Source organism: Prunus mume, linkage group LG8, assembly GCF_029339155.1.
Source record: "Prunus mume cultivar Tortuosa linkage group LG8, ASM2933915v1, whole genome shotgun sequence".
NCBI classification, from domain to species: domain Eukaryota; kingdom Viridiplantae; phylum Streptophyta; class Magnoliopsida; order Rosales; family Rosaceae; genus Prunus; species Prunus mume.
The window spans coordinates 5366719-5505935 of NC_142705.1; the positions used below are offsets into that span (position 1 = coordinate 5366719).

General features: G+C 38.2%; 17 protein-coding genes, 1 long non-coding RNA gene, 1 other non-coding gene and 2 pseudogenes across 26 annotated transcripts; 10 read left to right on the top strand and 11 right to left on the bottom strand.

Annotated features, from left to right (window-relative positions):
- Positions 1-25286: 25286 nt before the first annotated feature.
- LOC103340673 (uncharacterized) lies at positions 25287-26075 on the bottom strand. Its single transcript, XM_016796080.2, is given in 2 exon segments — positions 25287-25825; positions 25828-26075. Coding segments are annotated over 2 exon segments (657 nt in total). The 5' UTR covers positions 25946-26075.
- An 8613-nt stretch (positions 26076-34688) lies between these two features.
- On the top strand, positions 34689-36693 carry LOC103340637 (uncharacterized). Of its 2 annotated transcripts, XM_008244077.2 has the most exons (4): positions 34689-34771; positions 35466-36083; positions 36161-36240; positions 36367-36693. In XM_008244077.2, the coding sequence occupies exons 2-3, from the start codon at positions 35492-35494 to the stop codon at positions 36217-36219; spliced, it is 651 nt and encodes a 216-aa protein (XP_008242299.2). In that variant the 5' UTR covers positions 34689-34771; positions 35466-35491; the 3' UTR covers positions 36220-36240; positions 36367-36693. The 2 variants fall into 2 exon arrangements, with proteins under 2 accessions (XP_008242299.2, XP_088899566.1); XM_089043440.1 differs by lacking the exon at positions 34689-34771 and having other exon boundaries at positions 34778-36083.
- Positions 36694-38940: 2247 nt separating this feature from the next.
- On the bottom strand, positions 38941-40310 carry LOC103340674 (F-box/kelch-repeat protein At3g06240-like). The gene has a single exon (XM_008244112.2). It carries the CDS (start codon positions 40198-40200, stop codon positions 38941-38943), a length of 1260 nt encoding a protein of 419 aa, XP_008242334.2. The 5' UTR covers positions 40201-40310.
- An 812-nt stretch (positions 40311-41122) lies between these two features.
- LOC103340675 (3-hydroxy-3-methylglutaryl-coenzyme A reductase-like) lies at positions 41123-42811 on the top strand (annotated as a pseudogene). The gene is made up of 3 exons (XR_016122659.1): positions 41123-41955; positions 42247-42428; positions 42713-42811. The product of XR_016122659.1 is annotated as a 3-hydroxy-3-methylglutaryl-coenzyme A reductase-like (transcript).
- A 1192-nt stretch (positions 42812-44003) lies between these two features.
- Positions 44004-44076, bottom strand: TRNAK-UUU (transfer RNA lysine (anticodon UUU)). The gene has a single exon. It is a non-coding gene; the product is annotated as a tRNA-Lys (tRNA).
- Positions 44077-44656: 580 nt separating this feature from the next.
- LOC103340638 (thioredoxin reductase 2-like) lies at positions 44657-47188 on the bottom strand. Its single transcript, XM_089042743.1, is given in 3 exon segments — positions 44657-44984; positions 46186-46588; positions 46590-47188. Coding segments are annotated over 3 exon segments (999 nt in total). The 5' UTR covers positions 47115-47188; the 3' UTR covers positions 44657-44913.
- An 882-nt stretch (positions 47189-48070) lies between these two features.
- LOC103340639 (GDSL esterase/lipase 5-like) lies at positions 48071-50142 on the bottom strand. The gene is made up of 5 exons (XM_008244078.2): positions 49816-50142; positions 49610-49728; positions 49285-49515; positions 48927-49185; positions 48071-48623 (listed from the first exon to the last, which is right to left on the bottom strand). The coding sequence occupies exons 1-5, from the start codon at positions 50096-50098 to the stop codon at positions 48316-48318; spliced, it is 1200 nt and encodes a 399-aa protein (XP_008242300.1). The 5' UTR covers positions 50099-50142; the 3' UTR covers positions 48071-48315.
- Positions 50143-50803: 661 nt separating this feature from the next.
- Positions 50804-54916, top strand: SMU2 (RED family protein). The gene is made up of 11 exons (XM_008244079.3): positions 50804-51039; positions 51319-51459; positions 51542-51591; positions 51794-51908; positions 52149-52197; positions 52283-52372; positions 52672-52740; positions 52824-52947; positions 53408-53787; positions 53908-54288; positions 54514-54916. The coding sequence occupies exons 1-11, from the start codon at positions 50993-50995 to the stop codon at positions 54805-54807; spliced, it is 1740 nt and encodes a 579-aa protein (XP_008242301.1). The 5' UTR covers positions 50804-50992; the 3' UTR covers positions 54808-54916.
- Positions 54917-55210: 294 nt separating this feature from the next.
- Positions 55211-58296, top strand: LOC103340641 (RING/FYVE/PHD-type zinc finger family protein). 2 transcript variants are annotated; one of them, XM_008244080.2, is made up of 5 exons: positions 55211-55387; positions 55617-56594; positions 56853-57053; positions 57377-57572; positions 57902-58296. In XM_008244080.2, exons 2-5 carry the CDS (start codon positions 55719-55721, stop codon positions 58084-58086), a joined length of 1458 nt encoding a protein of 485 aa, XP_008242302.1. In that variant the 5' UTR covers positions 55211-55387; positions 55617-55718; the 3' UTR covers positions 58087-58296. The 2 variants fall into 2 exon arrangements, with proteins under 2 accessions (XP_008242302.1, XP_008242303.1); XM_008244081.3 differs by having other exon boundaries at positions 55681-56594.
- A 1032-nt stretch (positions 58297-59328) lies between these two features.
- LOC107881711 (E3 ubiquitin-protein ligase RSL1-like) lies at positions 59329-60849 on the top strand (annotated as a pseudogene). Its single transcript, XR_016122672.1, has 2 exons — positions 59329-60209; positions 60599-60849. The product of XR_016122672.1 is annotated as an E3 ubiquitin-protein ligase RSL1-like (transcript).
- A 6424-nt stretch (positions 60850-67273) lies between these two features.
- LOC148914562 (uncharacterized) lies at positions 67274-67883 on the top strand (the record flags this gene model as incomplete). The annotated part of the gene is given in 2 exon segments (XM_089042687.1): positions 67274-67782; positions 67784-67883. Coding segments are annotated over 2 exon segments (609 nt in total), but the record flags the coding sequence as incomplete, so codon positions are not given.
- Positions 67884-69672: 1789 nt separating this feature from the next.
- Positions 69673-72476, top strand: LOC103340511 (E3 ubiquitin-protein ligase RSL1-like). The gene is made up of 2 exons (XM_008243930.2): positions 69673-70809; positions 71854-72476. Exons 1-2 carry the CDS (start codon positions 69914-69916, stop codon positions 71936-71938), a joined length of 981 nt encoding a protein of 326 aa, XP_008242152.1. The 5' UTR covers positions 69673-69913; the 3' UTR covers positions 71939-72476.
- An 818-nt stretch (positions 72477-73294) lies between these two features.
- On the top strand, positions 73295-76165 carry LOC103340510 (uncharacterized). Of its 2 annotated transcripts, none has more exons than XM_008243929.3 (8): positions 73295-73419; positions 73674-74395; positions 74593-74685; positions 74798-74899; positions 75053-75118; positions 75210-75275; positions 75482-75553; positions 75661-76165. In XM_008243929.3, exons 2-8 carry the CDS (start codon positions 73724-73726, stop codon positions 76000-76002), a joined length of 1413 nt encoding a protein of 470 aa, XP_008242151.2. In that variant the 5' UTR covers positions 73295-73419; positions 73674-73723; the 3' UTR covers positions 76003-76165. The 2 variants fall into 2 exon arrangements, with proteins under 2 accessions (XP_008242151.2, XP_088899269.1); XM_089043143.1 differs by lacking the exon at positions 73295-73419 and adding an exon at positions 73469-73571.
- A 1021-nt stretch (positions 76166-77186) lies between these two features.
- Positions 77187-86253, top strand: LOC103340508 (1-phosphatidylinositol-3-phosphate 5-kinase FAB1B). 2 transcript variants are annotated; one of them, XM_016796340.2, is made up of 12 exons: positions 77187-77485; positions 77819-78531; positions 78863-79597; positions 80140-80293; positions 80472-80816; positions 81221-82138; positions 82244-82575; positions 82994-83117; positions 83201-83371; positions 83525-85015; positions 85407-85673; positions 85799-86253. In XM_016796340.2, the coding sequence occupies exons 2-12, from the start codon at positions 77909-77911 to the stop codon at positions 86120-86122; spliced, it is 5484 nt and encodes a 1827-aa protein (XP_016651826.2). In that variant the 5' UTR covers positions 77187-77485; positions 77819-77908; the 3' UTR covers positions 86123-86253. The 2 variants fall into 2 exon arrangements, with proteins under 2 accessions (XP_016651826.2, XP_008242150.2); XM_008243928.3 differs by having other exon boundaries at positions 77205-77485; positions 77822-78531.
- A 1631-nt stretch (positions 86254-87884) lies between these two features.
- On the bottom strand, positions 87885-94572 carry LOC103340507 (sec34-like family protein). Its single transcript, XM_089042745.1, has 23 exons — positions 94489-94572; positions 94270-94380; positions 94146-94190; positions 93955-94029; positions 93768-93863; positions 93564-93641; positions 93109-93194; positions 92881-92947; positions 92708-92770; positions 92488-92589; positions 92176-92280; positions 91975-92067; positions 91470-91558; positions 91000-91219; positions 90218-90304; positions 89652-89768; positions 89512-89544; positions 89324-89410; positions 89177-89239; positions 88691-88807; positions 88443-88535; positions 88150-88275; positions 87885-87989 (listed from the first exon to the last, which is right to left on the bottom strand). Exons 7-23 carry the CDS (start codon positions 93165-93167, stop codon positions 87885-87887), a joined length of 1626 nt encoding a protein of 541 aa, XP_088898871.1. The 5' UTR covers positions 93168-93194; positions 93564-93641; positions 93768-93863; positions 93955-94029; positions 94146-94190; positions 94270-94380; positions 94489-94572.
- Positions 94573-95296: 724 nt separating this feature from the next.
- Positions 95297-98024, bottom strand: RAD51 (RAS associated with diabetes protein 51). 2 transcript variants are annotated; one of them, XM_089043224.1, is made up of 10 exons: positions 98006-98024; positions 97738-97879; positions 97096-97240; positions 96867-96977; positions 96609-96700; positions 96402-96496; positions 96210-96323; positions 95911-96040; positions 95696-95817; positions 95297-95604 (listed from the first exon to the last, which is right to left on the bottom strand). In XM_089043224.1, exons 2-10 carry the CDS (start codon positions 97825-97827, stop codon positions 95481-95483), a joined length of 1023 nt encoding a protein of 340 aa, XP_088899350.1. In that variant the 5' UTR covers positions 97828-97879; positions 98006-98024; the 3' UTR covers positions 95297-95480. The 2 variants fall into 2 exon arrangements, with proteins under 2 accessions (XP_088899350.1, XP_016651675.2); XM_016796189.2 differs by lacking the exon at positions 98006-98024 and having other exon boundaries at positions 97738-97979.
- Positions 98025-103725: 5701 nt separating this feature from the next.
- LOC103340505 (Plant invertase/pectin methylesterase inhibitor superfamily) lies at positions 103726-106418 on the bottom strand. The gene is made up of 3 exons (XM_008243925.2): positions 106071-106418; positions 105366-105938; positions 103726-104701 (listed from the first exon to the last, which is right to left on the bottom strand). The coding sequence occupies exons 1-3, from the start codon at positions 106384-106386 to the stop codon at positions 104010-104012; spliced, it is 1581 nt and encodes a 526-aa protein (XP_008242147.2). The 5' UTR covers positions 106387-106418; the 3' UTR covers positions 103726-104009.
- Positions 106419-116955: 10537 nt separating this feature from the next.
- Positions 116956-119410, bottom strand: LOC103340504 (putative pectinesterase/pectinesterase inhibitor 45). The gene is made up of 3 exons (XM_008243924.3): positions 118410-119410; positions 118142-118302; positions 116956-118001 (listed from the first exon to the last, which is right to left on the bottom strand). The coding sequence occupies exons 1-3, from the start codon at positions 119339-119341 to the stop codon at positions 117304-117306; spliced, it is 1791 nt and encodes a 596-aa protein (XP_008242146.2). The 5' UTR covers positions 119342-119410; the 3' UTR covers positions 116956-117303.
- Positions 117464-119759, top strand: LOC148914563 (uncharacterized). The gene is made up of 3 exons (XR_016122657.1): positions 117464-117603; positions 117741-118230; positions 118387-119759. It is a non-coding gene; the product is annotated as an uncharacterized LOC148914563 (long non-coding RNA).
- A 445-nt stretch (positions 119760-120204) lies between these two features.
- Positions 120205-122302, bottom strand: LOC103340503 (Plant invertase/pectin methylesterase inhibitor superfamily). The gene is made up of 2 exons (XM_008243923.2): positions 121131-122302; positions 120205-120979 (listed from the first exon to the last, which is right to left on the bottom strand). The coding sequence occupies exons 1-2, from the start codon at positions 122086-122088 to the stop codon at positions 120297-120299; spliced, it is 1641 nt and encodes a 546-aa protein (XP_008242145.2). The 5' UTR covers positions 122089-122302; the 3' UTR covers positions 120205-120296.
- A 1164-nt stretch (positions 122303-123466) lies between these two features.
- Positions 123467-126253, bottom strand: LOC103340502 (pectinesterase/pectinesterase inhibitor PPE8B). The gene is made up of 3 exons (XM_008243922.2): positions 125797-126253; positions 124903-125424; positions 123467-124246 (listed from the first exon to the last, which is right to left on the bottom strand). Exons 1-3 carry the CDS (start codon positions 126125-126127, stop codon positions 123546-123548), a joined length of 1554 nt encoding a protein of 517 aa, XP_008242144.2. The 5' UTR covers positions 126128-126253; the 3' UTR covers positions 123467-123545.
- Between the last annotated feature and the right edge of the window lie 12964 nt (positions 126254-139217).

Here is a 139217-nt window from a genome sequence, read left to right on the forward strand (position 1 = left end):
TTTGTCCAAATTTTGTATGCTCTACCTCCATTTGGGGTGTATTCTCATTGTAAATCTATTGTACTTGCTCATATTTCAACGAAATTCTGCTTGTTCTTAAAAAAACTTAGTAACAAGTTAACAACTTCATGTGGGTTGACCCGAATCCGACTCGAATTTGTTTCCTTGACAGTGTGAACACTACAAACTCGTAACAACCAAACAATCTGATAAAAAAAAAATAAAAAAAAAAGTAACAAGCAAACAAGTTTAACAACCCAAATATTTGTGATTGTGTCGCTCATATGACTTGGCATTGACTTGAATTGCCGTACCAGAAACAAGATTGTGAAATATATCAATTTTTTATAATTATTTAATTTTCTTAATAGTAGCATGCATTTAGACTTTGCTAAAACAAAAAAAATAAAAAATGCCGATAGCTGATATCGGTCGGTTGATATGATTTGATGTGCAGCGCAGTCATGAAATCAACGGCCCAGATTTCGTCCTTGACTCAGTTGTACCCACGATTGCCTGCCACTCCTCTCCCCAATAATTGATCCTTACCGTTCACATTACATTACATTGCCAAAGCCACATATAAAGTCAAATTTAAAAACCAAATAAAAATAAAATAAAAACGTGTTTCATAATTCATTATGTTGCTCAATTATTAGTGCACCACTGTCCAATTGCCACGTGTACCATATGCAGCATCATTAACCAAACCGTATACTTTTCTTCTATGAACTACCTACCAAAACCCTAATAATTAATACATACAAGCACAAAAGAGGTTCTTTATTTTCATCACGTGCGTAATTATTGTTAATTTTAATTAATGGGGAAATTTTTGTTAATTGTTTTGAGCTCTATTTTGCGTTTCTTAATGAAACTTGTTTCTGACGAAATTTTTTGTGTGTAAGGCCATCGTATGGAGGATTTTATAAAGAAGTATGTAAAATTCGAAGCCTACTTGTCGAATACTTAAGTGAAAAATAAACAAAATTTATGAAACATCCTATGATAATCAAACGTTGTAGAAAATGTACTCAACCCGTACAATAGGAACAATAGTGACGTTGGTTTTTAGGCAAGCTTAAACTCTGGCCACATCTGTAGCAAAAAGTAGCTCTACACCTGCAAATAAACAGAAATTAATCCCATCATATAGATAGGGCAGTAATGGATCGATTCATATGTATATATTGAACAAAACAAGTTGAGTTTGGTCCAGTGAGGAGGCTTCTCTAGTCTCTACTTTTGTTGTTGTTGTTGTTGTTGAGAATATGTTATTTAAATTGTTAATTATTAAATCAACGATTCTCGATTATGACATGTATATGGTGGAAGACGGGATTCACAAATATATTTATGATCATAGAAACTGACCTGCACTTCATGAAATTGCAACCGGTCTTCTTTTCCACATAAAACTTACAGTTGGGACATCTCTTCCAATCCTCCATGTTTGCAAGGTTCCTTAACTGGATGTCTTCCCTTCCCCTCTCATCGTCATTCAACTCCTGAAACTCCCAGCACTCCATCTCCGCGTGCCAAGCAACCTTACACTGTGCGCAGAAGAGCCTTTGACAATGCGGGCACTGAGACTGCCGCACAACCTCACTCCCATCATCATCAATAATCAACATCGCAGAGCAATCACTAAAGGGACAGTAAAACTTTTGAGAGCTGGGGATCGCAGCCTCACAAAGCGAGCTTTCCCACCTCTCAAACACTTCTTGGGGAAGTATCCAGTCACAATCCTCGGGCTCTATCGATCCTGATGCGCAATCAGGATCAGGGCACCGAATGGTTGTGACGTTCTCTTGAAGATTGGAGACCACGTAATTGACCATGCACTCCGTACAATAACCATGGCTGCAATTTTTGATGTCAAACCACTGGTGTGCAGCCTTGGGTTCAAAGCAGATATTACAACCAAAATTATTATTAACAGCTCGGACGTACTCAATATTCTTCGAATCGGAAGGCTTCCCAACCTCATGAGAAACCCTAGAAGAAGCCATGAAGTTATTCTCATGAGCAACAATGTCGTCAACTTCTTCAGGAGTGTTGGGGGGATCGATATTTGATCTTGGAAATTCAACTTCTTCATCAAAATAATTTGGATCTCGTCTATTTTTGAAGGGCTCCCAAGAAAGCATAAATTCATTCAAGAGATCATCATCAGAAGTAACTTTTTTCTGGGGATTGATTGATCTTGGAAATTCATGAGTTTCTTCTTCATAATTATGATCAACGTAGACCCGACCTCCTCCGCTAGTTTCAAAGGGCATCAAATAAAGCATAAATCTTTCAAAAGCATCATCAGTGGAGAAATTATGTTCATCACTATTAGTTCTTACACCGTATGCTGGAGGGAGGAAACTCGATTTCTTCGTCTTTGTCTTCATGTTCATCTTCTCCTTCGTCTTCTTGGCCGCATCACTTGAGGTATTTCTTCGCATTTTGAATGGAAGAAGAGCCTTGATGTGCTGCAAGATTGCGCTGCACCACTTTTTGGAGGACTTCCTTTTTGGGGACAACCTTGTTGGGGATGACAAGGGTGTGAAGAACAATTCATGATCATCTCCATCTGCATCATCATGTTTAACCTCCCCAAAGTTAACGTTCAAAAACGCCATATGAAACTGAGATTGAGACTGAGACTGCGACACTTTTTTTTTTTCTCACCTTTGAGCTCTTAGTTTCTTGATCTTCTTAATTTATTTAATTCTTCTATATATATGTTTATTACTCTCAATATTGTATATGTCACTCACTCACATATAACTTCCTCTTCTTAAGCTATATATATATATATATATATATAAATATTAATGTGTTACTTGTAAGCTATCCCGAGTCCTAATTAGGTTACATACAATAAGTTGCCTTGATGTGCCTTTCTCTCTTCTACTTTCCTGTTTTTGCTACCTCTCTCTTCTTCTCTTTTCTTGCATGATGTGCAAGCTACGACTTTTGCATATTTAGCAGGTTAATTTCGGTACGTTGTGTTAAATTCATGAAATTATAAGAAACAACTATCAATATAATAAGGAAAAAGATTGGCTTCTTAAAATTGAGGAGGAGCTCATTCTTACAATCAATGTGATTTTGACACATGTTAATTTAAAAAAAAAAAATTCTTTCTTCTTTTTTGTTGAAACTTTATTAATGTTGCTGGAATTTGATAAGCGTCAAAACTTCATTGGTTTTAAGGAGTTTAAGTTATCATTCAAAAATTAAAAATAAATATCAACGGCCGATCTTTCTACATTGAAATATCAATTGAAAAAATCATAGGCAACTTCCTACCCGCGGCACTTTGAGTTAGCCACATTTGAGCACTGAAAGTTTCTCTTTTGATTGCTTCAATCTGACCGGCAATCATGAGCTAGCAAGATTGGCTATGGATTGGCCATATTTATGTTCGGAAAATATTATCGTGTATTCTAATCAATTATAATAAGAAAAATCAAGATAATAACTTCAAGAATAACGTCAATTAAAACTTGATCACATCAGTGCATGCCTAGGGTGGGCACTGGCTCGTATCAAATGTTGTTGTACATAAAATTCTATGTTAGTGATCTTGTAAAAATATTATAAAATTCCTCAAAAATTCTTAAATGCCCCTATTCTCTTTGTTTCATGTGTAAATTTTATGTCACTTATCAAATTTCAAAATGACAAAATATAAGAAAATATTATATTGGTGAGCTCCACCTCAACTCAACTAAAGAGATTTTACACAAGTTAGTGTCCATAGGTTGCAATGGCATGACCCAATGAGAAAAGTAAGACTCTAAAAAAAATGTGAAAAATTATGGTGCTTTTTGGTCAGTGCCAAATTGCTAATCAGAAAGAGTTGGTACGCTAATGCAGTGCAGCCCAATACTTGCCTCCTTCTCTCACATAATTAATAGCTTCGTCTCCAAGCGAAACGATGCTATCCTTAAAGGAAAGTAGAATCTCAAATCCAGTCGCTTTTCCTCTTCTCGCTCATTAGGGTCTTAGGTCTAGGGAGGAAAGACACATTTTTCCGTTTCTAGACCAACCAATGGTATTATAGAAAATAGTACATTTTGTGCCACTACTTCATTTTTGTTTCCCTATTTTCGGCCGGGACGGCCGACGGAAGGAACTTTTGGTCCTTCTTCTTTTTTGAGTGCGGTGCATGCCACCACCAAGCCCCGAATTTGAACTTGAATGGAATGTGAGTAGATGGATGTGATGCGTCCGAGATCTGACTTTAATCAAACGATTGTTCGGCCGAGCAAGGAATCTCCTCACGGCCTAGGTTCTTTCACTACCTCGAGGTCAAGGCTTTATTTGAGCAACCAAATGATGTGGAATGGGTGGAGATGAAGATTGAAGGTGAAACGTAATGAAACGAAGAATAAGTGCGTAAAGTAAAGGTGCTTAAACTTAAATGTAATTTAAAGACAAATGCGTAAAGTAAAGTACGAAAGATAAATAACGTAAAGACGAGAATTAAAGTGCGATAAAATGAATCAAAGCGATAAATAAAACAAGAACGAAATGAAAGCAATAAGAACAATAAAGTAAAATGAACTTGAAATTAAACTTAATTGAAGTGCGATAACAATGAAAAGTAAAGCAATTGAAATAAACTTGAATTTAAATGACAAGAAAATATAAATTGAACGAGAATTTAAACTTATACTAAGAAAATGAAGAACTCACTACACTAGGTGCATGAAAAGTAAAATCCTAAGTCTAGGAAAAGAAAAGTGCGAGACAAAAAACAGGTTTGTCTGTCTGATGTTGTGACTCTTCTGTCTTTGTTTGGTGAGGTTTATATAGGGCATTTGTTAGCCCATGGGCTGGCCATTGAATGGCCAAATGTCAACTTTTTTAAAACTCTTTCCTTTTGAAGCCCCTTGAATTCGTGGGATCATATTGGTGGAAATATTCTAATTACTTGATTCTCTCATGTTTTGGAATATGTTGAGCTATCATCAATCTCCTTGATTTGTTTCCTTGTGAGGCCTTCGTTACATGCACATTGACCTCCGGAAATCTTGGGCGTGAATCCGTGGCTTGGACCTTGACCTCCGAGATTTCATCTTGACATCTAGTAGAACCTCATGCCCCTTGAGTTTTTAGAATTCTAAAGTTGGCTAACCATCCACCAAGGTGGGTGGTATGGGAATTCCAAATATTTGGATATTGGGCTTGGCCCTATATTGGACTATATTTGAGTTCTCAAATATTCGAATAGTAGGAAATCGGTGGACATACCTCTCGCCGAACTTCAACTCCCTTGACCCAACTTTGCTTATCCAAGTGTTGAGAGGAGGGTGCTAAGGTACGCAAGGAGAAAATTCGCCCTGGCCTAGCTTTTTGTAAGAGAAGTGGCTGACCAAGGTATATAAGGATTGTCCAGCCCAAATTTTTGAGAAAGAAGCATTCGGCCACTTTTGCAAGGATACGCCCGACTACTTTTGTAAGGATACACCCGACCATATTTTTGAGACGGCACCATGACTTTTGAAGAAAACACCTCGGCCACATTTTTAAAAAGGCATCATGACCTTTGAAGAAAAGACCTCAGCCACCTTTTCAGAAAGCACTTCGACCGCTAGGAATTCTGCCGTTATGAATTCTTTGGCGTTAGGAATTCTCAAGGCTAGTAATTCTTCGCCGCTAGAAATTCTCGTGGCTAGTAATTCTCGGCCGTTAGGAAATCTCGCCCACTAGGAATTCTTCACCGCTAGGAATCCTCGCAAACTAGGAATTCTTCACCGCTAGAAATCTCGTCAACTAGGAATTCTCCGGCCGCTAGGAAATCTCGGCCGCTAGGAATTTTTCGCCACTAGGAATCCTCGACACTAGGAATCCTCGCCCGCTAGGAATTCTCCGGCCGCTAGGAAATCTCGCCCGCTAGGAATTCTTTCCCCGCTAGGAATTCTTCCTTGGCAAATTGGGTTAATTTTGACCACCCCAAACAGTTTTTTCTTCTCTCTCTCTCTCTCTCTCTCTTTCTCTCTATTATTATTATTATTATTATTATTATTATTATTATTATTATTATAGCAAAGCAACACACAGCAACACCCAACCCAACGGCACGTCTCTTTCACTTTTAGCTTATCCCACAATAAAAACATGTTGCTTTATAGTATTGTAGCAAGAAACTCTTTTAACTCCTCAAAATACAAACAAGTAGAGAGGAAACACAAGTCTTGAAATATACTTCCTTTCAGGCCACATACAAATACAAACAAAACATCAATAAACCAACCAACATGACATAGGCACATTTATGCTATATTCAGAAAAACGTGATGAGATAAAGTGAAGCGAAAACTAATTTGCAATAAAAGATGATACACAAATATTCTAGGTAATCAAGCTCGATGTGGCAGGTGCGAGCATGAAAAACTGGGTTGGCAGCCAAGTAAGTTTCGGTGAAGAAAGACGAGAAAGGTAAGTTGAACACCAAGTTCGACCAAAAGGTAGGATAGCCAAGTAGTTTCGGCACAAGCATGAGCTAAGGAGTGATATTCTAATTCCATGCTTGGGTGAGAGACAGTAGGTTTTGGAACACCAAAAGATCAAGTTGGTGCCCAAGTAGATCAGATAGCCAGTGGTGGAGCGACGAGAGGTCGGGCACCGAGCCCAATCTGCATCGGAGTATGCACAAATACGTGTGGGTTGTGACTGTTGGCGAAGAGTTAAGCCAAAATCAAGGGTCTTTTTGATGTAGCGCAGGATTCGCTTTACGACAATCATATGAGAAGAACGAGAGGCGTTCATGTATTGTGCAACAGAGTTGACTACGAAGGCCAAGTCGGGTCTAGTGATGGTGAGGTATTGGAGACAGCCCACGACCTCTCTGTATGAAGTAGGTGAAGATAACAAGTCACCCTCAGTTGCTAAAAGAGAAGATTTGGCAGTAAGATGCGTAAAGGTCGGTTTGCATCAAGCATGTGATGACGTTGAAGAAGGTCATGAGCATACTTAACTTGAGATAGGTGAAGACTGCCATTGGAGTGAGTGACCTGGAGGCCCAAAAAATAACTGAGGGGCCCAAGATCTTTGATGTCAAATTCATTGCCTCAGTAGAGACGAATTCTTGGAGTACCTTAGGATGGCTGCCAGCTTGCCAGTAAATACTATATCATCAACGTATAGCAACATGAATATTTGATGATGGCCATGGTGATAAACAAATAAAGAAGCATTCGCTTAACTTTGGGTGAACCCAGAAGATAAGAGGAAAGTGCTAATGCGATGAAACCAAGCACGAGGAGCTTGTTTGAGACCGTAGAGTGCTTTGTGGAGCTTGCAAAGGTAGGTAGGCCGGGCAGGATCCACAAACCCTGGTGCTTGGACCATATAGACATCTTCATTGAGAAAACTATGGAGAAATGCATTTTTAATGTCAAGTTGACGAAGAGTCCACCCTCGAGAGATGGCAAAGCTGAGAATCGTGAGGATGGTAGCGGGCTTGACAACCGGACTAAAGGTTTCTGTGTAGTCAATGTCCGATTGTTGGTGAAAACCCTTGGCGACCAAACGTGCCTTGTAGCGCTCAATATGGCCATCAAAGTGTCGCTTAATCCGAAAACCCCATTTGCAACCAACTTGAGTGTGCAAGGGAAAAGGAGGAACAAGAGGCCACGTGTGATTTTTGAGAAGGGCATTGATTTCTTCTGTCATCGCGGTATGGCATTCCACATGTTTTTGGGCCTGAGAAAAACAAGTGGGTTTAGTAGTGTCAATAACAGTAAAGTAATCCATGGGTAATGAGGTACTGTATGGTTCCATCGGTGTGTTTTGGGTTGATGATCCCAACACGATGCCGTGTAGTCATGAGGTGAGTTGGCGCGCCATAGCAGGAAGAGGAAGGCAAGGATCAGGCATATGCGGAGAAAGCTGGAAAGATAAGGATAGGTCTGTGGGCTGCATGAATGTGGAAGAAGCATGTTGCGCAGAGAGTTGGGGTAAAGGCTGGGTTGAGTAAAGGCATGGGCCTGGAGCGGAATTAGGGCATGGAGTGTGAGATGTGTTAGGTGTGAAAGTTGGGCCTGCGGTAGCAAATGTGCCGGTATAGGCATGAGGGCCTGTATGGGAAGTCAAAGTTAGAGAGAGAGCTGGGTGGTAGGATGAATTGGGCCTGGAGAGGATGAGGGCCCAGTGATCGGCAGGGGCCAAAGGGAGGCTCGGGCCTCAAGCACGGGTATGAGCCATAATTGGAAAGAGAAGTAAGGGGAGCTAACGGAGAAGGTGCGGCCGGCAGAGCATGCTGGGGAAAAATATCAAGTTCAACTGTTCTTGCCGAAGAGGCAACCTGCAAATTCTTAAGAGGAAAACTTAATTCATTAAATAAAATATTGGGTGAGACATAGACACGACCAATGTTTGGATGAAGACATCGATAACCCTTGTGATAAGGACTATGGCCTAGGAAAACACATTCTAAGGAACGACTCTGGAGTTTGTTAGGAATATATAGACTAAGATGAGGAAAACAAGAACACCCAAAGACACGAAGGTGCGAGTAGGTAAGGGGACGCTGAAAGAGTATAGAATAGGAGTGGCCCAATTTTGGACGGGGTGGGAAGTAAATTAATTAAGTGAACTGCAGTAAGAGCAGCTTCGGCCCAATAACAATGTGGAACTTGGGATGTGACTAAGAGAGTGCGAATGATGGTAACAATGTGGTGATGTTTGCATTCAGCAAGCCCAATTTGTTGGGGCGTGTGAGGGCAAGAGAAGCGTTGTTGGATGCCATAGGTTTTGCAAAACTCAGAAAAGACATGATTAACATATTTAGTTCCATTCACTTTGGAGAAATTGGATGGAAGTGTTAAAAAGATTTTTGATCATAGCCGTAAATGTTTTGAAGTGAGTGAAAACCTCAGATTTGTGTTTTATAGGGTAAATCCATGAATAGCGAGAAAAATCATCAGTAAATAAGACGTAATAACGGAAGTCACACACAGAAGGAATATATGACATCTAAACGTTAGAGTGCACTAAATAAAATAAAGAGGGAGCATGATTTTGATTTGGAAAATATGGTAGTTGAGTTGACTTGCTAAGAGCACAACTCATACTAAATTCCTTATTTAAATGAAATTGAGAACCTAATTGAGGACGAAGATGAGAGAGCACTAAAGATGATGGATGACCAAGACGGTTGTGCCATGTGGAGAAGGAGATGGTGGCAAAAGCTCAAGGGACAGGAGAATCAAGAAGAGAAGACAATGACAAGGGATATAAGCCATCCTTACAGGGGCCCTGAAAGAGAAAAACACTAGTTTGTAAGTCGTAGATGCAATAAAAATTAAGAGCAAAGACAAAAAAGATAAGATTATCACAAGTGAAACGAGCAACATAAAGAAGATTTTTGGTGAGACTAGGAACACCAAAGACATTGCGAAGAGAAAATTGAGATTGACCAAGAGATAGTGGAAAGTTACCAGTGTGAGATATGGGAAGATAATCACCATTGCCCATAAAAACTGAATTATTACCAGTATAGGATTGTGGCTGTTGAAGAAATGGAAGATTGCCGGTCATGTGGTGAGTGGCTCCGGTATCGGGGTACCAATTTGGATCATGAGGTTGGAGAGTATGCGCACCTGCAAATGAAGGAAAGGAGTCAGGTCTGAAAAATTTATGGAGGACATTGGGCGGTAATGTGTTGATTGGTTGAACATGTGGAACACCAAGCTTGAGGTGGAATCCCAGGTTGGTGCCACTGAGCACGGGGAGCAGATCCATGAGGGAAAAAAGGACCGGTCCATTGTTGTTGCCAAGGGGGTGTGGTACTAAGAGGAGCATGGTGTTGCCAGCGTTTGTAACCGCTGCGAGGCCCACCACGATAAAAACTGCAATAGCCACCATGATGGCCGCCACGAGAACCACCTCGCAACTGGTTGGAGGATCCGTGCTGCTGCTCGTTGGAGACATGTTTAGCAGAAGAAGCAGAGGATGAGTGAGTGGTAATAAGGGCAGTGGTGTGGCCAGTGGAGTCTAATGAGCAAGATGATTGGTTTTCAAAGGCAAGCAGGTGGGAGCGAAGGTCTGTGAAACTTGGAAGAGTGAGCTGATTTAGGATGGTGGTAACCAACATAGAGAACTCAGCGCAGAGACCACGGAGAACGGCATTAACAAGATCTTCATCAGAGACAGGTTTGTTAATGAAAAAAAGAGCATCATCTAGTGATTTTGCATGGTTGAGATAATCATCAATGGTTTTGGATCCTTTGGACATGTCATGAAGTTGAAAACGAAGACTGGAGGCACTAGCAAGGTTACGTTGAGCATAATGATTTTGTAAACACTCCCAAATGGATTTGGCAGAGTCATGACCAATGGTTAAAAATAGAACAGTAGGGGAAAGTGTTGTGGTGATGTAACTGACCACTAATTAGTCTTGTTGGTACCAAGATAGAAAATCTGGATTGAGATTGGTGACAGAGGTGGTGGTGGGACGTGTAGAAGTTGTAGTGTCTGTGGTGGTGATAAATTCAAAGGGTTGTGGATAAGAGCCATCAACATATTTCCAAAGGTCATGGCTAATGATGAACGGTTTGATTTGGAGGAGCCAGAGAAGGTAGTTTGAGGCATCGAGTTTGATAAAGTGAATGGTGTTTGGACCGGGAAGGGAGATGGTGGAAGTGGTGGAAGTGGAAGAAGTAGAGGCCATGAGGATCGTGAGAAAAAGGCTTCAGAGGACGACAAAAGGAGTCTGATACCATGTGAAGAAAAAAACCTCAGTGTATTTTTAATTATCATGGGTACAGATTATATACAATCCGACAGACATACAAATGGTAAGAGAACTAGGAATTATATCCAATTATAAGTAATTAGGGATTACAATAAATTACAGATATTTATCTTAATCAAGGCAATGAAGATGAAGATTGGCTGGATCGAATTATGGAGAGTTGACCTGACTGAATTGATTCACTATATAAATATATATAAGGAATACTTCACAAGAAAGGTATAAGGAGAAAAGACAAACTTTTTTTGCTTTCACTCACTCTTTGGGCGGTTGGTTAGGGACATGACCACTTTTACTGAGTCTTCATTTAGGGTTTAGGGAAAAATATAGAAGAAACTAATTTCTCAGTGTTTTTTCCCCACGCAGCAACACTTTCACTTTGAAAAGGCAGTACAAAAAGCATGAAAAGCATCCAAGTGGAAAATGGTTTATTCTCATGCAGATTTAAGTTACTTAGTGTCGTACATTTTGGGTCTTTGGGAGCACTTGTCTTTTGAGCTTTCATTCCATTTACGGAAAAGTACCATTTATCTATGTTTTCTCTCTCGCTACCTCATCCTCATCATGGCATCTCCTAAACCTTATACAATATTCAATATAAACACCCCTCTCCCTCCCTTCCCTCCCCACAAGAAGGGCTCGTCAATGGGCCAGGCTAGACTAGCCCGACCCAAATTTAATGGGCTTGGCCGAGTCGGGCTAGGCTTTAAAGAGGAGAGAAAAAATACCGGGTCGGGCCGGATTTTTTCGAAAATTCAAAGCCCAAGCCCAACCCATGGGCCGGGCTTGAGAAAGCCTATCGAGCCGGGCTGGGCCTAAACGGGCCTACTTCATTAAACAAAATCATAAACTTAATCATCAGGGCATTTTAGTCCAAATTTGAGATTAAACTCAACTAATTCCAATATTTTCACATCAAACAAAATTCATAAAACACCCAATAAAGTCACACAACTTAATAAGATTTTCCACAAAAATAATAAAACCCAGTATATATATATATATATATATATATATATATAAGGAATACTTCACAATAAAGGTATAAGGAGAAAATACAAACTTTTTTTGCTTTCACTCACTCTTTGGGCGGTTGGTTAGGGACATGATCACTTTTACTGAGGTTTCATTTAGGGTTCAGGGAAAAATATAGAAGAAACTAATTTCTCAGTGTTTTTTTCCCTACACAGCATCACTTGCACTTTGAAAAGGTAGTACAAAAAGCATGAAAAGCGTCCAAGTGGAAAATGGTTTATTCTCATGCAGATTTAAGTTACTTAGTCTCGTTTTTGGGTCTTTGGGACCACTTGCCTTTTGAGCTTTCATTCCATTTATGGAAAAGTACCATTTCTTTGTGTTTTCTCTCTAGCTACCTCATCCTTATCATGGCATCTCCTAAACCTTATACAATATTAAATATAAACACCCCCTCCCTTCCTTCCCTCCCCACAAGTAGGGCTCGTCAATGGGCCGGGCTGAACTACCCAGACAAATTTAATGGGCTAGGTGGTGGGCTTTAAAGAGGAGAGAGAGAAAATACCAGGCCGGGCCGGATTTTTGCAAAATTCAAAGAACAAGCCCAACCCGTAGGGGGCTTGAGAAAGCCCATCGAGGCCTGGCCAAAACGGGCCTACTTCATTAAAAAAAATTATAAACTTAATCATAAGGGCATTTTAGTCAAAATTTGAGATTAAACTCACTTAATTCTAATCTTTTCACATCAAACAAAATTCATAAAACACCCAATAAAGTCACACAACTGAATAAGATTTTTCACAAAAATAATAAAACCAAGTATATATATATATATAAGGAATATTTCACAAGAAAGGTATAAGGAGAAAAGACAAACTTTTTTTTGCTTTCACTCACTCTTTGGGCGGTTGGTTAGGGACATGACCACTTTTACTGAGGTTTCATTTAGGGTTTAGGGAAAAATATAGAAGAAACTAATTTCTCAGTGTTTTTTTCCCCACGCAGCATCACTTTCACTTTGAAAAGGCAGTACAAAAAGCATGAAAATCGTCCAAGTGGAAAACGGTTTATTCTCATGCAGATTTAAGTTACTTAGCGTCGTTTTTGGGTCTTTGGGACCACTTGTCTTTTGAGCTTTCATTCCATTTACGGAAAAGTACCATTTCTCTGTGTTTTCTCTCCCGCTACCTCATCCTCATCATGGCATCTCCTAAACCTTGTACAATATGCAATATAAACACCCCTCCTCCCTTCCTTCGCTCCCCACAAGTAGGGCTCGTCGATGGGCCGGGCTAATGGGCTTGGGTCGAGTCGGGCTGAGCTTTAAAGAGGAGAGAGAAAATACCGGGCCGGGCTGGATTTTTTTGGAAAATTGAAAGCCAAGCCCCACCCATGGGCCGAACTTGAGAAAGCCCATCGAGCCGGGCCGAGCCTAAACGGGCCTACTTCATTAAAAAAAAAAACTTAATCATAAGGGCATTTTATTCCAAATTTGAGATTAAACTCACTTAATTCCAATATTTTCACATTAAACCAACTTCATAAAACACCCAATAAAGTCACACAACTTAATAAGATTTTCCACAAAAATAATTAAACCAAGTATATATATATATATATATAAGGAATACTTCACAAAAAAGGTATAAGGAGAAAAGACAAACTTTTCTTGCTTTCACTCACTCTTTAGGCGGTTGGTTAGGGACATGACCATTTTTACTGAGGTTTCATTTAGGGTTTAGGGAAAAAAAAATAGAAGAAACTAATTTCTTAGCGTTTTTTTTTCCCCACGCAACATCACTTTCACTTTGAAAAGACAGTACAAAAAGCATGAAAAGCGTCCAAGTGGAAAATGGTTTATTCTCATGCAGATTTAAGTTACGTAGTGTCGTTTTTGGGTCTTTGGGACCACTTGTCTTTGGATCTTTCATTCCATTTATGGACAAGTACCGTTTCTTTGTGTTTTCTCTCTCGCTACCTCATCCTCATCATGGCATCTCCTAAACCTTGTACAATACTCAATATAAACACCCCTCCTCCCTCCCTTCCCTCCTCACAAGTAGGGCTCGTCAATGGGCCGGGCTAATGGGCTGGGCCGAGTCGGGCTGGGCTTTAAAGAGGAGAAAGAAAATACCGGGCCGGGCCGGATTTTTTGTGAAAAATTGAAAGACCAAGCCCAACCCATGAGCCGGGCATGAGGAAGCCCATCGAGCCGGGCCGGGCCTAAACGGGCCTACTTCATTAAAAAAAAAAGATAAACTTAATCCAAAGGGCATTTTAGTCCAAATTTGAGATTAAACTCACTTAATTCCAATATTTTCACACCATACAAAATTCGTAAAACACCCAATAAAGTCACACAACTTAATAACATTTTTCACAAAAATAATAAAACCATGTATATATATATAAGGAATACTTCACAAGAAAGGTATAAGGAGAAAAGACAAACTTTTCTTGCTTTCACTCACTCTTTGGGCGGTTGGTTAGGGATATAACCATTTTTACTGAGGTTTCATTTAGGGTTTAGGGAAAAATATAGAAGAAACTATTTTCTCAGTGTTTTTTTCCCCACGCAGCATCACTTTCACTTTGAAAAGGCAGTACAAAAAGCATGAAAAGCGTCCAAGTGGAAAATGGTTTATTCCCATGCAGATTTAAGTTACTTAGTGTCGTTTTTGGGTCTTTGGGACCACTTGTCTTTTGAGCTTTCATTCCATTTATGGAAAAGTACCATTTCTCAGTGTTTTCTCTCTCGCTACCTCATCCTCATCATGGCATCTCCTAAACCTTGTACAATACTCAACATAAACACCCCCTCCCTCCCTTCCCTCCCCACAAGTAGGGCTCGTCAATGGGCCAGGCTAATGGGTTTGGGCCGAGCCTGGGGTTTTTTGGAAAATTGAAAATCCAAGCCCAACCAAAGGGCGGGGCTTGAGAAAGCCCATCTAGCCGGGTCGGGCCTAAACGGGCCTACTTCATTAAAAAAAAAAAACTTAATCATAAGGGCATTTTAGTCGAAATATGAGATTAAACTCACTTAATTCTAATATTTTCACATCAAACAAAATTCATAAAACACCCAATAAAGTCACACAACTTAATAAGATTTTGCACAAAAATAACAAAACCAAGTATATATATAAGGAATACTTCACAAGAAAGGTATAAGGAGAAAAGATAAACTTTTCTTGTTTTCACTCACTCTTTGTGCGGTTGGTTAGGGATAGGACCACTTTTACTGAGGTTTCATTTAGGGTATAGGGAAAAATATAGAAGAAACTATTTTTTCAGTGTTTTTTTTCCCCACACAGCATCACTTTTACTTTGAAAAGGCTGTACAAAAAGCATGAAAAGCGTCCAAGTTGAAAGTGGTGTATTCTCGTGCAGATTTAAGTTACTTAGTGTCGTTTTTGGGTCTTTGGGACCACTTGTCTTTTGAGCTTTCTTTCCATTTATGAAAAAGTACCATTTCTCTGTGTTTTCTCTCTCGCTACCTCATCCTCATCATGGCATCTCCTACACCTTGTACAGTACTCAATATAGACACCCCTCCTCCCTCCCTTCCCTCCCCACAAGTAGGGCTCGTCAATTGGCCGGGCTAATGGGCAGTCGGGATGGGCTTTGAGAGAGAAAATACCGGGCCGGGCTGAATTTTTTGGAAAATTGAAAGCCCAAGCCCAACCTATGGGCTAGGCTTGAGAAAGCCCATCGGGAGCCGGGCCGGGCCTAAACAGCCTACTTCATTAAAAAAAAATCATAAACTTAATCATAAGGGCATTTTAATCCAAATTTGAGATTAAACTCACTTAATTACAATATTTTCACATCAAACAAAAGTCATAAAACACCCAATAAAGTCACACAACTTAATAAGAGTTTCCACAAAAATAATAAAACCAAGTATATATGTATAAGGAATACTTCACAAGAAAGGTACAAGGAGAAAAGACAAACTTTTCTTGCTTTCACTCACTCTTTGGGCAGTTGGTTAGGGACATGACCAATTTTACTGAGGTTTCATTTAAGGTTTAGGGAAAAATATATAAGAAACTATTTTCTCAGTGTTTTTTTTCCCCACGATCATCACTTTCACTTTGAAAAGGCAGTACAAAAAGCATGAAAAGCGTCCAAGTCGAAAATGGTTTATTCTCATGCAGATTTAAGTTACTTAGTGTCGTTTTTGGGTCTTTGACCACTTGTTTTGAGCTTTCATTCCATTTATGGAAAAGTACCGTTTCTCTGTGTTTTGTCTCTCGCTACCTCATCCTCATCATGGCATCTCCTAAACCTTATACAATATTCAATATAAACACCCCCTCCCTTCCTTCCCTCCCACAAGTAGGGCTCCAATGGGCGGCTAATGGGCTTGGGCCGAGTCGGGCTAGGCTTTAAAGAGAGAGAGAAAATATCGGGCCGGGCTGGATTTTTGAAAAATTCAAAGCCCAAGCCCAGAGAAAGCCCAACGAGCTGGGCCGGGCCTAAACGGGCCTACTTCATTAAAAAAAATCTTAAACTTAATCATAAGGGCATTTTAGTCCAAATTTGAGATTAAACTCACTTAATTCTAATATTTTCTCATCAAACCAAATTCATAAAACACCCAATAAAGTCACACAACTTAATAAGATTTTCCACAAAAATAATAAAACCAAGTATATATATATATATATATATGTAAGGAATACTTCACTATATGTATATAAGGAATACTTGACAAGAAAGGTATAAGGAGAAAAGACAAACTTTTTTTGCTTTCACTCACTCTTTGGGCGGTTGGTTAGGGACATGACCATTTTTACTGAGGTTTCATTTAGGGTTTAGGGAAAAATATAGAAGAAACTATTTTCTGAGTGTTTTTTTTTGCCGCGCAAACATCACTTTCACTTTGAAAAGGAAGTACAAAAAGCATGAAAAGCGTCCAAGTGGAAAATGGTTTATTCTCATGCAAATTTAAGTTACTTAGTGTTGTTTTTGGGTCTTTGGGGCCACTTGTCTTTTGGGCTTTCATTCTATTTATGGAAAAACACCATTTCTCTGTGTTTTCTCTCTCGCTACCTCATCCTCATCATGGCATCTCCTAAACCTTAAACAATATTCAATATAAACACCCTATCCCTTCCTTCCCTCCCCACAAGTAGGGCTCGTCAATAGGCCGGGCTGGACTAGCCCGACCCAAATTTAATGATCTTGGGCCGAGTCGGGCTGGGCTTTAAAGAGGAGAGAGAAAATACCGTTCCGGGCTGGATTTTTTTGTACAATTCAAAGCCCAAGCCCATGGGCTGGGCTTGAAAAAGCCCAACGAGCCGGGCCGGGCCTAAACGTGCCTAGTTCATTAAAAAAAAATCATAAACTTAATCGTAAGGGCATTTGAGTCCAAATTTGATATTAAACTCACTTAATTCTAATATTTTCACATCAAACCAAATTCATAAAACACCCAATAAAGTCACACAACTTAATAAGATTTTCCACAAAAATAATAAAACCAAGTATATATAAGGAATACTTCACAAGAAAGGTATTAGGAGAAAAGACAAACTTTTTTTGCTTTCACTCACTCTTTGTGCGGTTCGTTAGGGACATGACCACTTTTACTGAGGTTTCATTTAGGGTTTAGGGAAAAATATAGAAGAAACTAATTTCTTCGTGTTTTTTTTTCCCACGTAGCATCACTTTCACTTTGAAAAGGAAGTACAAAAAGCATGAAAAGCGTCCAAGTGGAAAATGGTTTATTCTCATTCAGATTTTAAGTTACTTAGTGTCGTTTTTTGGTCTTTGGGAGCACTTGTCTTTTGAGCTTTCATTCCATTTATGGAAAAGTACCATTTCTCTGTGTTTTCTCTCTCGCTACCTCATCCTCGTCATGGCATCTCCTAAACCTTATACAATATTCAATATAAATATCCCCTCCCTCCCTTCCCTCCCCACAAGTAGGGCTCGTCAATGGGCCCGGTTGGACTAGCCCGACCCAAATTTAATGGGCATGGGCCGTGTCGGGTTGGGCTTTAAAGAGGAGAGAGAAAATACAGGGCCGGGCTGTTTTTTTGGAAAATTCAAAGCCCAAGCCCATGGGCCGGGCTTGAGAAAGTCCATCGAGCTGAGCCAGGCCTAAACGGGCCTACTTCATTAAAAAAATCATAAACTTAATCATACGGGCATTTTAGTCCAAATTTGAGATTAAACTCATTTAATTCCAATATTTTCACATCAAACCAAATTCATAAAACACCCAATAAAGTCACACAACTTAATAAGATTTTCCACAAAAATAATAAAACCAAGTATTATTTTTGAGGTTATTATATAATTAGACCGTAATACGTTTAAAAAAATAATAAGTATCAATAAAATATTTTTTTAAAAGGATGGTATGAATAAATATCCGAATATTTGGTGATGTGTTCAAGAAAAACATGATTATATTTGGTGGTACGATTATGTTTCGTGATATGATTATATTTGGTCATGTAATATGTTGTTTATCTTGTATATATATATACATAATTGTTGAATTAATAATTGATTCAAATTTATGTGCTAATCATCCAATTATAAATTAGGAATGAATAAAGAAAAGTAAATGAAATAAGACAAATTATATGTGATTTAAGTGATATAATCCTAAACCTAAACTCTTATTTCTACATAATTATATATGTATGCGGGCCTAACGGGCCGGGCTTTCTTGGGCTTAATCGGGTCGGGTTTGGCTTCAGACACCAAGCCCAAGCCTAGGCAGGCCAGCCATCTCAAAGCCCATAACGGGTTAGGTGAGCTTTTTCGATAGGCGGGGCGGGCCCCAATCGACCCATGAGCCCGCGGGCCAAATGATGAGGCCTACCCACAAGTTCCAGCCAGAGAGAGAGAGTGTGTGTGTGTGTGTATTGCTCCTTTTTTCCAAGAAAGAGAGAGAGCTCCCCCCTTCTCAAGTTTCACATAGCGAAGGTAACCATTTTGTTTTTAAATCTCTGTCTTTTAGGTTTTTTTTTTTTTTTTCATTCTTCGACCACCTTATCCGTGGGCTCTCTTCTTCTCGTGACACTGTCAAGGCAAGCTCCCTCCTTCTCAAGTTCCACAAAGCGAAGGTAACCATTTTGTTTTTAAATCTGTCTTTTAGTTTTTTAGTTTTTCATTCTTGACCACCTTCTCTGTGGGCTCTCTTCTTCTCGCACACAGCTCTCAAGCGAAGGCAAGCTCCCCTTCTCATGTTCCACAGAGCGAAGGTATCCATTTTGTTATTAAATCTGTTTTTGTTTTTGTTTTTGTTTTTTTTGGTCAAATTTGTTTTTAAATCTCTGTCTTTTAGTTTTTTTTCAGTTTTTTTTTGGGTCTGACTAAAATTTGTCATTCGGAAAGTGGAATAAAAAGTTTAAAAACTAGCGCATGGATATATATAGGGCCGCCAGAAAGCATAATATATATATATCTGATTCATGAAAAGAAGAGACCAAGTCCAGCAAATCATAAGCATTAAGCCAGAATTTAAGATCTTAAAGGGAATTTTCAAATACATACAATCATTTAAAAATTACATAAATAGATAAAACCTTGTAGAATTATTATATGGCATCATTACACTTCACCCTATGCTTACGTTTATACCGCAGTCTTCTACAACTAGGGCTCGTCAATGGGCCAAGGCGGGCTAGCCCGACCCAAATTTAATGGGCTTAGGCCAAGCCGGGCCGGGCTTTAAAGAGGAGAGAGAAAAACCGGGCCGGGCCGGGTTTTTTGGAAAAATCAAAGCCCAAGCCCAACCCATGGGCCGGGCTTGCGAAAGCCCATTGAGCCGGGCTGGGCCTAAACGGGCCTACTTCATGAAAAAAAATCATAAACTTAATCATAAGGGCATTTTAGTCCAAATTTGATATTAAACTCACTTAATTCTAATATTTTCACATCAAACCAATAATAAAACACCCAATAAAGTCACACAACTTAATAGGATTTTCCACAAAAATAATAAAACCAAGTATTATTTTTGAGGTTATTACATAATTAGACCGTAACATGTTTTAAAAAATAATAAGTATCAATAAAATATTTTTTTTGAAGGATGGTATGAATAAATATCCAAATATTTGGTGATGTGTTCAAGAAAAATATGATTATATTTGGTGGTACAATTATATTTCGTGATATGATTATATTTGGTGATGTGATATGTTGTTCATCTTATATATATATATATATATACAGAGAGCTTCCATTGAGGGATCCCTCAAATAAACTTATTTGAGGGACACCCCTTGTAGGGCCCACTCCGGATTGTATTTCACTAATCCAAACCGTCTATTTTGTAGATACACATTCAAAGATCATCTCTACAAAAAATCATTTGAATCCGATATCATTTGACCATTCAATTGAGTTATTGAAAATTTTAGTACTTTCTTGAAGCACCGTGTTCATTGATTTTGTAGGACCCAATTAGATGTCGAAACGGTTTCCGATTTGTCTAATTTTTTGTAAGGATGATCTATGAATGAAGACCTAAGAAATAGATGGTTTGGATCATTGGAAAAAAAATTGTAGGGTATCCTAAAGGGCGTCCCTCAAATAAAATTATTTGAGGGATCCCTCAATAGAAGGGGACTGTATATCTATATACATAATTGTTGAATTAATAATTGATACAAATTAATGTGCTAATCATCCAATTATAAATTAGGAATGAGTAAAGAAAAGTAAATGAAATGAAACAAATTATATGTGATTTAAGTAATATAATCCTAAACCTAAACTCTCATTTATACATAATTATATATATATGCGGACCTAATGGGCTGGGCTTTTGTGGGCGGGCCGGGTTTTCTTGGGCTTAATTGGGTCAGTCGGGCTTTAGACACCTAAGCCCAAACCTAGCCCAGCCCAAAGGTGGGCCGGGGGGCTTTTTTTCGATGAGGCTGGCCCCCATCGCCCATTAGCCCGGGGGCCAAATGATGAGGCCTATCTACAACTTTTTGTTTAACTCTTCGCAAGATTGATTTCATGGATATCCAAGAAAATAAATTAGTAAAGAAAAGAGCCAGGTCTTCTCACTTCTATAAGTAAAGATTTTATAACATTACCCCAACAAAAACACTAAAAAGCAATGTTAAAAAGGAAAAATAAAAGGCCAAACCGCGCCAATAAAGGAAAAATATAAACAAACCAACTACCCGGAGCAACTACTTTTAACATGATCGAACGACTCAAATGACATTGGACGATTGGACGGATAGAGAGCCATGCTTGTATGGATTTATTCTTTTAATTCTAAAACACTAAAAAAACCCAAGCACTATTTAAATATATAAACACACCCAAAACCCATCATTACACACACTCAAAACTCATTTATAAACACACCCAAAAAGTTGACATTTGTTTATTTAGGTTTTTTTATAAATACATGTCAATTTTTTTTATGAGTAATGCTATTTGAACACACTTAATTGACCACATCAGCTGACCACCTTATGTGGCAGCTGATGTGGTCATGCCACATCAATTAATGAAATTAACTTACATGGAATTTATTTATTTATATTTTCTTTTTCCAATGCTCTAAAAAAATAAAATACAAAACCTTTTGGTCTTCGAGTACAAACTTTGTCCACCGCCGCTCAACCATTGAGTCCATCAGTCTATCATCAGACCATCGCTCACCGCCATAGGGACAACGTTGTCGTCAAATCATCACCATCACCAATGTGATGTGAATTCTCTTATATATGAGATAATCTTTCTCCACTGCCGTTTAAATATGAAGTTCTGTGTCCAAATGAGATATGGGTTTCTCAAAGTGAAATAGTTGTAGACTTCTTAGAGAAATGGGAATTGATTAGATTTGTTCTTTGATTGGGTCATAGCTTTTCTTCTCTAGGTTTATTAATGGGGAAATTTTTGTTAATTGTTTTGACTCTATTTTGCGTTTCTTAATGAAACTTGTTTCTGACGAAATTTTTTGTGTGTAAGGTCATCGTATGGAGGATTTTATAAAGAAGTATGTAAAATTTGAAGCCTACTTGTCAAATACTTAAGTGAAAAATAAACAAAATTTATGAAACATCCTATGATAATCAAACGTTGTAGAAAATGTACTCAACCCGTACAATAGGAACAATAGTGACGTTGGTTTTTAGGCAAGCTTAAACTCTGGCCACATCTATAGCAAAAAGTAGCTCTACACCTGCAAATAAACAGAAATTAATCCCATCATATAGGTAGGGCAGTAATGGATCGATTCATATATATATATATTTTTTTTTTGGAACAAAACAAGTTGAGTTTGGTCCAGTGAGGAGGCTTCGCTAGTCTCTACTCTTTTTTATAGAATATGTTCTTTAAATTGTTAATTATTAAATGAACGATTCTCGATTATGACATGTATATGGTGGAAGACGGGATTCACAAATATATTTATGATCATAGAAACTGACCTGCACTTCATGACATTGCAACCGGTCTTCTTTTCCACATAAAACTTACAGTTGGGACATCTCTTCCAACCCTCCATGTTTGCGAGGTTCCTTAACTGGATGTCTTCCCTTCCGCTCTCATCATTCAACTCCTTCCAATCTCCGCGTGCCAAGCAACCTTACACTGCGCGCAGAAGAGCCTTCGACAATGCGGGCACTGAGAGGCTCACTCCCATTATCATCAATAATCAACATCTAACTGGGGATCGATCAGAAAGCGCACTTTCCCACCTCTCATACACTTCTTGGGGAAGTATCCAGTCACAATCTCGGGCTCTATCCTCCTGATGCGCAGTCAGGATCAGGGCACCGAATGGTTGTGATTCTTGAAGATTGGAGACCACGTAATTGACCATGCACTCCGTACAATAACCATGGCTGCAAAGCCATCAAAGCAGATATTACAATCAAAATTATTATTAACCGCTGGGACGTACTCAATATTCTTCCAATCGGAAGGCTTCCCAACCTCATGAGAAACCCTAGAAGAAGCCATGAAGTAATTGCCATGAGCAACAATGTCGTCAACTTCTTCAGAAGTGTTGGGGGGATCGATATTTGATCTTCGAAATTCAACTTCTTCTTCATCAAATTAATTTGGATCTCGTCTATTTTTGAAGGGCTCCCAAGAAAGCATAAATTCATTCAAGAGATCATCATCAGAAGTAACTTTTTTCTGGGGATTCATTGATCTGGGAAATTCATGAGTTTCTTCTTCATGATTATGATCAACGTAGACCCGACCTCCTCCGCTAGTTTCAAAGGGCATCAAATAAAGCATAAATCTGTCAAAAGCATAATCAGTGGAGAAATTATATTCATCACTATTAGTTCTTACACGGTATGCTGGAGGGAGGAAACTCGATTTCTTCATCTTCGTCTTCATGTTAATCTTCTTCTTCGTCTTCTTGGCCTCATCACTTGAGGGATTTCTTCGCATTTTGAATGGAAGAAGAGCCTTGATGTGCTGCAAGATTGCGCTGCACCACTTTTTGGAGGACCCCCGTTTTGGGGACAACCTTGTTGGGGATGACAAGGGTGTGAAGAACAAGTCATGATCATCTCCATCAGCATCCTCATTTTTAACCTCCCCAAAGTTAACATTCAAAAACGCCATATGAAACTAAGATTGAGACTGAGACTGCGACTGCGACACTTTTTTTTCTTCGCCTTTGAGCTCAGTTTCTTGATCTTCTTAATTTATTAATTCTTCTATATATATATGTATATTACTCTCAATATTGTACATGCCACTCACTCGCATATAACTTCCTCTTCTTAAGCGCTATATATATATATATATATATATATGTAAATATTAATGTGTTATTGTACGCTATCCCGAGTCCTAATTAGGGTAGATACAATAAGTTGCCTTAATGTGCCTTTCTCTCTTCTACTTTCCTGTTTTCGCTACCTCTCTCTTCTTCTCTTTTCTTGCATGATGTGCAAGCTACGACTTTTGCATAACTATGGATAGCAGGTTAAACATAAGTTTCCGTACGTTATGTTAAATTCCTGAAATTATAAGAAACAAATATCAATATAAAAAAATTAAAAAAATTGGCTTCTTAAAATTGAGGAGGAGCTCCTTGTTGCAATTAATGTGATTTTGACACATGTCAATTTTTTTTAAAATAAATTCTTTTTTCTCTTTTGTTGAAACTTTATTAATGTTGCTGGAATTTGATAATTTCATTAATTTTAAAGAGTTATGGTGCGTTTGGATGAGGGAAATAAACTTGGGAATTGACAAAACTCAGAATTTCTAAATTGACATGAATCAATTCCAGTGTTTGGATTAAAAAAACATATAAATTTAGAAATTTCGCGTGGAAAAAAACATGAAATTTGGAGATCATAAATTCCAAGTTTAAATTCTATCTAAAAGTCATTATTTCTAAAATTCCAAGAGAGATTGAGTTTTAAAAAACAATAACTTAACAAATAAAAGTTAAATTCCGTGTTTTAAATCAATTATCCAAACAAGTAGAATATTAATTTCCGTCATTTATGAAACCATTTGTATTTTTAAATTTCCTCATCCAAACGCACTGTTAAGGTTATCATTCAATATCAACGGCTGATCTTTCTATATCGAAATATCAATTGAAAAAAATCATAGGCAAATTCCTGCCGGGGCACCTTGAGTTGGCCACATTTGAGCCCTGAAAGTTGTTCTTTTGATTGCTTCAATTCGACCGGCAATCACGAGCTAGCAAGATTGGCTATGGATTGGCCATATTTATGTTTGGAAAATATTATCGTGTATTCTAATCAATTATAATAAGAAAAATCAAGATAATAACTTCAAGAATAACGTCAATTAAAACTTGATCACATCAGTGCATGCCTAGGGTGGGCTGGCCCGTCTCAGATGTTATTGTACATAAAATTTTATGTTAGTGATCTTGTACAAATATTATAAAATTCCTCAAAAATTCTTAAATGCCCCTCTTCTCTTTGTTTCATGTGTAAATTTATTTTGAGTTGCATGGATTTTGTTACATGAAAGAGTGTTAATTAGGTTATTCATACAAAAAGTAGAGAGGAAAAAAAAAAACAAAGAAAAGTGAGAAAAAGGAATTTCTTAAAAAGTAGGTTGATTTGTCATATAAGAAAGAGTCTGAATTCTAAAGGGTGCCTCTCTTACTTAAATTTATGGCTTCGCAACTGCCTGCCAGAGTTTAACAATAACAACAAAAAAACTAACAACAACAATAAGTCCGCAGCACCCCAACAAACAAAAAAAACAATCAATTTTGCACTTGCAATTGATGTAAAGTTCACCACATTCGTAGCAGAACTTAGTTTTGCACCTGCAATCAACTCAAAAGAGACATAAATTAATAGGGCATTAATTCAAGAATTCATTGAATTGAACGAAACAAAGTTGAAACAGTATTCAGCAATTTTAGTCCACCTTTGTTTTATTTATTTATAATTATTAGGGAGGTTGAAATCACATGGGAGTCTGGGACCTCCTCCTTCAACATTAGAAATAGAAATACTTAAGATCAACATTTAACGTCACTGATCAGATTCATCAGTAATTTTTCAATTGTCATAGTTTTTTTTTAAACTTTTTAAGGGGAGAAAGAAGGTAAAAGATAAACGGACCTGCATTGGATGAGGTTGCAACCCCACGATCTTTCCACATAGAACCTGCAATTGGGACATCTCCTCCATTGTTCCTTCTTCGCAAGGTTTCTCAACATATTCTCCCTTTCCCTCTCAACCTTGTTCAACTTCTGAAACTTGGCACACTCAAACCCTACGTGCCAAGGAACCTTACACTGCGCGCAGAACAATGTCCTACAATGGGGGCAGTCCGATTGCCTTACGATCATCCCTTTCTTCCCATCATTATCAATGATTAGCATTGCAGAGCAATCCTTGTAGGGACAGTAAAACTTTTGACAGGCAGGAACCACAGCCTCACACAAGGCAACTCCCCACCTCTCAAACACCTCCCGGGGGAGGATCGAACGACAATGCTCGGGATCTAGGAGCCCTGATGTGCAATCTGGGTCGGGGCACCGGATGCTTGTTATGTTCTCTTCAAGCTTGGAGGCCACGTAACTGACCATGCAGTCCCTACAATAAGCATGGCTGCAATTTTTATGCCAAACCACTCGGATGCTGCTGCCTTGGGTTCAACACAGATTTCACAGACAAAAGGCTGCTGTCTCTTTGTATTCTCCGAGTTGAAGGACTCCCCAACTTCAGTTATGGATAAATCCATAGGGGGTTTATAGGGGGTTCTTGATCGTGGGTTGCCTATCGTTTTTTGGAGGGAGGGTTTGGGGGGCTTGAAGATTTTAGGGAACCTGGCTTCAACATATCACTCAAGAGATTTCTGTGGGTTTCTTGTTTAGTTTGTTGATCTTTTATCGCTTTCATTGTTCTCTTTATTCTTACTTAATATTATTCCCAATTAAGTTTATGGGGGCTGAAGCCCAAACATACAAATTGCCAGCGAATTGTCAAAATCACCAAGACCATCCGCTACATGGTTTTTGTTTTTTGGTTTTTTGTTTGTTTTTGTTTTTGTTTTTGTTTTTTTAAATTTCCTAGTTTTCCCATTCTTATTTTTTTATTAATAATAATAGACTCCAATACTAATTAGTTCTCCTCATCAACTGAGAAGAGCTCTTCTAGGTTGTATGGCCCTACAGAGGAAGGGGTCCCATTCCAGAGAGTCTTTGCAAGGTTCTCATGGATCCTCTCAGTGGAATGAAAAGAATCCCACCATACATAATTATCAGCATTTTCACACATAATTGGTAGTCTTTAACTTCCTTTGTGCCTCCACAGGTGAAGATGCCCCCATAGGGCCCAGTCCCACAACAAGCATTCACTCCAACCTACACAGTAAATGTTAGATTAAAATGACCATAGTCTGTAAAATTGAAATTACCAAACTATTTTACTGAGATTGGAGGGATTATTAAGATCCTCACTAAAGATCATTTTTGTGTCTGAACTGAAGATCCATCACCCAAAATTGAACAATTCGATCAATTTTATGTACACAAAATAAGATCTCTAATGATTCAGAGCCATAATGACTAAAATTTTGCCATACCAATCCTTGATTGGTTTCAGAAAGAACGCCAGCCCCAGCAGATGCAAAGTTAACACCATTTGTGTAATCAGCAGAAGGTTGTAAAAATATGGAGGGATTAGTGGCAGCTTTGCATATTCCGCTGCATCATGAGCATTAAGTAAAATTGATGAACAATATACATACATAAATAAACTAAGGTTACAAAACATATTACAATACAATACATCGTCTGTACTTCTTATTTTGATTTTGTAAATATAAATACTAATTATTACCTATGTAATCTACAATGATACGGCCGTCAGAGAAGCGTCCTGTGGGGTGTTGGAAGAAGCCATTCTGCCCATATGGCTTGTAATGTGCTTGGTTAATTTCTCAGGAATGGTGTTGATGTAATTGTTGTTTCCAGGATGTTCTGCTCAATATGTGATCACTAGCACATGACCCAAACCCAATTGACAACACTAAGGTGCTCACACGGATATGAAGATTAATTAAGTGATCCAAGAGAGAAATCTGCAGCTTGGCCATTTGAGATATTGAAATTATTGACTTCTGTCCTCTAGGAACCTAAAAATCCTTTGTGTAAGAGTTTAAGATAATCTTGGCTAGTAGATGCCAAACTCTCGAGAGTTGATAATCTTTGGCTAGTAGATGCCAAACTTCCAAGAGAGTTTTTAATAACCAAAAGCTACCTTGTAATTATCAGCCTAAAATTAATATGTCTATTAGCACCAATAATTCACAATTGACTGAGCATTATTCTAGATATCTTTGGTTCTAGTAATTATTAATGTTGTATTCTAGTAAGGATTAGGGGTGGACTAAGATCAATTGCATATGTTGTCAAATCACATTGCTTTCTAGAGGTTTTTTTTTTTTCAGTCTAAACTACAAGGGAGCGGGATTCCTCAGACAAACATAGCTATACTATTTTTTTTATAATAAAAAACAGTAGTATAGCCGCGCGGCTCTACTGTTTTTATGAATAAAAAACCCCGAGTACAGCCGACCGACTATACTATTTTTTTTAAACAAAAAGTTATATAGCCGCGCGGCTATACTCTTTAAGTATGCAGTATAGCCGTGCGGCTATTCTATTTATTAAATAAATAAGAAATCAAATGACCCCTCCAGTAGCCTCACATTAGAGCATCTCCAACCGATGTGTCAAACGTGCCACATAGACGTTTAACAATTAGAAATAACATCTCACATCAATCCAACCGATGTGTCAAAGCTGATGTGGAATGAGGACTAGAAGTTGAGATGTTATTTTTGACATCCCAAAAGCAAGATGTCAAATGAATATTTTATTATTCTTTTCTTTTCTTTTCTTTTTAATTAAAAATGAATCAATACTAAAATATAATAAATAATAATTTAATTTGACATATCGGGTGGAGTATAAAGCTGTGTAAGATGTCAAATTGCCACACCAGCCATCAAATTTCAATTTGATGTTTGGTATTTGACATCTCCCTTGGAGATGCTCTTAGGCAACTCCCCACCTCTCAAACACCTCATGGGGGAGGATCGAACAACAGTGCTCGGGCTCTAGCAGCCCTGATGTGCAATCTGGATTGGGGCACTAGATGCTTGTGATGTTGTTATTTTTGCTCTATTAGAAAATAGGTTAATAGAAGGAAACTGTCATAATTAAAAAATAACTTTGCAACTTTGATTGTTCTATCAAAATTAGCTTTCTACACAGAACCACCACATTGTTGGGGACAACCCAATAAGCGTCTTGTGGCAGTGGACATGAACGAGCGGAGCAATATTGGGAAAAACTTATCTTGGCAGACCAAAGGATCAATTTAAAAATAATACAAATAATACAAATTTATAAATAAACCCAATCCTAGACATGTATTTATAAAAAAACCCAAGCACTATTTAAACATAGAAACACACCCAAAATCAACCCCAAAGTCAACTTTCTGGGTGTGTTTATAAATGGGTTTTGAGTGTGTGTAATGATGGGTTTTGGGTGTGTTTATATGTTTAAATAGTGATTGGGTTTTGTGTTACGTTCTCAAACACATTTGATATGAAATACATCCCACCTAACATTCACAATCATTTTGACAACATTGGACATGAATGTTTTGTGTCACTTCAATTTTTTTTTTCTTTCTAACAATGAAAAATTAGCATGAATTGTATTTAAAGTGAAATGAAAAGTATGGTATCTTGTCTAGTTCCAAACTATCTATTGACTAAAGAATCTGAACATCTTTAAAAAATAGATTATGTTCTATGCTATTATGTTTTTATTGAGTAAAATATTGGAGGAAACTAAAAATATACCCAAGATGAAATGTGGTCTAAACAATACTAACAAGAATAAATGTGGGAAATGGTGGTTTGGATCAAGTGGGATAATCACTTTGTTATTATGTTCTTCATCATTAGCAGAACATGAACATGCCAACACAACAAAAATAGGGTAAGAATACAAAAAGTTCATAATTCTATGTTGGGTTGTTTTAATACTTTACTTGAGAGGCACATGGTGGATTATGAAGTCAGACTCATTGGGCAATTACACGAGCCAATCTTTGCAGGTGACTAGAATGTTATTGTTTACTTGGTGAAGTATGTCTCAACACCAAATATTTATGTTCCAACAACATACTTGGTCAAGTCAACCTCCCAATTTAGTATTGGTTTCCAAAACCTGGATCTTAGATTGATTGAAGGCTCATGGAAAAATTTGGCGCATCCCTATTGGATTTGTTCCCCAACATCTGCTTTTTCAAGTTTTTTTTTAATGATATGGTTGGCCATTCGGATAACGGTATCACCAGTGACCACTATGACAACACTCCTTATGCTGAGCCTGCCACTGCAAATCATGCCACAACAAAATCTCACAGCTCTGACAACAAGAACATGTGGTCTACCAAGAATGATGTTTTAAGTAAGGAATTTTCATTTTCTTTAGGTTTTTCTTTTCTTTGCAGCAATTGTTGCTGACAATAATTGAACTTATGTACATTATTTAGGTGCACAAATTGCAACAAAGGGATTGAAGATGCTCTTGGTGAGTTCTGTTAATATTGGAGAGAGGATTGAAGTTATTAAAGTCCTGAGTTATCTCTTTCCTTTTCATCTCAAGCCTATTAGTCTAAAAATGTAGCTGGGATGAAGTTAATTCTCAGCATTTGATGTGGCAAGTCCAAAAATTGTGTTACGCTCTCAAATGCATTTGATATGAAATATATCCTACCTAACATTCACAATCATTTTACAACATTGGACATGAATGTTTTATGTCACTTCAATTTTTTTATATTTTTTTTAAGCTATTTAGGTGTGACATCTTTCCAATATAAAAATTAACCAACAGCCACATAAACTGTGAAGAATTAAGAATGGAGAAAAAGAAAGACTAGAAATGGTTGAATATTTCTATTGTATTTCTCACTCTCGTGAAAACAGTATTGTTTATATACAAATGAAAAGGAATCATTTGGAATGGAATTAGTTACAAAGAATATGGGCATGATGACATGTGTATGATGGATATATGACTAGTTGTTTCCTAATCTTCTAGAATACTGCTGAGCTTGTGATTTTGTGCATTGATCCCATTGCTTTGAATTTGCTTTGACTACACCTGCTGATGTATTGATGATCTGCATATGACAATGCAGGATGAAGTGTAAAGAATACAAACTAAAGAACTATTACTTGAGCCAATCAACCAAGCACATCCATCCTCTGTCTTTTCAAATGATTTCATATTTCTTTTTGGTCAGAAAATGATTTCATTTTGGATTTTGAATTCTTGCATATATTTGTTGAATTCTTGAGGTGAGTTTTGTAACTTTGGATATGTATTGCCTGGAAACACTAAGAGATCCGGCATGAGAATGTGCTTGATACAATACAAGTTACATCACACTGATTAGGCTTTTTTGCTTAGCGAAAGAGAATCATTGTCGAACACTTGGGTCCTTCAAACCACTAATGGAGCTATATTTCTTAGACCTGTTGATGGAGATATTGGTTTTTTTGGTCAAAATAGAGATATTGGTTTCTTCTATTGTGTTGATGTTGACATACATATAATAATCTTTAGAACTTGGCATTTGATAATAGAGTTAGGGGAGCTTTTGTTATCCTTTATTTGTTTTTCTTATTATATCTAAGTCCCCCTCCTCTTCTTCTTCATTTGGTATCAATGTGTTGATTGTATAGTTAAGCAGTGACAGTGAGTGATGGGATTAGATCATGATTGTGGTTATTTTGTTGTGTTCTGTCTGGGGAAAATAAACGTTAGTCAAAATGGCTAATTTACAAGAAAAACTTCCAATCATCTTAGTATGTTACTCCTTTTTACAAGTCAAAAAGTGGTAGTGATGTCTCATGGGCTACTTTCTGATCATCTTGCAGCTCCAAATTTTCATCATTTGGGGTAATAAGAAAACATAGGAATGAATGCATTGAATGTGATCTCAAAATAAACCAAAACTTTCAGATGTTCTAGTTGGTCATCTGTGTCACATATTTAAATTTCTGAGTTTTGAGTGATATATTATGTAGTATATACGCCTAAAAACCTGTATATGGAAATGCTACGTCCTTGCCAGGAGACGTCAGTATAAGGAGCTTCACATACTCTGCTTCAAAACCAAAATTCAATTTATCATTTTTTTAAAAGGATTTTTCTTTTCTTTGCAGCAATTATTGTTGACAATAATTGAACTTATGTACATTATTTAGGTGCATAAATTGCAACAAGAGGATTGAAGATGTTCTTAGTGAGGTCTGTTAATATTGGCGAGGGGATTGAAGTTATTAAAGTCCTGAGTTATCTCTTTCCTTTTCATCTCAAGCCCATAAGTCTAAAAATGCAGTTGGGATGAAGTTAATTCTCAGCATTTGATGTGGCATCCAAACTTGTGTTACGTTCTCAAACACATTTGATATGAAATACATCATACCTAACATTCACAATCATTTTACAACATTAGACATGAATGTTTTGTGTCAATTCAATTTTTTTTTCTTTCTAACAATGAAAAATTAGCATGAATTTTATTTAAAGTGAAATGAAAAGTGTGGTATCTTGTCTTGTTCCAAACTATCTATTGACTAAAGAATCTAAATATCTTTAAAAAATAGATTATGTTCTATGTTATTATGTTTTTATAGAGTAAAATATTGAAGGAAATTAAAAATATCCACAAGATGAAATGTGGTCTAAACAATGATAACAAGAAGAATAAAGGTGGCAAATGGTGGTTTGGATTAAGTCAGATAATTACTTTGTTATTATGTTCTTCCGCACTTGCTTCGGTTTCTACCACAAATCGTGGGCATGTTGCATAGAGCACACGTTGAAGATTACCATCTAGGACATAGAAATACATTCTATAGCTCTAAATATTGTAGTTCTTTCCCATCCAATCAAAGATTGTCAATGTCAACAATTACATCATTATTAGCTGAACATGAACATGCCAACACAACAAGAATAAGGTAAGAAAACAACAAATTCATAATTCTATCTATGTGTTTAGAGGCAACACTAGGGTTGTTCTACTACTTTACTTGAGAGGCACATGTTGGATTATGAAGTCAGACTCATTGGGCAGGTGATTGAAATAGTATTGTCTACTTGGTGACGTATGTCTCAACACCATCAGAACAATGGATCAACATTCATGTTCCAACAATATATTTGGTCAAGTCAGCCTCCCATTTTGGTTTATTGGTTTTCAAAACTTGGTTCTCAGATCGATTGAAGGTTCTTAGAAAATTTGGCAGATCCCTGTTAGATTTGTTCCTCATTATCTGCTTTTCCAAGTTTTTTTCAATGATGTGGTTTGACCATTCTAATAATGGTGTCACCAGTGACCACTGTTTCTACCACAAATCTTGGGCATGTTACATAGAGCACACATTAAGATTACCATCTAAGACATAAAAAATACATTCTATAACTCTAAATATTATAGTTCTTTCCCATCCAATCAAAGATTGTCAACGTCAATAATTACATCATCATTAGCTGAACATACACATGCCAACACAACAAGAATAAGGTAAGAAAACAACAAATTCATAATTTTATGTATGCGTTTTGGAGGCAACATTAGGGTTATTTTACTACTTTACTTGAGAGGCACATGTTGGATTATGAAGTCAGACTCATTGGACAGGTGACTGAAATGGTATTGTCTACTTGGTGAAGTATGTCTCAACACCATCAGAACAATGGATCAACATTCATCTTCCAACAACATACCTGGTCAAGTCTGCCTCCTAATTTAGTTTATTGGTTTCCAAAATCAGGTTATTAGATCGATTGAAGGCTTACGGAAAATTTGGCACATCCTTGTTGGATTTGTTCATCATCATCTACTTTTCCAAGTTTTTTTCAATGATATGGCCTGGCATAATGGTGTCACCAGCGACCATTATTTCTACCACAAATCTTAGGCATGTCGCATAGAGCACACGTTGAAGATTACCATCTAGGACATAGATATACATTATATAACTCTAAATATTATAGTTTTTTCTCATCCCATCAAAGATCGTCAACGTCAACAATTACATCATCATTAGTTGAACATGAACATGACAACACAACAAGAATAGGATAAGAAAACAACAAATTCATAATTCTATGTATGCGTTTTGGAGGCAACGCTAGGGTTATTTTACTACTTTACTTAATAGGCACATGTTGGATTATGAAGTCAGACTCATTGGGCAGGTGACTAAAATGGATCAACATTTATGTTCCAGCAACATACCTGGTCAAGTCAGCCTCCCAATTTAGTTGATTGGTTTGAAAAACCTGGTTCTTAGATTGATTAATGGCTCTGGAAAATTTGGCACATCCCCATTGGATTTGTTCCTCATTATCTACTTTTCCAAGTTTTTTTTCAATGATATAGTCTAACCATTCTAATAATGGTGTTACCAGTGACCACTGTTTCTACCACAAATCTTGGGCATATCACATAGAGCACACGTGAAGATTACCATCTAGAACATATAAAAACGTTCTATAACTTTAAATATTGTAGTTCTTTTCCATCCAATCAAAGATTGTCAATGTCAACAATTACATCATTATTAACTGAATATGAACATGCCAACACAACAAGAATAAGGTAAGAAAACAACAAATTCATAATTCTATGTATGTGTGTTAGAGGCAACACTAGGGTTGTTTTACTACTTTACTTGAAAGGCATATGTTGGATTATGAAGTCATACTTATTGGGCAGGTGACTGAAATGGTATTGTCTACTTGGTAAAGTATGTCATAATACCATCAAAACAATGAATCAACATTCATCTTCCAGCAACATACATGGTCAAGTCTGCCTCCCAATTTAGTTTATTGGTTTCCAAAACCTGGTTCTTAGATTGATTGAAGGCTTTTGGAAAATTTGGCACATCCCTGTTGGATTTGTTCCTCATCATATGCTTTTCCAAGTTTTTTTCAATGATATGGTTTAGCCATTCTAATAATAGTGTCATCAGTGACCACTGTTTCTACCACAAATCTTGGGCAATGTTGTAGAGAGCACACGTTGAAGATTACCATCTAGAACATAGAAATACATTATATAATTCTAAATATTGTAGTTCTTACCCATCCAATCAAAGATTGTCAACATCAACAATTACATCATCATTAGCTAAACATGAACATGCTAACACAACAAGAATATGGAAAGAAAACAACAAAAACTATATGCGGGAATCGAACTAGAACAATAGAGGAATTAAACCCAAGCGTCATACCAAGTGAGCTCAGTCGGTTTGTTTGCCTTATAGTCGTTTGTCATTTTATTTATCATAACAAAGTGTCCCCTAAACAGTCTCGGCGCATATATACACTATACATTCGGCTTATTAATATTATCTAAAAATCTTAAACACAATTCCCTATTCTTTCCCGCTCTTTCTCCGCTACTCCATTTGCAGTCGTCTTCTTCGCAGTAACACACTGATATGTTCTTTGAGGTAAACTCTCATTTTTTATAGCTATTTCCGTTCTCAATCTCCGAATTTTCATTTCCTTACCTGTTTTTCGGCTTCATATACCTAAAATCCATATTAAAATTGAAATTATGTTTTTCCAACTCCAAATTTTCATCGAATATTGATAGGCTATATAGGCTTGACTAATGATTCTTGAAAGAACCCCATTGATATGGGTTCTAGAGAAACCCAAAGTTCTTTCAAGAATCATTACCAAGTTTTGTTCCAGATTTCCATCTCCAGCTTCAAAACCCCAAATCCCTAGGTTTGACTAATGATTCTTGAAAGAACTCCATTGATATGGGTTCTAGAGAAACCAAGAGTTCTTTCAAGAATCCTTACCAGGTTTTGTTCCAGATTTCCATCTCCAACTTCAAAACCCCAAATCCCTAGGCTTGACTAATGATTCTTGAAAGAACCCTATTGATGTGGGTTCTTGAGAAACCCAGAGTTCTTTCAAGAATCATTAGATTTTTCCATCATTCTAGTCATTTTTCATTTTTCCATTTCTTAGGTTTTGTTCCAGATTTCCATTTCCAGCTTCAAAACCCCAAATCCCTAATGATTCTTGAAAGAACCCTATTGATGTGGGTCCTTGAGAAACCCAGAGTTCTTTCAAGAATCATTAGATTTTTCCATCATTCCTAGTAATTTTTCATTTTCTTACCCAAGGTAGGTTCCAAAATTAGCCAGAGAGTTGCTATGGCCTCATCAACAGCAGAATTGAACTGTTTGTACAATGTCATCAAAAGACATTACAATTCTCAGGAGTCCCTCAAATTAGAGGAACAGCATATCAGACTGTCTGGGCATGAAATGGAGAAGGTCAGAGGAATTAAAAGTTGTACAACTGCATTTAAGAGGGAACTGTGGAAACGTTTTAGGACTTTACTCGTGCGTCAACTGAAAGAGAATGAGGTCAAACTCATCCAAGAATTAAAGGAGCCAAAATCAGCTGGTGACTGGAATGTGGTGGACTATTTGGTGAAATACGTCTCTACACCGTTAGAAGAGCGTATCAACTTACCTGTTCCACCCGCCTATTTGGTCAAGCCTGCCTCTAAAGGTTTAAATATGGCTAAAACTTGGTGCTTAGAAAGGTTGACGGCTTGTGGAAGATTTTGCGGGATCCTGTTTAATGTTTTGCTGATGATATGGATTTCCAAGGGTGCTTCCAGAATATGGCCTGGCCCTTCTGATACTCGTGGCAGTGACCACTCCCCCGCTAAGCCCGACACTCCTCCCACTAGCACTGACAACAAGGACATGCGATCTACCAAAAATGATGATATAAGTAAGGATGTTTTATTTTGTGTAGGTTTTTATTTCTAATGAATCTTGGCAATAAATGAACTTTTGTGGATTTTTTAGGTGTACAAGTTGCAGCCAAAGGATTGAAGATGCTCCTCGAGAGTTCTCTTGGTGTCTGATGAAATGAGTTCACGGTTCAGGTTAGTTGGGGGAGCTTTTATTATCCTTTATCTGTTTTTCATTGGATTTGTATTTAAGCTATTTATCTTTTCAATATAAAAAATAACAAGCAGCTGCATAACCCACATTTTCATGTGACAATGCAGGATAGAAGCTAAAGGGATGACATTTGTCAATAGTGCATCTTGGAACATGAAACTGCCAGTCAACAAAGCACATCCTCTGCCTTTTCAAATGATTTCATAATTTTCGGTCAGACAATTTCATTTTTTGTGGAACACCTTGTGTCCTTCAAAGTTCAAACCAGCTTATTAATGCATATACCATGTAAAGAGTCTTTGTGTCCTTTTTTGTGGAACACTTTGTGTCCTTCAAAGTTCAAACCAGCTTATTAATGCATATACCATGTAAAGAGTCTTTGTGTCCTTAAAAGTTCAAAGGAGCTTATTAATGCATATATTTTGGATTTGGTATATTTTGCTATATGTGTATATATTCTGGTATTGGTATATTTTGGTACAAAAGTAAACTTTTGGGGTTGTGGGTTGGGCAGAGAGAGAACATGCATGGTGGGTGTGTCACATGTGTTAGAGAAGAATTTTTAACTGAGACTGCATATGGGGTGAGCAATTTCAATGGAAAAAAGCCTTTGTGCATGGTATTTTTCCAAGATGTACTGGAAGCCTGCAATTATGAAGTGTGGTGGGGGCAGGAAACAGAGAGAGAGAGAATGAGCGAGCATAGGAAAGGTTGGTTTTTATATCTTGGTGGTTGTGTTTGGCAGATGAAGCCACTTGTATGGAGCAAGAGGCTCCCAGTATCTGGTTTGATGGCATCTTGTTCAGTATGTGTGGTAGTAGTAGTAGTAGTAGTAGCTGGCTGTTGTAATCTTTGACTAAATTGTTTGTTGTTGTTGTTAATTTGTCTTCTAGCTTGTATTTTTTAATTAGAGGATTAAATTAAGCATCTCCAAAATGGGTTTTGTCCTTTTGGGCTATGTGGTATGAGGCTGGATTAATGAATCTTTGGTTAGCTTGCAGTTGATGCATGTCTCTTGATGGCCTTGGATGAATGTGGTTGGCCTTTGCGCTTGTTGCAATAAAAAAGATAATAAAATAGAGCATAGAAGCACAGCCATATAAACAGTATTTTTATTTTTCGGTCAACCTATGAAAGTATATAATTGAGTCTTGATTTGGAGAAAAACTTACTAATATCTGAATACTTACCAATACCGGGGTGTATGCTCATTTCTTTTTATCTTTTTATTAACGTAATCGAAAAAAGACAAGACAAAAAATAAAAGGATATCAGAGTATTTTGTATGGGTCAATTGTCTTTCTCTTTATTTATCCGTTTCGGATGAGCTTATTAATATAAAAAAAGATCTTGAGTGACACAAAAGAAAAGACATAAAATGAAAAGTGAGCAAATGCTCCAATTCATAGGCTTTGCAGTTCTGTTGACCAAATCTACAAGCTTGATTGATGAACAGGCTTGTTAGAACTGCTTCAAGAACAAAATTAGTGCCTTCAGAAGGCTTGTTCTTCAGGCTCAGTGACCATCCTTGGGCTTGACTACATTAGTCTCCTTCTCCTTTTTCTTGCCTTACCTATGTTTTTAGGCTTAGGCTTAGGCTTTGTAGGGGAAGAAGAGCCTTTCTCAAAAACAGCCACAGCCACAGTCCCACTCCCACTCCCACTCTCCTTCTTGGAAGTCTTTCCAGGTGTGTCAACTTGTCAAGCAAGTTCAATAGCTCAGCAAGAGTGTTTGCGCATTGCCTACCTTCACAACATCAAATGTTTTGAAGCAAACCTCTTAAAAAATAAACAAATACTTTGTGTTCCCCATATTAGGGTGAAGGGCAGGAGAGAGAGAGAGAGAGAGAGAGCATAGGAAATGTTTGATTTTTTTATCTTTGGTTGTATTTGGCAGATACAGCCACTTGTGAGGAGCAAGAGGTTCCCACTATCTGGTTTGATGGCATCTTGTTCGGTATGTGTAGTCGTAGTAGCTGGCTGTTGTTGTAATCTTTGATTAAATTGTTTGTTGTTAATTTGTCTTCCTAGTTTGGTTAACCATTATTTTTATTTTTTTGGTTGACTTATGAAAGTATATAATTGAGTCTTGACTCAGAGAAAAACTTATCAACATTCGAGTACTTATTAATACCAGGGTGTATGCTCATTTCTCTCTATCTTTTTAGAGTTAATCGTTTTATTAGTCCTTAAACACGGGAACGATTTTGGAAATTGAGAGACTCAAATACAAATCGGGTCTAAGTTCAGGGATGAATAAAACAATTAACCCATCTTTTTATTAATGCAATTGGAAAAGGAAAAAAAAAATAGATATACATATATTCCAAATTCTTTCTCTTTCCCTATCACGATTGGTCGGTCTTGAGCCCCCCTATTTCCTCAGAAGTTGAGGTGTGAACTCATAGACAGACGAGTTGGTCTACCAAAAAAGGATAAAAGCAAACATCACAAAAGCCAAGGGCCGTGACTTGAAGAACGATGGATGCCAAAAGGACAGCTAAATTTTGCAGGCCACAAGCAAATTATGGCCTACTGAAGTTGTAATGGTTAAAGAATAGATATAATAAACTAATCATAATTTTTTTAATAATTAATTAATCTCCACCACAATAGTAGACAGTTGATAAACAGTATAACAGTAATTCATATCGTATAACAGAAATTCATACTCAAACAAAGTTACTGAGTCCAATCTCCAAGATTAAAATGCCAGGTCCTTGATTTTGTTGTTTCCATGATTTGCCGCCTGCACACTTGTCTTTTAACTAAATTGCCAAATGTCTTTAAGGAAATCAGGCTTCTGGTATAATTGAAGATCCTCAGCTTCGGAGGACACCGCAACTGCCCTTTCCAGACATGATAATAAAGATTCTCATAATTGAAGATGCTTGGGAATAATGTTTCAGCTTTGATGTATTTTAGGGATTTATATCTTGCGTCCCAAAAGTAAAACATAGGAGGATCTTCTTCTGTGAAAAATATGCCATGTTCCCATTCACCACAACTATCAATTGATCTAACTTCGTTTCCATCATGATGAGGAAACATTTTGTTCTTAATTTTGTAATCTAACGTCCACTTTTTGTCTTCATAACTTTTTAGCACCCATATCTCAAGCGAAAAATCCCCAGATGACAAAATGGCCAAACGTCCTCTCAAGTTAAGTAAATGCATGGCATATAAACCATGATCAAAACCCTGTGACGAATTAGGATAAGGGATCCAAACAAATTCCTCTTTCTTGAAATCGAAAGAAATAATATGATTAGAGCTTCCTCCATCTACATCACTTTCAATCAACCAATGCATGTCTCCATATGCAGATACATTCTTCCTACTAAACTCACATTGGGGAACTGAGTGTATTTCTCTCCATGATGATGATCTTGAGCCCAATGTATAGACATAAGCTGACACGAATCCGAATGATGCACTTTGAGCAATGCAAACAATCTTATGTGTGCTAGTTATACTGTCAAATCCCATGCCATACCACTTTATATCGTCCCAGTTTGTATGGTCGGTTGGAACGAGGTCATTCATTGGGATTTCTAGAACTTCTCCTCTCAAAGGATTGACCAGTAAGCATGAATATCCAAGTCTCCCCGAATTGTTTATAAAACCAAACAAGTTGCAAAAAACAAAATCTACTTCATAATAATCTTCATTGGAAAAGATCTTCGTACTAGTGTCTTCATTTTTGTTCAAGCGGTGCTTGTCAATATTGTACTTCAATGATTGCAAGGCTGTTAAGCACTTCTCATCCTCAAAGGACCAAATCTGAACAAAAAGCACAAGTTGAGCTACTTCAACGGGAGCAGTAGCAGAATTAAGTAAACGTTGAGTGTGCAGCGTGGCAAAAAATGGTTCATCAACTATGTTTAAAGAGGTCTTTGATAAGCCACGGATGTCAAAAAGTGATTTTGTCGGCAGTCTCATAAGGATGTCGAAGAGGATCTCCTTAGGTAATTCTATTAAGGTTGACTTCTCGTTTCTCTTAGCATTCGGCTCCTCCAATCCTGCTAATGAAACAAATAATTTTAGTAAGTTTGAATACTAAGTATTGAATTCATAAGTCGTTAAATTGCATTCATTAAATATGTTGGTAGTCTATTAGATGCAATTTAAAAGCCGAGATTAGATATGAATTGTATTCAAAGCTCGTCATAATAGAAACAATATTATTAACACAAAATTGTATTATTGACCCAAATAGAAAACACAAGCAAATATCACATTTGATGTCGTATAGTTAACAAAGCAACAAGACTTAACCTTTTGTCGAATTGATTGAACGATGTGGAATCAAATTTGATAGAAGGTCGATGGGTCCGATAAAAAACTTTCTTCCACATGTTGTATAAAAATATTTTCTTTGAAAGCAGAAAATACCCAGGATTCCCTTCATCTCAATTTCAACGATTGATTCTTTGAGATAATAAATAATAACAATATTTGGTACTACTGATATATATAGCGCAAGTTTTAGCCTTCTCCTTTTGCTATCTGGAATAGAAAAAAGGACACGGTAAAAAAGTTAGAAAACCTAGGTTGCAATGGAAGTCGTATATAACTAGGAAAAGTCAATTAATAAATAAATAATCAAAATTTAAATTCATATTAGGAGGACAAATGGAAGCCCAACTATTCAACCGCCTCAGGGACATAGGCACATTTGTCTCAGGTGGCCCAATTGTTTTTTCTTTTTAATATATATTTATATGTTTATTTAATATTTTCCAAAAACATTCAGATAACTTTTAGGTTTCTCACGATAACATTGGAACATGTGAAATTCGACTTCTGAGGATTTCGAATTTTTCATTAGAATTGATGTTGGCTTAGTCTTAGATTTTAAATTTTTTACGTTGAAGTTTTATTGATATCATTTATTTATCTTCCTCTGCCGCTTTACCTCACCAATGGCCTCTTCGTCACTCTCTTCTTCACAGTCGCCTACTTCCTCCTCACCAGGTGGCGTGAGAAGATCCGCACGTCCGCTCCGCTCCATGTGGTGACGCTCTCAGAGATCGCCGCCATCTTCTCCCTCTTCGCCTCCGTCATCTACCTCCTCGGCTTCTTCGGCATTGACTTCGTCCAGTCCTTCGTCGCTCCCCGAACCCCGCAAGACGACGACTGGAACAACGTAGTCGGCCTCGAACCAACCCCACTGCCGCCACCAGGACCGAAAAAGGAGGAGGCGCTCCTCTCTAAGGAAGACGAGGAGATCGTCCAATCGGTGTTGTCCGGAACGACGGCGTCGTACGAGCTAGAGGCGAAACTCGGGGACTGCCGGAGAGCGGCGGCGATCCGACGCGAGGCATTGGAGCGGACGACGGGCCGTTCGCTGGAGGGTCTACCGTTGGATGGGCTTGACTATGAGTCGATACTGGGACAGTGCTGTGAGAATCCGGTGGGGTATGTGCAGATTCCGGTGGGAGTGGCCGGACCTCTGTTGCTGGACGGAAAAGAGTACATGGTGCCTTTGGCGACGACGGAGGGTACCTTGGTGGCCAGCATCGATAATGGCCTCAAGGCCATCTATGCCTCCGGTGGGGCCATCAGCGTCCTCCACAAAGACGCCATGACCAGAGCTCCAATTGTTAGGTTTGGCTCTGCCGTTAGGGCTGCAGAGCTTATGTTATTCGTCGAGGACCCTCTCAACTTCGATACTCTTGCGGCCGTTTTCAACAGGTTAATTTTCTCTGTTTGATTTTAATTTATTAGAAGAATCCCTAGATTTTCAAGCCAAAACCTTTTTATTGTAGCATGGATTGTAATTTTGTGTAATTGAGGAACAAAAAGAGGACCTATCAACCAATTTAATGAAGATTTTGTCACAACTTTAAGATGTTGATGGGCATTTGTTTATTTTTTTGAATTATTCTGTTTTTTCTTCTTCTTCTGTTGTTTACCCAATCTGCGTAGTTTCATGTAAAATATTGATAAGTTGTATATGTGATAAATGGGAGGTTCACTGCTCAGGTCTAGTAGATTTGCAAAGCTTCTGAAGATTCAATGCCAAATAGCAGGCAGGAATCTATACATCAGGTTTGCTTGCAGCACTGGAGATGCCATGGGGATGAACATGATCTCCAAGGGCGTTCAATATGTTTTAGAATACCTTCAAAATGACTTCCCTGACATGGAGGTTATAGGCATCTCTGGTAAGTTTTTTTCTCAATTTCCGTTTCTAATAATATATTTGTGAGTTGTACTGTTGTGAAATGGATCTTTCATGCTTGTTGCATGTTGTGAGGGAAAATAAGTTGCGTATATACAACGGCGTTCCAAACATTGTAATCATGTTTTAATGTTTGTTTCCCTTTGGACTTCGATTCTGAGAGAACAATTCAGTGGCATTGTTATCATAGAATTTAATATTTCAGTGGCATTTTTCTATGATTAATTAGTGGTGTTTGTTATTTATGAGCTTGTTTGGATTGCACAGGAAACTTCTGCTCAGACAAGAAAGCAGGCAGTAGGCGAGGCAATTATCAAGGAAAAGTGGTGGAAAGTACTGAAAACCAATATGGAGGGCTTAATGTGATTGGGGCTATGGCTGGTAAATCAGCACTCTTCATAGTATGCGAGCTCTCACTGCATCACCCAATTGAATCTGTGAAGAAGGAAGCCATTTATAAGCATGCCTTGCATTGAGGTACATTACAACAAATTACTGCTTCTTTTGGGGAATTTATAACTCATTCTAAATTCTAAGGAGTGAATGTCAAATGAAATGGCTCTTCACTGGTTTGAAGGGTTAGTAATAGACAAGTATGGATGGACAGCAAGGGGTAGGCCCTGGTGGCTAATGGTTAGAATGATGGGGCTCTCTTGAATGTGGACAGCTAATCTCAATTTGCGAAATTTGAACTTTTCAACAATTGGAGGAGGAACACAACTTGCATCTCAGGTGCTGAACCTATGAAGGGGCTCCCCGGTATTGGCCAGAATCGTGTGCTGTTGGCAGGGGAGGTTTCTCTTCTGCAGGATTCAATGCCAGCAACAGATCTAGCAAGGATGCAACATCCACCGAATAGACTAAACCAACCCCATTGAATCTTGACCACAGGGGCCTACTTGAGGGAAAAAAACAAGCAGCTCACCAAGGGCCTGTTGGTTGGTGGGGTTGGAGGAAGAACATGGTGGGTTCCTAATGTCACCAGGCCTCTGTGGTTATCCTTTAAAATGCTCAGCAACTTCTGCTCTTTTATCCTGCTCAAGATGTCTTGGCTCCTTAGTTTGTCTGTAATCTTTGATTTGTTTGTTAATCTATTTTCTAGCTTGTATTAACTTTTAGGGTTAAATTAAATGATTCCGAAAGGGATTTTTCGTCATTTTTCCTTTGTAGCGTTCTTCATTAGCTAGCAGGTTGTGTGTGCCTGCAATTTGCATGGAAGCTTGAACAGCCTATGGATTGCCTTTACTTGTAATTGCAATTTGTAATATTAGGTATGCGGTGCCCTTTATAACAACATGCTCTCTAACTTGATTAATTATCACAAGAATTAGGCAAGGAAGCCAATAATTTTAGTACATCTTCAAGACTAGCTAGCTTATGCAGAATTGAAGTGTCATTGTAACTTGTAACAATGTCTACATATATATATGCATGGATACAACTTTGAAAGGCAAACTGGATGCACTCACTTAATAATAGACAGAGCTAAAAAGTAAGGCAGCAAAACGGGTTGCTTTTGCTTGTTTAAGTTTAAAAGCCCAAACTACAATTGTTCTTACGCCGTCTGTGGGAATCGAACCCACGACCACGTGGTTAAAAGCCACGCGCTCTACCAGCTGAGCTAAGACGGCTTGGTATGCTAGGCTGTCCTTGTTAAAATAGTTTATACTAACCAGTTGGCTAACAAGCGATCAGTTTATGGACAGTGAACTCAGTGAAGATTTGGACAGTCCAAGATAGCTATAGGCCCGCCTAATCTGGACCTTGGAAATGCAAGACCATAATGATTTGATGGTGTTGGGCTTTTGAGGCTATTCGTATAGTTTTTATTTTTTTTATTTTTTTATTTTTGGGTGTGTGGTCAAGGGGCTATTCATATAGTTGAGATCTCTGTAGTGGTATTGCAAAATCGTTCGCAACTCCGCTTGTCAAACTTATTTCAACTTCTAATTTGATCACTATCACGATACCATAAAAAGAATCTCACAATCTGAATTCTAAGTTTAGTAAGTGAAATATACATGCTTCGCTTTGGACTTGGCATTCGCCAAGGGAGAAAGAAAATGAGGGTCTAAATGTACAACCTCGCTGTGAAAACAAGAATGTGATCAACAATGCGCTGCATGCATACATGACTGATAGGCAATTCTAATATTGAAATTTATAAAAATATCAAAATTTGGATGCAAATAACGAAATATTTTTTGCCAAAAAAAACAGTAACGAAATATTCAAATTTTCAAGCCATTCAATTCAAACTATCATATCATTGGGTTGCAGATGCCATGCCATGAAACATAGTCATCTGCGTATTATGAATAAATCCTACAATAGGAACTGTAAAATAAGTAAAAATTGTTGAAGAATGATATTTAATGGGTCCAAATACAGCTTTCTTTATCATGCATCGTTCACTAAAATTTGCTTCTAACCGAGCAGCTCTTAGATCCCTCACCAATCCGAGGTAGTCAATCCCTCTTACCCTCCTGAGATCCAATCTCTTGCAAGTAATGTTCTGCTTCCAAGGCCGCCATGCATCCTGCATCATTATAGAATGAAAGAAATCATGTATTAGAGAGCAAATAGTAACATCTTAACATGAAATTTTCTTGATGAGATTAATAACGGTGACAATCAAAGTCATCAACAATAACGTTAAGGTTAGTAGAATCAAATAAACCAGAGAACATGTAGCAGGTAGGTATCTATTCATGAGTAACTTCAGGAATTCATCTTGTGTTGTAAACAGCTTGATGAACTAAGATTGGGGGCAAAGCTTGCGCCACAATTGTACACACATGCCCAAGCTCAGGTTATCCAGTATTCAAAACAACCTTGAGGCTAACTTGACCTAGTGCACCTAAGACTAGCTCAAACTCAAGCTTAATGTCATATATAAGGCGACTCAATAATGGTCAGGGTGACATCAAGTCCTCTGCATTCAAGAAAGCGTGGAGAGTGGCTTCAGTCAAATTTCAAATTCAACCTATCTGCATATCCCAAACTACTACTTTGCTATTCACTATTCAGCCGCCAAAAGTTGGCTATGAATAGCAGAGCTCAGGCCGCCCCTAGGGTAAGAGTTAAGGTATTGTGGTAGCATTAAGCATGTGAAAGAAAGATGAATAAACAAATAACAGTTAAATGGAACACAGACGCAGCTGATCAAACTCTCAAACAAAACAAAGTCCATCAGTAACCTCTAAAACCGGAAACAAATCAGCTTTTATACACAACATGTCAGTGGGCAATTGAGGAAGAAACTTAATGAAAATCTGTCCACATGATGTTGCCATAAGCAACATTCACCAAAAAGTCTCCAGTATCATCATGGAAGGGGAGGAATGAAGTGCCCCCCAAATATACGGGAAAGGAAACGTTTTCTTACCAAACAGCCTTCGCAAGAAGACTGTCAATTTGACCTATCAAGTGAAATGCTTGTTTGAATGTGTACGACAATTTGGTATATATATATCATAACATGTATCAACACTAAGTGAGCATTTCCCTTAAAAAATAGTGAATGTATGCCTATTCACATTTTGAGCTTAGTATGCAACTCAATAAGTAGACTTCATAATTGAAATGCAATTAACATATATGCTGATCATGTTATAAGAGTATAGATTTATGAAGCTACTTCAAATTGGCATTTCAAAGTAGACATCATTTTTTAAGTTAGAACTTAGAAAGAAGGCTCATTTAAAGCTTAAGGAAGGCTATGGATTAAGAAGAGTTACCAGTTCCAGCGGCAGTGACAGCCTGCCTATACTTCTTGTCCTGAACATCGCCTGCAGCAAAAACTCCTCTTACACTGGTCTGCGTAGTGCCTGGCTTCGTTGCAACATACCCATCAGGATGAAGCTCCAATTGTCCACCCAAAAACTTAGTCGCCGGTTCGTGCCCTATTGCAAAGAAGAGACCTGAAACCTTCAAATCCGAAACCTCCCCAGTCACCAAATTCTTCACCTTCAGCCCTCCCAGAACCCCCTTCTCTCCCCCATAGGCCTCCACCACCTCCGAGTTCCACACAACTCTGATTTTCGGGTTGCTCAGGGCCCGATTCTGCATAATCTTCGAAGCCCGAAATGCGTCCCTGCGGTGAATTATGTGCCCTTCTGACCCGTACTTGGTGAGAAAATTTAGCCTCCTCCATGGCCGAATCACCTCCTCCGATCACCGCCAGCGGCTTGTTCCGAAATATCGGGGCGGCACCGTCGCAAACAGCGCAGGCCGAAATACCGCGGTTCCAGAAGCAGCCCTCGCCTTCGCCGGAGCCGGGAAATACGAGGCGCTTGGCGACGGCGCCAGTTGCCACAACAACGGAGTCGGCGAGCACGGTCTTTGAATCGGTGAAGACCTTGAAGGGGGTGCTGGAGAAGTCGACTTTGTTGACCGTTTCGGTGAAGATCTCAGTGCCGAAACGGAGAGACTGGTTCCGGCCGCGGTCCATGAGCTCGCCGCCCATAATTCCTTCGGGGAAGCCCGGGAAGTTCTCGACGTCGGTGGTGGTGGTGAGCTGGCCTCCGGGGGCGATGTCGTTGGCCATCCAGCCCTCGAATAGGATCGGCTTCAGCTCCGCTCGAGCGGCGTAAATGGCCGCCGTGTGCGCAGCCGGGTCGCTGCCGATGATGCAGAGCTTGGTCTTTAGGGTTTGCAGGTCGCCCATGGCTGACGCTAGTTTGGGCGCTGACGTGTAGGCCGAAGACGAAGGGAATGACAAAGACGAAGGCAATGACGAAAACGAGCGGTAAAATTTCATATTTTTAAACGAATACAATGTTTATGCCCCAAGGCCCAAACAGAGCAGAACGCCAACCAAAGAACTGGTCAAACAAACTTACTAGTCAGCGGTCGCGGCCAATTTCGTATCCAAACGCGTTTTTTATTCTTGCCCAAGCTCGCTTTCTGCTATAACACCAATATGTCTCCAAAAAAAAAACGATTCTTTCGAACATTGTACGACCCTAATAAGAATATTAGTCTTACCACATTTTTTATACTATAATTTTATATTACATGATGTGACGGCTGATGTGTATATACCACATCATGTAAAATACTAGTTTTTATTTTTTTAATTTTATCTATTAAAATACACTTCATTCATTTAATTAATGTGGCATATGATATGGATATGCCACATCATATGGTATAGAAATATGGGATAATAATATGGTAAGTGTAGCATTACTCTAAGAAAATATGTTTTTCTTTCTTGATCGTTAGTTCTCACTTCGGTTTTTGGAGGGAGGGTTGGGGGCCTCGAAGATTTTAGGGAACCTGGCTTCAACATATCACTCAAGACATATTTATGTTTGTTGTTATTTTTACTTAGTGCCAGTTTGACATTGCTTATTTGGAGTGATAAGTGATTTTTTAAAAGTTTTGAGAAGCCCAACCCGTTTGGTAAACTGCGAAAAAATCACTTACTGTTAAAAATTCTTTGTGAGATAAAGTTATAAGGGAAAGCACTAATGAAGTGCTTTCATTTTCTGATTATGCAAGAATCAGTTTCGAAGAGATGTTGGGTTTAATGATTATGCAGGAATTATTTTCTGATTATGCGTAAAATCAATACCAACAACACTTTTAACAAAAATTTTACCAAATGCCAAACTGCTTTCTCTCACAGCAAATTTGATAGCGATTATTTTCACAGCACAACAATGCCAAACTGGCCCTTAATATTATTCGCAAATAGGTTTATGGAGGCCGAATCCCAAACGTAGGAGACTGGCTTTGCTAAGAAGTTAACTATGACAAGGACAACACACATCATCACATACAAATTGCATATATCAACTGAACTTCTAGCCCTTCACTGAAGGGCAGGCTGCAGGGTAAGCTACCTTGGTCCTGTCCTGCTACTATTTTAGAAGTGAAAAGTGATCTTGTGCTTCTGGGTCATCAACCATATAGCCAATAGTGAGCTTCTCCTCATCAACTGAGAAGAGCTCTTCTAGGTTGTATGGCCCTACAGAGGAAGGGGCCCCATTCCAGAGGGCCTTTGCAAGCTGCTCATGGATCCTCTCAGTGGGGTGAAAAGAATCCCACCATACATAATCATCAGCATTTTCACATAATTGGTAATCTTTAACTTCCTTCGTGCCTCCACAGGTGAAGATGCCCCCATAGGGTCCAGTCCCACAGCAAGCATTCACTCCATCCTTGTAACCTACACAGTAAATGTCAGATTAAAATGACCATTTTCCTTGAGTGAGTGATTATTTTGCCAAAGTTAGGAAGGGGGAGGGGGATTTTCTCACACACACACACACACACTATCAAAGTGTTACGATGTTTCGAACCTGAAATCATTGATTAAGATCCCCACCAAAGATCATTTAGTAATTTAATCTATCTAACCCCTTTCTATGTTGTGCTTTGCCTGGTCACAGGGGATCACTACTTTTCTTATATTTTAATGGTGCTATTGTAAGTTTGGGAAGAAAATAAAAATAACATAAAGCATAGTTACCATGTTTGTAGGGATTATCTATTCTGTCCTGGAGCCAATCATAAAAATTGGAGGTGCTGTACTTGAACTGTTTGAGCATATATTCAAGGCTTGTGAGCACAGTTTTTAAAGCATTGTTATGTGCTAGAGCAAGGGCAGAAGCTGCTTCAAAGCAACCCCCTCCACTGGCTTTGTGGTTCAGAGCTCTAAAGGCAGGCAAGCAACCAAGTGGACACAACCTTAGGAAAGCAAATTTTCTACCCCCTTTCCCATACAACACCTGCAAAAAACAAAAAGAAAAAAAAAGGGTCAACTCAAAAGTCAACAGGCCTTGTTTTGAAGACCCTCTGCAATGAAAAGCAGGTTTGATAAGGCTTACTTGGATTGCCTGTGTCAAGTTTCCAATGACCATCCCCACATATTGTTCAGGGTCATATTGTTCTTGCATTTTTGGGTTGGCCAAATAACCACCCATGTAATCATTGCTCCCAATACTAATGAAATAAACTGCTTCTGATATCACTTCCTTTGCTTTCACTTCTCCAAACTTTTCTGTTAGTGATTTCTGCACCTCTTCAAAGTTTTTCAATTGTGTCTGAAGATCAATCACCTAAAATTGAACAATTCGATTCAAATTATTATGTACACAAAATAAGAAGATCTCTAGTGATTCATAGCCATATAAAGACTAAAATTTGCCATACCAATCCTTGATTGGTTTCAGGAAGGACGCCAGCCCCAGCAGATGCAAAGTTAACACCATTTGTGTAATCAGCAGAAGGTTGTAAAAATGGAGGGATCAGTGGCAGCTTTGCATAGTCCGCTGCATCATTAGCATACAAAACATTATACCACATCTTTCTATACTTCTTTATTTTGATTATGCAAATATATTTATATAAATACTTACCTATGTAATCTACGATGATACGACCGTTAGAAAAGCGTCCCGTGGGGTGTTCGAAGAAGCCGTTCTGCCCATACGGCTTGTAATGTGCTTGGTTCTCAGGAATGGTGTTGATGTAATTGTTGTTCCCAGGATCTACAGTTGAGTCACCAAAAGTGAATAAGGCAACAGTCCTGCTGCTCAATGTGTGATCACTAGCGCATGATCCAAACACAATTGACAACAGCAGAGTGCTCACACAGATGAGGATTGAGTGATCCAAGAGAGAATTCTGCAGGCTTGCCATTTGACAAGTTGAATATTACTGACTTCTGTCCTCTAGGTACCTAGAAATCCTTATGTGTAAGAATATATCAAGAGGTTTAGATACTCTTGGCTAGTAAAGGCCAAGCTTTCAAGAGTTTTTAATAACCAAAAGCTACCTTGTAATTATCAGCCTAAATTTGTCCATTAGTTTAGCACCAATAATTCACAATTCACTGGATATACTACCATATATAAAGTAAGGGTTAAGGGGAGGACCATGATCAATTGCATAGGTTGTCGAGCCACGTTGAAATTCACAAGCACGAATAATGCTAGAATGGTCACATTTTTTTACTATTATAACTAATCATATGATGTGACAGTTAATATGTTAATTAACAATTTAAGAATATATAAAATAATTGACAACGAATGTAATATGTACACGTAAACTATTTATAATTTTTATTATTTCCATACCCAAATCCTTTCAATTTGCGGTGCACAAGCATGTTTAAGGATTCAAACGAATTAAGTTCTCCTCCTTGTTGATCAAGGACAAGCTTGCAAGAGAAGTGCATAGTCCAGTGAGGTTTGACCAAAAGAAAAAAAATGTCCGCCGAAGGATGCGGTCCAAAGGAGCTAGTGAGGTGACCCGAAACGATGTCGTTTTTGATTGAGTTGTCAACTTAATTCTCACGAATTAGAAAAAGAAAAAAGAGAGAGAAAGAAGCCAAAATTGAAGAACGGTGCGTTTCAACTTTCAAGCATGCGTATATACAGAAGGCTATATCCGTAATTTAGCGCGCAACGAAATCCTCCTGCCTGCATCTTGTTCCAGCGACCTCGTTTCGCCAATTCGCCACTGCTGCAAACCCTAACTGTTGCCATTTGAAGAAGCTCCCTCAACCCTGATTTTAATTCAGTTGCATCAATGACGTCGTCAAAGAAACATCACAAGGAGAAAGTTATTCGCCGCAAGTGAGTTAAAGTTCAATTTGTTTCGTTCTCTGTACAACACACAGCTTCTAATTCAACGTTTAACATGCAGCGTAGTCGATATGGGCATCAGCACCATGTTAATTTTTTCTAAAGCTTAAATTTTTATTATTATTTTATTAATTTTGTACCCTTTTCTGTGTGGGTAATGAACCTGTTTTGCTAAAATCTGGGATTAAGTTAGCTTTACAGACATTGAAAAACGAATTTTTGAATGTAGATTATGTGTTTGATGTTATGTTTATATGGTGCTGCATGCAGAGAGGAGAAAGCAGAACAGCCGGAGTTGCCAAAATACAGAGACAGAGCAAAGGAGCGAAGAGAAGATCAAAATCCTGATTATGAGCAGACTGAATTGGGTTCTTTTCATGCCGTTGCGCCTCCTGGGAATGTTGATCTCCGGTTATTATCTAAACTTTCATGTTTTACTTGACAATGGCTCTGCTGTTTATTAGCATAATCATATTTGCAATGGTATTTGCAGGGCAGCTGAAGCACAGAAGTTATCCATTGAGAAGAGCAAGTATCTTGGAGGTACGTGTTACTAATTAAAATAGAAAAAAAAAATCCCAATGTGTTATTCAAACAAATTGCGATAGAAGTAACCTTGCATTTGTTGCTATGTGTAAGAATTCATGAAAACAGATAGTCAATAGTTTTATTGGCTAGCCATTTTGTGTAAATGCGGAAAGGCATTATTCTTATCTTTATGCTGAACGGGATTAATTCTGTTCAGGTGATGTGGAACACACGCATTTGGTCAAAGGATTGGATTACGCTTTACTTAACAAAATAAGAAGCGAGATTGACAAAAAGCCAGATGCTGAAGATGAGGCTGATGCAAAATCTAGGTAATTGTATATGGTTACTTGTCCTAATTGTCAGGCTATGCCATACATTCCCATTTATATTTACGATTTCAGTAATTAAATTTGGCAAACATGATGTAGAAGGATTAGAGTCTGTGTTGATACTGGCCATTTCAAGTGTTAATATGAGTTATTATTCTAGAGATGTATGGCAAATGTCAATAAACTTCTTTAGCTTTGTCATAGTGTGTGTGCTAACATGTGTTTTCTGTTCTCTGACAGGGCATCTAAGGAAGACCAAAAATTGTCATTTCGAACTGCAACTGCAAAGGTGTGTTACTTTTGGTGATATGATGAGGTAGTTTTGTTCTTAAATCTTGAATTGTTTGCATTGATGTCTAATTTCTGTGTTTCAGTCGGTGTATCAATGCATAGTCAAGCCACAAGCTGTTATAAAAACCAATGAGATGTTCCTTCCTGGTAGGATGTCATTTATTTTCAACATGGTAAGAGTCTTGGTTGCTCTTTTTATTTTAAGCCTGCATATTTTAGAGCAGAGTAGTCTTTTTGGGATAATTTTGGGCTCATGTTTTAAGCTTGCGTGAACCCTGATAAAAGTTGGGTGGCTTGTTCGGGATCACTTTGTGTTTGGTTGCCACCTGAAGCATGCATGGTAGTTCAACTATGAGTAGAAGTGCTCTGTACACACTTCTTAAAGAGTACTGAGCTTACTTTTGGATAATCAATGAATTTGATCTCTCATTTTCCTAACTTCTGTATCATTTTCTCTTATTCCACATATCAGGAGGGTGGATACACTCATGATATCCCAACCACCTTGCATAGGAGCAAAGCCGACTGTCCGCAACCAGAGGTTAAAATTCTTTTGATCCTTGGTGCGCTTGTCCTTTTAGTGTTGGACTGTTATGCTGATTTTGGCTTCTACTTATTGTTCAGGAAATGGTAACTGTCAGTGTTGATGGTTCTGTGCTTGATCGAATTGCTAAAATTATGTCATATCTTCGTCTTGGATCTTCTGGAAAGGTTCTCAAGAAGAAAAAGAAGGAGAAAGATGCAAAAGGTAATTTCCCTATCCTGCTTTTGGTCAAAAGTAACTGGAAATCATCAGTTCTATATGCAACATTAGGTTCTTGATACAATTGTCTGTAATATACTGTGAGTAGTTCTCTTTTTAAGTCAAACCAAAGCGATATATAAAGCATGTATTTGAAAACATTGTTTACGATAAAAATTGTACAGATGTTATGCCTAAATGTGGTCAACTGAATTTTTTTAGAGATAAACTAGACCAAACTAAACTAATTTGTATCAGAATTCCTTCTTGTGTGTTTGGTATAACTTACCTAATATTGTCTGGGATGCTGGCATTTTGGTGTATACTGTGAGGGTTGAAGAGATAATATTTCATAACCCATTTTGAGATTTCTCATCAATTGTTTTCATCCTTCATCCTATCTACCTTTTATCATTGTTTATTTGTTGATTATTTAATCAAGTTCTTTTCTTGGTCCTTGTTTTAGTTATGGGAAAGATTTCAATTATTGGTAATGAATATGTTGAAGAGGATAAGCCCTCGAAGCCTGATGCTGGGACTTCGAAGAATGAAACTAAAAGAGAGATTTTGCCTCCACCTCCACCTCCACCTCCTGGTCCTCCCCCTAGGAAAAATCATATAGATTCAAAAGCACAACAAGGCCCAACTATGGCTAGAGCAGATGAGGATGACATTTTTGTTGGGGATGGTGTTGACTATGCTATTCCTGGTAAGGATTTGAGTCAAAGCCCTCTCTCTGAGGACATGGAAGAGTCTCCCCGGAACAAGGAAAAAGTTTCTTATTTTGATGAACCTGTTTATGGTCCCGTCCAACCCTATGGGGCGCCTCAGGAATGGCAAGAAACAGTATGTTGATCCTCTTCTTTCTTCATTTTGAAGATTGTTGTACAAACTGTGTTTCTAAACAGAAACTTGACTTGCATTTTTTAATAGATGAGTAATTCTCTGTTCATTGTTTGGATTTAGAATGGATACGATGCAACACAAACACAAATGGCTGGGGCCTACCAGGGTGAGTGGCCGGCGGAGTACCAATATGCTGAGCAAATGGCTTATCCTGAACAGTACCTCCAGCCAAATATGGAGGGTTATGATGTGGAAGCAGGCCTAAACATACAGGATCCACGCTTTATGACTCAAGAAGAGAAGGATCGGGGTTTAGGATCTGTGTTCAAGCGTGATGACCAAAGACTTCAACAATTGAGGGAGAAAGATGCCCGAGAAAAGGATCCCAACTTCATCTCAGAGAGTTATTCTGAATGTTACCCTGGCTATCAAGAGTATAATCGGGAGATCGTTGACAGCGACGATGAAGATGACTTGTCAAAAATGGATATGGGTGGACGAGTAAGTTTCTGATTAAACCAATAATCTTGTTCATACTGCCTAGGAAGTGTGCTTCATTCTGTAGCTTAGTTTTGTATGACATTCAACATATTGGAGAAAATACTTTAGTGGCAATTCTTTGTTTGCTTCTATGAATGATCATCTAACAGTTATAGGCGCAACATTATAGTTATTGTTACAAATTACAATCGGTGCTTATGTATTTGTTAAAATATTTCTGAACAGGCTAAGGGTCGTCTTCACCGATGGGACTTTGAGACGGAAGAAGAATGGGCAACATACAATGAGCAGAAGGAAGCTATGCCAAAGGCAGCATTCCAGTTTGGCGTGAAGATGCAAGATGGTCGAAAGACTCGAAAGCAAAACAAGGACCAGAAGATCACTAATGATCTGCACAAGATCAACAAGATACTTGCCAGAAAGAAGATGGATAAGGACATCGATGGAGAGGGGGGTGGCGGCGGTGGTGGCGGCCATTACGACGATGATGTACAGCCTGGCAAGAAGCTTCGTGTTTGAATTGAAGCTAGTTAGTTAGGTTAACAAATTGTAATATTTATTGGGAAAATTTTGATGTACCTTAACTGCTTTGAAGTGAATGGGAAATATGAGAAACCATTTCCTTTTCCTTGTTTGGATGTTTGATAAAAACTAATGTAAAAATTATAAATAACATCGAAAATTTAGCAGTTGCATTACAACAGAAGTACATTTATGGTCCTGAATTAATTTTTTAATTAATAATAATAAACCTCCACAAGTAGCAAGAAGCAAGCTAACTAAAACGACACTTTCACACGTGATGTATTGTCGTAAAACGACATGTCGTTTTTTATGCTTTTTTATTTTTTTATTTTTTATAATTTTTAACGTGTGAGGAGGAGGGACGTAGTGTTGGTATATGATCCACACCGAAAGTCTTTTCGTATATCTCAAGAACCCGGCTGTCGTGTATCTTCGTCTTCTTCTTCTTGCTCTTCGTGCACAATTGAATGTTTTTTGGCTATCGTAAAACCCTAAAATACAGTGAGAGAAAATCTCAAGGCGAACCAATTCTTTTCTCAATTTTATTCAATTAACAGCTCGATTCGATAAACAGGTATGTTTTCCATTGCTCTGTTCTCTTATTTATCTGTTATTTCTTTCATTCTGAATTAAATAACCCTAGAACAAACAAGAAGCAAATTCCAATTCCTCATATATGTTTTCGAGAAAAGATAATTACTTTACGAATTATTTTCATTGTTCAGCTGCATATAAGGTTCTTGTTAGTTTCCTTTAATTCGTTTCTGAATATTCACCTTGCTTTTGCTTTGTAAATTGCACAGTTGATTCTTTCCTGCGCTTTCTTTGGGTTTGAGTTTTGTAACATATGCTGATTTCGAATACCAGCCAAATCTGGAAACTTGTGTAGTGCTTGGAAAAATCGCATGGCGAGCTTTGAGGGGAGAGTTTCGTATTCGTCCCTTCCTAAGATAGACAAACGCCAAACCCAATTCCACTATGATGATGAATTCATCGGCTCCGAATGGACTGAGCCAGAAGACGGTGCTAAAGTTAGTTATCCCCCAGTAGCCTCCAAGCCCTTGAAACAAGATTATGCATTCCAGTTTCCCCTTGAATCCGAAGATTTTATTGATGGCAGCGGATATGATTCTAGCGAGGAGCCTTGTGATTCAGCTCAGACTAATATGAATCCCGAGGTCAACTTGAAGAATGTGCTGAGTGGGATGGTTGCCATTCTGACTGGTCGGAACAAAGCTCCGGGTCCTCCATCAGACAAGCAGCTACCCAATTCGAATGTTTCATTTCTGGGCTCAGAAAAGAATGGTGAAACCTACTTGCACTCCTCGGTCTACACACCCAGTGCTCCACCCCTTCTTGAAACAACTGCATTTGATTATAATGCTTACAAAGATGTTTTGGAGGCTGAGCCCCCTGAGTGGCTTCCTGATAGTTCGACTACAGTTTGCATGCAGTGCACTTTTCCTTTCACTGCTCTTACTCGTGGGAGACATCATTGTCGCTTCTGTGGTGGTGTTTTCTGCCGAACATGTAGTAAAGGAAGGTGCTTGTTGCCTGTCAAGTTTAGGGAGAGGAATCCACAAAGGGTCTGTGATGCCTGCTATGATAGGCTAGACCCTTTGCAGGGTATTCTTATCAACAACATTAGCAATGCTTCACAAGCAGCAAAGCATGATGTCATGGATTGGACATGTACAAGAGGATGGTTAAATCTTCCTGTTGGTTTTTCCATGGAACATGAAATATACAAAGCATCCAACACATTGAGAAGTTATTCCCAGGTGCAATTTTGAATTTCATTGAAGTTTCCTTAAGTTACTTGTCTTCCCACCATTCTGGATTAATAGTTTCCTGCTTTATCGTTTCATAGAGTGCATTGCAAATACTGATTGAATACTTCTTTCATTTCATGTACTCGGAAACTAGCTTAAAATGGCTTTTAAAGAGTTGTAAAATCAATATATAACTGGTTAAATCAGCCCATTTATTAAGCTGTTTTATGACATCTTGTGTAATGAATGTTTCTTGGGATTGGACAGGTTGCTAGGTTGAATCCTGAGAGGTCCATACCCTTAGCTGTTCTCAGAGGAGCCAAAGGCCTGGCAATCTTAACAGTTGCTAAAGCTGGTGTGCTTCTTTCATACAAACTTGGTACTGGTTTGGTAATTGCTCGAAGGTCAGATGGATCATGGTCTGCTCCATCATCCATATTTTCTGTTGGCTTAGGATGGGGTGCACAGGTATGCAATCTTTTCATTGTTAAAATGTTATATATATTTTTCTTTTATTGCCTTGCTATTAATTATTTGAATATGCTTCAGTTTGAAGAAAGGACAGAGTAGTAAGATAAGAACCCATATGCATTAATTGTAGATTTAAAAGTAAAAAAACAATTCACATGCATCTGCCTGTATCAATTTCTTTTTAACTGAAGTCATAAAATTGGTTCATTTAGTCTCTCCCTATTCATTAAGTTGGGAATTTCTTAATATTGGCCAGAATTTTGTACTTAGTTCTATCCAAGGTGGTAATCTTTTTATTGCCATTGTTTTTTTATTCCCAGGTTGGGGGTGAGCTCATGGACTTCATAATTGTACTTCATGACTTAAAAGCTGTGAAAACGTTTTGTAGTCGCATGCATTTTTCTCTTGGTGCTGGCTGTAGCGTTGCTGCAGGACCTATTGGTAGAGTGCTGGAAGCAGATATGCGTGCTGGAGACAGAGGTTCTGGAATGTGCTATACCTACAGTTGTAGTAAAGGTGCGATAACATTTAGACTCAAAATGCTTGTATTAGTGTATCAGCATTTTGTACATATCGGAACTCGGCATGTGGGGCATGCTGGGGCATGAATATAAACTTGCCACACTTTGCAATAGAGCATCCAATTTTGTCACAACGCAGTCTGTCCCCATGCTCTATTTTTTTTGTCAAATTCCCGAGTTTGTCAGCCATTATTCTTCCATGACTCCGCCCTTTACTCTTTTTGAATCCATGGTAGAACTGTTTAATGCATTTTGAGGTTCTGTGTGCGGAAAGCATGGGAAAAGAGCTGACTCCTGATTTAGCGATGTTCCAATGTTTGACAGGTGCATTTGTAGGAGTATCACTGGAAGGGAACATCGTGGCCACAAGGATGGATACCAATCTACAATTTTATGGTGACCCTTACCTGACGACTTCGGATATACTACTCGGAACAGTGGACAGACCAAAGGCTGCTGAGCCCCTGTATACCGCACTTGAAAACCTCTACTCCAGTCTACAGTGCTAGATCTTGTTGGATCTCTTATGACAACTTGCTGAAGCTTTCTGTTCAGAATTATTTTCTTAATTCCTCACCTTTGGTTTGTAATTGTACATTAAAAGGTTAATAGGTGTTGGCTTATATTTTTATCTGCATAAAGGAGAACGAAGATGGCCACACTTGGAACTGCACTTGTATATAAGAAACCAATATAATTTTAAGACTTATTTATTGATATGACCCCTGTGCACTGACTCAATTCCCCCCCTTATACTTGCATTTCGTGTCTCACCTTATCAAATTTGTCAATTTCTTTTGTAATACTTTTAAGTTGCTGATGTGGTGTGGGCATTTTAGTAATTTAGCTAATAAAAATTTATAATCTAAATTAAATACAACACACATTAGAAAGTTTAAATATTATATAAATATAAAAATAAGAAGTGAAAAAACTTACAAAATTAAAAGGTAGACCCAACAGCCCCTTCCCCACCCACCTCCCCTCCCCACCCTGCCATGTGAAATTATGTTTACGGAATTTTCAGTTCTGGACTGGTGATCAAAATTCCAATTCTGGCCTGGTGATCAAAATATTACGTTGTTGGTAGTAGGCTCAGTCTCGTGCATGTATTCAATCACCATTAGACTTCTCACGTGTTATCTATATATATATAAAGCAAAAGGCAGAGAATGATAAAACATTCAAAATACTTGAAAATGCCTTTGGTTAATTCAAACAGAATTGAAATTATTAATTAAACGAGGATAATATAATAAATTCACATTTTTATATTAAATAAAAATAAAAATAATAACAAAATCAGATAATATGTCATACATTTTTAATAACGTCACCATTACTTAGCCTGTCATGGGCCCACATGAGTCCTTTTCAATATTTCACAATATTATACAAGTCCGATGTTTATCAGAGGCATAATTGGTTGCCCAAAAGAAACTTAATAGGTGGTTGCCCAAAAGAAACTTAATGGGAAATATATATTTTGATTTGGAGTTTCTCCAAAAAGGTTAACTTTGCTTACTATGCGTATTGACGAAGTCAGTCCTATTTCTGTTTATAAAAAAAAAAAAAAAAAAAAAGGAAGTCCTATTTCTGTTTATTGAAAAAAAAGGAAGTGTTATTTCTTACCGAGAAAGAACTCTCAACTTCATGTCTATTAAGATAAGATGAAGTTCATCTTCCTATAGATATAATCAGTCTTAAAACCTCACTATAACTCTAAGGTCTCCACTTCTCAAACGCCTCTTTTTATTCTTGTTTTTTTTTTTCTTTTCCCAGTGTGACTATTTTTGCATCCTCTTTGATTATTGGTGAAAGCTTTCCCACATAGATCAGTCTTTCGTGTTCTGTTGTTTCATGAGAGTGTGAAAAGTTTAGAACCACTGAAGAGAGAGAGAGAGAGAGAGAGAGAGAGAAGAAGAAGAAGAAGAAGAAGAAGAAGAAGAAGAAGATGGGGAACATAATTTGCAGAGGAAAAAACCTGGGCAAGCAAGTTCTGGGAGGAAAACAATTGGGCAACAAAATCGGTACCCTCATGACCAAACATAGTAAACATATGAAAGAAAAGAAGCAAGTTGGTGATATTGATCCAAATTTTGTATGTCACTTCTGCCATGAGCAAGTTCATCTAGAACGCTCATTCAACATCAAGGGTTGCGCCCATTTTTACTGTCAAGAGTGCATTGTTAGATTCATAGTGTCCAAGCTCCAAGACAATGTCACATCTGTTACGTGCCCGGATCAAGGATGCCCCGGGGTGTTAGACCTTGAGTACTGCCGTCCAATTCTCCCATACGACGTCTTTCACCGCTGGGGCAAGGCCTTGTGTGAATCTGTGGTTATGGAGCCTCAGAAGAAGTACTTATTCCCTTCAACGCGTGCTCCACGCTATTAATGAGGAACCAGATGATACCAAACAAGCTCAGTGTCCTCATTGCAAGGGAGTTTTTTGTGTCAAGTGTAAGGTTCCTTGGCATACCGAATTCGATTGTGACCTGTTCCAGAAACTGAGAGATATGGGTGAAGATCAGCAGCTGGAAGAGCTTGCCAAGAATAAGAACTGGAGGAGGTGTCCAAGTTGCAAGTACTATGTTGAAAGACGCGATGGGTGCAGCTACATAAAATGCAGGTCAGTTGAACTTCTCTGCTATGCTACTTCTAGGTTCTCTGCAGATTGGTTTATTTTCTTTGATTCTCAAATAGCTTAGGAATTAAAAAGGGCTAATTTGAGTTAAATGTTACTTAATCTGATATTGGTTTCAGCTGTTCGATGCCTCTGCAGATTGGTGTATATTTTTTTCTTCTTTTTTTGGTTTGTTGTATTATTTTCCATAATCAAATTTTTTTGGTTTTTTGAGGATCTTTCTTATTGAAAAGGGCGATAATATACTAAACTCACAAAACTACATGGATGCTAGGACTTGAACCCAAGATCTTGCCTGGAGGAGCAATTGCTCCAAACCACTACAGTGGTGGTTCCTTTGCTTTCGTAATCAAATTTGATTGCAAATGTTGCAGGTGTGGATATGCTTTCTGTTACAATTGTGGAGTTCGAGCTTCCTTAACTTCTCATACCAGACATTGTCCAAGCTGTCACAAATAAGCCTTTATTCATGAGAAGATCTTGCTGCAACGCTACAGGTTGATGCAGGTGTTTGGATTGCACAAAAGGATAATACGGGAAATTAAATGAAGTTTTAGGGTGGACAAGATGTGCCATGTTAATAGGGATTACTTTTGGAATTTGTTTTGACGCATGTAGTATTTTACTCGGATTGAGATATTCATTTGCTCCAATTTGAATCTTCTCCTTATCTTTTTTTTTTTGTTATAAAACCCTTAATCTAGGATAATTCTAACTCATTTTCTCATCCGAGTAGTCTGTTTTATGCAATGCATGACTAAGTTATATTGTGTTTGGTGCTCATGATAACATCGGATCATACTATATTTTTTTAAATCTTCGATAATTTAAATGAAAATTGAAATTCAAATTACACAAATTCTTTTAGTAATATTCATGTGACAATTATTTTTTCATTTGTTTTTGCCAAATCATTTTAGCCATTAGATACATCCAACAACTGCCTAATACTAAAACAAGAAACCTCTCTCCCAATTCTCTCTTCCTTCAATTTGCTTCCTTCATTGTCTTCCTCACCAGCCCACCCATCATTTATGCAACCCCCAAGTTAAATTTGGAATATGGGATTTTGACCAAAAAATTAATATATAAAAAAGCCCAAATCGGCATGTGTTCTTTTTTTCATAGCCTTATAATTAAACATGTATTATCTAAAACGGGGTGTGTGGGTTGTATTAGTTAGTCAGGTAAGGATAGTATTAGTAAGTTAATTAAATAATATAAGTTGACACAAAACAACTGACATGGATTATTTACTCCTATCCAGATAATTAATGCATTTCTCTGATACCATGCTAAAATATGATATTATGTTTGAATACTTTGGGTTGAATTTTATTCTTATCCATAAGGAGGTATATATAGGAATGTATATGAGGCTTTACAAGGAAATAGATACAGTAATCAACTAGGATATTATCTCCTAATTATACAAAGATTTGTCTACTAAATAAAATAGGAAAGTAAATCCCTTAATTAATCAAGGAAATAAATTTCCTTGATTAATTAGGAGACTCACTTTAACATAATAAGGTTTACCAATTTACCAAGGAAAGGATTCCTGACCTAACACCAACAAAAATACCGAGACTTATTTAACCTATAATTAAGAGTTCCCACTCACGGTCTGCCTTGAAGATACGTATTCTTAACCATGAGATGTGGTGTGGTGGTAACTCATCTCATCCCTTAACCATGAGGTTGGGAGTTCGATCCCCGCCCATGGGAATGGAGCACATTTCGTGACCAGCTGATTACCTCCTTTGGGAGAGCTCCCGCAGCGAAAGGGATTAGTCACTGCTGTCGGCGGTGGACACCCTTGGGTCTAACCAAAAAAAAAGATACGTATTCTTGGCATCGACATCCCAAGAAATTAATCAATTACCAAGATTGAATCATGGAAGGGAAGAAAATTCGATACCAATTAAGGAAGGTTGTGGGATTGGCGATATTATTAATCAATGACCAACATGATGATATTAATCCAAGCACTTTCACATGTGATTTCTGCGTTGAGTCAAAGCATCTGCAAGACTCATTCAAGGTGAAGGGTTGCAGCCATTTTTATTGCGACCAATGCATTGTCAAATTCGTAGTGTCCAAGCTCCAAGACAATGTGACATCCATTATGTGCCCTGTGCCAGGCTGCAAGGGCATGTTAGACCCGGAGCACTGCCGTCCGATTCTCCCGAACCAAATTTTCGATCGGTGGGGCAGTGCCTTGTGTGAAGCTGTGGTTATGGGGTCCAAGACCGACAAGTATGTGTCCTCATTGCAAGAGAGAGTTGTGTCCTAGTTGTAAGGTTCCTTGGTATACTGAATTCGATTGTGCCCAGTTTCAGAAACTAAGTGATGGTGATATGTGGTCAAGGAGCTTGCCAGAAAACTGAAGTGGCCGAGGTGTCCAAGTTGCAAATACTATATTCAAAACTCTTCTGGGTGCAACCGCATGAAATGCAGGTCGGTTATGTAGATTATAGCACTCTTGCTGCTTAATTAATTCTGTAGATTGATTGTAGCTACTAGTTTGGAAATTAGGCCTAATTTGAGTTCAAGTGTTACTTAATTTGAAATTGGTTTTAAGATATTATGAATATATACGTAGATACAAAATTGTAGATACATTCAAATTCATCATTGATACACTCATTCATAAAACTATGAATCAAAGTATCTAAAACGTCATCTTAATTATTCAATTATATGAAAATCTAAATGCCCTTTTGTAACACCCCGACCCCAAATTTATCCCATGTTTAATTAATTTAAGTGGAATTGAGAAATTACTCGTGGGATAGGGGTATTTTAGTCATTTTCTTACGCGGAAGGAATTTGGAAATTCCGGTTGTACCGTTGCGTAGAGCACGGTGAGATGAGTCCGTAGACACGTAGTTGGCTCGAATCGGAGTTGTAACGAGAGAGATATGGTCAAAAGAAGCTCAGTGACATAATCGTAAATATTTGGAAAATGGATTTTTGGTTAAAAGACGGAATTGCCCCCGTCACTCTCTCTCTCTCGTCCCTCTCTCCTGGTTCGCGACGCCACCCGGCCACATTTTGGCCGGCCGTTGATCATCCGCCACCACTCGGGTTGGGACCGGTCCCAAAATGACCGACGGAAATTGCGAAAAACGGCGGTTTTCAGATTTTCCAGAGCTCGTTTGGCAATTCCGCCACCAACTCTTGTGATCAAGGTATGCTTTCTCATCTATTTTCCGAGCTCTAGCTGCCTGTTGGGTAGGAATTGATCAATTTGTAGCGTAGGCAACCCGATTCTGTGGGTTTCGCCGGATTTCGAGGAGATTCCGGCCACCTCCGGTCAGTTTTTGGGGTATGACCAAGAACAAAAGTGACTCCAAATTAGGTGTATTACCTAGGGTAGGAGTCTTGGCTCACGATTTGGAAGTTTTCCGAGATGCGATATCGCTTTGGACACCCAGCGTGTGGCGGCGCGTGGGCACTGTAGCTGAGGGGCATTTTTGTCCCACTGTGATCCTCTCGATGTCACGAGCGCGTAGGTATGCTCGGATCCGATTTTGGATACCGTTAGAGCTCCGAACGGATATCGCATATCGCGTATTTTCGGGTTCGCTAGGTTTGGACCGTTGGATGGTCCTGAAGTTATAATATGTTGATCTAGGTATTACCAGGATCATGTAGGATTCGACGGATCGTAAAATGGAGTCCCGGATACTCCAGAAATGCCAACCCTAGGGTTAGGATTTTAGTGACCGTCCGATCGTGCGATCGTGAGCGATCCGACCGTCCGATCTGGACCAAACTTGCAGGATAGGTGTCCTAGAGCCTGTAGAACCTATAGGATCTTTCGGATCGAAATTTGGAGGTCGCGGGCCCCGCGGGCCTGATTGACCAAGTTTGGGTAGTTTGACCCTGGGTTGACCGCTAGACTTTTGTTGTAGTTCTATCATCCCAAGAGGGTTAGAATGACCTTAGTGACAGGTCTTGAGCGTTGTCGAGTTAAATGGTTTATATGCGAATTTAGGATATTATGTTATGATTTAAATTGCGGAAAATTATCAGATGCTATACCAGGGTTGAGGTTTGTATAAGAGTAGAAATTATATTTTATATATTTAATTGTGTGAATGTATGTATACGAAGGTATTAAAGCGATCAAATGTTAGCTTACGATTGCTATACTACCCCCGTACCCCATATTGTGATCATGTTGAGGGTGGTGAGAATGTAGCGAGCCCAAGGTCGCGCGTCTTTGAATTAGCGGACCCCATACGTGGCGGGTGCGTCCGCGTATGAGGAAGATATGATTGTGTGATTTGGTGAGCTCTGAGGAGATATGATTGTGTGATGAGAATGTAGCTGCCCGGTGAGGTCGCACGCGTCTTTGGAAGCCACGTGGCGGTGCGTCGATAAGGGAGATGTGATCGTGTGATGGCTGGTGAGAATGTAATGTAGCCGTGCCGTGAGAATGTAGCGAGCCCGGTGAGGTCGCACGCGTCTTTGGATTAGCCGGCGTGTTCCATACGTGGCGGTGCGTCCCACGTATGAGGGAGATATGATTGTGTGATGGTGGTGGTGAGAATGTGCTGGTGAGGTGTGAGGTCGCACGATCTTTGGATTAGCCGGCGTGTTGACCCACGTGGGCCGGTGCGTCCCGACGTATGAGGAGATGTGATTGTGTGATGGTGGTGAGAATGTACAGAGTCGCAGCGTCTTTGGATTAGCCAGCGTGTTACGAGGCGGGTCGTCCGTCGTATGAGGGGTGATATTGTGATTGTGTTTGGTGTGTTATGATGGACAAATCCTAGAATGTATGAATTTGTATGGCTGTAATGGTTTATTTGATATTAGAAGCCAGGATAGATACGAAAGAGCTACGTGTGGCTTGATCCCTTAGTAGGGTACGTAAGCAGCCTGAAGTTACTAGGTGCAGCCACAGATTAGACCCCACCTAGGTGGTCTTATTGGAATTGGTTTGGACCTCGTTGTTGGTCCCAAAACTTGGTTGAATTGAGATTGGTCTTGAGGACTAAGTGGGTGAAGGTGTGCGTGATTAGATTTTGAATTTGGTATATGCATGTTTGATGCATTAAGTTATTTTAAGAACTTTGTGGGCAGTTTTGCTAGAATCATTTGAAGGCCGGAGGCCATTTATGTAATTGCATGAGATTATATTGTGCATGCTGCCGGTTGGGTTATAAAATGCGTTCTTTGCAGGTGGAAATTTTGGGAATGTTCAATTTATAGGGGAGACTCGAAATTTCGGCAGAAAGTCTCGTGCCCTTAATCCTCTATGGTAAACGAGGACGTAGATTTAAGGAGTGAACCCGGCATGAGTGTGATGCGGGGTCTCCGCAGGTTCGCCTCGGATTCCGAAATTCGGGACGGGTCCTGTCACCTTTGTTTTTTGTTTTTGTTTTCAAAGCCACGTCGCCATCAAAATTGATTAGTATGAGTGATGATAATTTCCAGTTCGGGTTGTTGTAGGTGTGGACGTGAGTTCTTATACAACAAACCCAACTATTCTTTTTACGACAGAATACGTATATCGTTGGAAGAAATACGTATATTCTTGAACATAACACGTATATCGTTTGAAGAAACACGTATATTCTTGAACGTAACACGTATATCATCTCTATCATTCTTGAAAGAAACATGTCTATTCTTGAAAGATACACCTATATTCTTTAAAGAAATAGGTATATTCTTTAAAGAAACACGTCTATCATTCTTGAAAGATACACGTATATTCTTGAAAGATACACGTATATTCTTGACAGAAAGACGTATATTATTCTTGAAAGAAATACATATATTCTTGAAAGAAATACGTATATTCTTGAAAGGAGAATAGTAACGATCCTTCTACCGATACACTCGATAGATAGCTTACTAAAATTGCTTTCTCTTTTCTTTAATTAATGTAATTAAGGTAGAGCATCTCCAATAGTAGTAGCAAATTAAACTCTTTAAATTAAAGTTTGTTGACTTATGCAATAATTTGAAAAGATTTGTTTGTTGCTTTAATAATTTGTGCCCCAACAGAGTCTTAAATTCAATTAATGCATTGTTATGGGAAAAAAATTACGAAAATATGTGAAGAAAGTTTATATATTTATGATTTGAAAATAATTAGTGAATGTTTTGTCTTTCCAACGCAAAATTAAATGTCTTGAAGAGTAAAGTCAACTTGTCAGTTCTGAAGGCAGAGAGAAAGGAATTGCAATTTTGGTGATTTAGTTTGTTGGCAAGAATTTTGCTGATGTGAATCAAGTCTATTTTCAAGGGGAAACTTTGTTTATGCTCCCCTGGACTTTAGCCTAATAATTATAGGGTTGTATCATTCTTAATTAGCCCCTCAAAACCATCTTCAAAACATCAAGCCTATCTCTAATTACAACAATAAACCTAATGCAGCTCAATAACAAACATTCCCAAATACAACTAGGCCCATAATACTAGTCTACCCAAAATTATTTTTTTAATTATCCTCTTGCTTGTTTTTCTTTTTCGTGCTAGAACCCCCATTTTTAAGTTATTAAATTGTGGTTATTGATTTGGATTTTCTCCTTTTTTTTGTCCCCTTGCCAATTTTATCTTGTACTTTCAGTGGACCTTCCTTCATTTTTTTTTTAACTATCCTAAATGCAAAATTCAATACAGATTTTGGATTAGACTTTGTCGAACCTGTAGCTTGTCGTGTGCATTGGTGTGGGATCGTTTTTATAAAAGAAAGGGAAGCAAATGTTTTGTTCTGAGCAAGTTGGGAAATCTGGGAGAATAATAATATATTGTTCTTCTGTTATTTTAATTTTTGTTGAGTGAAAAAAAATGCCACTAAAAAAGGTTTAAAATCCTTATTGACCAAGGAAAGGATTCTTGAATTTAACACTAACACAAACTACCAAGACTAGGCTTTATTTAACCTAATTGAGGGTTTCCACTCACCTGCCTGGAGGAGTAACGTACGCACGAAGCAACAAGAGGAAGAATAGCAAACTAGAACATACATGTTCTTGCCCTAATTTTTGGCATTAACATCCCAAGATCAATCACGGTGATTGAATCATGAAGGAAAGAAAATTCAACAGTCAAAGAAGAACTCGGCAGGATCGGCTCATAACCAACATGACGAGATTAATCCAAACATTTTTACATGTGATTTTTGCTTTGAGCCAAACCATCTGCAAGACTCGTTCAAGGTGAAGGGTTACACCCATTTTTATTGCGACCAATGCATTGTCAAATTCATAGTGTCCAAGCTCCGAGACAATGTCACATCCATTATGTGCCCTGTGCCAGGCTGCAAGGGCACGTTAGACCCCGAGTACTGCCATCCAATTCTCCCGAACAACGTTTTCTATTGGTGGGGGAATGCCTTATGTGAAGCTGTGGTTATGGGGTCTAAGACTGACAAGTACTTGTACTGTCCCTTCAAGGATTGCTCAGCCCTGTTGGTTTATGAGAATGGCACCAAATTGTCTTTGTGTGCAGCAGAGTGTTCTCATTGCAAGAGAGAGTTGTGCCCTAGTTGTAAGGTTCCTTGGCATGCAGGGTTTGATTGTGCCCAGTTTAAGTGATGATGATCAAGATCAGATGGTGGAGGAGCTTGCCAAAAAAATGAACTGGATGAGGTTTCCAAGTTGCAAATACTATATTGAAAAATCTTATGGGTGAACGTCATGAAATGCAGGTAAGTTTTATATAATCTACGGTACTTCTGTTGCTTAATTAATTCAAGATTTTTCGCAAATTAAATTAGTTTTTTATATAGCCAAAAACGCATACACACACACACATAAAAAAATAATATAGTTTTCTATGATTGCAGCAACTAGTTGGGAAATTAGGCTTAATTTGAGTTGAAGTATATACTTGTTTGAAATTGAACATGTACGCAGATACAAAATTGTAGATACATTCTCATTCATTGTTAATATATTCATTCAAAACCTACGAAGAAAGTATCTACGTATAATGACATATCTACGTGTACGATGACGATTTCGAATTTGGGTGGTTGCTTGCATGTGTGGACATGCGTTCTTCTACAAATCCAGACCTCACTCTAATTCGTACTACAACAAAATACGTCTAATGTTGGAAGAATCCCTTTTTTATATCGTTTGGTTGCCATTTGTGGGCTTGATCAATAGACACGTGTTTGTTTGTTTTTTTTTTTCTTATTCCAAAAATACATTTCAGTTTTCATTTTATTTTTCTTTAATTTTTTTTTTTTCCCTCAATCACAGCCTCTCACCACATCCCTCTTGAAAAAGAACCCCAACTTTAGCCACTTGGGCCTTTTCAACCTTAACCTCAAAAGAATGACTTGCTTTATTTGGGGAAATAAAAATTAAATAGGAAAGTTAAACCAAAAATAAAAAGACAAAATAGCATTCAACTGAGAAAATAATGTTGTGAAATGAAATATATATTTAGAATAAGAAAGAAAAACACGTGTCTACTTCTGAATGGGTTACACTAGTGAGCAACGTGTACGAACAATGAGGGAATCATTGTCCTTACCAAAAAATAAGTCTACCATATAAAGTCACTTTTTGCTTGTGAGGTAGAGATTTTGAATTAGACTGCGTTTGTATTGGTGTGGGAAGGTTTTTATAAAATAAAGGGAGACAAAGTGGATTAAAGAATGCATGTTTTATTCCCCATTAATTTTAAAAAAAACAAACAAAGAGTCTTTCATGTGTCTATCTTTCATATAAATAAAGTTACTTTAAACAAAAGTACTTCATATGATTTAAGAAGAGAAGATGGCATAAGGAAAATATTGGCATACCAGTGGTTGTTGTTTTCACATAATTAGAGGAGATTCACAGATTGAATGAAATGAATGCAATGATGGATACAAATTTGTTGTGAGTTTGATACCTAATTGTAGCTAATTCATTATAATATCGTAACTTATTATAAAAGTAGCTTTGTAGAATTCTACTTTTTAAAAAAAAAATTAATTGATCAAATAATTTGTTACCAATGAACTCATATTATAAGGAAAATACTTGTCTTCTCTCCTATATTCTTATCAATAACAGTTTGACATGTGTGTAGAAGTTTTTTTTCTTCTTATGTTAGATAAATTATTTTTTGCACCTGTGTCAAGCAACATTCATTAATCCTTAGATTTCTATGTGGATGTGTCACACCAGTTTGACATGCGTGTGGTAATTTTTATTTTTATATATTTTATGAATTATTTTTACACACATGTTAGGTAATATTTGTGAATACTTGTTTTTAGGGTCTAGTCCAACAAAAAAAGAATCTTAACTTATATACGAGTGGTCTTAGATTCGATTCTACATGACACCTTGATATAACATGTATGAGAAAACCCTCCTTCCTCTTCCCCCTTCATTCTATCACGATGTGTCACAATCCACAAAGCACGAATTCCTGTCTTTTCTATAGTTTTTATAAAAGAATAGTAATTTTTAGGTTGATTGGCCAGAATCCAACCCAGAATATGTAACCAATAAAATAATAACATTGTGCTTGATTAATTGTCGTTGATTAAAAAGAGATCCCAGGACTGTATAATCCTCTGCGTCACCACCATTGTGGAATTTAAAGAGTTAACCATAATTAACAAGAGTAGCGTGCACATTAAGGAAGAGGAAGACTACTCAAATTGAAATTGCAGAGGGAGAGTCCAAAAGCGTCTCAATCTTAGCGACAAGTTTCCAATGAGAACAAGGAAACCTAAGATGGAGAAAACAGTGGCTCACTCTCAGTCTCAGCCTCAGTCCCAAATTGAGATCGTGAACATTGAAGACGACGATGCCTTTTGCTTCACACCCATTTCACTGAAGCGCTCAGCAGACCACGTGGAAGAGGAAAGAGGCCTTCAATCGATCAAAGCAGGTAACTTTATCGACCTTTCTGATGAAACTCTAGACTTTTACGACGATGACGATGAGCTTAGAATTCTTAGGTTTAAACCCTCAAACACCCCCTTTGGAAAACGAACAAAGCCCTTTACGGGTCCTTCTGTGACCGAAGCTGGGCAATCTTCCAATTCCAAGGAAAACCCATCTTTTGTTTGTGAAATCTGTGTTGAAACCAAGCCCGGAAACCAGTTGTTTGCGGTAGAAAATTGCAGCCATGGGTATTGTACTGACTGTACGGTCAACTACGTGGCCTCGAAGCTTCAAGAGAACATCACAAACATTAGGTGCCCTGTTCCTGATTGTAAAGGGTTGCTAGAGGCCGAGTATTGTCGACCAATTCTGCCCCCTGAGGTGTTTGATAGGTGGGGAAGTGTGTTGTGTGAGAGTGTGATTCTTGGGTCTGAGAAGTTTTATTGTCCCTATAAGGACTGCTCTGCTATGTTGATTGATGATGGGAAAGAGGTTATAAAGCAATCACAGTGTCTCAATTGTTGGAGAATGTTCTGTGCCCAGTGTAAGGTTCCTTGGCACGAGGAGATTGAGTGCGAAGAATTTCAGAAGTTGAATAAGGATGAGAGGGAAAAGGAAGCTGTCATGTTGAAGAACCTTGCGCAGCAGAAACAATGGAGAAGATGCCCCAATTGTAAGTTCTATGTGGAAAAATCAGAGGGTTGCATGTTCATGATGTGCAGGTCAGTTTATCTGCTATTTTTCCTCAAAGTCTTCGCATTTGATTTATACCCATACATGTTATCTTTTGCTGAAATTATTACATGGTTTTTTCACGTGAATTAGCAATTTCGTTGTTGGTTCTACCTTATAATATAAAAGATCAGTTGGAGTTGCTTTGCCACTCCATGCCTGTTGTATAAAAATCCTCTTGAGGATGATTATGCTATCATGTTTGCTCACTATTGTTGGATGCATTGCTGGGAAAATGCATTGGATATAGAGAACTAATTAGTACGTCTTCTATGAGGGCTACACATACGATTTGCCCTGAATTTGCTGTACTAAGCATCAAAGCTATAAAGTAGACTCCCACTTCTTTATCTCAATCAACCTCTGTCAACAGCAATTTCCGTCTCCCTAAAATTGACTTGATTCAAAACTGTTTACCTTGGTTGTTCTCGGTTCTTGAAACGTGGTACAAGGTCCACAGACCAGGGTATGAATTTGAGTACGATTACCCTATAATAGCTAATTCCTAGGTGGAGGAATTATTGGTTTTCTGGCACCTCTAGTAAGGTAATATTCTCAAACAACAATTGAGTTCGAGCTAAAGTTCCCATCTTTAGAGTCCTTTGTCTTTGTCCTCGAAGTGGCTATCTGGAGGTCTGCAAAAATAAGGCAGCCATGCCTTGACACATTTGAATAGATTTGTGAAAAGCAGTGAACTGAATCGGAGTTGTCACAATGGATAAGCATAGTAACTGTGTATCTTTGTTCAAGCGAACAAGATAGGAAATAAATCCTCTCTTAAATTCAGATCAGCACTTCCTAACTTTTTTAGCTGCAAAATTTAAACTTGCCTAAATTTTCTTCTTGTTTTATGTGACCAGTGTATGAACTAAATTTTGAGTTTACTGTGTACGAAGCTTTCTATTTTTCAGAACTTTATATAGCTACACCCCATTGTTCTGCTGAAATTTGCCCTGTACAATTACTCTGACTTGTTTCGTTCAATGAATCCTTGAATTCCCTGTGAATTTCTATTTATTATGTGTTGATTGCAGGTGCAAAACAGCTTTCTGCTACAGATGTGGTAAAATTTTAAAAGCCAATCATGGCCACAATTGTCCCAATTGTAGGGGGCGTTGACATGTTCTATAACATAGATTATGATGATACTTTAAATATTGCAAATCATCAATCAGTACATGTACGGGAAAATTCTACAGTCCCAAAAGAGGTGGGATAACAATAGCTGATACCTCCATGCTCAATAAAGTTCCAGTTAGCTTTTCATCGGATTCGAGCTCGGTTTACTTCTGTACCGTCAAGTCTTGCAGATGCTTCAGGTGTTTCAATGCTTCCCATCCTCTCCACAGCGCAGCCTTTCCAAAAGGTCACCATGGTTGCGCTTGCGGTAGCGACCTAATCCATGAGGGGCCAATATAGGCCTTCCACTGAGTATGGTTTATGCCGCTTTTTACAAGTTTGTTTGAGGCTCTTTCGCCAAATGAAAGTGATGCTCCTTCTAAAGGGGGAAAAAAAGGTCCTCCACCCATTGAATGAGCAATGATCAAGTTGGTAAATCGTTCCGTGAAAATGTACTATATTTACCCAACAATCAGTAAAAAAGAAACCATGTTTGAGCTTCAAGTTATTCAAATTTAGACATTTGGTTGACGATTAAGAGGCAAACTTCCAAAAGCATATAAAATGATCAAAACCAGATATAAAACTATGAGCAAGAGTCTTGATGGGCTCCCATTTTTGTGACCCTCGTGGGATATTTTGGGCTATTAATTGAATTACTGAAATGCCCCTGACGAACAATATAAACTATAAAGTGGCACGGGAAGGTTGGTTTGTTTTGGTCAACAAGAAGAAGGAAGTGGTGAAACCAAGCACTTCCCCACTACAACCAAAGGAACCGAAACCCCTCCGCTTTGTCAGGGGTGCATGGTTAACTTGTCACCACTAAAATTACCATAATGCCCCTATAGATGCTGCATTGCAATTTGCATGGACAACTCAGAGGACATATAAATTGATCAGCATCAGTTGACGTTTAAGAGGGCTAACTTTACGGAAATTTTGAAAGCTCGTTGAAAAATCTGTAACGTTCTAGTCAAGAGGAAAATTCTTTTGAAATCTTGGTGATGTGGACCAATGGCTGATTGACACCATGCACAACTTTAAAGGGATAGGAATAAAGTAGAGAGTTAAAGAATACTGGAAAAAAGAAGGATAAATGAGCTTTCCATCTGTAAAAGCCTACAAGAGCGGTTTCTGGTTTAGTTGTGAGTCTAATTAATTATTTAATTAATCAATTTTCTTCTTTTGGATGCTCAAAGTTTTGTACGCCGCTACTATAACTGTTGCTTCTACTACTCTCTTGGCTTCTCTCTCTCTCTCTCTCTCTCTCTCTCTCTCTCTCTCGGTGAGTGTCAATGTTTGATCTCACATTATTGTTTACTGTTTTCTCTTTCTGCAAAATAATATATATATATATATATGTATGTAAGCATATACGTATGAATGTATGTTGTGTGTCCTGTTGTCACGCTTGGAAACCAATTCTGTCAACTGGGTTTATGGAAGATAATGTGATGCCATTTAGATTATAAGGCCAGGTATATATATATGTCTTATATTTTTCTGTTCTCTTCATGCAAATTTTGTAATAAATCTGTGTTGGGTTTTCTGGAATGTATGATTGGGGTTTTGTTCCTGCTAAATTTAGGATCTTTCAGGAATTTCAGAGACTCATTTCATAATAGATTTAGTGAGTGCTGATTTTCTTAGGCTTTATTGGAAAACATGACAGTAAATTCATGTACAGGAAAGTCTTTAAGCTAATTGTATGTCCATTTTTCATGAACTTTAGGTGCAGCCAGCATAAAATAAGCAGAGGAGGAAAAGTCTTCATCTTTGAAGATGGACAACTATCTTAATCAATTTTTCAGTTCCTCTTCATGGTCAGATGTAGACGTGAAGGAGATATCATCTTGGGGATGTTGTGAATGTGGGCAACCAAATGAAATGCTTCTTAATTCAGCTGGAGTGGATGAGGATGACAACAATAGTTCACCTACATATCTGACTAATTCAAACCACAGTATGGAGAGCTTGGCTGCTCAAGATGCTTCATCTATTGTTCATGATTTAGAGTCAGATGCACAAGATGATGGTAAACACTTCAAGCCAAACCTCTCAAATGGAAAGGTGGATCGTAGCTTTAAAGTCGAAAATCCGGGCCTGCAATATGATGTGGATATCGTAACCCCCTGCTCACTTGCTTCTCTGGAGCAGCTGCCTTTGAATGGTAACATGGTGAGAACATCTCTTTCCGGCATAGAGCCGGAAAATGTGGTATGCAACAACCGTGAATCATCCATCTTCGAAAGATTCAATGGAGATTTCGAAACCCTTTCTTCGATTTCTCAGTTGTGGCCTCTTCAATCTCATGAGGGTGTTCCTTCTTCTCTTTCTCCTGGTATGGGACAGCACAGAATGTGCAGCTTTGGCTTAAAAGGAGAATATGGGGATAATGGTACTTATGCCATGGCAAACGATCCCAATAACTTGGCTGCTTTAGTCACCACAGAGGTATCAGTCTAGGATCATAAACTTACTTAATATTTCTAGTTATATAAGCTTTAGGGAAAAACTTGGGTAGCTACAAATTAGATTTTTTTTTTTGGGTAAAAAGCTACAATTTAGATTTTAACTCATAGTTATGATTATCTATTTACAGTTTTGGTAAGTGAAATGGTTTTATGATTGTTGCTTGTGTAATTTTGAAGGGAAAGCAGGACCTACAAAATTATCCTTTGCCTTCTTTTGCTTCTGGGCCTCAGATTACAATGACAATGTCTGGATTGCAGTCTTTACAGCAGGTACTTATCCTATCTCCACTGTTCTCTTGGATACTTTTGAGTTTTATCAGTTAAGGAAATCCTAATTCTATCAAGCATTGTTAAAAAATGAACTTACAATTTTCACTTACAGGCTACATCAACTACCCCCTCTGCTGAATGTACTGGAACTGGAAAGCCTCGTATGAGGGCACGTCGAGGCCAGGCAACTGATCCACACAGCATTGCTGAAAGGGTTAGTTGTGTCATTCATATAAAGTTTTGCTTCTTCATGCATTCTCTGTTTCCAAGACCTGAACCATTAGAATTTGAAGTCCACTTGTCAAAGGAATTTGGTTGGGAATTAAATGGACTAAGCATTTATTTCTTATAAAACACATATTTGCAGCTTCGGAGAGAAAAAATTGCTGAAAGAATGAAGAACCTGCAAGAACTGGTACCGAATTCTAACAGGGTAAGCTCTTCCATCTCACACTGAAACAGTTGCCAGTGTAATTTATAGGGCTGGATTTAAAGAAGAGCTGATATGATTCACGATTTTGCAGACCGACAAGGCATCCATGCTAGATGAAATCATTGAGTATGTCAAATTCCTTCAGCTCCAAATCAAGGTATATGATGGAGAACCTTCATTAACAGTTTAGATTCTGTGCTCCAGAAATAGGGTTGTAATGAAACTCAATTTTCAGTTTCCCAAACTGTGGATGGTTGACTCAAATACGGTCTGAAAAATTGAACAAAATCACAATTAACAGAACTGAGACTTTGAATTCTGTTACACTGTCCATAATTTGGTGCTTGATATGACAATATGCAGGTGCTAAGCATGAGCAGAGTTGGTGCTGCAGGAGCAGTTGTTCCTCTCATCACAGACACTCAACAAGCTAAGGTTCTAAATTTTCTTCTCTTCTCTCTCTCTCTCTCTCTCTCTCTCTCATGTTCTAATTAGGAATAAGAACAACTTGATCATTGTTCTGATAAGTGAATCTATGTCAGGGTGCCAATGGTTCTTCGCTGTTGCCTTCAGTTGGCCAAGTAACTGACATTTCATTCAATGAAATTGCCTTAGAGCAAGTAGTGAGGCTGATGGAATCAGATGTGACCAAGGCAATGCAGCATCTCCAAAGCAAAGGTCTCTGCCTTATGCCAATTGCTCTTGCTGATGCCATATCCACAGAAAAAAAATCATCATCATCACCAGCTCCTGCTTCTGATGATTGGAAGAAAACCGGTTTCAACGATAGCGGCCTTGTTCAAAACAACAGCAGCAGCAGCAGCAACAGCAGCTTGCCTGAGGTCAAACAAGAAGCCAAGAACCATTCTTTTGCTGCAAGATAACTTAGAATAAGAGATATATATAACTTTTACCTCATTATTTTTTTCTAGGCTTCTCTAGCAAATTGGGTTAGTTGCTACTTCCATGTATTTAATTTATTTTTCTATTTTAAAATTTATTTTATCGCCCTTTGGCCTTCAAAAGAAATCAAATTCTCTAGGGTTATCTGTCATCTTCCAACACACACATGGCACACACTACGACCATATGAATCAGAAGGGCATGCACCAGCGATGGTTCATACTTCATGGCGTGGTTTTGACTTGTAGCAGTTGGATCAGTTCAATCACGTGGCCTTGGTCACGTGTTGTCTTGTTTGACCAATGACCACGCGCTCGGCATCTACTCAATAAAACGACTATTGAGATGAATTATATGCTTTAAAAACCATTGGCAAAAATGGTATCTGGGATGAATTATTTGCTATAAAAATCGAATTTAATGTAGTTTTATCCACTTAATTAGAAAAAATCTCATATTCGACTCACATGAATGAATGCAGAAGTACTTTCACTTCTCAAGAAAAAAAGTCATTCCACCGAATTACAGAGTGGCTCATATTTGACTTAAATAAATACGAGAAAGATAAAATTAACGATGAATCATCCTAGCTTATAAAATTAAAACAAAATTAAAACCATCGGCAAAAATCACAAAGTTCTTTTCTCACACACATGCATGACGTGCTACCGTTCTAGTTTTATCATAAATCAATCTCTAATATAAAAAGTTATCAAAACATTTATCTTTTTATCTTCACATGCACTGATTATAGTATGCAAATAATTAATAATAATTATGGTGATTCATGAGTAAAGAACCATCCTTTTCTTCTTCGACGTGCCACCACTCCACACAAAATTTCAAAAAAACAATATTTAAAAAATAATAATTAATATGACAAGCCAAAAACAAACAACAAAAGACAAAAAAATAGAGGAAGAAGGTATAAATTTTTTGCATGAGAATTCATTAAATAAGTCGGTGGATCTTGGCATGACATATAGAGTAAAGTTTCAATGGGAGCGCCAAATAGTGGGGAATTACAGTTACAGGTGCGGTTGACATTTCGTCTTTCTCTATCTTGTAATTTTTCGTATGATTATAATAATAATAATAATATTAATTTTTGTGTGGTTTATATATTTTATGGTTCGTGTTTGTTTCCATGAACGAATATGTGCAGGTTTGTCGTTGTATGAACAAACCATTTTGAGCCGAAATTAAAACATTTATATATTCTGCATATAAGACGTGATTATATTTCTGGTGGGGTCTATCGAAGATTTTGCGCCTTGTTTGATTGATTAGGGCTTGGGTTGTTTGGTTGGAACACAGATAAATTGAATTGAAGAAAGAAAGCATTTTGGGATTGAGCTCTGTAATTGTTTGCAATCTCTCAGAATTCCAATTCGGAAAGGCACTGAATTTGGGGACTTTCGCCCTGGGGAATTGAATTTGGCTGCTTCGCAACTCTTAGTCCTGGTAATTTATGTTGCTTTTCTTCTACACCATGAGAAAATTAAGCTTAAGTTGTGCCCTTGCATGCAACCCTTTTGCTAGCTACAATGGGTAATTCTTTTTTTGAATTCTCAGTTTCTCTGCAAACCTCAATTCTCAGGTTCTCTTTTTATGTTTATGAATTTTGGAGTTGTCAATCCAAGTATGAGTGTTAAGATGGCATTTCTGTGTACATTTTAATTTCAATGAGCTCTTAGCAATCAGCTAGTCCTACCTTATTGAGTTCCAAATTCATAAAGTGGTGATCTTGTTGGGTTTTGCAATTGCTTCATTTTCTTTTGGAATTTTATTTCTTAGCAGGTGCATTCGTACTCACTTGTCGTCTGTTGTGGAAAGAGTTTGCAATGATCCTCTCATCATGAGTGGGCTTGGGTGGGGTAGTTGTCGATGGGCACCCCCGACAACAAACTATCCGAGTTAGTTGACATTTTCAAGTCTTGGATCCCCAGGAGGTCCGAGCCGCCCAATGTGTCCAGGGACTTTTGGATGCCTGATCAGAGCTGTAGGGTATGTTATGACTGTGACTCTCAGTTCACAATATTTAACCGGAGGCATCATTGTCGACTTTGTGGCCGAGTTTTCTGTGCCAAGTGTACTGCAAACTCTGTTCCTGCCCCATCTGATGAGCAAAGGGTTGGAAGGGAAGATTGGGAGAGGATTAGGGTCTGTAATTATTGCTTCAGGCAATGGGAGCAAGGGATAGCAACAGTTGATAATGGCCCTCCTGCACGAAGCCCTGGCCTCAGTCCATCACCATCTGCGACAAGTTTGGCAAGCACCAAGTCCAGCTGCACCTGCCACAGTAGTAGCAGCACTATTGGCTCTACCCCTTATTCGACTGGACCTTACCAGCGTGTTCCGTATACTTCTGGTCTTAGCCCTAATCAATCATCTCCCCAAATCGATTCAGTTACGGCCACGCAAGACAATTGTACATCTCAGAGGAGTATTAGTTCTGATGCAGCCATGGCAGAGTCGTCTCCTAACCACTTTGGCTTTGGCATGAACAGGTATCTCCTGCCCTATCTGAATATTTTTTTCTGAGTACTTTCACAAATTGATACAGCATTATTTTCTCTAGTTTCACATGTGTTTTCAATTGTCCTTGTAAGATATTTGAGTATTTCTGAATAAAGAAGACAAAATGCGGGTTGAAAAGTGAATAAAGGGTTTCTGTTTCTGTGAAATATCATTTGACTCATTCATTCTTCATCTAAGGTGAATGTTACCTGTGAGACATTTATTGTGTTAGGTCATATTAATGACTGTATTCTCATATTCTTACATCTGATTCTTTATAAGGTAATTAGTTTCATGTTTTTACTTATCCTCTGATACCAGGAGTGATGATGAGGATGATGACTATGGCGTTTATCGTTTAGATTCAGAACCAAGTCATTTCTCTCATGCCAATGACTATTATGGTGCAGTCAATATCGAGGAGTTCGATAATGTTTATGGACCACACAATGTGCATCTTGATGGAGATAACATGAGTTCCTTATTACCTGAGGGTTTTGATACACAGGGTGTAGAGGGAAGTCAGGAACTCAGGGAAGAATCATATGAACACGATAATTGTGATGAGTGCGAAACTTCTCCATATGACCTGCAAAGTACAAATGCAGAACCTGTGGATTTCGAGAACAATGGGCTACTTTGGCTCCCTCCAGAGCCTGAGGATGAGGAAGATGAGAGAGAAGCTGTCTTATTTGATGAGGACGATGAAGATGGTGGTGGTGTTGGTGGTGCTGCTGGGGAGTGGGGATATTTGCGTTCTTCAAATAGCTTTGGTGGTGGGGAGTGTCGTACTAGAGAGAAGTCAATTGAGGAGCACAGGAATGCGATGAAGAATGTGGTGGAAGGTCATTTTAGAGCTTTGGTAGCTCAGCTTTTGCAGGTTGAAAACCTACCTCTGGCTGATGAAGACAACAAAGAGAGCTGGTTGGACATAATTACATCTTTGTCTTGGGAGGCTGCCACACTCCTTAAACCAGATACAAGCAAGGGTGGAGGAATGGATCCTGGGGGATATGTGAAGGTCAAATGCATAGCTTGTGGGCGTAGGAATGAGAGGTAATTTTGATCTAAAGTCGGTGTATGGTTTCACATTGCAGTGCAGCTTAAGGCACTGTCATTCGGTGTAGTATTTCAGTAGACCAAATTCAGAATGGTTCCCAAAATTTTAGCTTATATTTGTGACAGTCCTGTTATGTCAGCTTATGCAAGAATTTCTTGTTGGTTCTATTATCAATGAGTATATTTTAGCTATCGATTTGGGCTGAAGTGTTAATCATTAGCTATTTAACCATATCTTCTGTTATTGAACCATTTATGTGTCCAAGATGGAGATTTCCATTCTACACAAATATCATTGTGAAAGCTTATTAAAAGAAGATGGCCTTTGTCATTCTGTTAGACTGATGATTCATACTTTTAGGTTCTTGGAGGTGGATGACATGTTTTTGCTGAATAGATCCTATATGCTTGCTTGAATGTTCGCTTCATGTCTTCAATCACCACCATTCATTGCAATAAGGCTTCATTAAGGTTATATGTTCTTGTAACAAATCACCCATTTTCATAATTTTGACTTCTTTTGTTTTCATTTTCTTCAGTACGGTGGTTAAAGGAGTTGTTTGTAAGAAAAATGTGGCTCATCGGCGAATGACATCAAAGATAGAAAAGCCACGCTTTTTAATCCTTGGAGGAGCTTTGGAATATCAGCGTGTTTCAAATCTATTATCAAGTTTTGATACTTTGTTGCAGCAGGTTGATTTTACCTTTTCCCTTGTCCCTTTATTTAGGCTTTGTAAGTTAAAGATTTAAATATATAGGGTTTTGATAAGGGTTTGAACTCTGCTTATGTTTTGTATCACTTACTTATCCTACCATTCATTTAGCAATCCAGGAGGTTTCTTCTTCTGATGGACTATATTCTCTATTTTAGGAAATGGATCATCTGAAGATGGCAGTTGCAAAGATAGACTCACATCACCCTAATGTTCTTTTGGTGGAGAAGTCTGTATCCCGTTATGCTCAAGATTACCTTCTTGCGAAAGACATATCACTTGTTCTGAATATCAAGAGGCCACTTTTAGAGCGAATAGCCCGCTGCACTGGGGCACAAATAGTCCCTTCAATAGATCATCTCATATCACCAAAACTAGGGTATTGTGATATATTCCATGTGGAGAAATTTCTTGAAGTGCATGGCAGTGCTGGGCAAGGTGGGAAGAAATTGACAAAGACTCTAATGTTCTTCGAGGGTTGCCCGAAGCCCTTGGGTGTTACTGTAAGTCATCAATATAATTACATCACACATGGACATGGTGGATATACAAAATTCTGCTTAAATTTTGGGCATTAACTGCACTTATTGTTGTTCTTCTTAGACCTTGAATGTATAGGCTAGTTACTGTATTTTCAGTTAGGTTATCTAGACAAATATAATATCCTGGTGGGAGCACAAAAGCAATATAGCAGAGACTAGGAAATTCTAATCAGCTTAACAGGATCACTGACCGAGGATGTTAATATTGTAAGATAGAGTTCTTAGCTTGGACTGATGGATTGTGGGTTGCAATTGCATGCCTGTTTTTGCATTTGTAGTAGTAATTCCTTTTAATCTGTTTTCTGTTTTAAGAAAATTTGAAAAAGAAGAGTCGGAAGTATTCAGATGAATTGAATTTGTTTCAGATTTTGCTCCGTGGTGCCAATGGGGATGAGTTAAAGAAGGTGAAACATGTTGTCCAATATGGAGTTTTTGCGGCTTATCACTTGGCTCTGGAGACTTCATTTCTAGCTGATGAAGGTGCTTCACTTCCAGAACTTCCTTTGAAGTCTGTGATAACTGTTGCATTACCCGATAAACCATCAAGTATTGACAGGTCTATTTCCACAATACCTGGTTTTAGTGTCCCAGCGGCTGGCAAGCCTCAGGGTCCCGAAGCTAGCAGTGAACTACAGAAATCTAATAAAGGCTCAATTTCAGATAGTGACTTGTGTACCAATATCAACCCCATTTTGAATATGGAAGGCGCTAATTCAATTTGCTCATCTAAAGCTGCTTGCTCTCAAGCTTTTCTTGGAGTTCATTCCTCTGGCTCTGTAGAACCTAGATCTCCCTTCAGTTCCTTGTCTCACCTGGGAGAGGATATCAGAGATTCCTACCGTAAAAAGCTCCCCGGAATTTGTGCCTCTGAAAATGATATTGATATGGGTTGTAAAGAATCTTTCCTGGCCAAAACAGATAAGGCTGGAGAAGCTTTGTTCAATGATATATTGATCTCTAATTCTTTTGGAGCCTCAGAGGCAATAGAACATGGTGGTGGCAATAGCCATGCTGATAATGTTGCTTTAGCTGCAAATCTTGGAGAGGCTCCAGAATTTACGTCCATAAAAAATCATAGTGATAATCACAATGAGGAGGTGGAATCTTCAAAGGAAGAGTTTCCCCCCTCACCTTCTGACCACCAAAGCATTTTGGTTTCCCTATCAACACGTTGTGTATGGAAAGGAACTGTTTGTGAACGGTCCCATCTCTTTCGAATCAAATACTATGGAAATTTTGATAAGCCTTTGGGGAGGTTCTTACGAGATCATCTATTTGATCAGGTACTTTTTATTGTCAATCATGACCTTTTTCCTTTGCTAATTTGATATGAAATATATTTTTCTTCAGCACAGTCATAACACGAAATTGTCATTCTTCTTTATTAGAGTTACCTTTGTCGTTCATGTGGGATGCCATCAGAAGCGCATGTTCATTGTTATACTCATAGACAAGGGAGCCTTACAATATCTGTTAAGAAACTCCCAGAGACTTTGTTACGGGGGGAAAGGGAAGGCAAAATTTGGATGTGGCACAGGTGCTTGAGATGTCCTCGAACCAATGGCTTTCCTCCAGCAACTCGCAGAGTAGTCATGTCAGATGCTGCTTGGGGTTTATCTTTTGGGAAATTTTTGGAATTGAGCTTTTCAAATCATGCAGCTGCAAACAGAGTCGCAACCTGTGGTCATTCCCTTCACAGAGATTGTCTTCGGTTTTATGGGTATGTATTTTCCCTTTTGAACTGCTGAAACTTGCACTAACCAGTCTCAGTCCACCCCACCAAATAGAAAATGTTGAAGAAGAAAAACATTCAGGACGTGTATGAAATATTTTCTGTCATTGCACCAGATAGACACTACATTCATAATTTTGTCATAATTTCTCAGCTTAGACAACTGCACGTTAGTCAGGGTGGTTTCATAACTGTTAACTCAAGGTGCTCTGATTTGGGTTTCTTGGGTTGAGTGGTCTAGACTTCAAGACATCTTGTCACCATTCTCAGTTTACCTTTTTGCTTTTCAGGGAAAAACTTGTTCTGTTGCATCACTTTGTTTCTTTTTGTTCTTTCTAAGTTCTCATCTATACGCTAAAGCAACGTTATTTGGTATCTTCTTATCCTATTGTTCTTACGTGTACAGTTTTGGAAGAATGGTTGCTTGCTTCAGCTATGCCTCAATTCATGTTCATTCTGTTTATCTGCCACCATCCAAACTCGAATTTCACTATGATAATCAGGAATGGATACAAAAAGAAGCAGATGAGGTGCAGTTTTTAAATCTTAGTTGCTATAGCAAGTGATTCTAAACTTCTCAGTGCTTATGAGATTGTTGATCTTGTGTTACTAGGTGGGTCATCGGGCAGAGCTTCTATTTACTGAATTGCGCAATGCTCTTAATCAAATTTTAGGGAAGAGACCACTTGCAGGGACACAGGATGGTGGTAAGAAAACACCTGAATCAAGTCATCAAATTGCAGAACTTGAAGAGATGCTTCAAAAGGAAAGAGAAGACTTTGAGGTAGTTCACTTGAATCCCACCCCCATTCCACCTGCTCCTTCCTACTTGAAATCTACCCAGCATTATGAAATTTTCATTTCCTTTTTCATTTATTAAGGAAGTTCTCTTATTTGCATTATTTGGTATCTCACTGGTGACAATGGCATTGTTTAGGAATCACTGCGAAAAATTATGCATAGGGAGGTGAAGTTTGGCCATCCTGCAATTGATATTCTTGAGATCAATAAATTGCGGAGGCAGTTGCTTTTCCACTCTTACGTTTGGGACCAACGCCTGATTCATGCTGCCAGTTTAAGTAACAAAGGTTTTCAGGAAGGTTTGAGCAGTTCCCTTCCAAAACTCAAGGAGAAACCTCTCAGTTCTATGGAGAAGCTTGCTGAGACAAATATAAACTCCAAGCCAGGTAAAGGAGTTAGTATTTGTGATTCCTCTCTTCTGGAAACAAAGCCCGATATAAATGTTAATCCAGGAGGAGATGTTGGCTACTTGAGCCCGCCTGGAGGGGTTCATAACAAAACTGAAATGGGTCTGGATCTGAATCATAGTAATGAGGCTGATCTTTCCACTCCTTCCTTTCCAAATGTCATAGATAAATCTGATCCATTGGAATCTGGAAAAAGTGTACGAAGGGCCCTCTCAGAAGGGGATGAGTGTCCAACAGTGGCAAATTTATCTGATACCCTTGATGCAGCTTGGACTGGTGAAAGTCATCCAACTAGTACAATACCTAAAGACAATGGCTATTCTATTCCTGATTCAACCTTAGTAAATTCTCCAACTGCAATAAGAAAAGTTGCATCTAATTCAGATTTGCAGAACTATACTATTGACCAAGTTGGGGTAAAGGTAACTCATTCTCTTAGCTCTCCATTGCATCTTAAGGGATTCGACAAAAATATTTCCTTGAATGCTCAGAAGCTCTTTGTTGGTGAGGGCAATCCTGTCTATGTTCCATTGTTCAGGGAATTGGAACGGCAAAGTGGTGCCAGGCTGCTACTGCCTATTGGTGTTAATGACACTGTTATCCCTGTGTTTGATGATGAACCCACTAGTATTATTGCATATGCACTTGTCTCGCCTGATTACCATTTGCAGATCTCTGAGTCTGAGAGACCAAAAGATGCTCTGGATTCTTCAGTCTCATTACCGCTTTTTGATTCAGCAAATCTTCTCTCACTTACCTCTTTTGATGAGGCAGTTTCTGAGACCTACAGGAATCTTGGTTCGTCTGATGAGAGCCTCATATCCACGTCACTGTCACGGAGCTCTCAGGCTTTGGACTCACTCTTGTCAAAGGATTTACATGCTAGAGTTTCTTTTGCAGATGATGGGCCCCTTGGCAAGGTGAAGTATACAGTGACTTGTTACTACGCAACCCGGTTTGAGGCTTTAAGGAGGACATGCTGCCCTTCTGAAATGGATTTTGTGCGATCTCTTAGCCGTTGTAAGAAGTGGGGGGCCCAGGGTGGAAAGAGCAATGTTTTCTTTGCAAAAACCTTGGATGATCGGTTTATCATCAAACAAGTTACAAAGACGGAGCTGGAGTCGTTTATCAAGTTTGCACCATCTTATTTTAAGTATTTGTCAGAGTCAATTAGTACTCGAAGCCCGACTTGCCTGGCAAAGATCCTGGGTATTTATCAGGTATTCTTCGTTGCTTTTGCTTTCACCAAAATGCTTAATGACTTTATGTTGAGGTCATTACCTGAGCTATAAAATTATCATTTGCCTTGGTAACTAACTGCTTCTCCTGCTGCTGCCGCTTTCTTGTTCAGATATGGAACTAGCAACTAGTTATAATCAGATCAATTAGTAGATCTTACCTCATTCATGTTCACATCTCAATCTTGACATCTTGCCTGTGTAACAGATGCAAAAGTATTCATCTGGATTTTCTTACTTGTCTAATCTAGATTGAGAAAACCAAATTCTTTTGACTTGAGTTTCACCATAAAAAGAAATCCTGAATATGATATAGTACTTTACACTGTATCTCAGTCTAACCCAAATTCTTCATTTCCCTTTTGTCATGAAGGTTTCATCAAAGCTTGGTAAAGGAGGAAAAGAGTCCAAGATGGATGTTTTAGTAATGGAGAATTTGTTATTTAGACGGAATGTCACACGGCTTTATGATCTCAAAGGATCTGCTCGATCACGTTATAATCCAGATACAAGTGGGAGCAATAAAGTTTTACTGGACCAGAATCTGATTGAAGCAATGCCAACTTCTCCAATTTTTGTGGGTAACAAGGCAAAGCGGCTACTAGAGAGAGCTGTCTGGAATGATACTGCATTCCTTGCTGTAAGTTCGATTTAACTCCCTGTCACAGTATTAATATTTTCTCAGCAATCAGAAATCCTTGTGTTTTGTTGTGTGATTTTTGTGGCATCCATGTTTTGCTAATATGCTTTCATCTATTTTGCCAGTCAATTGATGTGATGGACTATTCATTACTTGTTGGCGTGGATGAGGAAAAGGATGAGCTAGTTCTGGGGATTATTGATTTTGTGAGGCAATATACATGGGACAAGCACCTTGAAACTTGGGTGAAGACCTCAGGCCTTCTCGGCGGACCAAAGAACACGTCTCCCACTGTGATTTCACCCCAGCAGTACAAGAAACGTTTCAGGAAAGCTATGACCACTTATTTTCTCATGGTACCTGATCAGTGGTCTCCCGTAACGATCGTTGCTAGTAGGTCCCAATCTGAACTTTGTGAAGAAAATGCGCAGGGTGATGGAGAGCTGTGACACCTTTTAGCCTGTATATGTCGAGATTTAAGCTGAATAATCTCAACAATTTTTACTTGTATATGTGAAAATCTGAGCAGAATGAATAATGTCACTGCAAAGCTATATATCAATATGCCTTAATTTCTCTCGTTTTCTTTGTCTTGCTCCCAATGTTATTTTTTTAATAATTCTTTAGATATAGGCATTCAAAACTTTTTCTTTATAAGAAGACTTGGCAAGGAATTTTTCGTGAGGCATATTTCTTAAGCAAAGTTGATATCTTTGTCTCTTTCAGGCTATTCCCTTTGAAAAGTCCGTCTTTGGATGCTCAGCCATCACTTGGCAAATCCAAAGTAAAAAATTAGAAAGTATATATTAAATGCACGACTACTGTCAGATGTTGATCCGCCGGTGTTCCTCGACAGCAAATTTCTTGGATCCACGTGTCTATACTAGTTCATATTTAATAATTATAAAAAAAATTAAAAAAAATAAAAAACTAGTTTATATAATTTATACAAACTAAATCAGTGGTGATGATATCCCTAAACCCTAAAGATGAGAAATCATGCTTAAGATTTATATTTAGTTTCTTATTTTGTTGTTAAGTATAAAACACATAGTAATCTCATTAAGATATTATTTCCCTGATACGGTTATATGTTTTTATAATTCAGGATTTTATAATATTTTCTTATTGGGTAAATTTTACCTCATGCAAAAATTTCCGTCATAATGTCTAAAAAGAATCAATTGGTGCAGGAGCCTTTTAAAAACGAGAAAACATATACATTCTCATAAGCTGTTTCATACGGGTTTGAAGGAGACGTGCAATTATGCTGTTGCGTAAGGTCAAATCAAGATTATCAACATCAAAACTAGTTTTAAAGAATTTTTAGTTTCTAAGGAATATTGGAAGACATAATTATTTTCTTTGAATGACAGAGGGCGCCAAATTTGCCAGATTTTGTATCTTGATGAATGTTTTCTGCCGTTATAGTTTTATACAAGTAATATTTGCTTTGATTGCTAAATTCATTGAAATGGGCAATGCAAGCTAATGATAAGCTCAGGCATCGGCAAGGTCTCAATCTCTCGTGCTATCATAAGCTCACGCAAGGGCTAAATTTTATGCGCCTCGGTGAGTTATCGGGCAAGGGCCCATTTTCCAGTCGCAAATGGCATATTCTGAATCTCTTGTATAAAAAGAATGATCGTTTACAAAAATAGAAAATGTGCTTCACTGAAACAGCCTATGAGCAATCTGGCTGACAAAACACCCTATAACACTACACATCGGCCGATTATCTGAAGCCAAAACTGATACATATATTCGTCCTTTCACCAAAAAAAGTGTTTCAATATTGCAGCATTTTTCGAATCTAACAATAACAACCTCTAGATCATCCAGCTAATAAGAACAATGTTTAGGTTCACAAACACTCTAAAGGAGATTATCCAGTTGTGCTTGAAGTTCTTGTATGGAAGGCATGTTTATGATGCCTTGTATCTCTTCAGGGGTATACTCGGCCTTTAGCAGGGACTGTACTTGCACATGAGCTTCCACGATATTTGTCCTGCATTGAAAAAAAAAAGTTTGCAACTTGTTGAGATGTTGGGCGTGATAGATATTATCAATGCATAGATCCAAATTAAAAGCATCCAATCGTCAGTGCCCAATGTTACTAAAGGAATATAGATAATTGATATCAAATTAATCAGTCCGAGGAGTGCATGTGGAAAACCATAAAATTGTGCCTTGTACATGTGAATCTTGTACTTACTTTATGGGTTTGAATAGAATAGTTCGTGTTGATGGGTTCTGCAGATAAAGCTTCATCTTTGTCATTACTATTGGCAACTCTTGCTGAATAGCAGCAGCCACCTGTTCCAGATATGCATTACGGGGATTAGCTCTAGTTGAACCTTATGACTGGATAATTTACTTTATTTTAATTTTAATATGTGAAGTCCTGTGTCCCAAACAATGTCAATTTTGATGTGAAACATTGCTCTCCACCACAGCAATTATTTTAAATGCATACCTTTTGAACAAGTTCAGCCACCTTATCTGGAGTTGCAAAAGCTTGATCTTTGAGTGGTTTGGCCATAACCGACTCTGCCTTTTGATTCTGGCTGCCAGATGACATTGCAACTTTCACAGCTGTGACCTATGAAAAGGCACAATGAAGATCTTTTAGACATGATTAGGCAATTTATTCTAACGTTCTGTTTGTTTATTACATGTATACTTAAAGAGTGTCTGGTCTCTCATTAGGTCGAAAATACAAGACAATTTTCCAGCCATGATACTAAGGGAGAAGCGACAAACACAAACCTTGGTAACAAATGAAAGCATAGGATCCACAACCAGCTTAGTGACTGACATTATGAACTCCTCACAAGTGGTTTTCAGGCTTTTCTCCAATTCCTGCAAGTACATTAGCATGAATGGAAGTGAGGTAACGACCAATTATGTTAATATAATGAAGCATCCACAGAAAATGAACCCCAAAGTGACAACAAATAAAAACAAAACCTTGCTCTGAAATAAGAAATCATAGATTGAAAGGAAAATTGACATACCTTCTTAGCATCTATTTGACTTTCCAAAACTCGGGGAGATAGGGTCCTTGCCAGTGAAGTTGACCTGGACCAATCAAATAAAGAGGCTTGACCTCTAAGAATTCGTCTTAGATGCTCCTGCGCAAGGAGATTGAAAAATATTAAGATTTCCATTCCATCGAATTTCAGGCATTTAGGGAACTTTTAATGATGCATTGTTACATTTTCTCAAAAAAAAAAAAAAAAGATGCATTGTTACCTAAACCACATAAACATTCTAAACATCTTGGTTGATGAAACATGCCTGTCTGGTTGGGTAAAAACGAAACCTAAACTAGAGAACTTATGAGTAATTTGAGAAGAATAAATTAGCTCCACTTAGTGGGTTTTGGGCCACTTCTCTATGTAATGGATGCTACAACAATGCACCATTTCCCCTGCTATTTGAAACCCTAATAAAAATATAATGCAGTTGGATAGGACAAATTTAGCTTTGGAAGAACTAACCAGCAAGTGTGAGAAATCGAGTTCCTTATGTGTGACAGAAAACTCAATATCGAACGGTGCAATCTGTGAAGACAAAATAAATGTGTTAATAGGTCATTTGTAAAAGAATAACCACTTATGATATATACAGCAGAAATAAGGGATCACCTGCTCCCTTAAGATAAGAAGATTCTTTATGAGGAAAAGCTGACCATCCATTGGTGATGATCTCCTTGCAATGAGTTTGCTCGCTTTCTGGCAAATGAAAGGAAAAAGACAAATCCCAGCATCTTTATAAACACGGATAACTTATATGACAGCAGAGTTATAAAAAAAATTAGTGTAGAACTATTCACCTGGATAGATGTTGAACACACTTCAACCACTTCCTGAAAGACCAAAAAAAAAAAAATGTCAATTGTTTAACAAAATTAATATAAAGGGAATTTATTTAAGACAAGTATAACATGTGGTGGCTGTACAAAGGCTTAAATACCTGTGCTAAACCAGTGAAAACTCCTGGTTCTAAACAGCGATACAACTTTGAAAGGCAAGATATCGTTTTCTCTAGAGGTGGATACCATGTTTTGAAAACTAGGTTTTCATCAGCCTGCTGTTTGACAAAAAAAAAATATCACAGGTGAGTCCATTAAAGCAGCCAACAATGACACAGAACTGGAGCTAACAGTAGAAATGACCAGCTTGGAAATATTTACATGGGCAAAGGCATACTAGTGTCCTAGAGGTAGACTGCAAACCTAACGGATATCTTTGGCAAAAGAAGTGATAAATAAACTCTTGGGTCACTGAATGGCATCTCTAGAACCCATAGTTTGTTCCTCGGTTGTGGATATTTCAATAAGTGAACTACCAATATCAACAGACTGAACAAGTAACTCATTGAGGGCATGGAAGATTACATAATGGAATATCAGAATTATTAAGCCATGTGCTGGTGTCCCATAAGATATAATTTAGGGACTAGGCAAATTTGATGACAAGATACATAACTAAAAATATACTCTATGTCAGAGAAAAAAAAGGAAATGACAAAAAATTTACAGAAGTAGTTTCAAGATTATCTGCCACAGATCTTTCCAGCTTTGCAGGGTAATCCAAGTCTTCATCCAAAGGAAAATAATTTGCTATCTGAAAAGAAACAAGAGAAATCTTAAATAAATAAATAGAAAAAAAAAAAAAAAAAAAGGAAAAAAGTAGCTAGTCAAGTAAAATATACAAGATATGCTGGAAAAATAAAGTAGAAGTGCCGGCTAAAAAGTGGATAACCGGAAACAATGAACTGGGGAAAGACCAAACATCATTAGAAAATTAAGAATAAATGTAATTACTTTTTCCTTCTACAGCATGTAAGCTCTTGTGTCTCCACTGGAAAATAAACTTGTTTTTGCAAGCTCATTCTCATTTTAAGCTAGATATTAAATTGATGCAAGACATAGATTAAAATCAAGCAACATGAGACAGCAGACCATTGAATCAACAAGTTCAATCAATATTCAAACAAATGAATATTTCCATTCATTTCATTCTACCATTTAGGAAAAGGATCACCTTCCATTTCCCATTTGTTTAATTGAGAAGTTCCAGTGTTTCAACAAGGATGTCAAAAGTGTTACTTCTTATAGTAAAAGATATCCAACAAGATTTAGAACAACCTACTGAAATAAACATTAAGCAATGTTACAGAAAATCACCACTATCATCAATCAAGAAGGAAAAAAAAAGGAAGTGGACAAAGTAAATTGAAAGAATTATGATAACAAAGAGGTAACAGCTGTCATATGAAATGAAATCAACAAACAATAACTCCCAGGAACAGGAATCACCTCATCACGAATATGTGTTCGAGCACGGAAAGTCAACCGTTCATGAACATCTGCAAGAATTCTCTCTAGTGTAGGACGTAGACCAGCTAATGATTCACTCCTCCGACTTAACTGTTCACCTAGGACTTCAACTTTCAATATATCAACAAGTTCGCAAAGAAAATCAACATTTGTTTCATGAATAAGTTTTGGCCGCAGTGTATCATACAAATATGTAGACCTGCATTAAGTTATCACCATAAGGAGGTTATTATATAGTTTAAAGTGCACATAAACCAATCAAAGAGCCAACCTCCACCTTACAATGTAACAGCCTAACAAGGGACAAGGCCAAAAAGACAGAAACCAATCAAGCCTGACTTGCCTCTGGCACATGTAATTTAACAGAGATTGCCTTACCCCAGTTATTACACGTCACCTCTAAATAAAGCAAGAGAGAGAAAGAGAGGGAGAGAGAAAAGAAGACCTACAGAGGATCTATCAGTGGAGCCAAACTTGAAACGTCCTCTGCAGAAGATGGGAAAAAATGATCAAAAAGTTGATGCTCAAGCTGACAGACCTGCAAATAAGTAGTTTCAAATTCAATTACAATAGAAACTTTATTGTCCTACAACATGAATTATTTTATTATATTCTGAAAGTGAAAAATAGAATGAAAAACCTTGATCCAATATAAAAGAAAAACAGAAAATGATCACTCTCATCAACTATGACATGGAATCCAAAGATTGCTAAATTGTACCAAGTGTGACCGTACAGCATACTCAATATATCTATGCAGCATAAATTGATAAATGACAGTAAGTTGCATACCATATTAGATCACACATCACAGATATCTTATGCTGTCCTTAATTAGGACAGGGTGAATCATACCATCCTCAGTTTATATTTATAAGTCCTTCATTGCCAGTTTTTTTAAAAGGAGTCTATTTCAATGAACGTCCTTGTAACATATATATATATATATCTTACCTGCATTAGATATGCACATCCAGATCTAGTCAATGATGGCAAGGCCTCTTTCTTGGCAAATTCAGATATCCGTTGATGTACTATACCTCTTACCTGGACAAAAAGGGGGACAAGATAAAAGTGATAAAATGAATAAACTAATATGGTAAACAACCATGATCCTTTTCAAAAATTAAAAATAAATAAATAAATATAGCGCACCAAGGAAAGTCTCTGTTCACAATATAGTTTGTGGCATTCCGCCAGGATCTGAGTATATTCTTTCCTTGATGATCTGCTTTCAATTTCCTCCAGCACTGGCTTAAGCTGCAGAGATTCTATTTGTTAGACATCAACACTTAAATGAGTTTAAAGTTAATGCACAGAACTGCATTCGCACATTAAAAATACTAGTGCAAAAACGTTTTCCAGGATCAACTTGCAATCAGCCTTTCAGGCCCTGACTGCTAAATGCAGTAACCACATTTCAATTAATCCCATAGATCATTCCAAGCTGAAAGGGGTTACTGTTACCTCACTTGCTGCTGCCTTGAAACGGACATATATAACAGATGCTTCCACACCCTCAGAAACAGATGCTTTGCTGCCCCCACTACTTCGGATAGCTGCCTGTACCTGATGCAAGACAGTGAACATAATACAAAGTGGTGTAATATGCATTAATGCATGTATATACTGAAGGAAACTACGAAAGATGTGTTCATGGAAACTCAGTTCAATATGGTAACTTTACCTGAGAAGAAGCACCTTTGAGAACTGAAAGTACATGAGAACGAATCATGCCCAAAGCTCGAGACTGTCCAAAACATGTATATTTATATATTACTGAAGGTCAAAATAAATCTTACAAGAAGATGAATCTCCGTTCTATACTATTCACCTAATCAAACCTCTGGCAAATTGTACCTGCAATTGTCGAAACTTGAGTAGGTAAACACTGGATTCTGCATACTGTGGATTGCTTTCAACATACCTATAGTAGGAACAAGTCATTTGAAAACAATAAGTTTTAATCTTAATAATATATCCTTATTAAATGCTCATTGTTTCCTAGTATCACTGACAAATTTGCAAGTGTTTAACGGAATAGTGTCTGAGGCATAGAATTACAAATAATAAAGGTATCCCACTTACGATATGCAATCATCAAGGCGTTTGAGAAGAGGGAGAAAGTTCTCATTTAGAACATTCATGTTTGGAGAATAAAAATTGGTCGCAATCTGCACAAAATTGAAGATTTAAACATGAATTATGTATACGATATATTTATATGATGAATATAAATATATATACTCTGGATGGTATTACATACAGACTTTGTGCATCATGTTATTTTCTTACAAATCTAAACAAACCAAAGAAGGTAAGATCCTTGGCACAAAGATTCAAAATATATACTTCAGTTTAAGTTTGAACAACACTACAAAGTAACGCCTGAAAAGGAAAATTCATACTGAGAAGAAACTGACTTATGCAGATTCATGAAAACTTAAAGCTTCAACACAGAAAAAAAATATTTTATTTTTATAAACCCCCGACAATCTCAACAAAGGAATATTATTCTAGTTAAGGTAGCATTCAAACCTTACATTCTCCAATTCATCGAAGTAGTTCAGCTTACTGCGGAGTGCTTCTGAAAATTCAATCAGTCGTTGCTTCTCTATTAACTGCAAAGGAGAAATGAAGAAACAGCAAGTTTTAAACAAGTTTTCAGGCACCACAAACAGTGGTTTAAGATGACACCAAGGAAAGTGTAACAAAGAAAAAAGGTGACAATAGAATGAAAATCCCACCAGTCTGTCACATGCATCATGAAGAGTTTTAGTCTTCGTTGCTACCGCCTGATGCTGAAGTTGCAGTTCATTAAACAAGTCTAGGGTGTCATCCACCTGCATAGAATGAAGCCCAGCTATTTCAAACAAGCATAACAATCTAAAACAAAAGTGCCTTCAATGATACTAATAGATATATAACCAATACCTGACCAAGTATACCATCACATGTCTGTATGCGCTCTGTCAAAGTGTCTACATAGTGGCGATACTTCTCCTCTGTCTTAAAAGTTGAAAAACCCAAAACAAACAAAAAACAAAAAAAGATGTGCAATGAGCGCATATGCACACTTGCTTAAATCATAAGGAGCTGTACTGGTGCGAAAATTGAGTACTAACCTCCGACTTCAAAGCGGCTTCAAGATCTGTAAACCATTTGTAAAACTGCAGGTAGAAGAAGCTAAATTGCAGTGAAATAGCCATTGAATTGGAAGAGACAAAGGAATGTGATGGTGAAAATTACCTGATTTGTGTTGACGAGAACGGCTTCTATAGCAACAGAGTGTTCCGAGCCAAAGGAGCTGTCCTTGGTGGAGACGGACAGGGCATTTTGATGTCCTGTACGGTCCTGGCCCTAGAATTAAAGCAAAAGAAAAAAAAAATCATGTTATTATGGAGATAAAATCGTGAGGACAATGGAAGAGAAATAAATAGATGAATTTGCATTTGTAAATAATCTGACCAAATTGGGAGGGAAGGGTCGCTCTGCGACGGAATGCGATAGGGTTGCAATGGCCGCTTGCTGCTGCTCCGTTAATGGTGTGTTCTGCAGAGCGATCGAAGAAAGAAAGCACTATATCAAAATCCATATCGAAAGGATCTGATCCGATCCGATCTGATCTGATCTGAAGCTTGCTAAGTGTAATTATAGTGAAAATTTTTGGAGAAAAATCAGATGTACATGAACTGAAATTGTGAATTTGAATCTAGGGCAATGAGGCTGTGCCAAATTGAAAGAAGAGGAAGCAAACACCTGTTCCCAGTTAGAAGCGAAGTTGTAGCCCTGGAAATGGCTCCAGATTTCGGAAGGTTGGCCTTACTTGCCATTCTTAATCTCTTCAACCTTCGTCGCTCTCGCTCTCACAATTCACAGTTCAGACAACGCTTGTGGTTGTCGTCATCCCAATTGCCTACGCTTATTTCTCAGTCCAGTCGCTTCCTCTTTTTCTTCTGTACCGGCTTTCAACGATAAACAAGATTTAAACGCGAGCTCTTTGTGTGTATTAGCATCAGGACGACGCCGTTTCGGTTAAGGAAAACAGTTGAAAACGGTGCGAAATTGCTTGGTCCTTTTTGCCTCTCTTCTTTCACCTTTTACTTTCTGTTTGTAACATTGCTTTGTCGCAGTAAAATTTTAGTGACGCAATGTTTTTTTACCCTTGAGTTGTACCACGGTTCTGAATTTTGAACTGTACAAGTGCTTCATGCAATAGGTCTATATTTCCATTACAAAACCATTAAAATGAGTGAAATAACCAGACAAAATGGGGGAAAAAACATACTAGAAAATTTTATAAACTTTTGACAAACTATTCAAATATTGAATACAACTGTAGACAAAAAACAATTACAAACTTGCGACATTTTTGCTAGGTTCCTTGCAGACCCTTTACAAGAAACAACAAGAATACATGAACAAGATGTTGCAAAAGTTTCAGCAAAAGCTGAAGTGTATTAGTCCTTGACATCAGTGACACCTTCCGGAGAGATCTGAAACCGTGCTTCGGCCTCAGCCAGACAAGGAGAACTTATTACTTTACAGATCCGCTCCTCGCCTCTTCCTTTCCGGACAGCAAGCCTATCATAAGAAGAGATAAGTGACTAGAAATGCTAACACAAGAGTAATTTGTTCTGGGAGGAAGGTAGAGAATGAAGTTAGAAGGACAAACCTTGTTGTGGAAGCATGCGCCATGATGTTACCACCAATAGGCTTAACTTGAGGGCCGGCAAAGATTGCAGAACCATCCACTTGTGCAACTACTTGATTTGTGATAACAACAGCCACACCAAACTGCAGTGTACAAAAAGGGAAATACCAATAAATAACAAAGCTAAACTAGGAGGTCTGAGTATGTTTTATAAGTGAAGCTGTAAAAAATTTAACCTCATCTGCTAACTTCTGTAGGCTCCGTAGAAACTTTGCAAGATGCATTTGCCGGGCTGAAAGTTCTCCTCTTCCTGAGAAATCTGTTCTGTAGAGGGCTGTAGCACTATCTACTATCATGAGAGCAAACCTACAGAGACATCCGTTAAATAATTAGTCTTAACCTAAAAAGTTGAAGACTAGACCAAACTCTAAACAAGCGCATAACTAGAACCGAGAGGTTCACGACAGACCTTGATTCATGATAATTAACAAATCTCTATACGAGACAAGAGAAAAAAATTGATAAAGTGTTACACCTTGTTTCTACCATCATGGAAGCTGCTTCAAGCAAGAGCCTTGACTGATGGTCCGTGTTATAAGCTCTAGCATATGCCACATTCTCCAAGACATCAGCACCATTGAGTCCAAACCTGTACCAACAACACCATTGACCATCTAGCATACATAAATCACAACAGCAAGTTCACCTCAAAATATTTATATCAAACCTCTCTGCTATCTGTAAGAGTCTCTGTGGCCTGAATGTACCCTCAGCATCAATGTACATTGCTTTTCCCTCACCACCTCCTTGATCCAATGGGAGCTGAAACATCAAAATGAATCAGAAGTGCACTATAGTGAATTGAAATTATAGGTTGTAGTTCGGTGGTTTCTGTACCAGCACAACATGTTAAAGAGAAAAGAAAGTCACTTACTTGGCAAGTGACACAAAGCGTGTGACACAGCTGGGTCTTTCCAGAACGGAACTCACCATATATCTCAGTAATAGATCCAGTCTCGATTCCTCCTGTCGGAAGAAAACCATGTGGAAACTTTGATACCACAGAACTATCAACTGAAGTTTAAAGTATTACATTCCTATTGGTAAAACAAGGACTCAAATCTAAGAACTTGCAAGTTCTTGAAATTGGAGACAAGTCTTGGTTAAAAAAAGAAGAACAGTGGGAACTGACCCTCCAATATCTTATCAAGTTCTCTTGATCCGGAAGTAATCTGAATGATTTCGAGTCTCTGAGCATGGAGCTGACTAGCACTAGTAAAACCCAAAGGCACAAGTTTGGATGCTGTCAATGAAATGAAACAAGCCAGGCAATGGGATATCAAATTATCGCAAATAGTGAATAGCTTCACATATAAAAATAATGGGAAAACAAGAAAATTAGATAACAATGAATGACATACCTGCTTCAATGATCTTGTCAACTTTAGCTTCGCTGATTCCTTTGATCAGCAGAAGATCCTTTCTTGGAGAGTATGCAACAGCTTCAACTGTGCAAAGACCCGCGTCTTTAAGCTTCTTTACATCAATGGAAGCTATACCTGACGTCTTTATTTGAAAAAATAAAAACATTCCATCATCAATTAAAGAAAGATTGCTACTTTGATAGAAATATCATTGGTCAGTGAAAATACGCAATCCAGATTATAAATTTCATCTCCACCGGGATGAACTGATCTGTAACAAACCAAACCCATACGACTATCAAAACCAGAAAGAGATAGGCCGTTGGCTAGGGTTTCGCATTGCAGGTAAAGAACAAAACCCAAGACTGATAATTAAAAGTAAAATGATAACACTATTGGATTTCATCGTACGATGGTCAAAACGAGAATAAATTGCAGAACCCATATGAAATATAGAATCTTGAACAACAATTTGCAGAAATTCGAACCCAATTCAGAGAAAAAGAAAAACCCTTTCTTCGATTTTGAAGGGAACAGACGAATCTAAACATGATAAACCATTGGAAGCATATTGAAGATGAACCCATTTGGAGAAGCCGCTGAATTGTTCGAAATGAGCGTAAATTTGAAATGGGTTACCTGAAGTTGTTCAACGGGGACAGGGCCGTGCTGCATTTCTTCGTGTTCATCTTGTTGTTGGGCCGTCTTCTGGTTGCTCTGTTGCTCCATGCCTTCGCTAAATAGTACCTCCACGACCACAACGTATGCTCCTACACCACAACTGATCCCAAAACACAGAAGGAGAAACAGAACACGAGATGAGACAATGGGGAAGAAGGAGAGAACTGATATTTTCAAAAGCGTTTTAGGGGCGCCAAAGTACACACAGCTTGCCGGGGAAGCTTACTGAAAAAGGCTCTACCCTATCGATATGGGCTGGATCACAACTTTCTTCTGAAAGGAAATGTGCTCTTGGCCCCTGTAAATCCAATTCATCATACAACCATCTCAGCCTAAATGTCACAGCTATAAGAGCCATTCCACAGTTCAGCCCAAGCCCGAGGCTAGGGGCGGGCTGCGCGAAAAACAAGCTTCCAGCTGGCCAGTCTTGCTCGGGTTAGGAGTGGGACCCACGAAGACAGGCTGGCCCTAAGGCCAATTTCGCTCGAGCTCGAGCCCGAGGGGATGACATCATGCGCGTCATCGCGGTTTGAATTTTTTATTGTTGGCGCGTGCGGTAAAAAATTTGAACTCGCGGACGTTAGCCCCTGCGCAATCTCCAACGGCATAAGACAGTGTCAAGACCGAGCGCCCGATTTGCTTCTCCTCCTCCAATCCAACAGCTGGCTTTTTTTGGCAATAAAATTATGAAAAAAATCAAATTTTTTTAAGAAAACCAAAAAATTCTGAATTTTTTTTTCTATAAATATCTATCAATACCCATTCACTTTCAACACCAATCCTCATACATTTTCTTCTACTTCTACTATTATTCATTTTTTACTCAACATTTTCCTCTCTTTCAAATTGTATTTTTATTTCTTATTTTTATGGCCTCTTCTATCAAAACCAGAGGGGCATGGAGCACCATGGAAGATGTTTCCTTGTCTGAGGCTTGGCTTCAAGTTTGTCATTGACCCGTGTTAGGCAATGAGATGAAATTTTGTCATATGTGGAAAAAAATGCTTGCCGAATTTTGTGAAAGAATTCCAGGGTCGACTCGTACGGAAATGACATTGTCTAGTAGGTGGAAAATTCTCAATAAAGAGTTGGCAAAATGGAGAGATGTCTTGGCAAAAGTGAGGGACAACCATAGAAGCGGGGAAAATCTTAGTAGCGAGGTAAGTATTTTGTAATTTTCGTTTTATTAAGTTTAATGTCCTAATATATATATATTTTTTAATGTTTCTTGCATTTTCAATATTTTGTTAATATTTCTTGCATTTTCAATATTTTGTTAATATTTCTTGCATTTCCAATTGTTTCTTAATATTTCTTGCATAAATAATATTTTGTTAATATTTGTTGCATTTCCAATATATTTGTAAGGTTAATTGCATTTTCATTATTATTTTTTATGTTACTTGCATATCCAATATATTTTAAATATTTGTTGCATTTCCATTATATATTTTTTGTTAATAGATGATTCAAGCACAGATGTGGTTTGGTGCAACTGGGCAAGACAAAAAAACTTTCAACCATCATGAATATTGGGAGGTGGTGAAAAATTGCAAACACTTCAGAATTATTCACACGGGTCCCGTCGTTATGTTAAACGAGACGTCACTTCATGATTCAACAACATCGGATTCACCTCTCGATTCCCCTATGAGTCAAGACTCACCCATCGAAAAGGAGCCAAGGCCCATTGATCGAAAGGCAGAGCGCCATAAGAATTGAAATGGAACGGAAACACCAAGAGAACGAAATGGCAATTCGAGTAGAATATATACAAGAAACGGAGTTTTTGCGCAAAGAAATCATTGACAAGAAAGATCGGGAAACCATGGTCATGGATACAAGTCATATGTCCCCTGAAATAAAACAATTTTGGAAGCTAGAACGGAGGGATGTTATGAGAAGAAGACTTTTCCGTGACACGATGGGCCTAGCAACACAGATTGGTTAAATGATGAAAACCATTAAATTAGTTGGCGTAGCTTTTATTTATTTGTATTTTTCATGTTTTGTATTAAAGTTGTTGTAATTCATGTATTTTATTTTAGTAGTAGTAATTTTTAATGACTTGTATTGGCTTTCTTTATTTAATAAACAAAGCATTCAATAAAATGCTTTTTTATTCAACATATTTCATACATCAAAGAAAACATAATTAAAAGGAAAACCCACAACCAAAGCATAATAAAAAATAAAAAATAAACTACAACCAAAGCACAATAATAAAAACAAACCACAACCAAACCATTAAAATAAAAAATAAAAAAATACAACACAACCAAAGCATAACTAAATCAAACATAACCAAAGCATCTATGCTTCATCATTCACCGTCATTGCCTTTCACAGCCCATAGATGCTTCATCAAGTCAAGTTGACGCCTTTCATGAATATACGACGATTGCATCTATGTATATCAATTTACCAGACGGGTCATGAAACGACCATCCCTAACCAACGAATCCGGTTCAAATGGTTCTCCACTTGGCCCCATGGGCCTTTCATAAATTCGTGTCAAGGTCATGTTCATGGGATCCGGTTCGTAGACCTTTGCAGCATCATAATCATACTCATCCTCCACAATCATATTATGAAGGATGATGCAAGTCATCATAATGCTTCTGAGGACCTCCTCATCAAACATACAGGCCACACCTCGAATAATCAACCACCGAGCTTGAAGGATACCAAAACACCTTTCGACATCTTTCATGTATCCTTCTTGATATGAAGCAAATAATTTTTGCTTATGGGATCGAGGATTTAGAATGGATTTGACAAATGTGGTCCACCTCAGGTAGATGCCGTCAGCTAGATAATACCTTATCTGGTATACTGTATTATTGACTTGATATGTGATATTGGGGCCTTGACCTCTCAAAACATCATTGAAGACTGGGGATTGACCCAGCACGTTGAGGTTATTTTGGGATATTCCAACTTCAAAGAAGGCATGCCAAACCTATGTATCGAAGTCAGCAACAACTTCAAGGATAATACTTTTTTGGCCTTTTCTATTGTCGTAATCTCCTTGCCAAGCAGTTGGGCAATTCTTCCATTGTCAGTGCATGCAATCGATGCTACCAATCATTCCTGAAAATCCTCGAGCTTCGGCTTTTGTAGAAGCCGTTAGAGGTCCCTGGGAGTAGGTCTGTGCATGTAGTTCCTAGTGTACAGTGTTTCGACTGCATCACAAAATCTTATCAAGGCCTCCAACGTAGTGGATTACTCCATCCGAGCAATCTCATCCACCTGATCAGCAGATGAACCATACGCCAACATTCGTATAACATTGTAAGCTTTTGCTCCTGAAGAAGTCCCAAAATCCCAGCAACATCACACTTTTGAACAAAGTATGCATTATAATTGCAAATATCATGTATGACTTTATTGAACAAATGAGGTTGCATTCTATATCGCATTCGAAAATCAACATCATAGTACAAAGAAGTTGTGATAAAATAATCTTTCAAAAGATTCTTACCCCGAGAATGCCTATGTCTGTCCACATTCGGGCCACGGCCGATTTGTGAACTACAGCGACGACCTTGGTTCTCTTCATCCAGCAAAGCTATTGCTATGACAACTGGTTCATCTTCTTCTCTATGCAACCTTTGCCTTTCAGCTCGTCTACGGCTTCTTTCATTTGTTTCTCGCTCTTGCCTCTCCAAGCATTTCCTCAAATCTTCCATTGAGAATGGAGTATGAATTCTAAACTCTGATAAATGAAAATATAGAAAGATGTGGTGTGAGAGGTAATGAGCTCAGCCTCTAGTTTTATAGAAAATTTTGGCCATATAGAGATGCCACGTGGCTTGATTTGATAGGATGACAATCTTATCTGAAATTTGAAATTTGAAATTTATCTGAAATTTGAAATTCATCCGAAATTTGAACCCAAATTTATCTGAATTTTGAATTTTGAAATTCATTCGAAATTTGAACCAAAAAATTTATCTAAATTTTGAATTTTGAAATTCATTTGAAATTTGAACCCAAAAATCTTATCCAGAAATTTTATCCGATTATGAATAGTCTTGACACGTAGGAACCCGAAAATCTTATCCGAAAATATTATCCAAACTAATTATTGATGTAAAAAAATTTGTGAAAAAAACAAAAAATAAATAGTAATTGCCCTTTGTCATGACAACGGATGGAAATACACAATACTATTTGCAAGAGCAACCACTATTCACGTGAATAGTGGTTGCCCTAACCCCCCCTTTTGCCATGGCAAGGGGCAAATGGGTGGAGTTGCTTTAAATAGACGGGGGTGCCCGTGCCCCCCCAAGAGTGCGAATAACTTAGTTGGGGGGCCATTACATAAATCTTTTACAAATTCTTCCATGAAATGCTAGAAATGTCTTTGAATTTACGAAAAACTAAATGTAGGCTTGTTTATTGCTATTTTTTGGAAGTTTGAATGAAATTCAAAGACTTTTGTCCTACATTGGTAGAAAGAAGAAAATGCGGAGTCTTTATAAGTGTGGGAGTAATTGGAAGTTGGGCCAAGTAGAAGCCTCAAATACGATTTGGGAATTAAATATTATATAGGTAATACATAATATTTAATTATAAAAAAGATGGGCCTTAGGCTCTGGAAAAATTTAATTAAGACACTCAAACGAAAATTAATTGCTCAAGCGTGTAGGGTTTATGATAGTAACCAAACTTATTAACATATATGAGCAATTAATTATGTAAAAGTGATATCATCACTAGCCAATAAAAATATAATAGTAAATTTGGCTTACACCCTTCAAATTCAATTCGCCGTACCTAAAACCCTTCACTTTTTGTTCCTATAAATAATACCCAATTTGTATAAGTAAAAACCCATGACTAGGATTCAACTCAGCAAGTTACCTAATTAAGCATAAAATCTGATTTATTATACTTTTCAGATTCCAAAAATACCCCCAACTAAGCCATTATTGCATTTTGTATATTAATGTAGGAATCAATATGGAAACAGTTTTTAATGGGATTGTATATAATGACAGATGTTGAATTTGGAAAGATCTCCAAATGGTTGTAATGGATGTAGGAATTAATTTTGAAACATTTTAAAAAAATTTAACAATAAATTCAAATTTGGGTAATCGGTTTGTTTAATAAAATGTTTATGTTATTTTCTTTTTATGAAGTATACATGACTAATAATCCACTTTATAATTGTTTATGAATAAAACTATACATACTAATTATGTTGAAAAAATAATTTACCTATTACTTGTTTGTTTTATGAAAAATATAATTTACCTAGTATGAAAAGTGTACATAATTATCTATTCCAATATACCTACATTATACGACATCCAATATACCTACATTAATTTTAATGTACGTACTTACAATTAGGATTTAGGTATTATATGACATCCAATGTACCTACCATTTGAATAACATACGTATGTACCTACCATTTGAATAACATACGTACTACGAATAAAGTACCTATTATATATCTAAATAATGTACCTATTTTTTTTCTATAAATAATATAGCCTTTTTTCTCTGAATAAAGTACCTATTATTTGTTTTATTAAAAGTAATTTTTTTAAATGAACCTATTTTCTCTCTTCAAATAACTTACCTATTTTTTTCCTCTAATAATGTACCTATTTTTTTCCTCTAATAATGTACCTATTTTTCATAGGTACATTATTGGATATGTAATTTATATGTAATTTATTGGATACCTATATTTTATATGTATATATTTATATTATAATTTTCATAGGTACATTATTGGATATGTAATTTACAGATTTTTTTGTTTGTTTGCAATTTTAGGGGGCGAGATGTGAGAGGGAATGACAACTATAAGAAATGGGGTGATTGATATGCTATTAATAGGGAGTATATTAATTACTATTATGGCAGTTAATGAAATACTTGAAATAAATTATAAATAAAATATGAAGTTTAGTGGCAACGATGTAAAAACATAAAAATACTACGATCTATTATATCCTGCTGGTCATTTAAATTTGAAATTGGGTTTTACACATAAATTTATAGAGTGATGGGTATATGTCTAGGAAATAGAAAATATAGGAATCTATATTGGACAAGCCCAAAATATAAAAACGTAGGGTTATAAGCTTAAAAAGATGCATATGCTTGAACTTTGGTACATGACTTTAAGGTTACATGTGGTGCATGAGAACTTCGATGTCCACCTCTTCACATTAGATTCGGGTAACACATCCTTTTCATCCCAATCAATGGAGGCCAGAAACGAAAGTGACTCCAGTAGAAGGCAGCCATGAAGTCCCAGCAATAAAATTAGAAACAGTAAACTCAACAGCCTCATCAGCTCCAATCACATGAAACCCAGGCCATTGCACCCTTTTGCTCAATCTGGCCCCCGGCCCCCCATTCGCATACTCCGCAAAGTACAGTGTCTTGAGGCTGGATCCTCCAGCCCCAGGCCATTCCACCCAGCCTTGGGGTGCAATCACGTCGTCTATGGTTGATTCCATGACGATGGCTCTAGAGTATTGCTTCCATGGCCTCCCCAAATACGAGCTGTAGGAATGCTTAACTGGAGAGAAGTCCGAGCTGGGTATGATCCTACAGTTTTGGACCGAGAACCCAGTTTTTTGTCCAGGATCAGACCTACCATTTGCCAGAATTGCATTGTAGCCCTTGTGCCTGCGTAGCACCAGATCACAACTCTGAAACACAGCTGCAGCGTTGCCAAAGATGAAGTCTATTGTGCCATAGATGTCACATTCTCTGTAGAACTGACGGAGGGCATAGGCATAGAGAGTGTCTTGGTAGCCAACAATGCTACACCTGTAGAGAACTGAGCGATCAGAAGAGATGTATAGAGCCAAGGCTTGCTTTCCTTGAGGGCCTGCTGTGTTTTGGAACCCTATATCCCTAGCAATGAACCCATCTCCTGTTACGGCTGCCCATGCCATGCAAACCAGGAAGAAACATTACACAATGTTTTTGGCAATTGATCAAACCAATAATAAACATTATATGCACAATTCAATTATCATCCAAAATCTGGATGAAGATATAGAGGTGAATAACACATTATTTTATGACGCTGTGTGACAAGTACTAATTACAACTTTAATTATTAGGGTCAATTTTAAATGTTTAATAAGACATTTCAATTGACATGTGATGTGATTAGTTAATTCGAAAATGTGGATTTTACCCTTCATAAGACTCGCAATGCTGGACTCACCAAATTTTATTTACTAAACTATAAAGAAATGTTCTCTTGCCAGACAGTATGCGGTGGCATAAAATGTTTGTGTTGCCAAACTGTGAAGCCATTAGTAGTCATTGACTTTGTTTGAATGTGTGGTTAAGATTCACAGTCTAGCAATATACACATGATAAGATAAATTTACCCCTAAATTATACATGACATTAAGACTGGCCCAATGTTAAAGTGAATGAATTATTATCATATATCATTTTGCCAACAATATAGACGTGATAAGACCCCTAAATTATACATGACATTAAGACTGGCCCAATGTTAAAGTGAACGAATTATTATCATATATCATTTGACAGGAATATTATGGAAGAGTGAGAGAGAGAGTACTAACTGAAAGTAGCTGAGCCAGGCATGGAGGCACCTTTGGCAACGCTATCATCCCCAGTAATAATAGTGGAATATTTTCCATCTCCTATCAACGTAATACCATCTTTTTTAGTGTGAATCTTCTCCTCATAAACCCCTGCCTTTACATAAATCACAAACCGGCCCCCGGAAGCTGCATTGACGGCTTCCGATACAGTTTTGTAGTCACCCGATCCATCTTTGGCAACCACGGCATCAGCTTTTATGGTGGTTGCCTGAAGTAGTTTCCGGTCCCTTTGCGATACCCATTTGGCAAAAAGCCCTCGGTCAACACTACGGTGATTTGTGACCGTTGTTGTATGGTTACTTGTGATACGGTTGACAAGAGCTAATAGGTTACTTACCAACTGAGAAGCGTTGTTGATGCGCTTGGAAATTTGACCAGAAGCGTAGTCTTTGCAAGTGTCTTGGAAGGTCAACGCAGCACTGAGCCATGCTTGGATGTCATGCTTGTTTTTCCTTGGAGATTGTTTGAGTGCCAATAGGGATTGGTCTAGCCGCTTCAAGGACATGTTCATGAGCTCTTCACAATAATAGTCTGCATACATATTCATCAACATATGGTGAAAAAGGCTTGCATTCACAGACAAATACTTACGTTTCTACACTATGAATCGGAGCATGTTTTGTGCACACATATTAATGTTTAGATTTACAGTATGACTACTACCTTTGACGGAATGAACACGTTGAGCTTCACGGGCTCCAAGTTCGCCTCCCAATTTGAATTGGGAGCTGAAGTTGACAAACTTGGAGGTGGCCAACATGGTCTCAGATATGGTCTTGTTTGCAAGAGCCAACATTATATCAACATGTTGTTGTTCATGCCCTAAACTAGACCCCATCATGGTTTGAACACATATGCTGGGATATCTAGTAAAGCTGCATTCCTTTTGAACATAAATTTGGTAGCTATCATTGGCTTGTCCTGCCCCTAACACCGAGGCCCCTACCAGTGCCCAAAACACTACCACAAGCTTCAACATTCTAAATACTACAGAAAACAAACTCACAAATGTTTTAGCCAAAGAAAGAGGCAATGGGGCCTGAAATATATAGGTGAAGGACGTGCAAAATATGTGGAAAAGTAAAGAGCCTTTCTACTGTTGGTTTGGTGGGCCCCTTGATGAAGAAGTGGGTGCTAAAATGTTCATGTCATTCCTTTACCTTGACTGTGATTCGATAACGGCCTGTTTGTACACTTTTAAGCACACACTTGAGGACAGCACATGGTACATTTTGTACATGTGGACGACATGTGCACGACGTAGTTTGTTTTTTTTAATTTTTAAAAAATATTATCAATAAATATATACTTATATTATAACCTACTGCAACCATAGGAGGTGGTGATATGTCAAATTAATACATGATTTTAAGTTGATTTGCGCTGCTACTCTTGACTTGAGTCATCTTATGTTTAGAAATCGGGTCACACTATAGTTTAATGCATTTATGGTGCAATTAATTCTGCACCAGCACCAATCTGCTGGCTTTAGGAGAATTTTCAAAACCCAAATTATGCATTTTTGTTTTATTTTTCACAACTGTTATTGACAATCTAAAAAAGTCTGTTCAAGAATATGAGTCCTATATCGGAAATTTGACTAAATAAAATATAAAATATAATGAATTGTTTTACTACTAATAATACCGAGACCTTTTGTGATAAAATTTCACATCTACTGGGCTTTGTAGATGGTTAAGTTGAAGACAATATCGGTGTTGTTAGTAGTGGGCCGCTGGCCCGTCTCTCTAAATTTAACATGGTATCAGAGCTTGAATGTGGTGTTCACATATTGGGCTTGAATGTTTACCCATACCCTTTACCCAATACTCGGTGCTCATATGTTGGGCTTGAATGATTGACTCCGATGTTGACTTGGCTATGCGTGTGGTCCACTATATGGTAGTCTCACATAAGGGGGCGTGTTAAAGAATATGAGTCCCACATCGAAAACTTGACTAAATAAAATACAAAATATAATGAATAGTTCTATTACTAATAATATCGAGGTCTTTTGTGATAAAACCTTCCCGTCTCTTTGAATTTAACAAAGTCATCTTGCATTTGTTCAAGTTGAGTTTTTACTTTATATTTTTATACCGGAGTTTAGCATAATATTTTTTAAAGAAAATTTCAATAACAATTTCAAGGTTTTTGATTAGATTAGATTTGACATGTATATTGATCAAGTGGATGGAGCTTTCCAGTTTTTTCAAGCGAAAACTAATCAATAAAAGCACATTAGATTGTGCAATTGTAGAAAGCGATTTCCAACCAACATGACGAAAGAGATGGAAGAAATATTGATACCATGCCATCCTATTCCACTGCAGCTGTATCCTGCCCTAGCTAGTTAATGCAGCAGGTGTAATTATATTAATTCACACCAGCTTTTTTTTAGAGATACTCGCATAATTCTTCAATTTTTAATACTTCTTTCCCTCATTATTAATAAAATACTATCATCTTCATATAAAATAAAAGGGTTCCAACAATGTGTTAAAAGATCAAAACCATTCTCTAAACTTTAGGTTATCGTTTTTACCTTAATTATAAAGTATGATTGTGATAATACATGTGGTTAGTGTACCGTCATATATTGGTCGAGGGTTATGATCAGGTAGGCTTTTAATATCTGGGGGACATTAGCACATGCATGCATGTATGTGATTCAAGTGATTGATGCACACGGGACAAGTCATGACCTGATCGAACAAGTAGTTTACCAGTCAAGATAATGAGAATTTCAGCCACCAATGATGAACAACAGTTCATGCTCCCAAACTTTTTGAGGAGGCTAGCGAGCTGTTTTGATACTTGGGCTACAAAAAGGGTTGTGGATTTTGTTGTGTTCTTTAGATACTAAATTCTTCCATCTATCTCTAGTGCTTCTGAAACCTTCGTGTGATTTTCTTTTCTTTATATAGTTTGCTTTAGGTCTTGTCCCATAGAGTATTTTTCCTAATATGTGGGATTATTATTGTTAACTCCTCAAAATGTCATAGTGAGCTGAGCCTATCACAAGTCACCACGTGGCCATAACCCATCTCGACGAACTAGGCACCGACCCAACCAAAGTGATGAGGGTTTCCCATGTTTTAAGTGATGAACGGTAAATCAACACTCGGGCCGAACAGTAACCGAGCTGACCATGATAGAGTCGTGTGCAACCCAAAGTACTCAAGCAAAACCTGAATAAGTACGGGTCAGATCAATCACATTATCTGCCTGGTAAAACATCCTGGCAGGTGAGGGGATCATTTAATACATCTCCCATCCAAAACCAGGTGTCGCCATACCCTTCATTCTCCATTCTTATACACTAGTGATGGGAATGGATCATTTAATACACCTCCCATCCTCGATTCACCTGTCACCTCACCACCATACCCCTGTCCACCATTTAATGACGCCCAGGCTTGGGGATAAGGGGGAAAGATCTCCTCGAAATATCTTGGTCTCTCTCCTTATAAATACCCCCATCAATCTTTGGACAAAGGTAATAACTATTCTCACCAAGTAAACTTTACATACTTTATCTCCATCCTGGAACCTTACTTAATTTCGCCATCGGAGGGGGCTCTTCTGGGATTCTCCCCAGTTCGCTCCTATTCTGATAGTTGCTCTAAGTGTGCAGATTCTCCACGGGATACATCCTAGTCCTTAGAGGAACAACACGTCGCTTGGAGGAGGATACGCGGTTTACAATTATTCTTCAATTTAACAAATCTTTCACCATACTACCCTCAAGCTTCCCTATTTTCAGCATTTCATACCTAAATTTTCCCATTTTCAGTATTAAACGTTGAAACATTAAAAACCCCTACCTGTTTTTACCAAAGTCAATGAGATCATTGTGCTTCTAACATCTATGCTATGGTGATCAAAGCTTTTACTGAGTGCAAGGTTCCTAAGAAATTAAATTACACCGTTATTACTCTGGTGCCTAAAGTTACCAATCCTCAGACTATGGTTCAGTTTAGGCCAATTAGTCTTTGCCTAACTCTTTATAAAGTCATTTCCAAAATTATTGTTGCAAGGTTAAGACCTATCTTGCCTTGCCTCATTAGCCCAAACCAGGTTAGTTTTGTCCCTGGTAGGCATATAATGGACAATATTCTTATTGCTCAAGAGCTTATGCATAAATTCAAGCTTTCTAAAGGAAGGAAGGGGTTTGTAGCTTGGAAGATTGATCTCTCTAAAGTTTATGACATACTTAATTGGAATTTTGTTGAGTGTGTTTTATTGGAAGTGGGGCTTCCCACAGCTGTTATTCAACTAATTATGCATTGTGTCTCCACGGTGACGTACCAGATCTGCATTAATGGTGAGTTAACTGATTCTTTTGTGCCTAAGAATGGTATTAGATAAGGTGATCCTCTCTCACCTTACCTCTTTGTCCTATGTGTGGAAAAGTTATCTCACCTTATTTTTTACTCTATTCAAAAAGGATTTGGAAACCTGTTAAATCCTTCCATAGTGGTCCAGCTGTTTCTCATCTGTTTTTTACAGATGATCTTATCCTTTTACAAGTCAGCTATAAACAAGCGCATGTTATGAAGAATTTTTTAGAGATTTTCTGTCAGGCTTCTGAGCAAGTCGTTAACTATGATAAGTATGCTATTTTCTGTTCTCCTAATATCCCTAAGGCAATTGCTAAGGAGATTAGCTTTATATGTGGTTCTCTTATTGTTGCAAGTCTTGGGAATTATCTTGGTATGCCTTTTTTACATTCACAACCAACTTGTACTACTTATAATGGGTTGATTGATCGAGTGACCAATCGTTTGGCTTCTTGGAAAAGCAAGCTGTTATCTATTGATGGTAGGGCTACTCTTGTCCAAGCTGTGACCTTTTCCATTCCCATTTATGCTATGCAAATAGTTAAACTTCCAGCTAGTGTCTGTGAGCATCTTGATCGCTTGAATCGTAATTTTTTTTTAAGGAGGCAGGGAGGAGAAAAATAAAGTCCATATTTGCCAATGGGATTTGGTATGTAGGCCTAAATATAAAGGGGGAATGGGGTTCAAAAAAACTGCTGCAATGAACCAAGCATTGTTATCTAAAATTGGGTGGAGGGTTTAGAATAAAGACAATGGTTTATGGGCTATGATTTTTGAGGCTAAGTACTTAAAAATGTGCCTTTATTTTGGATTCTCCTAACTTTGCCAAGAAGTCTAGTTCTCACACTTGGAAAGGTATTGTTCATGGTGTGGAGTTGCTTTTGAAAGGTATGAGGTGGAGGATTGGTTTAGATGATCAAGTAAAATTCTGGAAGGATAACTGGTGTTGTGACATACACTTGTTGTATCAGGGTGGTGTTTTGAATGTTTGTGATGCTGACTGCGTGGTCTCGAGCTTTTTTTCTTCATAATTGGTGGGATATAGCCAAGTTAAGAGAAGCTCTTTCAAAGGATTTAGTTCAACAAATTGTAAGTATTCATGTGGGTGTTCATGGGTCTTTATTTGATTCTCAAATTTGGCACGCTTCTTCTAATGATGTTTTCTCTGTTAAGGCTGCTTATAAGTTGTTCTTTGCTGGTCCATCTTGGCCTGAGTCTAGCTGGGCTTTCCTTTGGAAGATGAAAATTCCTCCCAAGTTGCAAATCTTTTTTTGGCTTGCGTCCCAAAGTAAAATCTTGTCCAATGAGTATAGGAGTGAGGCATCAGCTGACTATTGATTCTTTTTGTGGGTTATGTGATTGGCATGTGGAATATGTGTTGCATATTTTCCGTGACTGTGAAAGGGCTCAAAGTGTTTGGCATGCTCTTTCTATTCCTGGATTTGCTCCCCATTTTTTGAAGCAGGATTTCATACATTGGCTTAAAGTTAATCTGCTTTCTAAAGCTAAATGGGGTGGTGGTTTGCCTTGGTCAGTTGTGTTTGTTTTTACCTGTTGGTACCTGTGGAAATGAAGGAATAAGCATATTTTTCTCCCTCTTGATGAGTCTGTTGCTGACCTGTTAAGACTATCTCAATGGCTGTGAGAGATTGGGTCAAGGCTTCTCAAGCGGGTGTTAAGATGAGTCCTAAAGCTTAGCTCTTACTCAGTTGGGAGCCTCCTGGTTTAGGTATGTTTAAACTGAATATGGATGGTTCTAGGAGAGCAGCCTCAGGTTGTATTGGTGTTGGCGGAGTGATCCATGGGGCTAATGGCAATTGGATTTGTGGTTTTGCTGTGAATCTAGGCAAGGGGCAGATCCTTGATGTAACACCCGACTCCAATTATTTTTCTATTTTAATTAAATGAAGAGAAATTATTAATTTACTCTTAGGTTAAGGGTAATTTTGGTCATTTTCTGATCCGGGAAGATTTTGGGACCATGAGTGGTTTGGTTGCGTAGGTGGTACTGAGACGAAACCATAGACAGGTGTAGGCTTGAATCGAAGATTTAATGAAGTTTTGGCGATCAAAATAAGCTCAATGGCGGAACCGTAATTATTTCAAAAGTTTGGAGTAAAAATCAGATTTTAGTTTTTACCTCTCTCTCTCTCTCTCTCTCTTTCTCCCGCGTCCCATCTCCTCTTCGTCTTTCTCACACCGCCACCTCCAAGATCACCACCGCGCTATAGTCCACGACCACTCGAGACCGGTCTCGTCTCAACCGCCACTCTCCTCATCCTTTCCCAACCGCTTTAGCTATCACCGTCCACTGTGTTCGCCGGAAAATGTAGAAAAGTTGGAATTGACAAGAACTTCACACCGCTCGATCTCTCTCCTCCAGCCACCATTTCCGACGGGTAAGGTGAGGTTTCTCATCCATTTTCTGAGTTCTAGCTGGCTGTTGCATAGGAATTGATCGATTTGCGGTTTAGAATCTCGATTTTGGAAGTTAGGTTTTGGCCGATTTTCAATGTGAAATTCGGCCACTTGCCGTCCGAATTGGACTTGGCCGTAGTTGAAAAAGATGCTCCATTCGTCGAGTAGTATCTAGGATTCGAAGGGTGGCTTGTGATTTGGAGATTTTCCGTCGCCGAAAATTTTCTACACACCCCTACTGCCGGCGAGTGTGGCGGTGCGTGGGCAAGGCTGGTGAAGTTGCTTTTTATCTTGATGAGATCCTTAGGTTGCCACAAGTGCATAGGATTTTGCGGATCTCAATTTGGATGTCGTTTGACTATAACGGATTTCGCATATTGTGAGTTATCCGGGTTCGATAAGTTCTAACCGTCGAATCGTTTCCAAACTGAAGTATGTTGATCTAGGTGCTCTTAGAAACCTATAGGAATTCGCGGATCGTGAATCGGAGTCCCGGATGTTCCGATTCAATAATTTGAAGTTTGGGAATTCGCGTTAACCGTATGATTGGAAGCGATTCCCAAACCTGTAATCGAACCTTAGGATATTCCATTGGACGTACACGCACCGGGAACTTGGGATTTAAGTATTTCCTTTTGTGAATTTCTATTTTGGAAGTGAGTTATATTAATCAATGGTTCGTATCTCAAATAGGTACTTACGACCATTCGAGAAGGCAGACCCTCTCGGGGCCGGGCAGCTTAGGATTATTTGTGAGTGGACTTTGTTTTAAGCATATGCATGGTTTTATTGATAAAAGATTTGTGCATATATTTTAAATGGTGATTTTGATTTAATAATTATTTGGTTGATGGATTTGAATATTCTTATGCGTATTGGCAATATATTTTGAGTATGGATATATTTGAGTATGATGAATATGTTTATATGAATTTTGGGATGTCTATCTATATTGCCTATGTATAGAGTATGAGAGGTTGTTGTGGTGAGATTGTGGAAAGATATGAGTTTTATGGGGATGATTGTGAGATGTATGAGTATGTTAGGTGAGTACCATTCCCTAGTTACTAGGCTTCCCACACACGTCGTTGGCAGTGCCTGGGGTGGGAAAGCCATGAGATTGTGGGTCTCACACATGTCGCTGGCGGTGTGGAGACACTTCCCATACGTGCTGGGCGGCGCGATGGGAAGAGTATGTATTGCTTAGTATTATCACACACGCGCTGGCAATGCTGGGGTGATGATACCGCGCCGTAGGACTTGTTATGAGATTTGAGAGCTACACGTGTCGCTGGCGGGCGGTGAGCTATGGAGTTCGCCCCGCTTGGACTACTCATCCCCGGACGCGGGTTAGTGTTCGAATCTCTGTACCTAACAATCCCTGCTGGATTGTTTCCCACATTAGTATGGAGAGAAGTATATATTATATTATAGTTACAGTTATATATATTATATATATAAGTGTTTACGGGTTGATGAGAGTTGCATATCTTTGGGAATAGACTTGTGATTTGAGATTTAGAGATTTATTGAACTTTGGGATAATGTGTTTTGAGTTTTTGGTTTCTGAATTGTGAAACTACATGCTAGAGCACTATTTTTACATGGTGGGTTATTATATTGATTTAAAATGTAAACTTTATTTTTTGTCCACTTACATATTTCTGTTTTGCAGTAGTTGCTTTTGGAAGCGTTTGAGCAGGTTGCGAGCTCCAAACATTTCATCCGTAGATAGGACTTGTGTAAATTCCTTCTACTCAACTGTTTGTTATAAACAAATCCTGTTAGATGCTCTGTTATTGCCCATGTTAGGTTGTTACTTGAGGCCGGATGCCACTTTATTTTGGATTGTTGTATGTTAAAAGCATGCTGGCAGTTGGGATCTATTTTATGTAAATTATGCAGGTTGAATGTTGTTGGGTTTGAACATTTTACAGGGGAGACTCTACTAAAATTTTGGTAGGATGTCTTGGGTTTTAGTAAGTGGGCCCAGATCGGTGTGATGTCGGCACTAAGACGGTCCGCCTGCTTCAGGGAAATTTTGGGTCCTGTCACTTGAGGTGAGCTTTGGGTCTTGTATTTTGGGCTGCATTTGGCTTGTGATAAAGGTATCTCTAATCTTCTTATTGAGATGGATGCTGCAGTTGTTGTTTCCCTTGTTCAGCAAGTTGGTACTTTGAGTTGTCATCCTTTTGCTGTGTTAATTCAGAGTTGTTGTGTTCTTATGAGGCATATTGGCAACTGTCACCTTGCTCACGTTTACAGAGAAATGAATGTTGTAGCTGATCATATGGCTAACTAGAGCTTTAACTTGGATTTGGGGGTTAGCTGTTTGGATGATGCCCTTACTTGGGTTAGCTCTTTTTTGGATGATGATTTTTTAGGAGTTGTTAGGCCTCGCTTGATCTATTCTAGTTAGTTGTTGTTTCTTTTTGGAGTTTGTCCCTCCTTATTTCATCCAAAAAAAAAAAAAAAAAAAAAAAGAGGCAACAAATTGGAACACGACACTAATCCATTTTAATTGGAATAACCATGTATGAGCCCTAGGCCCAACCTTGAGATCCACCAACTCTCTGCAAGTGTTGAAAAGAGTAGCCCATATTGATTCTTCTGGGTCGGGTCAGGTGGTCTTGACCCAACCTGAGAGTAGTAAACCAACGACGACGATCTGTTTGACCATTCCTCTGAATGTATAAACGACAAGCCATAACCATTCTCTCTCTGTGTCACTGAAGCTGTGTGGCAGAACAAATGGCGGGAGAGAAGCTGCTCACGCTGCAGATAGATGGCTTCCGATGGACTTGGCCGAGGTCGTGAGTCGTATCATCGTGCTTGAACAGTTGAACTCTAGAAATTACCCATTTCATATTATTTCGAAGAAATTAATCTTTGCTAATTTAGAAAACTAGTTCTGAAAAGCATTTTCTAATGTAATTCTCTTTCAAACTCGATATCTTTTGCAATTCAAAATCATCATCTTGTTGATTTAAAAAGTTTTAAAAAACCCAGGTATAGCCGACGGCTATACTATTTATCAGAAAAATTAAAAAAAAACTGCCGTATAGCCGAACGGCTATACTATTTATTAAAATCATTTTTAAAGTAAAGTATCGGCTATACTATTTAAAAGGAAAATTTCAAAAACCTGAAATACAGCGGCAATATACTTAACGAGTATAGCCGGGCGGCTATACTATGTATTAAAAAAGTTTTAAAAAACCCAAAGTATAGCCGCGCGACTATCCTATTTATTAGAAAATTTTGAAAAAAACTGAAGTATAGCCGCAATATAATTAAAGAAAAAAAGAGAAGCCCATCAGGTGGTCTTGGCCCAACCTGAGAGGAGTAAACCAACGACGACGATCTGTTTGTAAAGTCCATGTCGTTTGCTGGAACTCCTTCCCTTCTTCTGAATGTACAAACGACAAGTCATAACCATTTTCTCTCTCAGTCGCTGAAGTTGTGTGGCAGAGTAAATGGCGGGAGAGAAGTTGCTGACGCTGCAGATAGATGACTTCCGGTGGACTTGGCCGAGCTCGTGAGTGGTATCATCTTGTTTGAACAGCTGAACTCTAAGCCTCCTGTAAGTAATTACCCATTTCATATTATTTCGAAGAAATTAATCTCTTCCTTTTAGCTTTTGAATAGATTAAAGCCAACCCTTCTAATGCACTTGTTTCAGAGTTTTTCACACGTACTTTTTGTGTGGTTGAGTCGTTGACATTTAATATATATATATATATAATCATTCTGTTGATAAATTTAGAAAACTAGTTCTGCGAAGCGTTTTCTATTGTAATTCTCTTTCAAACTTGGTATCTTTTGCAATTCAAAATCATCATCTTGTTGTTTTAGTAGAAAATAAAAAACCCAACTGAAGGCAGTGTTCCAAAAATCGGCCTAGGCGGTAGGTGGGGGCCTAGGTGGTAGGAGGGCGCCTAGGCGGATCCTAGGCGTTAGGCTGGTGCCTAGGCGGATCCTAGGCGGTAGGTGGGGGCCTAGGCGGAAGGAGAGCGCCTAGGCGGATCCTAGGCGGTAGCCGGCCGCCTAGGCTGTAGGCGGGAGGATAGCGCCGCGATTTCACCCTAATCGTTAGGGGTAGGCGCCAGGGAGTTAGGCGGCGCCAAGGCGGGTCGGATGGCTGCTTCTTTACTCTTCTCGACCCAACCAGTGGCAGCGATGGTTCTTCTCAACTCATCAGAGGTATCTGGGAATTTTTCTTCTTTTCTTTGTAGCTGCTTCTGGGCTCATATTATTTCAAAGGCGCACAAAGAGGAGATGATTGAGGCAGAGAAATAGCAGGGAGGATGGAGGTAGAGAGAGATGGGAGGTGATGGAGGCGGATAGATGAGAGCTATATAGGATACAACGGATAGATAACTGAGGATAGGGTTCGTCCAAAAAAAGGTGAAAATAGGGTTAGTGAAACGCTATGGTTTACTTGTGGGCTGGTATTTTATCAAGGTTCTCTTATGGGCCCATATACTAAAACATAACCTAATTTTTCGAACATTGACTGAAGAAGGAGTGTGAAGTTTTGATATAGTTGAACCCCATATTTTGCAGGATGTGGTCTTCTTCTTTTTTCTCTTGTATTATAGATTCAAGGTGATCTTCGTTTTTTCTGTTAAACTGTAAACCATGTACAAAAGAAGAGAAGTGAAAGAAATTTTTGCATTTGGAGCAAACTGTCAAACAACACCAAAAACAAGGCAGAGTCCATTTCCCACTTTGCAGCACCACAAACAATACATCCTTTCCGTCACATGTACAATTTATAATTCCACCCTCACCACCAGGACAAATGTCTATCCTCTTTCTGGAAGAAGTTTTCCAATTAAAGCAAAATTTTGAAAACATGGAAACCTAGCATTCAGTTCTCTGGTACAACCTAGCATTTAATGAATTATCTACATGATGAACAAATTGTTCTCATACGTAATTCATTTTTTTTCCTTCTTTTCGTTACGGCTAATATATATTAGTGTGTTGAAAAATACAACAGGATGCCAATTTCCCTGCCTTGTTGATCAATTTGAAACAAGAAATTGACAACATCGCCATTTCAATCCAGACACAGATGTTCCACTCTTGTTGATCAGATACTCGTCGTCTCAGTTCGACAGATGAACTCCTTAGTTTTCAGATAGGCCGAAGCGAACAGGAACCCCCTTGACCCTGAGCCAAGCATTCCCTTTCAAGAAAGGCCCTACAGTATATTTCATAGCCTCTTGCTTGTCAATGACTTTGTATCCAGACCACTTGACCCTGTTATCAGTCTTGGCACCTGGTCCCTTGTTGTTATACTCTGCATAATACAGCGTTTTCAGTGCAAAGTCTCCTTGCCATGGTGTCCATCCATCTGGGTGAATCAGATCCTCAATTGTTGAGTCCATCACTATGGTTCTTGAGAATTCCTTCCATGGCCTCCCGAGGTAGGTCTTGAACTGAGACTTTACTGGCTCAAGATCTTTGTCAGGCATGATTTTGCAATTCTGCAGAACTATTCCTGTGGTTTCCTGTTTGTCAGTCCGTCCCTGGGCAGTAACAATGTTTTGTTGGTTTTCCATAGGTTTCCGGACGTAGATCAAGCAGTTCTGAAAGATAGCAGCAGCGTCACCAAAGATGAAATCAACGGTGCCTGAAATAACACAGCTCTTATAGAACTGCCGATGGGTTTGTGCATACAAGGTGTCTTGGTACCCTTCAAATCGGCAGTTGAGAAAAATAGCACGGTCTGCTTGGACTCTTGCTGCCACTGCCTGATGCTTCTCAGGACCTGCCGTGTTTCTGAATCCCATGGACTTTGCCATAAAACCTTCTCCTAAGGCCGCTGAAACAGAAACAAATGAAAAAGGAATAAGTGCCATTGACAATGGCATTAACTTCTAACAGTAAGTATGGAAGTGGAGCATATCATATGGTTTAAAATGGTGAGTTAGGCCTCAGTTCTTGCCTAAGTTTTGCACATACCAAAAGATGCAGTTTGGAATGTCCTAACTCCGTCTGCAAAGTTCTTATTCCCTGTGATGATGCTCTTCTGTGACCCATCACCGTATATGGTAACATTTGGCATCTTTTTTGTCACAATCACAGTCTCATCATAGACTCCTCCTTTAACGTAGATGATATATCTGAATTTTCATAAGGGTAAAAACGAACTAATAAATAAAGATAGCAAGTGTGTGTAATTATTTTTTCTTCTTTTTCTTTTTCAGAAGTGAAGGAACAAAACGCATACCGTCCTTCATATTTTGCAGGCATGGCTGCCAAGGCTTCACTAATGGTTTTGAAGTTTCCACTGCCATCTTTTGCCACAGTCACATTAGGTGTGGGCTTCTCATCGTTTTTCTTCAACACCCTTCGCTCCTCATGGCTCATCCAGGTAGGAAACCTGTCCTTGTTCTGTGCTAGAAGACGACGTTTTGCTCCCGAAACTGCTGCTGTAACCGGTAGCTGGAATTGGGAAAGGAGTGAAAGCATGGCCAAGGAATTGCTGGTGAATTCCTTGGAGGCCTGCAACATCTTCTCCAAGTCAGACTTCAATTTTCCATCAGGAAACCCATCAACACACGTCTGCTGGTAAGATATGACTGCACTCAGCCAAGTGTTCAAGAGACCGGTTCGAATCTTCCCTGAAGCAGTTGTGTTGCCAATTTGAGAAATGGCATCCCCTAATTCGTCCATGGCATCTTCAAACAGCACTTTGCAATCCTCAAATGCTCCCTTCTCTTCTGGGCTGTTAAAAGTGAGCTCGCTGGATTTGCTGTAGGCAATCCTGGCCTCATCCGAGGCTACTGAGATAGCGGTCTTGATGAATTCCTTCGGTTTAGATGCGTCCTTTGCCTTTCCGATGATGCTCTCGCACTTGTCCTTGTAGTCCGTTGCACCACACATCTGCTTCATGATCTTCTCACCTTTTGCCGGCACTTTCTTCTTGGCTTGATCGTTCTTGGGTTGAGCTTTTGCCGGAGCAGGCTTAGAATTGGCTGTTTTGTCTTGCTTAGCATTGCCCTTCTTACTATTAAGTTTGTTCAAAAGTAAATAGGTTCCGACAGCAATCAGAATAAGCAGGACGACGACGACAACTGCGATTATAATTCTCTTCCTCATTTTACGTGCCCTCTCAGCCTTTCGGCGTTCGGATATCTGGTCGAAATCCTGGAATGCCATTGCGAGAGTGGCTAAGGCAGAGGAACCTCTGCCTTAATAATTCAGGCCCAGGCACACGGCGACAGAGAGAAAGAGACTGGAAAGAGATTGAAATACGATGGTGTTTCAGCTTTAATCAATTTCCTCTTCCTATCTCTTTGTTCTTCAGTTTGGAATTTGAGTCTCCGTTATTATTTTGGCAATTGACAGAGGAGGGCTGGTCAGGAGAGTTTTCAGGTTTTCTATTTTTCAAAAGTTAGTTAGAGATGACAACAGGGATCCTTTCCTTTCCAACCGCATTTCCCTCGCGAATGCTTTCCTTCAGGTCAATTTTCAGCTTCCAAAATTACGTCTAGACCCCCAACTCTCAAACTATATATGAGCATGTATTGTTCAAATTTGTCAATGAATTCAAAGGCTGTGTTCTTTTGTGAGGTTATGATTTTAGCTCCAACATATTCATGACTCAGAATCCAATCTACATTCTTCAACCAATTAAAGCACCAATGCTGCTAGAAGGATCAAATTTTGACCACGTTAGCTGCCCATATGAAGTGTACTTATAGCATCCATTGTTATGACTAATTGCCACCCGCATCAACTGCCATGTCATGCGATTAGCTAATACGACCGCAAAATGCAATCCAATCTACATTCTTCAACTAATTAAGGAACGAATGTTGCTAGAAGGATCACATTTTTACCATGTTAACCGACCTATATGACATGTGCTTATAACATCAATCGTTACATATTATTGTTAATCGACACATCAACTACCACATCACGTGGTAAGCTAATAGGATCATGAAATGCCCAAAATGTATAATAATATCAGAAAATATTTGACCTCATCCATACAACTAACACCTTTGGTGTACCTATCTTAAACACTTATAAAACATTGATAATATTTCTTATCTTGTAGGAGAATTCTTACATAGAAGAACAATCATTCATACAGAAATCCCAAAGATCAGATGCCATCATCATAAGGAAATGAAGTGGCCCGCAGCCATTCATCACCAATAATAAACTCTGATACTGTGAAGTTTGCTGCATCATAATAATCCATAATATGATATCCAGTCCACTTAACCCTATTTTCTGTCCCTGAACCAGGCCCATAATTTTCATACTCTCCATAGTACAAAGTGTCCAACCCTAGATCCCCAGACCACTGTCTCCACCCAGTTGGGTCAATAAAGTCACCAATGTAGGACTCTAGGTACACTGTCCTAGAGAACACCCTCCATGGCCGGCCTAGGTAGCTTTTGACAATGCTGGAGTGCAAGTCATCAGTGGCCACAATTGAACAATTCTGTATGGAGATTCCTGTGACTTCATCTGCTGTGTCTCTGGATTGTGCTGTGATGACCGTGAACTGTCCCGGCATTGGCATCTTGGATACAATGTCACATCCTTGGAATATCACTGCTGCATTGCCAAATATATAATCTATGGTCCCAAATATGTCACACTCTCTGTAAAATTGTCTGAAAGAGTGGACATACAATGTGTCCTGGTAGCCATTGATGATGCACTTGTAGATTGCAGCAAAGTCTGCATTCACTCTGAGAGCAACAGCTTGGTGCTTTTCTGGTCCAGCTGTGTTCTCAAATGTTATATCTCTTGCCAGAAACCCATCTCCAGAAACAGCTGAAAATTGAATATCACGGAAAATCAAAATGGGATTAAATTCAGGTTCACTTGTGAAAGAGGTTTTGGATGCAAGCAATATTTTACCATATGAAGACAATATAAATAAATGAAATGAAACAAGGGCTGCAGTAATTAAATTTTTAATTACCTAGGGTTGCAGATCTGAATGTGGTCCAGCCATCAACCACACTTCTGTTACCAGTTATGACAGTGATGTCTCTTCCATCTCCAAGAAGAAAAATGTTGGTCTTGTAGCTTGGGATTTCCACATTTTCAACATAAACGCCTTCCTTGACATAGATGATTGTTCTATCATAACTATTATTTGGAGCAAAATTAACAGCATCAGTGATGGTGGTAAAGTTCCCAGTCCCATCTGCTGCAACTGTTAGAACTTCACTTGGATCATATTTGTCGCCAGAGCTCTCCAGGATCCGGCGATCTTTCCTTGACATCCATGTTGGAACAGCCAAGAGATGCCGGTTTGTACCGCCTTTTGGAGCCCCTGGCTTTGAGATAACTGAGAGAGAATTGCTAACATACTTGTATGTACTAGTTAAGGAATTTACTAGAGCCGGCTTCATAGGGCCAGATGCAGAATCCAAGCCTTCCAAGCATGTGTTCTTGTTTGTAAGAGCAGCACTGAGGTAAGCTCTTGCATCATTTAGTTTCTTGGCGTTGCCTGCTCGAACCCGAGAGACGGATCTTTGTAGAGAAGAGAGTGTGATTTGGTGAAGCTCCTTACAATCCTGGATAGCTCCCTTTTGCTTCTCAACGATATTTGAGTACTGTCCAGCCTTGTAGAAAAGATCAGAAAGCTTCCCGGCTTCGGATATCGCGACTTGGAGAGACTGGAGGAGGTAGGTTATGATGTTAGGACTGATGTTTATTGAGACTGAAAGTTTCAATGAGTCAAAGCAAACATCTGGGTATGGAGTGGACTTGCAGAATGATCTTATTGAAGACAAGTTGGGATTAAAATTAGTAGTATTTGTGGAAGAAGAAGAAGAAGAAGAAGAAGAAGAAGAATTGTGGAGAGCACTGCAGGTTGTTGAGAAGAAGATTATGCAGAGGAGCTGCAACACTTTTGCAATGGAGGAAGCCATAAGAGTAGTGTTGATGGGACAAAACTGACTCAAACATGTAAAAGAGAGAGTGAAAAAACTTAATGATGTTGGTTTTTCTTAAATAATATCTTTGGGAACGTAAGTTGCATGGATTTGCTTAATTAATGAATCATTACACGGGTTCTTATAATGTTCATCTTTGAAAAAGTATAATAATAAGACAATATGATTCTTGTATCTATGTATGTATATTTATGCAGAGTTTAATTCCCTTCTTTCACGGGAAATAGACTTTATGCAGAGTTGTTGTCCTGTTGAAAAGTTCCAAAGCAGAGGAAAGGGGAGCTGCATTCAGAAAACCTTAATAATATTTTCTACGCATATATCTATTATATATATATATATATATGTTTTATATCTCTGTTTTGTTTGGAGTTTCATGTTATCAGAATTCAGAGGGATGGGAGGAAGGTCTTCCTATCTCTGCAAAGATATTTTTCTGGCATGTTTTAGAAACTATGGACATGAGCCACATGGCCTTGTCCTTGGCCTTGTGGGCATGGACTAGGCAGAGTGAGTCATCTTTTGGAGTTTGTGAGTCAAGACTTCACCAAATCCATGAAAGCTCAAGCAAAAGTCTCACTCACAAATTCCAAAATATGAGTTTGATATGTGTCTAGTACTCTATAGGATAGAAATTGAGGTGAAGGATTTTGCTAGGGACAGTTGCCCTACGAGCAGGCAAGATGCACCAATGGCTGGGAGTCATCCACGCGCTATATGTATCAATGAATAGTTGAGAGTCGTCCACTCGCGCGGGGGCAACTTACTCAAGCATGCTCATGTTGTGAATTTGTGTGGGGATATGTAACTTGGACTTCCGTGAATGCCAGGTTTTCCATACTAAAACACAAGCAGAAGGCATTACAACTTGATGGAAACGTTCACAACTTTGATAGAGAGACTTAGCAAAAGCATTAGATGATATTAACAGGTAATATGTTGCCAAACTATAAATTAATTCACACCACCCTCTTTCAACTTGACCTTTGTCTGGTGAAAAATCACGGGGGACAAAGACAATTATAAACTTGTATTATTTATTTGTCCTGATATCTGCCAATATCTCACATGTCCAGATTCTTTTCTCAACAATTTTTTAGCCTTCTTTATCTATAGAGACCTGTCTTGTTTATATCCTACTTGACCGACTTATCTTAGCATCCCCAACAACTACCTGGTTATGCTAAGAGTTATAACCTATGGAAGGGATTCTTTTTTTTTTTTTTTTTTTCAGACCAGTTTTTTCAGAAATGGTGGTTTTTCTACTCATATTTTGTTACATACTAGGATGAATTCATTTTGCGAGTTCCTATATTCATCAGCATGGCACACAAATAAAATACTTATCACAGAATTTAGCTAAAAAAATTTGATTTAAGAAGAAGATATGATTAGGTACAAGAGGTGAAATTACACGTTAACTGCTAAAATCCTTAAACCCCAAAATCTGCAGTATATTTGACACCAGTAGAGGGCAACCACAGGTTGCCTTCAATAAACTGGGCCACAGTATAGTTCTTGGCCTGAGTAGACTCGTTGAACACTTGATAGCCGGGCCACTTGACCCGGCTACCGAGACCTGCCCCGGGTCCATAATTCATGTACTCTCCATAAAACAATGAATTCAAAGCAAAGTCACCATTCCACTCAAGCCACCCTTCAGGCCTTATGACATTGCTCAAGAAAGACTGCATAATTACAGTTCTTGAATACAGCTTCCATGGCCTACCAAGGTATGTGGGTGTGGAGTTGACTGAGGCAGCTTCCAAGTCTGAATCTGCAGTTATGTTACAGAATTGGATTGAAATTCCTGTTGGCTCATTTAGGTCCTTGCGGCCTTGGGCTGTGATGCTGTTCTTTTGGTTTGGGAGGCCTTTTTTGGCTAGGATTTGGCAGTTTTGGAACACAACTGTGGCATCACCAAAAATGAAGTCAACAGTGCCACTGATTTTGCAGTCTCTGTAGAATTGGCGCATTGTGTGTGTGTAGAGTGTGTCTTGGTAGCCCCTTATGTTGCATCTGTAGAAAACTGATAAGTCAGAATCTGATCTTAGTGCCACTGCTTGGTGCTTCTCTGGCCCTGCCGTGTTCTCAAATGTTATGTCTCTTGCTATGAACCCTCTGCCACTAACAGCTGAATTCACACAAAGAAAAACAGATCAATTTTGAATGGTTGACTGCTAAATTACCATTACTGTAGAATGTATATCAACGAAATATATGCGCCAGTTATATATAAACTCTTTGTCGGATCGGATACAATGCATGTAGCTTTCTATAAAGGTTGTATACAACCAATGCACACAAAAATTAATTGCAGAAAAAGATGTACATGTCAAAATGATAAAATGTTTTCTGATATCAGACTATTAAATGAGAGTCTATGCTAAGGTGAATTCAAGAAATTAAGCATATGTTTCCTGCTTGACCCCCTCCAACTAAAAAAAAAAGGTGAGCCTTTGGATGTGACATAAGACTTGCTAGCTCAAGCAGCTTACAGTATGTATTGGGTCCATGCACTTCACTCTCACACCTCTCATCTGCCATTTTGTTGAGGTTAATTGAATTGGTTGGGATATCATTTAAGATCTCAATGGTACGATTTTATCTAATAGTCTTAGAATGGCAAACCAACAAACGTTACTGTACAGAGGCCCCCAGGCCAAAGTTGACAAGATAAAGCAGAAAAAGAAAAAGAAAACTAATAATAAGGTACTTTGTGGCTAACAAAATCAGGGACCAGCAACAGGAAAAAGTAAAAGAAAATTTAAACAGATGCTTATTGCTTACCAAAGGTTGCAGATCTAAATGTGGTCCAGCCATCCACAAAGTTTCTGTTACCAGAGATTATAGTAGCATCCATACCATCTCCAATCATCATTAGGTTCCATTTTTTCTTCTTAATCTCCACATTCTCTTTGTATGTGCCTCTCTTGATGTATATGACATATCTTCTCATGCTATAATCTGGTGCTGCTAACACGGCATCCGTCACATTTGTGAAATTCCCAGTGCCATCTTGAGCTACAATGGCATCAACAGAGACCCCATCGGCCTGAAGTAGTTTTCGATCTTCGGTTTTAACCCATGAAGGGATTTGGCCATTAGGCCTTTGCTGATTAGAATTTGGGTGCACTTGGGTAAGAAGTTCTTGGACTAAAGAGGTTACTTGGTCAAGGCCAGCTGAGACCAGCCCTTGGACAATGCTGTTGGTGCCTTCAAACCCATTACTGCATGTGTCCTGGTTAACAAGTGCAGCGCTCAACCATGTCCTCAGATCAGAACTTAGCTTCCCAGTGCTGTTATTTTTGCCTGCAAATAAATCAAAATTTGTGCCTCTTTGTTAATTTGGTTAACTTTTGCAGCTGAAAATCATATAAATGTAACCAAATTGTATTTTGTACATGATTTAAGCAAGCAAGATTAATCACAGCCCTAAGGTAAATATGTGACTAGCATGCAGAGCATGTTGGAATTTGCAGAGGAAAATCTTCTACTATATATATATAAATTTTTTTTATAACTTAAATTTCAAGCCACCCTGTGACCTCATGACCCTGAACTCAAAGTTTCCAAAATAAGCGGCAACGTGTCAACACCTACAGAAAATGCCATAAACACTAAACATCTAAAAGGAGAAACTTCAAGTACTTAATTGACTGGGATTGTTCATAATTTAGTTACCCTTCTGATTCTGGGAAGCAGAGATAGACCAGTTCAACTCATCAGCAGAGAAGTCAAGCAAATCAAGGCAGTCGGAAATGGCGTTGGAAAGCCGAAAATCTCCAAAAGCATTTGCAAACGGAGAGAGAATGGAGGCCACCTGTTGCACAGCATCAATGGTGTCCTTCAAAGAGCCTGCAAATTCAGAAGCGGGCACCTTCAAACACCCTGTCTGTAAATCATCTGTGATGCTGCAGCTAGCAAATGGGATGAAGCTGCTGCTGAAAAAAGCACACAATAAGACTAACAAAAGCAACTGCTTCCCAGCAGGCAATGGATTATCAGAAGCCATTAGCAAATATGGCACTAGTTAGCTATTAATGATCAAAGTCTTAAGGCCTACAATAAACTTGAAGTGCCTAAGAATTATGAGAGTGGAGGGCAGCCTATTTAAGGCAAGCAGGGATGGGATGTTGAGAAGGGAGGTTAGCGGCAGGTGAGAGAATTTAAGAGGGCCGGTGGATATGTTGATGTGGCATGAGTCAGAGTCAAATCGCACTAGAAAAACTTACGTAGGGTTGTTCTTGTCGCTCCAAAATGTATTGATTGTATTGGTAGAATAATTTAACTAGAAGATGAAATGTGTTGAAAAAAATTAAATCTTTCATCAAATTTAAACATATGTTAGTTTTTAACTTAGATTATTTTCCTACTTAACACTGTTACGTGACGGAAAGAGTTTGAAATTTGGATGAAGGGTGTGTCGGTGTTGGGATTTCATTCTCCTAGTCTAAATATTGAAAAATCCCACATGCAAAAACAAAGAGTGGTCTTTTTCTTTGGGTATCAAACCACGAGTGCTTTTCAAATGGACAAATAATATCAAGGGCCCTCTCCCATTTGAATGTCTCGTAGACTCAAATTAGAGGCCATGCATAATGCGCATTACTTGTCCCTTCAGCCTCCATCGCTCGCTTTCCAAGACCAATTGAATTGAGAATTAATGATGGTAATTAACATAATTGCAGAGTCAGTGTGCCACGTGTATCTCTATTTCTCTAGATTTCTGCACCTGGTTACTGGTAAAGTCAATTTGTTATCCAGGTGGAAAAAAAAATGTAAAAAAGTGAGAGTTGAATTCTGCTTTTCAATTGCAACTATAAACATTGTCCATGTTATCAAATATGAGCAATTTTGTTTTTTCAAACTTTTTTGTCTTGATTTGTTTTTACTTTAGTATCATTGTCACATGGAACCTACAAAGAAAAGTATTGTAATAGAATATTTGTGGTGAAGGCATTTATAACGAGAGTTATGGATGAATTAATGAAGCTATAGGAAGGCACATGGATCTATGACGCAAGTTACAGGGAAAGGAAATATCTTCGTTCACTGCTTTGACTCAAAATGTATTCTTATCGCTATTCTTAATATTTGATACCTGTTCATTGTCATAACTATTAATTACAATTAACTCTTTACTTTGAAATTATGAAATTATAGTTATGTCAATGACACATGTCAAGTGTTGAAAAATGTGATGAAAATACATCTTATTAAAGTGGTGAGAAAAATACTTTCGGGAGAAAAACAAACTCTCATCCATCAAATTTTAATCCAAAAGATTAACTATCACTTAGCTATGTAAATACAAAAAAAATAATAATAATAATAATATTAATACAAATCAACCATATGAAATTGAATGAGATTCTGGAACAGAGACACGGTCAATGGCAAAGCATATTGCAACCACTAAAGAAGTGTGGACCCCAGAAACCATACATGCATGTTGACATGTTGCATTATAAAACAAAAATAATATTTTTATATCATGAGCAATTACTGACGTGGATTAAGATTTATAAAACTGACATGTTTTGTTATCAGAAGAAATAGAAGGAAGCGAAGAAAGTGTCATTTCCGAAATTAAAGAGAAAAGGAATAACTTAATTGCTTTTCCAAAAAGCAATAAAGGCTCGAAGACGGAAATGGCTCATGGCTTTAAAGAAGAGGGAAGCAGGACGACGCAAAAAACGCGTTTTTACAGCTTGGGTTGCTTGGACTTTTCTCCAAACTGCTCTAATTTTCAGAAAAGCAGTCCACATCTATAAAAACGCGGTTACAGCTTATTGCATTGTCTCACTGTGTGTAAACAATTAAGCTTAAGCCATGCATCTTAATATAATTACATGCACGTCATTATATTGATTCGTTGGCAATATTAATTGTCGATCCATCATCACCCCAACATGCACGTTCTTTTCTGTTAAATATTATCATAAGTCCTTTCTGATTTCTCCTTTACTAATGAAGTTTAAGGACCAATACAATCAATGCTTTGCATCAAGTAAATTCAAGTGTTTAATTTTTTTTCTCAATAAATATTGTTGGTTATATTTCTTTATGTTAATTATTTGTAGCAGTGTTTATGGGCGCGTGTTCTAGCGTAATCGGTACGACCCTAAACTGAACCTATATACATTGTCATTGTTTCTCAGAAAATTCGTGCAACGAAATATCCTGAATTTGAGATTTTTTACACCAAAATATTATCTTAAGTTATTTGTGCTTATATGACAGCTCAAGATCGGCCTCATGAAAAACCTATAGATTCTACCATGTGGAGACGCTCTATTAAATTGTTGAAACAAAAATTATTTAGTATATATGCATGCTTTAACTTTATCATGTCTCTCCATCTATCATTGATTTTGTGACCAACTTGTCATATCAAAATTTTCATGCACAATGTAGGTAGCCATCTTCTACAACTTTCATGTGGCATTGAACTGTGGATTCGTCTTTTCGACGCAACTATGATTCTTTCTTCTTTTATCTTAAAATAGGCTAAAGTTATGTGGTAGAAGAACACAGGGGTGGTGGGGTGGGGGCCAGTCTGAGACAAGGGCTGCTAAATGAATCGACTTTTGGGCTGGTTTGGTTTTTAGAAAATCTTTGCTTTCTCTTTTATATGCGATTTGTCGGATCATATTTGAGGTGGATTTGTAATGTCTTTGAAGCTGCACATGTAATTGAAATTGCAATTCATCTCCACCTTCTCTCTTTAAGAATGCAGTTGAAACATAGTCGTTCTCATAAGCCTAAATCTATTTAAAAAGAATTGGACAGCTTTGTTTTTTTCATTTGGGTAGACTTGCAAGCTATGGATGCATCTGATTTGGGCTGCTGAAATCCTAATGGGCCAAAAAATATAGTGGGCTTATATTCTTGAAAATTTAGGTGAACATATAAAATCAAAATTCATTCTTCGTTTCGTTTTTTGAAATAGAATCATAAGCGACTTTTGAAGAAACTAGTCATAAAACATGTGCTTATATTATCCAAAAGCTTTCAAGTTTTACAGTAAACTAAGACCATATATCCAAAAGGTTCACACTTCTATTTTGCAAGTCAATGCGTACTTCAATCTAGATTTATAATTTTTTTTTTAATAGAGACAATTCAGATCAATAGTTTAAAACTGCTAAAAACTTACTCTTCTTCCGAGATCCAACTCTCAAATTCTTATTGTTCTCCTTAGTGAGACTAGCTTGCCTTCCACATTACTGCTAAACAGTCCTAACTCATTTACATGATATTATAGTATTTATCTGTGTCTAGGTATATTATCGTGTACTATGTTCATATCTCCTATAATTTATTGGACTCTTGTCTTGTACATTATATATAAAGTGAATACAAGATGGAAATACCTATAGGATGGCTTAAAACACTAAAAGAGTAAAGTCTGCGTTTTGAGTAGTCAAGAGTAATACAGTAATATATAAAAACACGCCAAAGGGATTGATACAATGTATCAATCCTCTACAGTACATAACGTAAAAACAAATAAAAACACAGAAATTATTTTACGTTGTAAAACCCCACCTCTGGGGAAAATCCACAGAACTTGATAGTCCAAGGAAAATCCATTATAGAACGATGATTACAAGAAGTATACAAACTTGTCCTAGACACTTTAGACAACGTACTAACTTCTTCGTAACTCAACTTCTCGCGGGATGATCTTTTGACACTTCTTATGTTGAACGCACATCTGGTCATGATTGCTTCAAGCTAGCTGGAGTTCTTCCAACTCTCCTTATGTTGAATTCGATACTGGTCACGATCGATTCAAGCTATACCGAAGAAAAACCGCCACAACGGTCTTGGTGCCCTCAACCGTATGAGTCATTGAACATGCAAATGAATGCAATATGAATACAAAGATAAATCACCAAGATAATCTTACTCTTGATGATTTACCCTTCTGGAAAATAAAGCGCAACAACTTTCTTTTGTGTATCTGAAAACTCAAGAATTACTCTAGTCGTTGAAAGTTGTTGAACAAATGAAAACCAAGCCTTGCTTTTTATAATGGTTTTCAAAACTGGAAACAAGATCAATTAGTTCCTAATCAATAGATTAATTTTCCAAAATCAAACTAATTGATTTCTAATCAAAGAAGACTTTTAATGTTCAAAACTGGAAAGCAATTTTGTAAAATAAATTAATCTTTCTTAAAATAAAAAGTCTTCTTAATCAAAATGTTAATTAGATTGTGAGTTTGAAATAATGCTTGAAATACCACAATCAAGATGCATGATTGAATGAAGAATTTACCTTAGTGATCGTTGATTGACATATGAGCCTTCAGAGCATATCATGGAATTTAGACAGCCACCATCACAACTAATTTACCATCTATATTTAGTCTAATTTGTCTATAGGAAATGCCAATCCCAAAATCAATACTAACACAAGAGCTACCAAGTAATTCTCCTTAGAACGATCCCTTATGCTATAATTAGAGAGAGAGAGAGAGAGAGAGAGAGAGGGATTACGCTGTGGTTATTGGGTGGAGAAGTGGTGTGGAGCTACGAGCCATGGTAGGCGAAAGTGAGTTTAAATGAGGCCTCTTGTTCTCTGGCTCGTCAAAGTCAGAGTTTTCCATTTATTGTTGTTATGGTGCTCTTTACGGAACCCACAGCACCATTACAGCTCTCAGTTCCGAGCTCTTTCTGTCAAAAGAAAAAGCCTAGGACTGCTCCGCAGGCACGACTCGGAGTGAGAGAGAGCTTGTCGTCGACACGACGACGTTGAGAGATCACGAGGAATTCATTTAATTACTATCGTAAAAATAGAATCTTTAATAAATTTCGCCCCAAAAAATGAAGGGTATAGCCGAACGGATATACTGTCTATACTATTTATAAAATATAAAAAAGGACCCGCCTGGCGCTAGCGCCACATGTTAAAAAATTATAGCCCAGCGGCTATACTATTTTTATAATAAAAACCGTAGCATAGCCGGCCGGCTATACTTTTTTTTTTTTTATAAAATTAAAACCTAAATATAGCCGCCCGGCAACAAAGGCAGGCATAAAAAGCTTGCTAGCTGCATCCGTGGATTCAATTCAACTTAAAAGCTCCAAAGTTTGAGCTAGCTTTTGGAGTTTGGATCAAAACAAAGTTCCTTCATGCGCCTCAGAATTCACTATCTGCAGATTAATGGCAACAGAAGCTGATATTCCAGAAGCTATATCTGTCACGGTAGGGTATTCTAGAATCTTGATCACTCTAACTCAAATAGCTTACTCTGTTTTTCTGTCATCTCATGATCTTATTATATCTTATAATTATGCGTTATAGTATAATTGTTCTCGTTGATGAAAAATCAATCACAATCATATGTAGGCAAGATCATGTATTGCTAGTTACTACAAAAGGAGTATCTTAACTTCAACACTTCTTTTCCAGCAAAAAAAATCTTCAACACCTTTTTTTTAGCCAGAAACCAATGAGCAGGTATCTTAACCTCAACACTTCTTTTTGCAAGGTGCATGGTGTGGCTGCGTTGCATCTATGTGCTCTCTGTCTATAATTTTCTCTCTCATGCAATGCAAGATGAGAGACTCCATGTCAAGAAGGGTGTTGTTAGCTTGATGCCGCATTATTATTCACTTGTCTTCACTTCACTCCCTTTTTACTGTAAGTCTGGCCAAATGATGTGTTTTTCATTTGAAGCCATTCTTTCTAGATTCAATATAACACTCTTGGTATGATTAGGGCTCATACGTAGTACATCAGATGTATATAAGAGTGTTACCACTCTCTCTCTCTCTCTCTCTCTCTCTCTCCCTGTGGACAGTGGATGCTATGATAATTGTTGACTTGTTAGGAGTGATCTAATTGTATTGTTCTGATTTACTCTAGCAATTGTTAGTTGTTGTGAGTTGGCTTTATGTTAGAAATATGCAGAAAACTCAACACCCAGCAGCGTAGTTCTGTGTTGGCTTTATGTCTCCTCCGTATTAAGAACAGAAACAATTCCGTTCTACTCTTATTATCACAAGTGCTTTCATGCATTAGGCCAATGCCAGTAAAAAATCCGATGATTCATATGACATTTAAGGGCTGGTAAGGACAAATTAATATCAAATGATTGTTGAGTAAAATTAAAAATAATTTTTTGTTTTTATTTTATATTATTATTATTTTGGTCAAAGGTTTTTATTTTACTAATTTTTCTTCATCTTTCATGCTCTGTTTACATGTTTTCTTATCTCTTCAACCCCCCAAACCACAAAAGAAGAAGAAGAAGAAGAAGAAGAAACTCTGAAAAATCGACCTAGGTGGCGCCTAGGCGGTAGGCGGCTCCTAGGCGGTAGGCGGGGGAACACCCCTACGAGTTCACCCTAAATGTTAGGGGTAGGCGCCAAGGAGTTAGGCGGCGCTTGGGCGCCCACCTAGGCCGCCTGGGCGGGGTCGGGTGGCTGCTTCTCTATTCTTCTGGATCCAACCAGTGGAAGCGACGGCTTCTTCTCTACTCGTCAGAAGTATCTTTGAATTTTTCTTCTTTTCTTCATAGCTGCTGGTGGGCTCACCTTATTTCAAGGGCGCGCAAGAGGAGATGATGGAGGCAAAGAAATGAAGGTTGAGAGATGGGAGGTGATGGAGGTGGAGAGATGAGAGATAATTGAGGGTAGGGTTCGTCCAAAAAAAGGTGAAGATAGGGTTAGTGAAACGCTGTGTTTCACTTATGGGCTTTGGTATCTAATAAGTATTGGTAGGATTTATTGTTGGTTTGGCTTAGCATAGATTGATACACAGAGGCGTTATTCACCTAACAAGTCAGAAAGGCTGATCATTTTATTATATTATTGTGCAAGGTTGGGGGATAAATCTATGCAACTAACTAACAAAGGTCTGAGTCAAGCATCACGTTTCGTTATACAAGTAAACGACCCACTATCACTCACGGTCACGGGAATTCTAATATGGTTGTGTGCTTTCATTATTATATTTAATTGCACCATTTAGTGTTGAGATGGTTGATCTCTTGTTTGTCAAGTTTCCATCGATAGTCCTTGCACTGCATACTTGACATCAAGTTCTAGGAATTACAGAAACTGGCAATCCACCTCTACAATGTCAAAATTTTAGTTCTTGAGTTGCAGTTGCAGAAATGTTGAGAGGAGATTTATATGCAATGCACCGTTTCCTGAACCGGTGAAGACAAAAACCAGAGGCAGATTCCTGATGGCAGTCCCAGAGTCACTATCTCTTCACCCACTGAAATCACTGCAGCCTTGGCCGCAGCCAAGGACAGATACATATAATATGCTCCCAATGGGTGGAACGGTGTTAAATATCCAAGACTTAAGTACCCTTGAAAAAGAAAAGAAAAAATGAGAAAAAGAACACCGTTCCACCCATTGGGAGCATATTATATGTATTTGGAATCCTTTTCACCAATTTATAGACACAATTTTTTGACTTTGGACCTCTGGTGCAGCTGGGGATCATTCTTCCTGATATAGCCTATGCCTTTTTTATCTCACATTCACAAGGCTCAGAAGGATACCATGCTAATCTTGGACAAGGTATGGTCTTGTTTGCATTTGCATATTTTATGAGCAGGGCAGTGATTTATAAACCTGTTTTGCTTCATTACTAGTTTATCATTGTCTCTGGTGTGCAGATCCTAGCTGAAAGGGTGTCCCTGTGTGATGTGAGCATATTATATCCATTGTGCAGGAATCTTTTACAAACCTTAAAAGGGATACATTTTCATGACCTTTTTCATATGGATTTGGAAGAAACGTGCAATTATGTTGTCGTTTCCGGTCAAATCAAGATTATTAATGTCCAAAATAGTTTGGAAGATCTTGACGATCCTGTATATCCTGAACAAGTAAATTCGTGGAGAATTAAGGACTTAAAAGCACTGAGGGACATGTTAAAGAAAAACATACTGTTACCGGGATATGATTCTTGGCTTGATCGTAATTATTTCTTTGATTTCTTTGACAATGAAGATTATGAGTAAGTTTCGTTGTGTTACAACTTTTATTTTGTTCCTAAAATTTACTAAGTGAAAAAAGTACGTAAAATATGTTATTTGGCTCACAAACCTTAGTTTTTAATTATTATTTTTTCAGGTACTGTACATTTGTGGAGCGACTAGAGAATCATCCCTTTTTAATGACTCAGGAGGAAAGAAGGTGGTGGTTTCTTCAAATAAAGAGCTTCGTAAAAGAAAGTGAGTTGAAGAGAATATTAGATGATAGGGCATTCGATGAGTATAGAGACTGGAATTGGTTTAAAGACACGGCTCCTCGTTTCCAAAGTATATATATAAGTCCGAACAATGAATATGATGGTAAAAGTGTCCGGGACCTTGTAAGTTTTTTGAAATATGTAAATCTCGATTGCAAGGAGGCTGCGGACTTTGAGGTCAAAAGATCGTATATGAAGTTCTTGAATCAGATATATACCTTCATATGAATGTAAATGTAAGAAGTTTGAATAAAATACTCTTTTCTTGGAGCTTTCATCCGAATAAAGTTACGATCAATAGAAGTGCAGTGACACAACCATAAATATTTCGAAGTTGTTTTTAAAAAAACTTAGATATCTCTCTCTCTCTCTCTCTCTCTTGAACAGCACCCACAGCCAGACACGTTTTGGCCGACAACAACCACCACCTTCGACCACCAAATTCGACCGGGCCGGTACCAAAACGACCGGCTCAACCACCACCTATAAAAACGATCGTTTTTTATAGGGGATCACCCTAGGCTTTAAATCATTAATTGGGAACCCTAATTCTAATATAGGGGAAAATGAAAAGAGAAGAATGCACGTGTGTTGAAAACAAGAGAGGCAAAATAGGTAAATTATTTTACCTCAAGTGCCCTGCTTCTTGATGGTGTTAGTTTTATCATTTTTCAATCTGATTAGGCGAAGATGTTGATGCTGCTTAACCTACACTCGCATAAAAAAGGATATCAATATCTTGTTCTGAAATTTGTCACAATTTATTTATATACATCCAGGAAACTACACCCTGTTTTCCCCTCTATACTTAGTATGTCTTACACTCTGCTATCCAACCTATACTTAGATGAATTATTTAAGCGTTTTTTCCATGAAAACTAGAACCCTATTTGAGCTTCTGTTTATTCCCTCTTGGCATCGAATTGCATGTATTGGGAGATATTAGTGAATTTAATTTAATTAGCAATCAAAGCAATTAATGAATTTAATTAGCAATCAAAGCAAATAAGTTACTTGTATAATCGAGGTATTGATGAATTTAAAGGGAATAACAACATCAAGAATTTAATGACGTAAGTATAAGGATAAGGATGAAATGAAGGCCCTAAGAAAATAGTTGGGAGTTTCACTAAAACACCCAAAATGGGGGTTGAAATTATAAAAAAATCCAAGCACTATTTAAACATATAAACACACCCAAAACTCATCATTACACACACTCAAAACTCATTTATAAACACACCCAAAAAGTTGACTTTGGGGTTAATTTTGGGTGTGTTTCTATGTTTAAATAGTGCTTGAGTTTTTTTATAAATACATGTCTAGGATTGGATTTATTTATAAATTTGTAAAAATGGTATTCATATGAAGGTATATATCAGATTGAAGAACTTGATATACAATCTTCTGACTTCAGAGTCCGCAGCCTCATCACAATCAAGATATACATCTTTCACAAATTCTTCAAGGTCCCGCGCACACATCCAACATCATATTTCTTGTTCGGATCTTTATATCTATTTTGGGACCGAGGAGCTAGCCATGTCTTTAAAACTATTCCAGTAAACTCATCGAATGCCCTATCATCTAATATTCTCTTCAATTCACTTTCATTTACGAAGCTCTTTATTTCAAAAAACCACTTCCTTCTTTCTGCCGGAGTCAATAAAAAGGGATGATTCTCTAGGCGCTCGATAAATGTACAGTACCTGAAAAAAAATTTAGAAATGTAAAATATATTCTACGTACTTTTTTCACTTTGTTCATTTAGAAAAAAAAAGTTGTAACACGGTTAAACTTACTCATAATTTTCATTTTCAAAGAAATCAAGGAAATAACCACAATCAAGCCAAGAATCATAAACAGTAAGTTATCTTTTAAGAGCAACTCCACCCATTTGCCCTTAGCCATGGCAAGAGGGGAGATAGGGTAGCCACTATTCACGTGAATAGTAGTTTCCCTTTCAAATAGTATTTTCCGTTTCCACCCGTTGCCATGGCAAAGGGCAATTACTATTCATTTTTTTATTTTTTTCACAACTTTTTTTACCTCAATAATTAATTTGGATAATATTTTCGGATAAGATTTTTGGGTTCCTACGTGTCAATACTATTTATATCTCATAATCGGATAAAATTTTCAATTTCAAATTTCAGATAAATTAAAAAAATTGGCTGGTATTTATAGAAAAAAATTAATTAATTTTTGGGTATTTTATAAAAAAATTTCTGAATTTTTTGCAATATTTTATTGCAAAAAAATTGGCTGCCATTGGATTGGAGGAAAAATCAGATTGAGAGCCCAAACGACGCCACGGGCAACAAAAAAATCAAATGAGTGGGCTAACGCCAGTCGACACAAGACTCACCTGCGCTTTGGACTCTCGAATCGCCTTCGCCAGCCTAAGTTGCGTGGGACCCATTCCACCGTGCTTGGTCTCACCGTTGAAACCAATTTTGCAAAATATTTCCCGAGGCAAGGGGGCCTCGTGGAACTGTTCTAACATGTTCCTCATAGTTTTCAAGTCGTCGATTCTCCGCGACCTTACTTTTGGAAGATATACATGATATTCCAAATCTTCAAAACTATTTTGGACATTAATAATCTTGATTTGATTGGAAACAATAACATAATTGCATGTTTATGTTATACTTTAAGGGCATGTTTACGTATCAGTAATGAGTATGGAAGGAAAAGTTTCTGACTTCTCCTGCGTTTACTTGCAATCAGGAATGAAAAAATAAGTGGGCCCCACCTCAAACTCCGTAATCACATTCCCTCAAAACTAGGAATTAAATCAACTAGGGGGGAGTAGTCGATACGATTCCCATTCCTGTTTTCTCTTAATAACTTCCAAAAATACCCTTATCACTTTACCACAATTCTAAAATTAATTTGGATTCTGATTCATGCAAATTAGTAAACAATAACAATGGGAATCAATCCCATTCCATTGCTAATTCCATATGTTTAGTAAACAGCTTAACGGGAATGATTCTTCCCATACCGATTCAATAGTTCTCCGATTCCTAAATTCTTTGATTCCTTAATTTCTCCATTACTGATACGTAAACATGCTCTAAGGGTGTGTTTGGTAGGCCTCACTAGATGGGATTAGGTTAAATAACACATGAAACCCATGTTTGGTAACAAAGGGGGACAACTTAAATGAGATTATATAGCCCAACAGTACCAAAAAACCCTCACTCGCTAGCCCAATACAACGATGCTGAAATATGGCTCGCAAAAAGCGAGCTCACAGAAAAGGTCAAACCAGCACCATCCGGGAGAAAATCAACCACCACCTGTTTATACCAAAATGAAAGGCCAATGAGAATCGGACGCGTGGACAAGATTGGGTCTATGGTAGCCTTCGACACATTTATTTGGCACCCAGCCTACCGATCCAAAGATTAGGGCAACCTCCTCCTCTAGGACACATGGCAAGCCCATAATGAATGTCTACAGTCGCACATCGAAATTCTACACAACTTGCACACCTCCCAAGGTCTATAAAAGAAGCACAATTCCCCAAAATGGAGGTAATCAGAACTTACGGCATACCGCCTATTTATCTGTAGTTTAACTTTACTTAATCCGTACTTACTCAAGCATCGGAGAGCATTCAGCCGGTACCACACTGGTGCCCTAGGTCTTCTGAGCATTTGTTATCTTGCGATCACGCGCTTACCGAGGCCCAGAGCATACCAAGGCCCAACATCATTAAGTTACGAAGAAAGTGCCAAACCATTTTTCTGCGTCAACAGTTTGGCACCATCTGTGGGAACGATAGAAAATCAACCCATATTTCTCCAAAATACATGGGGACCACTTCATACCAACGTTCTTATCGAAGATGGGTTATCGTCGGCAAAGCGGAGCAAGCCCAGCCACGCCCATGCACTCCTTTGGTAATCCACTAGTAATTCAAACTATGGCCGATGCCGAGCTTTTGGCCCAAATCACTTCCTTTCGAATGATATGGCAAAGTTGCAAGAACACAAGAACTTTCTTTCGTCCAAAGTGGACGAAACTCAAGAATCGCTGCTCAATCGCAGCAAACGAAACCATTCAAACAACCAATCGTCCCGAGCTCGTGATACTCCTAGTTGTCCGTCCAGCAGCGGTTGGTAGTTTCGCACCGAGACCAGCCGCACATACCAAGAAAGTTTATGTCGATTGCCGCATCGGATCAACGACAAGGAGGCGAGCAGAGATCTCCAATCGGGATCAACACAAAACTCCGAGACTCACGGTTGAAAACCCGGAAATAAGTCACCGATTCGTAAGGCTCGGGGTTTACAATCCACCAAGAGTCGATTCAGTATGTCCTTCCAAGACTAGCTCCACCTACAGCCGCAACGCCTAACGAGGTACTCTGAGGCCAGCGCGCAAGCCCCAAAAATGTTTGGAAGCCTTCGCCGAGGAAATCCGAGGCAAGATCCCGTCATTCGACTTTCTTCCGAAAGTCCGAAGATGGAAAATGACCGAGTTCGCCTCGTGAACCGACAGGGAAAGCTTCGCCAGACCATTTACCGAACGTATCAAGTGCTCACGGCAGTTAGAGACATACAACCTCTACATATACTGATTCTACATAGGGTGGAAGACCCTTAACACATCTTCACTCCTTCCAATTGGCAATAGGATGCAAGGGCTCAGTGACGAAGGGCAATGCTATTTCTGCTTTGCGCTTATAGGGCGAATTGAATTGGTTCTATCGATTGGAACCGGAAACGGTGGACTCATTCGACGAATCAAACAGATTTTCCTCAATCACTTTATGATCCAGACGGACCGTCTATACTCTGCCGATGATCGCATAACGATTCGCGGAGAGAAAACGAGCCCTACGAGAATACGCACGCTTGACCACG

What these genes read in the sequence shown, in the direction of transcription:
- LOC103340505 (XM_008243925.2), bottom strand. Translation starts at nt 106,386, where the DNA reads ATGTTGAAGCTTGTGGTAGTGTTTTGGGCACTGGTAGGGGCCTCGGTG. An exon ending in ACGTGTTCATTCCGTCAAAG is followed by an intron (nt 105,939 to 106,070) that starts GTAGTAGTCATA and finishes ATATGTATGCAG; the next exon opens with ACTATTATTGTGAAGAGCTC. An exon ending in GCCTGGCTCAGCTACTTTCA is followed by an intron (nt 104,702 to 105,365) that starts GTTAGTACTCTC and finishes TGGCATGGGCAG; the next exon opens with CCGTAACAGGAGATGGGTTC.
- LOC103340504 (XM_008243924.3), bottom strand. Translation starts at nt 119,341, where the DNA reads ATGGCATTCCAGGATTTCGACCAGATATCCGAACGCCGAAAGGCTGAG. An exon ending in CCTGCAAAATATGAAGGACG is followed by an intron (nt 118,303 to 118,409) that starts GTATGCGTTTTG and finishes ATGAAAATTCAG; the next exon opens with ATATATCATCTACGTTAAAG. An exon ending in ATTCCAAACTGCATCTTTTG is followed by an intron (nt 118,002 to 118,141) that starts GTATGTGCAAAA and finishes TTTCTGTTTCAG; the next exon opens with CGGCCTTAGGAGAAGGTTTT.
- LOC103340511 (XM_008243930.2), top strand. Translation starts at nt 69,914, where the DNA reads ATGAGAACAAGGAAACCTAAGATGGAGAAAACAGTGGCTCACTCTCAG. An exon ending in TGCATGTTCATGATGTGCAG is followed by an intron (nt 70,810 to 71,853) that starts GTCAGTTTATCT and finishes TGTTGATTGCAG; the next exon opens with GTGCAAAACAGCTTTCTGCT.
- LOC103340641 (XM_008244080.2), top strand. Translation starts at nt 55,719, where the DNA reads ATGGCGAGCTTTGAGGGGAGAGTTTCGTATTCGTCCCTTCCTAAGATA. An exon ending in CATTGAGAAGTTATTCCCAG is followed by an intron (nt 56,595 to 56,852) that starts GTGCAATTTTGA and finishes GGGATTGGACAG; the next exon opens with GTTGCTAGGTTGAATCCTGA. An exon ending in TACCTACAGTTGTAGTAAAG is followed by an intron (nt 57,573 to 57,901) that starts GTGCGATAACAT and finishes AATGTTTGACAG; the next exon opens with GTGCATTTGTAGGAGTATCA.
- LOC103340508 (XM_016796340.2), top strand. Translation starts at nt 77,909, where the DNA reads ATGGGCACCCCCGACAACAAACTATCCGAGTTAGTTGACATTTTCAAG. An exon ending in GATTGTCTTCGGTTTTATGG is followed by an intron (nt 82,576 to 82,993) that starts GTATGTATTTTC and finishes TTACGTGTACAG; the next exon opens with TTTTGGAAGAATGGTTGCTT. An exon ending in TACAAAAAGAAGCAGATGAG is followed by an intron (nt 83,118 to 83,200) that starts GTGCAGTTTTTA and finishes TTGTGTTACTAG; the next exon opens with GTGGGTCATCGGGCAGAGCT.
- LOC103340503 (XM_008243923.2), bottom strand. Translation starts at nt 122,088, where the DNA reads ATGGCTTCCTCCATTGCAAAAGTGTTGCAGCTCCTCTGCATAATCTTC. An exon ending in ATTCAGATCTGCAACCCTAG is followed by an intron (nt 120,980 to 121,130) that starts GTAATTAAAAAT and finishes TTCAATTTTCAG; the next exon opens with CTGTTTCTGGAGATGGGTTT.
- LOC103340507 (XM_089042745.1), bottom strand. Translation starts at nt 93,167, where the DNA reads ATGAATGTTCTAAATGAGAACTTTCTCCCTCTTCTCAAACGCCTTGAT. An exon ending in GTGAACAGAGACTTTCCTTG is followed by an intron (nt 92,068 to 92,175) that starts GTGCGCTATATT and finishes CTTTTTGTCCAG; the next exon opens with GTAAGAGGTATAGTACATCA. An exon ending in TTTTCACTGGTTTAGCACAG is followed by an intron (nt 89,545 to 89,651) that starts GTATTTAAGCCT and finishes TTGGTCTTTCAG; the next exon opens with GAAGTGGTTGAAGTGTGTTC.
- LOC103340510 (XM_008243929.3), top strand. Translation starts at nt 73,724, where the DNA reads ATGGACAACTATCTTAATCAATTTTTCAGTTCCTCTTCATGGTCAGAT. An exon ending in CTGCTTTAGTCACCACAGAG is followed by an intron (nt 74,396 to 74,592) that starts GTATCAGTCTAG and finishes GTAATTTTGAAG; the next exon opens with GGAAAGCAGGACCTACAAAA. An exon ending in CAGACACTCAACAAGCTAAG is followed by an intron (nt 75,554 to 75,660) that starts GTTCTAAATTTT and finishes AATCTATGTCAG; the next exon opens with GGTGCCAATGGTTCTTCGCT.
- SMU2 (XM_008244079.3), top strand. Translation starts at nt 50,993, where the DNA reads ATGACGTCGTCAAAGAAACATCACAAGGAGAAAGTTATTCGCCGCAA. An exon ending in CCGACTGTCCGCAACCAGAG is followed by an intron (nt 52,741 to 52,823) that starts GTTAAAATTCTT and finishes CTTATTGTTCAG; the next exon opens with GAAATGGTAACTGTCAGTGT. An exon ending in CTCAGGAATGGCAAGAAACA is followed by an intron (nt 53,788 to 53,907) that starts GTATGTTGATCC and finishes GTTTGGATTTAG; the next exon opens with AATGGATACGATGCAACACA.
- LOC103340502 (XM_008243922.2), bottom strand. Translation starts at nt 126,127, where the DNA reads ATGGCTTCTGATAATCCATTGCCTGCTGGGAAGCAGTTGCTTTTGTTA. An exon ending in TGCTTCCCAGAATCAGAAGG is followed by an intron (nt 125,425 to 125,796) that starts GTAACTAAATTA and finishes ATTTATTTGCAG; the next exon opens with GCAAAAATAACAGCACTGGG. An exon ending in ATTTAGATCTGCAACCTTTG is followed by an intron (nt 124,247 to 124,902) that starts GTAAGCAATAAG and finishes GTGTGAATTCAG; the next exon opens with CTGTTAGTGGCAGAGGGTTC.
- RAD51 (XM_089043224.1), bottom strand. Translation starts at nt 97,827, where the DNA reads ATGGAGCAACAGAGCAACCAGAAGACGGCCCAACAACAAGATGAACAC. An exon ending in ACTTGATAAGATATTGGAGG is followed by an intron (nt 96,701 to 96,866) that starts GTCAGTTCCCAC and finishes TTCTTCCGACAG; the next exon opens with GAGGAATCGAGACTGGATCT. An exon ending in CTCTTACAGATAGCAGAGAG is followed by an intron (nt 96,324 to 96,401) that starts GTTTGATATAAA and finishes TTGTTGGTACAG; the next exon opens with GTTTGGACTCAATGGTGCTG.
- LOC103340674 (XM_008244112.2), bottom strand. Translation starts at nt 40,200, where the DNA reads ATGAGACTGCCGACAAAATCACTTTTTGACATCCGTGGCTTATCAAAG.
- LOC103340639 (XM_008244078.2), bottom strand. Translation starts at nt 50,098, where the DNA reads ATGGCAAGCCTGCAGAATTCTCTCTTGGATCACTCAATCCTCATCTGT. An exon ending in CTGAAACCAATCAAGGATTG is followed by an intron (nt 49,516 to 49,609) that starts GTATGGCAAATT and finishes GTTCAATTTTAG; the next exon opens with GTGATTGATCTTCAGACACA. An exon ending in ACTTGACACAGGCAATCCAA is followed by an intron (nt 49,186 to 49,284) that starts GTAAGCCTTATC and finishes TGTTTTTTGCAG; the next exon opens with GTGTTGTATGGGAAAGGGGG.
- LOC103340637 (XM_008244077.2), top strand. Translation starts at nt 35,492, where the DNA reads ATGGCCTCATCAACAGCAGAATTGAACTGTTTGTACAATGTCATCAAA. An exon ending in TACCAAAAATGATGATATAA is followed by an intron (nt 36,084 to 36,160) that starts GTAAGGATGTTT and finishes TGGATTTTTTAG; the next exon opens with GTGTACAAGTTGCAGCCAAA.